The following is a 144,179-nucleotide window of genomic DNA, read 5'->3' on the forward strand; positions in this document are numbered from 1 at the left end:
AAGAATGCAGTCAGTCTACCTTCTAGTTATGCTAGACAGTAATTTGAATTTGCTCTTTTCTCCTCCAAATTTTCTCATTTTGTATTGTTCCCAAGACCCCAAATAGTTAAGTCATCCTTGACGTGAACTCTCCATTTTCTCCTCTGCCTTCCTATCTGTCATCCACTCCGGAGCATTTCCAAAATACGCCCTCACCAGACACATGCCTACGTTGGGACTCTTATTTATATTTTAATCATTTTCTCTATCAAATACTACCTCTCCCTCATTGATAGCCTTCTTAAATCTTTAATCTGTGAGTTTCAGAAGATCCAGGATTCTGCTGCTACACTGCGTTACCTCTGCATTTTTCAAAGCTCTATATTCTTGACCTTTTCCTATAATCTTCAATGGCTTCTTCATCCATTTTTTTTAAACTCTGTTACCAGCTCACTTGCTTTATTCTTGATATCTTTTTAACTTTCTCATACCCTTTTGTTGAAATAGTCTCATAAAAAAAAAGTCACACTACAATGTACCTAATTTCATTGTGTTTCTGTGAAGTTTATCTCACCGCATCACCCAACGTAAAGCAACTGAACTCCTGAGTCTGTGCCAGAAAATATATTGGAAACTGCATATAAACACGGTATACTGTGTAAAGGGCATCTGCCATTAAATGTTTACTGAGTTGGCAACTCAAGGCTAATCTTATGAACAGAAATTACTATTCTATGCTGTAACAAAGGCCTGATTTTAACACCAAAGGAGGTTGGAAACCCCCTTACATTTTGAATTCTTTTTTTTAAGAATTTATTTATTTATTTATTTATTTATTTATTTATTTATTTATTTATTATTGAGAGAGAGCAAGAGAGCACAAGTGGCGGTGGGCAGCAGAGGGAGAGGGAGAAGCAGGCTCCCCACTGAGCAGGGAGCCCGGTTGTGGGGCTGGATCGTAGGACCCCGGGATCATGACCTGAGCCCCAAGGCGGATGCTTAACTAACTGAGCCACCTTGGTGTCCCTACATTTTGAATTCTTGATCTTTGCTTTTTGTAGTTTCTGGCATTTGTATGTGTTTTCTTGCTTTTATCAATAAGTGTGGATACCAACAAGCAACCTCCTTTCCTACCTCTCATTTCTGCTTTTGTCTCCTGAGGTCTGGAATACCAGGCAACCAATCTTATGAAAATAATGTACAAAAGTAAACTGGCTCAGAATCTGATCCTCATCTTTAGGGTGGTAGGAGTTCATCCCAAAAGTACCTTGTAGAAGCTTACTGGACTGGGGGACCTGTGTTTTACCTCCTCAAAAGCACGTTTTGTGCCCCCAGTGTTCCGTCGACTGTTAGACACATGGGTTCAGAATGCAGAGGTTACTAAATCTGTCAGCGAGGTATGGGGAGGTATGCTGAAACTTTATTCAACCTCTGAGATGCACGGCCACCGATTCTGATCAAGAGAAGAACTTGAAGCCTTTGAGGAATGACGATCCTCTATAACCAAAAAAGTCATTTTTGAAATTCCAAAAAATAGAGTTATCTGTACTTTTCGTTTTTCCCTTTCGAGTACTTTGGGCTGTGTCAAGAGATCACATTTTCTGTAGGTTAGGGATATTCAAAGAAATAAAACAAAAATGCGTTTTGTGTACATTTGACTTTGTAAACCCGCACCTCTCATCTTCTTGAAAGCAATCAGAAGTAGGCCTGAAGACAGAACATGGTGGGTGTGTGGGTGGGGGACCCTGACTGCACAAATGGAAGGCACCAGAAATCCTGGAAAACTAGGACTTCCAAGTATCAAAGTAATTCGACAGTATACAAGGACTATGGAGCCAATGCACTCATTATTCACAGTCACTGATTTTTACCATGGGATCCTTCACACTCTATTGAATCATTTGGGGGAAAAATTGCTTAGACAATGGCTGGCTACACTCTAATGTTTCTGGAGGAGCCATTGGGAAGCCTCTGATATTTGGTTTCCACGAAAACCAAGAAGTTTTTGCAATGCTCCTCCAGAGGAGAAATTTCTGTACAAATATATAAATGAGTGCAGCCTATTCCATTTTTCTGTCGCCCTTCTATGAGAACAAAGAGCCAAACAGCTCCCACCTGTGGTGCTGCTGGGCGCTGGTGTCTCGCACCTGCCCCCCCCCCCACCGGCTCCCCGCCAGGAAAGCTGCAGGGCCCTGTGGCTGGGCGTTCACCTGACCCCACCGCACCTTGCAAAAACGTCTCTGCGTGTCAGTGGTGGGACATAAACCAGGCTGTGTGTTTCAAGGACATGCAACACGGAGCAATCAGAAACTTTTTATTATTATTATTTTTGACAAACTGCTCCTGCCTGGTCCGCTCCCCTAGTGTCTGGAAGACAATGAGATAGACTTCCACCCCAGGCTCCCAATGAGACACTCACGCAAAGCTCCCCAACTCTGTGTGAGGCCTTGCAGAGGAGCAAGTGTCTGTCCCCCCTCCTCGGAGACACGAGACAGACAGTAGGAAAGGAAAACGCAGCGGGGCCCCGGGGTGTCGCCTCCACAAGCCCGGGGTGTTATCAGCCAGGCACATGGTTAGTCCCCGCGACAGGACAGGGAAAGTCACCCCGGGAGTTTGCGATAAAGGTGCCCTCCAAGAGTAAAATCAGGAAGATTCGGCACATAATGGATGAGATTAGTTATCTGCAGAAATGACAGGCCCCAAGGAACAGCCAAAAAGATTATGTGGAGACATTCAGAACCACCCTGAGGAATCTGACAATAGCAGAAGCTTGATTGTAGCCCTATATTTCCAGCAACAATCTAATCACAGTAAATGGATGAAGCTGTAACACAATCAAGCAGTAACTTAATCAGTTAGAGTGAATAGATTAAGTACTCTAATCACAATCAATTGTATTGTAGCCCACCTGAAGGAAGGGCAGCTGGAAGTGGGGAGCGCGGGGAGCCCGAATCTGTCTGGGCCTCCAGCTCCCTCCAGTGTGGGAAGGGTGGCCTCAGCCACCCAAGCAAACAGGTAGGACCAGAGGCTGTTTCCATGGTAATTTGGATTCCAAGGCTTAGTCACCACCCATCAGCCTCCAAGGAGGCGGGCACCTGTCAGCACAGTGGCAGACCTTACCAGGTTCGAGGCCAAAGGAGTGCATTTTCGGAATTTACAGTAATAGCCGAAGAACAGTCCGTAAAATTAATAAGGTAATTGGATACTCTTAGCTCAACAACCCTTTATGGAACGGCTGCTGGCCTCAAGCCACTGGCCTCGAGCTGGGGAGCTGGTGTTAAGGACCTCGCTGCCCGCAAGGAACATTCATCGTAAGAAGGAAGAAAGACTATTAAACACCTAATTATTCGATAAATTATTTTGGTTATAATTGTGACTATCTAGGAAGGAAAAAAAAAAACCCTACAGAATTTACTAGAACGGAAAAGAGTTCCAGAGGCCCCAGAACTCAGGGGAGGGGTAGAGAGAGCTGCGGGAGCATCCCTCTGGTCGAGGTAGGCCCGTTTTCTAAAGGGGAAAGCGATGAAAAGCCCAGAATAAATCCAAGCCCGGGAGTCAAATTCGACTAACCCTGTGACTCAATCGGGTGACAGTAAGTAGCTCAGAAATGATCTGCGACAGATCAATCACCCAGGCAGGGACCAGGGCGACGGGTGCTCATGTTCCCTTGAGCGCAGCACCCGGAGCCCTACCTGGGAGCCCACGTTCCCAGAGAGCAGCTCTGCTCTGGGAAGGAGCTACCTGGACGTTGGGAGAGGTTGGGAGAGCTGGGAAGATGTTACACCCCTGGCGCTGACCGCGGATCCAAGTGATCTATCTTGGCTCCGAGACAAGATGAGACCGCTGGCAGGGTGTTAGGGTGTTAGGGTGGCCGCAGACGGCGAAGCACCGCACTAAGGGTGACGTTTGGGGGTGCGAGGTCCCAAGGCCCGAAGAGCAGTGATCGATCGCAAGGAGAGGCTGAAATGAGGTCCCCTGGCATTTCCTATCGGAGGCGGGGAAGGGTTAGTGGTTTCAGAGCGACCACGCACAGGCTGTGAGGGGACCTCAAGGGGACCCCACAGAGGCTGCGGCACCGGGAGGTGTGCGGAGCGGGCGCCCGACTGAAACGTGGGTGCTGACACGCTGCCCTGTGTGTGTAAGACAGAGGGAGGTGCGGGCCTGTGTTAGCTCCCCAGTCCCGGGGTGGGTGGGGGGGCAGATGAAGCAGCAGGCGGGCCAACCAAACACTGTACCTTCTTGCAAAAATGCAGGTAAAATATTCTGGAAAGAAGCTCCCTGATTGTAAAGAAAACCAACTTACAGACCGTGGCCAAGAGCATAGGGCAGCAGGGGCTGATTCTTTGTTGTATTCCCTAAGGTTTTATTGAGCGATCACTTGTTTAAGGTGTTAACACTAAATGTCAGGGAAGGTGGTTTTTTTTTTTTTTTTTTTAACCAAATCTTGCTTTTGGGAGGTTTATGGTTTAATATATGCAAGAAAAAAGAGAAAACTCTGCAGAAAAATATTTTTAAAAGTGAGAAGGTGGGAGAGTGGGAGGGGCGAGGAAGGGAGGGAGGAAGGAAGAGAGGGAAGAAGGAAGGAAGGAAGGAAGGAAGGAAGGAAGGAAGGAAGGGAGGAAGGAAGGAAGGGAGGAAGGAAGGGAGGGAAGAAGGAAGGAAGGGAGAGAAGAAGCAAGGGAAGAAGAAAGGAAGGGAAAGAGGAAGGAAGGAAGGATGGATGGAAGGGAGGAAGGAAGGAAGGGAGGGAGGGAGGATGGATGGAAGGGAGGAAGGAAGGGAGGGAAGAAGGAAGGAAGGAAGGAAGGAAGGAAGGAAGGAAGGAAGGAAGGAAGGAAGGGAGGGAGGGAGGGAGGGAGGGAGGGAGGGAGGGAGGGAGGAAGGGAGGGAGGGCGGGCAGAAGGGAACTTCTTAGGCCCTGTGCACCAACAGAACAGTTCAATTCTTTTCCCCGGGTCTCTAGCTTCTGTGATCTAATAACTTCCATGAGAATGTTCCTTTTCTTCTTCATTCCCGTCACCTGTGAAATGTCCAGTTGTCATTCCAGGAGATTCCACACCGAGACGAGTGCTATTTGTTTCGTTTCATCTAAAAGTCTCCCGGGCGTTTGAATCAAGGAGCCTTGGCGGGGTTACCAGGCATGAAAGTAGGAGTACCTGATGTAAGTGAAGCGCCCGCCCACCGAGGAGGGAAGGCAGAAGGAAGAGCATGTCTAGGGCGATGGGGGGGACAGCGGAGGGCAGGGCCCGGGGGCTTGAACAAGACACGAGAAGCAAAAACAAACAGGGCCGGGCCATCGGCAAAGAGGCCGGTGGGCTCACGTTACTTAATTATGCACACACTTGACTTGGAACCCATCCAGAGCCACAGCGTTGGAGACTTGGAAGGGGGTTTCAGGGTCCTTCCGACACAACCTCCTTGTTTTATGTCCCAAGACTCTGAGGTCCAAGAGAAGCTCCATCTCTTGGCAGGGTCGCACATTATTCAGCAGCAATTATTATTTTCACGTGGTGCAGGACCAGCTGCAGGAGCCAGGTCGCCGGACCTTCCATCGCTCCTTCCTCAACCTCTCATTCCCGTTCCATTTCCAAACAAGTTATTATTACAGCACATTAAAAAAAAAAAAAGAAGCATTACATGTTGATTTTATTTTATTTTTTAAAAGATTTTATTTATTCATCTATTCTCTCTACGCAGAGACAGAGAGGCAGAGGCAGAGGCAGAGGGAGAAGCAGGCTCCCTGTAGGGAGCCCGATGCGGGACTCGATCCTGGGACCCCCGGGATTACGGCCTGAGCCGAAGGCAGACGCTCAACCGCTGAGCCACCCGGGTGCCCCTTACATATTGAGTTTACTATAGTAGATTAAAATGTTTTTTAAAACCTACGTGAATATTCCATTCCAGAACAGTGGTTCATAGACTGGAACTCGCACAAGACTTACCTGAGGGCTTCTCCCAGCAAACTCTCTGACCTTCATGCTGGGAAGTCTGCCAAGCCTTAGGGTGATGCTATGTGGTTGGCCCACATTTTTATTAGTTTTCCTAGCAGGGCTCCTGGAAATGGCCGGTATTGATAGCGGACCCACTCTGGGAAATTTGGGTGAGAGTGACCAACAATTTGCAATGAACGAATGACATGAAAATAGTGACCACAACCCAAGGTGGCTGACTTGGGCTCTAGGTATCTTCCATAGGTCGAGTACAATAAATAGCCCCCTCCATGCCCAACACCTTGTATAGACTCTTCTGTTTGTAGCAGGCAAACACCTATCCCTCCAGTGTTTCCTCCTACGGGAAGCCTTCCTGGCATCCCTCAGGTTGCCATGGGAGCTCATTTTCCTCATTTCTCCTTATCCTCTCTGTCTCTCCACGACAGCTCTTGTCACACTGGACTCAATGCCACTATTGCTTTGAATGCTTCCTTCCCCTCAAGACTTTAAACAATTTGGTCTAGCACAGCAATAGCCCCCTAAATATTTGTTAAAATATTACAGAAATGAGGATACCCAGAGCAAACAAATATAAAATACATATAATGGAGGGAATTCTCTACGAGTGAAATTCATGGTTTTAAATTCTGTGTTTTGCCCTCTAGCTATCTATGGGTCATCTGTCTTATCCTTGGTAGCCTTATAAATTATATGAAAACCAACTTCTGTCAAGAAACAATGAGACAACATACAGAACCTCAATGCAAATATTCAGAAAGTGGCACCCAAAAGTGTAGCACCATCAATGACTCCTTTATTGCCAAACCATTTCCTTTAGAGGTTTAATTCCTAGGATTTTACAACGGGAAGGAGCCCTGATGGCACCTGAGGCCCTTTCCAGCACATCTGCCCTTGGTGGAGGTCGGTCACTGGCTTTATTTGATGACATCCGGACAGGACCTAAACATCTCACTCTGTACCCAGTTCAGTTTTAAGAAGTCTAATGTTGGGGATATCGTCCTTTCTATTAAACCCATATCCCCACATCTCTGAGTTCTGTTTTTCTGGACTGGTATGAAAAAACATAATTCTCTCTTTGTCATATCGATCGCTCAGATTTCTAAAGATAGTTATCATGTTCTGGCTTCAGCATGTTTTCTTTAGTAAAAAAAAAAGAAGACAAGAAAGAATACTCATTTTTTAAGAAAGATATACTTATTCAGTTATATTTATTAATTCAAATGCAACTATTTATGATATATATATTTATGAGATACATAATAGTCATATATATATTTGAATATCCTCTCATTCAGAAGGGATATATGTGAATATGCAAATCGAAGTTGAACTAACAATACAAAAAAAATACTCATTAATGAGAATTTTACTAATGGATTTCCCTATTACCTTTATTTCATAAGTGCTTTTTGGTCACTGGAAATATTCTTTGCTTCCATGTTTTGCACTTATGGAACTTTACTCATGTGAACATAAGGAGTCCTATCAAAAGAAAATTTAAAATGGCCATATGCCATCAAACGTTAGCATCCTGTCGCTAATTTTGTTTCATGGTGTCACTCCCACCCAGTTCAGGACAGAGCTGATAAACCTCCCTTCCCCTTGAAGTCTCCATGTCTGATAAAAAATGGAATACTTGAGTTTATGCAGCTGTTCATGAGCTAATTATCTGCAATCATTTCTGATTACTTAATAGGCCATGGTAGGATGTGTGTTTGCTGCTATGTTGAGTTTAGACATTAGGCTTTAATGCGCTGATATGGTTAATTGTTGTGCTCACTGCTGCCTGCTAATAGACCATTCCTGAAAATGAGACCATATCTCAATGGAATTTGCTTGTTTATTTTAAATAAGTAATAACTACAAACTCAGATCCTAGATCCAGTGTTTACCATGTCAAGAATGCACTTTTTAATGCTGTATCATTTCTAATGCATTTAAATTATTCAAGTTTGGAGAACACACGTTATTAAACTAATGAGTCAATAACCGACTCAAATAACTGAGATTTCACATTCTTCTGGCTCGGTTCCGCTCCCTAAATTGTTTTCTGCCACTGGTAGCAAAATAGATTCTTTCGAAATGCGGCCCAACACGCTGAATGTAGTAACACAGTAATGAGAAAGATATATGCGTATTAAAAGCAGACAAGTATTTATTAACGTGTGAAGCAAGGGGCCGATGCTGGAGGCCGGAGCGACGCAGAGGCTTTAACACACAAGGTGGACGAGGAGCTGTTGCGACGACACAGCTAATTTGCTCTGCAGTTCTGCATTTTATGATCGTGTTTAGTCCAAAAAGCTACTTTTAAAAATTTAGAAGGCTGTTCTTTGGTCGACTCTCCATCTATTTGCATCTCTGACTGCCAACACGGATGCAACATGTCCATACTGATGTTTTTGGAGGCTCTTCCTCTTTCCCTTGCTGTTTCACAAGCCCTATTTTTTTTTTCTTCTATCATCACGTTTGCATTTCTTCGACTCCTTCAAATGTCCTGTCTTCTTCCTCTCTTGCTGCTCTTCCCGGAGAGGAGCCCACAGGATCCAAATAATAAGTAGAAAGTGTTCCAACCCCCAAACTCTGGGCTTTCCTTCTGCAACTTCCAAGAACAGGATCTTTCCATCCTGTCTGCTCCGTGCCTTGCTTAGCACTCGGCTGACCCCTTTCAAAGTAGATTTCAATGAACGGGACCGGTGGGCTGTTTGGGTCCATGGCTCTGGGTGACACAGTACAATCCTATGGCCTGCTTTCCACAAACACTATGTGCGTAGTGCTTCCATGACCTTAAAGTCATGTCCTTTTTTTTTTTTTTTTCTATTTACTTCAGAGAGAGAGAGAGAGAGAGCATGAGCAGGGGGAGGGGCAGAGGAGAAGCAGTCTCCTTGCTGATCAAGGGGGACAGGACGCAGGGCTCCACCCAGAACCTGAGATCATGACCTGAGCAGAAGGCAGACACTTAACAGAGACCCACGGAGGCACCCTTAAAGCTGAGTCTCTTCTGCCGTCAAAGAAACAGGCCTAAAATTGTATTGACAGTGATTTACATTCCTTATTGGGTTTATAGGATTTCCATCTAGAATGTAATACATGCCTGGATTTCTCTGAAACCTTGGATTTCCTTCGTGAATTAACATTCTTCTTGAGCTATCACGGGAAGCATAAAACTCACCCCAGCATCTCCTTCCTAACATTTGCCCTTTTTTGAAGCTCTGGGCTCCCTGTTCCCCAGACACAGCATGTACTTCCTCTGGCCCTCACACAAGTGAAATGCAAATCCCTCTGTAAGACCACTGGCACTGCTCTTTCCTCTCTGAAACTTCCCAGAATAGTTGTGGTTGTAGTAGTATGCAGAGTACCTACTGTAGACCATAAAGATAATGCAACCAACTTGAGTTTTTTTAACCAAGTGCTGGGCTAACAAGACCTTTAGATGCTTACAGCACGTTACCATCAAAACGGTGCTGCGGGGTGGTCTTGTGGTTTCCATGATTTCACTGACGAGTTAACTGGGACTTAGCACTCAGTGGCCAAAGCTTAATAAAATATCATGTTCAGGGTCACATGGTCAAGGTCAAGGGAAAGGAAAGGGCAGGTCTTTGAACTAGCGGTCTTAAGAACTCCATCTTATTCCAGAATATAGTAATTTGACACTATACCTACAGTTGCCCATGATGCCTGAAGAATAGCTTCCTCTTCATTTGTTCAAAAGCGTGCATCGGTCATCTAGCACAGGTCCCAGCGTGCACCGGCCAGCTCTCTGCCCACCAGCTCCTGCAGGGGAGGCAGGGACTTACTTATTTTTACATCCTTGGAACAAAGAAGTGGCCCATCTTAGAAAATCCATGTGTAGCACTGAAGTGGAAGTAAGGCTTCCTTTAGAGATTTTTCATCCTGTACATACTTTTCCTTCACAGACACTTTTCACGCCAAACAGGACTATTTGCTATTCCCCACACATTCCCTGTTCTGTTGCTTAGATATCTTTGCATATGCTGAGCCGACTGCCGGAAATGCCCTTCTGCGTGTGCGCATCTTCACCGAGGTGGAACTCCCATTGCTGTCTCTCTGCCGAAACTCTTCTAGCTCACGCGTCAGACGTGTGCGAGCTCTCCCTCACTGCACTTTCTGCCCCTTGGTTCTAGGGCTATTATCCCTCATAATTTTTCTCTCTCACAGACTGGCAAGCTCTTCTTTAAACCTAACATCCTACTGATTTTTTTTTTCACATAGTAGGTGCTGGATAGAGACTAGATGGATTCAAAGGGAAGAAGTCATTTAAACCAGTTGGTGGGGTTTCCTATAAAATGACAAGGTTCGAACTCATGGGCATTGGGAGTTGTGGTCACATTTTTTCATCTCTATGTTATTAAATACAGTGTTGCAGGAAGGCAGCATTATTTTTTATCTTTTTTCTTTCCTTTTCTAGGAATACATACCCTTTGATCTGATTAGTATGGGCCTGTCCATTTGCAAACAGATATCTACAGAATGCCACAGAGAGGGTGAGAGAGAGAGAAATTTTCATTTAAATTACTAGAAAGATTTAACAGCTTTTAGACACTGAGGAATTTCTTTCTCTTTCATAATAAACGAGCAGCACTCTGTTCAATGACATTTAAGTGCATTCATATTTGAGTAGTGGTAACAAGGTTAAATATAATCAGGAGACTGACATTATATTAAACTTTTATCTATTAAATTCAACAGATACTTACCGAGTTTCTACTGTGTGCAAGGCCCAAAGCTTGGTATGATTCTGTGAAAAACAAAGAAGGGCTATGTGACATCCCTCAAAGAGGGGAACATTAGGAAATGCAGATAGGACAAGTAACATAACATGAGACACTCTGTGGAATAAGCTCCAGAAGAGGCAGCAAGTCCTGCAAAGACAGACAAAGAGACAGAGGTTATCCATCTTTTGGGAAACTCATCCGAACATTTATTCTTTCATTTCACACATCAACTTGCTAATCACGGGGCCTTGGAGCATGCAATGACAGGTGCCTTTAGAAAGTACGTGAAAATAATGGATTAAAAAATTAATGCAAATTAACTAAAAGCAATAGAAGGCAACAGAAATTTCAAACAAATTTATAGACATTTTAACATTGCCCATTTCATGGGATAAATTTTTCGGGGAAAAAATTAACATAATGATTATTTTCATATTCATACAGATTTAAGACCTACGGTTCTGAGAACAGCACTTTCCTTTAATACACAGAAAGGAGAACAGCTTATTTCAGAGCAGGGGCTTTAGTGCTATGCAAACCTCATTCAAACCACAGCCTGCGTGATGCAGACAGACACCTCTCTGACTTCACCTACACGAAGGTCTCCTAAACTGGAAAATTAGAAGTAACAATAATGATAATAAAGCCTATTTCATGGGTGGTCAAGAGGATTAAACGAAATGCTCCAGGGAAATGACAGAAGCTGTCACAAAAGAAGGGCCCAAGAAACAGTGGCTCCTAAAACCATCTTCCTCACTTTACCTCCTACCCTCATTTTCAGTGCCCCCCCCCAACCCCCAGCCTTGGAAGCCTTCGTGTTCACACGATTTTGGTCTGAAATACCAAGAAACAGGCAAATAAACCCCACAGAGATGAAGAGCAGGAGACAACGAATCACATCCCGAAGGTCAGCACAGTGATAACCAGCAGGCTCCCAAAGGCCGGGACACCCTGTCCTGGTCCTGCTGCTGGGGACATGCATGTTGTTGCCATGGGGCAAGGCATGGACACCTGCTTCCTTCCACCTGGAACCATCAGGCTTCACCCGTGCCCCCCCCCCCCCCCCCCGCAGAGGGTGGCTTTGAAGCCCCAGGCAGCCCAGGGAGTCTCCTCTCTGCCTGGGACGGCACCAGGAGCACTAAGCAGAAGCCACGGCGAGAGCAGGGGGGATGCAGACCAGAACCACATGGCAAGGGCTCCGTGACCTACACTATCCCTGGGACCCAAGCCCCTACACACCAGAAACTACACATTCGATCTGAGTGGAACAACAATGTGCTAAAAGAAAAGACTTAAATAGTCTCTAGAGTTTCCTAACACAATAACCAAATATCCAGGATATAATAAAAGATCACCTGTCATGCCCCAAACCAGGGAAGCCACGATCGAAAGAAGAAAAGACACTGTGCTGGTGTCAATAACGAGGCGAATCAGATGTTTGGATTATCCAACCAGGATTTTCCAAATGCTTCCAGAATCAATGATAAGTTCTCTTGACAGCAATTTAAAAAACTGGAAAATCTCAACAAACAGAAGTTATACAAAAGAACCAGGTGGAAATTACAGGACTGAATAGCTCCACGACTGAAATAATCCAGTTCGCTGGGTGGTCTCGCCTGTGAAGACAGCAGGGGACAGAGTCTGGGACTGTAGTAATCAAAGTAAGCCATATGTGTCCTGGGTTCTCAGAGGGAGAGGGGCCCGGGGGTGGGGCTGAGAAAATACTGGAATAAATAGTGGTTGGAAAGTAGTAGGTATTACATCTACATACCTGACATCTGGCAACCGAGATAAGATGGATCCATTTCTCATAAAATGTAGACAAGCTGCAATCTTAGAGCCCCTTCCACCTCCCATCCCTGCACTGTAGCATCGGAGCTACACACGTTACGCACCTCACAAGTCAATGTTGCGCTATCTTGCTTTCGACAGCCCCATGTATTGCAAAGAAACCAGGGGAAATAGAACATATCTCATAATGCTTTGGATATTTGCCTTTACGGGTTTTCTGTATTGCTTCTTCCCTGTGTGCTTTCCTGCCTGGCATCGCGGGCCGTTGGCAGTGCCTTCAACGGGCAGAGTCCTAATAGCTGCTTTAAAATCCGTGTTGGCTAATTCCCATTTCTCGGTCATCTTGGAGTTGGTCTCCGTTGTTGGTCTTTTCTCTGAAATCGGGTCACGTTATTCTGGTTCCTCTTACATGTGCATAATTTGGGTGGAACCCTGAATATCACATGGAGGAGGGTCTGGGTTTGGTGTTTTCCTTTAGAGCGTGTTGATGGTTTTGTCTCTACCAGCAATTAGTTTGGTTGGATTCAAACTGCGAATCCTCTCAGGCAGTGGGTCAGATCTTGGTTGGGTTCTTCTGTCTTTTGCTGCTCTGTGTTCAGGGGTCAGGCGAGGGCCAGGAAAGAGTTTAAGCACTGGACCCCGGGGCTCCCCCTCTTAGGTCTCCTCTTTCCCCTCCCCATCCCCAGTGGCTGTGGTTGCTCAGGACTGACCGAGGCCTCTTTGGGCTCCTTTTCTGTCAGACTCTGGCCAGCCTGCTTGGTTCTCACGTTGTTCTGCCCTCAGGGTGAGACTATAAACTGTAAAACATGGGAGGTTACCTCAGCTGGTCTGTCCTCCCAAACCTCTCACCTCTCCAGAATCTGCCTGCTGTGGTTGGCTCTCCAGTGTCGTCTTTGAGTGTGTGCAGAACCCAGTCATCCGGTTGCCCAGAGTCTAGAGCAGGGTTCACTTAGAGCTTGACCCACAATGGACACAGAAGCCTCCTTGAGGTCTGGAAGGGAAATACAGTCAAAACGCAGAATGAGGGTCGAACCAATGCCATGTTTCAAACATCCACTCTTTCCAAGCAAGATCCTGTTTTATCTATCCATCCCGTTCTTTGATGCTTCTCAATAGAATTTTCTTCATACAGATCCTGCATATTTCCTATCTGGTAAGTATCTAAAAGTATCATACTGAAATTGATTGCATTTCATTTGCCTATATTTCCTTGGCATTAATTTGCTCTCTGATGGAGGCCTCACTTGAGATGGGCCTTCCCCTCCTTGTGGCACCAGGAGTCTGCAGTCTCGTTCTGCACGTGCACCCTGTGTAAATTCACACCAGGTCAGCCAAGCTCACCAGTGGTCCCAGCCCAGTTCCGGGCCTGCCTTGTAGTCATTGTCCTGTTGAGCTCTTGGGGTTGGGGTTACAGATCTTGGGTTGGTTCCAATTTGGTCTCTTCAAGGTAGAGTTCAAATGCAGATAGATGATCACATATGCTCTGGCCTTGCTGAGAATGTCATATGCGGATAACTCTGAGACCTCTGCATGGACAACTCAGAATGGGGGTGGGGGGGGGTCAAGCCATCTTCTCTGCTGTCCTTTTCTAAATATCTTTTTAATAGACTGAACCACCTCTGAGTGGAATTTACCACAAACGTGTAGAAATGACGTAAGAGTGAGGTTTTCCTTTCCTTTGGGTGAATGATTATATAGTTACCCCTGCTAAATTTTGGAGGAGGGTACCAAAAAAAGGACTTTAAAATGATAAATTTTTTTAAAATACCACATTATCAAGCATTTTAAATGGACTTGTTTTTAAAAATTAGTTTTAAATATTAAAATCAAGATCAGAAAAATTGAAATCAACTTCCCTTTTAAAGACATACAGACGACCTCTGCTCCTAAATGTTACTTTCATATTCTGGATCCCCATAGGTTTCTCTGAAAATGCAGTTGAATTCTTGAAGTGTTTGGCTTATCTCTAGCATGTAATGGGAACTGGATGTTGAATAGAATTAAAAAAAAAAAAAGCAAATGTCCTTTCCCATGAAGGAGATCTCATTTCCTTAAATTTCACTTAAGAAAATAAGTACTTTAATCATATGCTATGAAGAGGAGTGATACCTGAGAAGGTTACTCATTGTAGATAGAAGACTTGGCTATTTCACTGGACTATGCAGTCCTCCCCTTAAAAATTTTTTTTTAATTTTTATTTATTTATGATAGTCACAGAGAGAGAGAGAGAGAGGCAGAGACACAGGCAGAGGGAGAAGCAGGCTCCATGCACCGGGAGCCCGACGTGGGATTCGATCCCGGGTCTCCGGGATCGCGCCCTGGGCCAAAGGCAGGCGCCAAACCGCTGCGCCACCCAGGGATCCCCCTCCCCTTAAAAAAATAAAAAATAAAATAAAAATAAATCATTGCTTCCCCAAAGAAGTTACGAGAGACCAATAGCGCACTAAAAATACTTTATTGTCATTACTAAATGCATTATACACGATAAACAGAATACACTGTACATCTGATGAAACACACAGAGCCTTCATCAAGGCAAAAAAATAGCCATAGAATGGAAAGATGGCACGCATTAAGAAAAAATGAACAGCTCTCAAATATTGCAATAACTATAAAATGTGCCACAGATAGTCTACAACCTTTCCATTGAACAAAACGGGGACAAAACATTATATACAGTGTGAAGAAATTAAATGTCAGATATCCCACTGAAGGAGAAAATATTAGCATCCTGGAATAATTTTTATTCCTGGTCCGTTTTCTGCCCACTGGAAAAAATTGCACTGCTTTGCCTTCTCAAGAGGACAGACAAAAAAATTCTTTCCGTTATTAGGTCCAATCTTCAACACCGTTCTCATGACGGAGCGTTTGCCATGGTCGCAGAGTGGGAAGGACAGATCTGCCCACTATAGGGTGAAAACAGAAGGATTGCAGAGTTTAGGTGCAGGTTAGGAATAGGCACAGGCCGAGCCTGGGGGCATGTGGTCAGCACACCCCATGTTCCCTGCTACTGCTAATCTGACGTTGTAAAATCGACACAAGCCATCAGTTCTTGCCCTTAGAAAAGCCTAGATCCTATAAGACGCATCTCTCCTACAAATGGGCTTGAGTCAAACAGAAAACTGCCATAATTCCGAGTTTCTCTTGGTCTCAAGGCATGCTTATTCTTTCCTCTTTATGGCAAGTATCTGGAAATGATCAGAATCTTGCTGTAAAGCAATCACCAATATTTCTGCTATCAATCTGTTTTAGTGAAAATGATGAAGATCAAAGATCTGCTATGATTTTAATACTAAACTTCCTTCATCTCTTAGGAAAGAATCCGATGCAGAATTGCATGGATGAATTTAAGCAGATTCCACTGTATTATTCTTATAAATTTTGGCCTCCAGGAGCTTTTAGAGCAGGCTGTGATATTATTAATTTGCCACCTAATCCTTTCTTCATTACACCCCCAAAAGCTCCTCGAGGAGGAAATGCATCAGTTCAGCAGGATGGAGTCACATGTTCGCAGGGGGTAAGACCCAAAGTCATCATCCCGTTCTCCCTGGAAACTTTCTTAGGAAGACAGCCCCCTGAAGACAGAGATTTTCTGTCTCAGCAAGCTCAACCCCCAAAATTTTGCTCCAGCACTAAAACAGATCAGTATTTTCTTTCTTTTTTTTTCTCAGTTATGTACCAGATGCAACAGTTAGACAAAAATGTATCTTTAAACATCAGAATTACATAATTGCATAATGAGAGGCTCACACCCTGAGAAACACAGATGGTGAGCCAGAGGAGGAAGGACTCTAGATTCTAGTGTCCCGTCCCATCTTCACTTCCAGGGACACGCTCACAGATCTGCGAGGAGGGCAGAGCCGTCCTATACTTACACTGTCAGCGTGCAAGCTTGTGCAATCGGATTCACAGAGTTTACCGTAAACCCAAGGTCTGCAAACTATTTCTCCTGTGTCCTTCTATCCAGTGCATAAACCAAACTTTTGTAGCAGAAGTTAGGAAGAGTGTTTGTATCATGGTTTAGTTGCCACCTGGGTAAATCACTCCCTATCTTTCTATCTTTATAAACCAAGGGTGACAAACCTGCACTTGTGGTTATGCATGTGACACACTAGAATCATCTAACAGCTATTATTTGATTAGTTTTTCTTTTTTGGACAAAGCTCTTTGAATTTTAAGTCCTTCAACGCTCAGGCTTTGGACTGAAGTGTCAAATGGCTATTTGAAATTTCAAGATGAAAAAGAGGGACACCTGGGTGGCTCAGTGGTTGAGCATCTGCCTTCAGCTCAGGTTGTGATCCTAGGGTCCTGGGGTTGTGTCCTGCATCGGGCTCCCCACAGGGAGCCTGCTTCTCCCTCTGCTTACGTCTCTGCCTCTCTCTCTCTCTCTCTCTCTGTGTATTCTCATGAATAAATAAAGTATTTAAAATAAAATAAAACAATAAATAAAGGTGAAAAGGAAAATAAAATTTAAAGGTGAAACTGGAAAAAAAGACCACTATTTATTCCTTTTTTTTTCCTCTAGAGAAGCAGGGAGGAGGGGCAGAGGGAGAAAGAGAATCTTAAGCCCCAACTTGAGGACTGAGCTCAGGACCCTGAGCCAAAATCAAGAGTCAGACCCTTAACCCCCTGAGCCACCCAAGTGGCCCCCAACTATTTATTACATTTTAATAACGGTAGTCTTCAATTGCACAAGAGTAAGCTGGAAAAATCGCATGCATACCTGGAAAAACCCACACTGTGCTTCTCTAGGTAGAGAACAAGCATAAAACCGCCTGCCCTTGTTGTCGCCATCCTTCCGCACAATTCGGAGAGCGCAGAGGCGGTTGTGTTTACTGCAGCGAGGACTGTCAGCATTTAACACACAAGCTCCATCTGTCATATTAATTCCAGGTTCACTGTAATGACAGGTTACAAAGTTACTACGGGGTAACCATGCTAAAGGGATCATTCCTAGCCGCCCCCACCCCCCACCAGAATTCCGCTTGTATGAAGACATGGTACTGAACAGTGGACCATGGTCAGCTGTACCTCATTGCACACTCTGCGACATCTTTTTAATTTGTGGTTTTCCCAGGCAATCCCAATTTACTTCCAAAGTTACCTGTGCATCCAGAGCACACAATTAAAATTTCTAAAGAACAAAAATGGCTGTAACGTCCATGTCCATCCACTTACTGACTTCTCATTGGTGACATGTGGTTCCTCCCTTATTCAGTATTACGCGGTGGCATCTTTTATCTCCACTAAAATATTCTCAAGTCCAACTGCTCTCTGCCCCCTGAAGTAACTAGAATGACAGTCTTCTCTAATTATTTTCTCATCGCTGGCAAACTCTCATCGATGGCTCTGACAAGGCCAAAGAGATCACCCTTTCTATCGTCCGTTTTAAAGGCAATTTTCTATTTGATCAAGGCTACATCTAATGGTTGCAATCATATTTCAGCAAGGCACAGGCTGCCTGGCAAAGTGTGGAAGTGTGTATTTGGGAAAGCTACTGGGGAAGCTTTCTTCTCCCCCACAATTAGGATCAAGAGTATCTGCAAGTTATTCTTCCAAACAGTGGTCAAAGGTCAGAAACCGAGCTTCTATGGTAGCTGGAGAAGCAGAATTTTCTCTTGGTAGAGGAGCTTCATGATTATTTAAAATTTTTTTCATATTTTGCATATTTTTAATAATGCCTTTATAAGAATTAGTCTTTTTAATAAACCAGTTGAAGAGAAAAAGAGCTCGCATTAATTAAAACCAAAAGCCCTTCCCCTTAATATCCCTATTTTAAAACTTTTTCACGATAAAAAGATTCATCCTTTCTCACTTTTTTTTTTTTTTTTTGGTTAGAATATCATTATTAAAAAATTTCTAGGATGGAATAAAATATTGTTCTTAAATAATCTTGAAAAATACTTAAAAATCATAAATATTTCCCCTTTCTCTTGCTCCCTCCACGACATTCTTCATATACCTGTTCCTACAATGATGCCTCAAGGTATCTTATCTAATTGAAATGTTCAGAGTTTGAGGTATTTTTTCTTTCTAGGTGTATTCAGGTATAATTGACATATGAGGTCTTGTTTGTGCTGAAATTGCTTTAAAATCACTTATAAAACAGACGCTCAAATACATTGCTTTACATTAACTCGAATATTCTGAGGGTAGTTTCTGAAGCTGTTGATGCAGTAGACATTGCCAAGGAAATCCTTACAGTTAAATATTTTGCCAGCAACTCTTCTGTGGCTACCTTTTTCAGAGGGGGGGACGGTAGCTGGTATTTTAGAATCAGGCGATACCATCCAGAAATAGCAAAGCAGAAAGCACAGGCTTGTCTTTCTCACATCCCCTCCTTTTCACCAATGCTCTACCGAGACAGGCCATACTAAAACCTTCAAGAGAAGCTAAATATGTAGACGGTATAGAAAAGGCAAGACATGTCAAAAACAAAAAAACAAAACGGTTAAGAGAAAGAAAAAAAGGTCTAAAGAATATTAACAGAAAGGAGTGAAATGATGCTTTCTTACAGAAAAAAATGCATGCCTGCAAACACAGTTTTTTATATTATTTTGAAGGTGGCTGCCTTCGATAACAATTAGCTGAAGGTTTTCTAACCCATTTGCTTCAACCTAGAAATCCCCAGGGCTCTGAATACCCAAGAGAGGTTTAAATTCCCTTACTAGTAAAGCTTTCCTGGAGAGCAGTGCTGGGCAGGTAGGATTAAGGTGTGTGTGGGGGAAACCACAGTGTCCCCCTTGGGTTCCTCGTTTCTTTCATTCCATTTCTTACGTGGTATAAGGTAAAGACAAAAATGTCCACCTCCCTGGTGGTCCGCTGACCAAAAGCATGGCATTACCTGGTTGAGCCTTGGAAACACAAGGATTACCCACCCTGCCTCAGATCCTCTGCAGCATTAGAACCTGGATGTTAACAAGATTCCCGGGTGATTCATATGCACATTAACTTGTGAGGCACTAAGTTAATGTAACCAGGATATTGATGCCACCTGTGATCACATCAACTCTAAATATGCATGGCTAATCTTAATTTTATGATAGAAAACATTATCCAGGATAATTAAATGTTCTGATTAATTGGGGACATCTTGGTTCCTCTTTGTTTCCATCATTATTTAAAAACTTTCTAAAACGTAGCAGAGCATTTTCTTAGGTAAACTTAGCACGCAAAATAGTTTGACTTGGATAACTAGGACCATCACTTTGAATATTAACAGTGGATTATAAATGGCCTGTTAATAAATACAATAGGTCAGGGGTTGACAAATCTATTCAGATGGCACATATTTTTAGCTCATGGGTCTTCACAGTCTCTGCTGCAAGAACTCAGCTCTGCCGTTGTAACATGAAAAGCAGCCATAGAACATACATAAGCCAATGGGATTGGAACGTGTTCCAAAAAAAACTTTATTTATAAAAACAGGTGGTGGCCTGGGACTGGGTGGCTCAGTGGTTGAGCACCTGCCCCTGGCTCAGGGCGTGATCCCATGGTCTCAGGATCGAGTCCCACATCAGGCTCCCCTCAAGGAGCCTACTTCTCCCTCTGCCTGTGACTCTGCCTCTCTCTTTCATTCATGAATAAATATATAAAATCTTTAAAAACAAACAAACAAACAGGTGGTGGGCTGGATTTGGCCCTGCCAATGATAAAGTAAAAGAGAAGTGAGCAATGCTTGATGCCTAATAGGTTCTAAAGAAATACTCATTAACTAATAAATAAAGATCATTGAACAGAGATCAGATAAAAACTATTATCAGGAAAGGGGACATGACCATGCACAAGTCTGTAACTTTTATATGGACGGTTTCCAATGATCAATTTATCATGGTTTAACTTATTTTACAGATAGGGTGATTCATTACATTAAAAACACTGCCTAAAATTTTTTGAACGAATCCGTCTCACTGAATGTAGATTTCGGAGCTCAGTGGTATTTCAAGAAATGAAACAGAGGTTCAGTGACCTCCTAGATGGTCCCCAGTAGTTCTAGAGTCTTTAGGGGCTGAAGACCCCACAGGTGACAGGAAGGCCCATAACGAGGGGGTCGGTGCTTCCCGGGTGTTGGAGGGAGAGTCGGCCAACCCCGACGCAGCAGACGTGAGACAACGTCATGCCTCTGTCAGTTTTATTTCCTCATCTGCTCAGCTCTGGAGAAGCCTTAAGGTAAAACCCATGTATATTCCTTGAATACATACCACTGTGTTTTGCTCTGTATTTACAGTAATTGGATCAAAGACCTAAAACTGTTTCTAGCAGTCATTCTGAACTGCTTAAGAACCGGTTCAATGATCTCATTTATAATCCAGTAGCTGGATAAAATTCAAGTGTATCCAAAGACCAATCTGAAAATAGGCCTCATCACCACAGCACGTATCATGTGGTGATGAGATCAGTAATTAAGAGAATAAAAGGCGAATTAATTACCATATAATTATTAAGGGAAAAGAAATAAACTGGCTATAAATCCTCTGAGTGGACCACCTGCTTTACTCGTATTATGTTGTGAGCTTCTGCTCGGCATCTTGTCCGCAAGATGAACACTGTAGCTGCCAGACAAGGAGAAAAATGAAATAAATGACAGTAATTTGCAATTTATTCCTTGTAAAGTAGCTGGGTGCAGAAGGGCTGCTGGGTGAATGTATTTCATCACTTGACATTTATTCTGCTAGTTGATCTTGATTGATTTTAGAGTCTCAGTCCTGGGGTTCTTATATTCAACACATACCCAGGCTGCAGTGTTTCTAAGTAATGCTGTGCGCCGTGATTAATCATATGACCCTATTACTAATGGCTTATGAAGAAATCATTTAAATTTAAGGTTACATTAATGTTTTTTTAAATCCCTAATTCATTAGTTAAATTGTCTGAGATTTTCCTACAAAGCACTTGAGGAAATAAAAATATGCCAAGATACTTCATCTAGGTCCAACGAATGCCACAACACTTTTAAAATGCTCATGTCTACTTCTTTCCACCGACGCTATGGAACAGAAAAGACTTCAACAGTGAGTTTTCTAACAGAGCCTCCCAGCTCAGACGCTCCCGACCCTAGCTCCTCGTGACCTTGGATTGGGGTTCATTAGACGTTAGTTAGGATTAAAGTGTAGAGGTAGTGTCCCTATCTGGTCAGGTAAACGCTTGGACCTCCAAGGCTTAATTCAAATGTCTAGCATTTCTGAGTATTATGGACAAAAGCTAAAGCAGTTATTATAAATGATTGGGAACAAGATTTTTTTGAGAAATCAGCCAAGTAGATAAATCATCAAGACTAAGTGCCAGCAAACTTAGAGTTGGGGTAGGAGACTCAAGACAAAGGCATCTATTGACCACACACTGACTCAGAATTACGAAACAAGCTCTAAAGGTTCCTAGAGGCTGGGCTGGGATGGTGCCCCAGCTGGTCGCCCATCTTGTTGCCTGAGGGAAGAATCTTCCCCTCAACAAAGACACAGCCCATCTGGGGAGAAGATAGTAAATAATGCAACCCGCTGCCCCGTACCCCACGATCACTGTATATCCCACTCACACCAACTCTTTTCTGCCTGTCTCCCACTGGTGAGGAAAGACCCACGAGAAGAAGACCCTCCACCTCCACTTCCTGTAGAAATGTAGAAGGCACCTGCTTTCCGAAGGAAAAGAAACAAAAAAAGCCAGGAAAAGAAAACTGTGGAATGATGTCTCTGTCTGAAGGAAGCCTAATATCAGGTTGTGAGGGTCAGGACGCCCAGAGAGAGGGTCTAAGCAAGGCAGCATGGACAGGTAGTTTCAGGCGCTGCCAAGAGTCCTAAGAGAAGGGGTGACGCTGTTTATTAACACTGCTGTATCTGTGGTGACAGCAACTGGGGGGAAGAGGGGCTTCTCCTAGATGTGAAGCTCATAGTCTCGAAACAGGAAACACATCTGGTCTGCTAGTATTTACTCATCAAAAGGACAACGTTTCAAGTTCAGATACAAAAGCAGCACACGTGTTCTCTGGGCCTTGTGGGCTGAAACCAACACCAGCCTCACCCCCAACAGGGCTACTGAGATAAAGCCACATTCTTGAGCAGCGTTGTCACTAAAGGTATCTCCGATCCCTCCCTTGAGAAGAGAAGACACTTGCTAAACTGCCATGAGTTAAGTCTCCCTTTTAGAAGAACGATCTTTCTTTGGAAGGAAATATTAAAAAAAAAAAAAAAAAAAAAAGAATGCTAACAGTGGTGATTGATATCAGGTGGGATTATGGGGGATTTAAACATTTTTCTTTACACTTTCCAATATTTTCCGAATATTCCGTATTGAACTGTAGACAGGTGCAGTCAGAATAAAATCACTTTTTACAAACAGCGGTGGAAGGTTCTGTTTTCATTCTCTTCCCCTTTCGAACATTCTAAGCTAGAGGAAGTGAGGGAAATAAGCTATCATAATCACCTTTGCAGGTCTGGTTTACCTTTCAAAATCTATGTCATTTCTTTAGCAGCGGATGACTTCCTGTCTTCTTAAAACTGAAAGCACATACTTTTCAGGATCAAGGTTAGAAGTTATCATACCTGTTAGAAAACCCAGGGTGAGCACTTTTGAGGTCTAGTGATGAGGGGTGGGTTGTTTTCAATTTTTTATATGCTGGACTAAATAATTTAGACTGAGCGCAGACCGCAGGCGATACATTTACTTTGTCAGATGGTTGAGGGGTACGGTTTGTTCTCTCCTTGGAAGGGTGAAGTGGATCATCACTAGAACAAACGTTAGTCCTGAGGAGGGTTTTGAAATTCTCCATCCAGTATCTGGTTTTGGCTTGTTTTTCTTTCCAGACCACTGGATTTATTGCTGAAATCGACCATGACGAGGGTTGTAGTTCCAAAGGCTGTTTTCCTGTTGATCTTCACTTCTGTACTCGGTTTTCCAAAGCTATTACAAGGATATTTCACTAAGTTGGTAAAGCCAATAGAATTGTCTTCATTCTTGATGGCTAAGTCTGGGAGGAGAGAGACGTAATTGAGCAGTGTTCCAATAATATATTGGCTATCTGAAATATACATTTGTAATATGTATTTGTAATATATTGACTACCTGAAACATCTTATTATTTTTTATTTTTTAAAGAATTTATTCATGAGAGACTCAGAGAGAGAGGCAGAGAGAGGCAGAGGGAGAAGCAGGCTCCATGCAGGGAGCCCGATGTGTGACTCGATCTCAAGACCCCGGGATCATGACCTGAGCCAAAGGTGGAGGCTCAACCACTGAGCCACCCAGGCGTCCTGAAACATCTTTTGATATAATTAAAACTTACTCACCCATGATAGTGAATACCTAGAAGGAATAATACACAGTTTGGACAATTTAGGGTTAGCCAACTTCTTGCTAGGAAACGAAGTATTACATAAAGAGCAAAATTTCAACAACTCAGAGAGGCTCCGAGGTGGGTTTAACAAAGATTTGTATTTGCTTCCTCCTGGGGGGTTTAACCATTTAAAGGTCATTCAGCTATCAGTTTTGTTACTATGAGGCAGCATATTAAAGCATGGCTTTAAACATTAAAGCATATTAAGACGTGCTATGCCATGAAGCTTTAGATCAGCGGTTAGAGACCCAACTCTAGATTATCAGGAATGTTTCTGTGAATGACACAGTAAAGAGAAAGGCTTAGTAAAATTAAGCAAAGTTGAATTACAAAGACTTAAGATCAATTAAAAATGTTTCAATAGGAGCCCCTGGGTGGCTCCATCAGCTATGCATCTGCCTTCAGCTCAGGTCATGATCTCTGAGTCCTGGGATGGAGCCCGCGTCAGGCCCCCTGCCCAGCCCGCTTCTCCCTCTCCCTCTGTCAGCCACTTCCCCTGCTTGTGCTCGCTCGCTGTCAAATAAATAAATAGAATCTTCCAAAAAAAAAAAAAAAAAGTTTTAACAAAGCATCCCAGGAGTTTGGAATCCGTACTGTAATATGTTCTAAATTGTAGTCTTTTGTACTTAGAAAAACAGCAAGAAAATAGTTAATGAGATGCAAAAAGGCATTTCAGTTGAAATGAAGGTGGAGACCTAAGACTGTGGTTTTTCTGAGGGCTTTCTGCCGAAAGATCCCGAAACAGGAGGCGCCATCCCTTCCAGCAAAGCTGTGAGTGGAGCCAGGCCCGCCTTTCTGGCCCAGAGAACAAAACCCAGTGTGACAGCTAGCACAATGTGGGGTCCGCAAGTCAAGAATGAACTTTCTCATCTCTAATTGAAGGAAGAAAGAACACTTTGGGAACACAATAGAAGCTGCGTCAATGAGCTGGTTCTTAATCACGGGCTCTCTCGGAGGTTTTACTTTCTCTGAACACATGAAATTGGGAGCTGTAAAGAGTTATTTTGAAGGATTTCAATGAAATCAGTACAATTGTCTGGGTAAAGATTTTAATAACAAGGGGTAGGAAGGATAAAGAAGAGAAAAAATTCAGCATTTTTCTATTCCACCTGCAACGATATTCTTATAGAAATCCTCCCTTTCAGTTTACGAAGCACTTGGACTGAATAACAAACTTAAAAGTTGCTGAAATCTGCATAAAACAAAAGCTTTATTGAATAATTCATTAGAAATAGAAGAGAACAGATGTGATCATCTCGGTTTTTTGAGATACAAAGGCACATACTCTTTTAGCACAAGCATGTCTTCCTTCCCTATTGAAAAAAAAAAGGGCTCAACAGAATATTAGCGTGGTTTACATGCAAAGGCTGGCAATTCCTTTAAACCTTTCAGAAAGAGAGCATTTTACTTACTTATGAAATATCAAGATGGAACAAGATATATACCTTTGTATAATTAGCCCTCTTTGAAGCGGAATGCACTCAGAATCAGAATTTCAGGCTTACCGGTAGGCCTGGAAGTCAGGCAAGCATCACACGTCTTCGAAGACGGCCTATTGAGCAGCGTACAGACCACGCACGCCCACTGCTCTTCAGACTTCCTAGCCACATGGTCCCCCCTGCTAGACGGCCACCTGATTGTAGTGTCTCTCCTGGGCAAACTGCTACAAAAGAGCGTTCAAAGTTCCTCATTAACACAGTTGACTGTCGTCTTGTTCTTACGCGTTCTGCGTATTTTAGAAATTCTTATAACCATTAACACCCAAATGTGTACCAGACCTAACTCTCTAGAATACGACATTTCCAACTGTGCCCTGCTGATTGCTATTAAAGACAGAAATAACAAATAAACGTTTCTATTTAGAATCAGAGTTGTGTTCTTGCTGTTGTCGTTGTTGTTTCAACTCACTAAAAATGGTTGGCATAACTGCTAGGAAGCATTTCTCAAAGAATGTTTTAAGGACGTGGCTAAGTGGTACTCGTCCCAAAGCCGGACTCAGATATTTTTATTCAACCAAACAGGGGATGGGGGGTTGGTAGGAGAAAAGACTTAGGCAGCAAGTAGAACACGGAAAGGACAATGAGAAAAATTTTACATTTACCTCACATGCGTATCCCTCTAGAATTTCTCAACGCTCTCTACTAAAACACCGTATCGATCAGCTAATCTATCATGAAGAAAAAGAAACCTAGCTTTGTATTACTTCCCTACAGGTAAAAACTGCTTCCCATGAGATATCTAATTAATATTTAGTAAGAACACAATAAAACCAACCCTGATTTTTGGACACAACCGTAAATCATGATTTCCCACCTGGAATTCTTAATTGACTATTTATTGTTATACAAAATGCCTTTAAGAGCTCTGATAAAGTCCTACTCTTTTTTTTTTTTTTAAGATTTTATTTATTCATGAGAGACAAACACAGAGAGAGAGAGAGAGAGAGGCAGAGGCACAGGCAGAGGGAGAAGCAGGCTCCATGCAGGAAGCCTGACGCGGGACTCGATCCCAGGTCTCCAGCATCACACCCTGGGCAGAAGGTAGGCACTAAACTGCTGAGCCACCCAGGGATCCCCTAAAGTCCTAGTCTTAAATACAGAGTTCTACAAAGCCGGTCACATGGGCAAGCAACCTGGCCATGACACGGATTCCTTTCAGGATTCCGAACACTCGTACTGAGAAAAGCTCTTTGGGTAAAGGCGATGGGCCCTCCTATTTGAGAGCACGAGTTCTCTGACCTACAGAGGTACCCGGTCTCCCCTGACAATTTGCTCCTCAGGTAGAGTCACGCCAGTTGTTAAATTCAGGCTTGTCTGGTGAGATAACAAATAGCACAAGACAATCTGGAAGGCTGACGCATCTCATTATGGTTCTTCTATCTTTACTGACTTTTAACGCTCTTCAGTGCTTCTCATCCCTATGGAACCCCAGACCTTCCATAGAATCTGCGTCCTTGACCTAACTCCTGCCCTCCGACCAACTTGCTCTGAAAGGCAGCAAGATGCATTTACTCATAATTAAATAAACACAATTTAAAGAATCTTCAGACTTTCTACACGCTTCGATTTTTCACCATTTTCACCCTCTGCGGATTTCAGTGACCACAAGCATGTATGTTGATGGTTTCCAGCAGAAGCTCTGGAAGCATTTCCGCCCCTCACTGTCCCACTTCTTAATCACCTACTGAGAAATTCTTTCCAGTCTCCACTTGGATGTGCAACAGGAATTTGAAATTTAATATGTTTGTAGCGGACTAAGCGTCTTCCAAATCTAGCGAGTCATAATGCCGGGGACCCGTAAACATTGTTTTATAAAGAAAGAGGACCTTTGCAGCCGTAATTAAAAACCTCGACGTGGGGAGATTATCCTGGATCCTCTGGGTGGTCCCTGAACCCAAAGGCCGGTGTCCTGGTAGGACAGAGGCGGAGGGAGACGACACCCACGCAAGAGAAGGCGCTGAGACCGCAGAGGCAGAGGCTGCAGCCACAGAAGCCACGAAGGCCGCGGGTGCCCCTGGGCCCGGGAGGGAGCGCGGAGTCCTGGCGTCCAGGAGGGGCCGCGCCCGCTGCCCGGAAGGTTCGCGCCCCCCTCCACCCCCGCCCCGCACGCCCCACACCTACGAGTCGCCCTTCACAGCGCTTCGCGCCCGTCGCCGCGCGTCCAGGCCCGAAAGGCGCAGGCTCCGCCCGGGGGTGAGCGCACCCTGAAGCCAGGGGCCCCGCGTGTCCCCTGCGGCCCGAGCGCGCGGAGCGGGAGCTGCACCTGCAGGGTGCCCGGGGCGGGGCCCAGGCCCTGCCAGCCCAGGCGGCCCGGGGCTCCTCCGCTGCACCTGCTGCGCGCAGGCCGGGTGCCCTGGGGGAGGGGCCCGAGCAGGTCCGCCGCGCTCTGCCCCTGCCCCAGGCTGCTGGGCACCCGCGTCACCCGCGCACCATGCTGGGGACAGTGGGCGGAGGGGCGACGGGACTGGGCGGAGGGGGGACGGCAGCGGGCGGAGGGGGAACAGGAGTGGGGCGCAGGGGGAACAGGAGCGGGGCGGAGGGGGGACGGCAGCGGGCGCAGGGGAAACAGGAGCGGGGCGCAGGGGAGACGGCAGCGGGCGCAGGGGAGACGGCAGCGGGCGCAGGGGGGACGGCAACGGGCGCAGGGGAAACAGGAGCGGGGCGCAGGGGAGACGGCAGCGGGCGCAGGGGGGACGGCAGCGGGCGCAGGGGAAACAGGAGCGGGCGCAGGGGAGACGGCAGCGGGCGCAGGGGAAACAGGAGCGGGGCGCAGGGGAGACAGCAGCGGGCGCAGGGGGGGACGGCAGCGGGCGAAGGGGGAACAGGAGCGGGCGGAGGGGGGACGGCAGCGGGTGCAGGGGGAACAGGAGCGGGGCACAGGGGGACGGCAGCGGGGCAGGGGGGACGGCAGTGGGACGCAGGGGGCACGACAGCCGGGCGCAGGGGGGACGGCAGCGGGTCGCAGGGGGCACGACAGCCGGGCGCAGAGGGTCGGCAGCGGGGCGCGGGGGCCGAGGGCGGGCTGCTGCTTCCAGGCGCGGGTTCCCGCAGCGCCGTCGCCAGGCCCCGCCGGAGCATCGGGGGGACACGGGGACACGCGCCCGCCTGGCCGTCCCGCCCGCCCCCCGCGGAGCTGGGCCCCCCGAGGCTGCGCCCCACCGACCTCCCGCGAGGCACTGCTCTGGGCCCGGGGCCCCGCCGGGGAGCGCGGCCTGGGCTCAGGGCTGACCCCGGGGTCCCGGGACCGAGGCCCGCAGGGCGCCTGCTCTCCCTCCGCCTGTGCCTCTGTCTCTCGGTGTCTCAGGAACAAATACACAAAACAACCCCCAGAGCCCGCTCGCGGGGCCTCCTCCCGGGCAGGAGGCGGTGCTGGAGCAAAGCTCCCGGGAAGCGAGCCTGGGCCACCAGCGACGGCCACCTGGGAGGCTGGCGGGCGACCCGGGCGGGTCAGGAGCCGGGCCTGCGCTGTGAGGACGCGACAGGGCCCGAGGGGTCCCTCCCCGCCCCACGTCTCCCTGCTTATAAATGACCATTTGTCGTTGCTTGTTCTGAATAGTCCTGGAGGGCCAAACTCAGCATTCATGCTTTATTTATTTATTAATTTATTTATTTATTTATTTATTTTTTTAAGAAGGTTCCCTACATTGTATAGGTTCCAGCACTCAACCCTACCTCAACTCCTGGAGGTATCCTATATTCAGTCATTTCCCCTCTCCTCCCCCGACAAGTTGCCACCATGGCCACAGGCAGTACTGTTGAGGGCGCCCGAGGTCACCCCCTCACCCTGCTCACACTACAGCCACCTCCCCACCCGCCGCCTCAGGATCCTCCTAAAACCCAAGTCAGTGTGTGGCACCCCTCTGCTCACCACCTTCCAGCACCTTCCAGCTACCTTAAAGGCAACACCCCCCCCACTACCCAGAGCGACCTTTCAATATAGGTCTCCGTTTCTTCTCTCCCGGCCAAACCCCCGAGAGGCACCCCCTTCACACTTGGAATAAACCCCAGAACCTCCCATCAGGGCCGAGCAGGCCCTGCCCCACCAAGCAGGCCCTCCGCTCACCACCACACTTGCCCTCTTGCTCCCCATAAAACAGACTTCTTCATGCTTCTCCAGGCACCTCCACCTCCACCTTTTCAAGTCTCAGAGGCTTTATCCACGCAAACCATCGAAGATGAACTGCCTCGGCCCTGTGTGTCCCGTCACAGAGGGGGATGCGTCCTCAGAGCGTGACAGACACATCGTCACCGGGCACCTCATCCGCACGGGGACACACACACAGCTATGTTGTCAAGACCTCCTCCCACCAGAACGTAGACTTCCATGAATACATCACAAACACAAGTTGAGTGAGTGAGCTGTGCGCCGGCCGGGGCAGGCACCCCTCGAGCCCGCCTGCTCTAACTCCCTGGATGTCGCTCTGTCACATGCTTCCCACTGCTCTTCCACGGGCTCACTTCCATCTTCCGCTCAGCCAAGTCAAGGGAACCCCAAGGCGGGCAGCCCGGGTGGCTCGGCGGTTGGGTGCCATCTTGGGCCCAGGGCCTGATTCTGGAGACCCAGGATCGAGTCCCACGTCGGGCTCCCCACATGGAGCCTGCTTCTCCCTCTGCCTGCGTCTCTGCCTCTCTCTTTCTCTGTCTCTTATGAATAAATAAATAAAATCTTTTAAAAAAAAAAAAAAGGGAACCTCAAGGCTGTCTCCTGGACTTTCCTCGCCTCTCTTGACGCGGCTACCACCACCACGGTGGACCATCGCCTCAGATGATCCCACGGTGGGCAAGGGGGTGCGGCTCTGCTCTCAGCAGCCAAGGGCCTAAAACACAGGTGGACGATGACAGTGTCTCTAAGGAACCACTTCTCAGTGGAGACCAGTTGCCACCATGGGAAGCGGTGGATTTCTCTCTGTCTACACAAAACAGAAAGAATTGTTTACAGGCAGCAACATAACTGTTAATAAAACAAAAAGAAAGGGGCACCAAAGAAAGCATTTAAAGAAGGTTTGAGTAAAACGAACGACCTGGCTGCTGCCCAGCTGCTACTTGGGCTATTTCAGTCTCATCTGAGCCCTGACCCCCGGAGCACCATGACATTCCGGAAGCCTCCAGAATGTGTTTCTTCTGCTGAAACCAGAAGGAATTCACTGTCATGGGGCTTGGGCGGGAAGCAGCTCAGATCTGCCTACGTGTTCCAGCTGCGGAGAACCCAGGCAAGGTCACCTTCCTGGGCTCCAGGTCTTGAGACTCAAGGTCTGGCAGCTTTTTCATAATAATCCTGTGAATTACACCAATACTCCTTTGGGCTGCATGACCCGCACATTCCCACTTTGGCTTGAGATCATGGGAGCTGGGTGTCTTTCACTGTACTCCAAGGAAACCCTTTTAAATTACATTTTTCAACATGACATCGGTGTAATCCAAGTCTCTTGCCAGAACAAGGCTGTCCTGTCAAGGGTTTCCTCATTCCTGTCTCCCAAGAGCTCCCAAGGGCTCTACAGTCACTCCATCCCCCTCGACACACTCCACTAGCTCAGACCTGCCTGAAGAATGGGCCTGCCAACACCAGTGACTTCCCATCCACTCGCAACCAATCCTTAATAATTTCCCAAACTAGACGGTTCTCAGAGACCTGAACACGTCGTCTTACAGGAACAAGATGCCCTCCCCTTGGTGGGGCTCTCCTAATGCACGCTCCTGCCTCATCTTCGATCAATCTCTATGTCCTTCCACACTGATCTCAAAGGCCACCTTCCTCAGAAAGCCTTCCTAGTTCTTCCCACGCAGATCTAAGGGTTTCCTCCTCTCAACTTCCATTGCTGCTAGAACAACGGTGCCCGCTGCCAAACCTAGTGGGGTTTTAATGATCCATCTCCTCATTTCCTCCCCACCTCTGAAGGGATTTCATTTTGTCTTTGTATTCCCAGTAGCTGACACAGAGCAGACACTAACAACAACAACAAAACAGTAACAAAGGAATTTTTAGGAATGTATAATATATGGACTGGTACAGAAAAAGAAATGATAGCACAGCTTCCCCTCGAGGGAAAAATACGCACCTGTATAAATTATGCTGGTTCGTATATAGAGCCAACGAGGGTACATTATCGGAAGTGTGGTGTGATCAGTAAAGACTGCAAAATTTGGGGAGGACTTCATGAAGAAGCTCAGTAAACTTTGCACAATTGAAGGAACATGGGGATTTAGATCAATCAATGCTGCTGGGCTTTTCGTACTGCTTCGATTTAATTTGAAAAGACTGTAACTTCCAATAAGAAAATGTAGTCAATATAAAAAATGTTCAAAAACTCACAGAGAAAGTGAACAGAATCTACTTCATTGTGGAAATCTCTAAGAATAGGGTAAATACTATCGGTATTCAAATATTTTCTGTACACGTTTATTTTCCAACGTATAGTTGCTTTTCCAAATGGCATCGTAGGCTGAACCGAATTCCAATATATAAATCAGGAGTAGGGGATCCCCGGGTGGCTCAGCAGTTTAGCGCCTGCCTTTGGCCCAGGGCGTGATCCTGGAGTCCCGGGATCGAATCCCACATCGGGCTCCCTGCATGGAGCCTGCTTCTCCCTCTGCCTGTGTCTCCACCTCTCTCTCTATGTGTCTATCATGAATAAATAAATAAATCTTTAAAAAATAAATAAAGGGGAGCCCTGGTGGCTCAGTGGCTTAGTGCCACCTTCAGCCAGGGTGTGATCCTGGAGACCTGGGATCGAGTCCCACGTCGGGCTCCCTGCATGGATGGAGCCTGCTTCTCCCTCTGCCTGTGTCTCTGCCTCTTCTCCTTCTGTGTCTCTCATGAATCAATAAATAAAATCTTTAAAAAAAAAAATAAAAAAATAAAAATAAATAAATAAATAAATAAATAAATAAATAAATAAATAAATAAATAAATAAATAAATAAATAAATCAGGAGTAGCTCAGGAGGGAGGAGGGATTGAAGGGCTCAGAATATTCCCAGTGCAGTAAGGACTCCTCTAGCTCACAGGTGTCCCACACCGCTTGCAGGGAACCCCTGAGCTTTTAAAGCCTAGTTTCAAAAAACCTTTGGAATTGACAATTACCTTAATTATATGGTAAATAACATATTTCTTTGATGACTTGGAAAAATACTTTTTTTTTAAACCTCAAAAGCTATCAATTCATAGAAAAAAGTATAGGATATTAATAATTTATTCACTAGACAAAGATTTATCGAATGTCCTCTGTCTGCCAGGTAACGTGTTATACCCATTTGGTCAGAGAAATGTACACTTATAATCTTAAAAATCAGAAAGCCACAAATCTGTGCCATAAATATATTATGTAAATATATCTCAGATCCCCATGGCAGTACAGTGAGGTAAAGAAGAGGCTGAAAGAGATTAAGAGAAAAGGAGCTAAGAGCAAGAGAAGGAGAGATGAAAAGGAAATCACAAGGGCCAGGAGCACAGAAAGAAAGCCACAGACACACTGGGGAAGGTGGGGTGGGGGCCTCTCCGCAGACCACCTCCAATCCATCACCCCCAGCCTCTACCCCAGGATCCATGGCACCATCCTGCCCTGCTTGGCCACCTGTTCCCAACCACATCACTGTGTTTTCTTGGCTCACTCTTTCCCTCCTACTCCAGGGTATTCCCCGAAGCTCAGACCTTGGTTCCTCCCTCTCCACTTTCCCTGTGAACTGACCTCTTTTCAATATGTCACTTCAACAACCATCAAGCCTTCACCTGCCACCTGTAATGTGGCATCTCTTCAGGCAGTCCACTGTTGCTTCACATATATGAAGTTCATCCGTTCCACTCGACCTCAACTTTCCCAGACCCATATGGTGAAAATTTCTATTATTTAGTCTGAAACTTTCTGCATTATTCTACATACCACATCTGTCACAATTGTTGTTGACTTTTTAAAGTTTTTAACTGAAGTCCCTATTTTGTTTTCCATTTCCAGGGTCTTGACCTCACGCCCAGTAAACCTCACTAGGAGGTTTAATCTCACCATGTCCCACCCACTGAAAAGTCCTACTGATTTCGGCAGGACATCAACCATTCCCAGAATGACTAATGATTCCTACTATTTGATTCCATTCTACCTATAAAACTAGCTTTTACGATCCAACAACTCGAAGCCTTTCTGTGGCTTGGCCGGTGTTACCAACATCTCTCCAACATGCCATGATTATGAATGGTTAGGGTTTGTGGCCATGCTCTGTCTTTCCAATTCAATAATATTTGTTTTCTCATTTATTTAGCCAAAATTCTAACTATCTTTTTTAAAGTAAACTTCAAATCACACTTTTTCTAGATCTTTCCAGCTTTGTATGTATATATAATCTTCTAACATCCCTGAACTCCTGTAGCAGGGATTAATAGGCTTCACTGTCTGCACTGGTTATTTTGCCTTCTAATCACATATTCCTTTATATTATTCATATTTGTCCTGGCCTTTCCCAAAGGGATGTAAGGCCTTTTATCAGGGTAACTGCGTCGGGGAAAAGGAAGTAATAAGACCTGTTAGACACTGGCTCTAAACAGATACTAATTCCAAGAAACTCAAAACATCAGTGTTCCACCATTCAGAGCAGGGCCTTATGGAGGTCAGGTGATCAATGGAGTTACAGCTCAGATCCATCTTAGGAGGTCCCTGAACCTTTCCTGTGGTTATTTCCCTAGTTCTGGAAGATGTAATTGGAACAGACTTACTCAGCAGCTGGAAGAATCACCATAGACATGTGTAGTAAGCAGTCAACTATTTCCCCCCAAAAGACATGAATTCTGTAAAGAGATCTTGCTTATGTTTTATAAGATTATTTCTAAATGAAGCAAAAACTTCTGAAGATAATTGCATTTTCCAACTACTGACGTACGTGCACCTCTCACGAATCACTTTACAAATGAGATTAAAATGAAATGCTGGATATTAACATCTGAGCTGGAGATTTTCTACTGAATCCAGAAGTGGTCCATCTGTCATCTTCAGTTTATCCTGGTTTTTGGATGAGGTTATTTACTATTTCCTTCCAAGGGCTTAACTACCTTTGAATTATGTTTTTATTAATAGCCTTTGAGTTAGCGAACTAGGGCAAATCGTTTCCATTTAAATTAGATAACTCACCAAATGTCAACTTGTTGAGGATTTTCTTTTTGACATCGAGGACAGAAATATGTCATCCTGTTATTCTCTCCTAGGCGACACACAGTTATTTTGCAACAGCACTGACAACAGTTAGGACGCTTATAAACCTTATAGTGTTTCGAGATAACAGATCCCGTTTTACGGCACTAAAAATAAACAAACATTATAATATTATCTATCAGACAGTGTTGCTTTGGAGCCAAAGATACATTCCTGAAAGTCATTTCTGAAAATAATTTGTTGAAATTTACATGTTTGGACATATGACATATGTCCATATAATCTTTTCATCTGAGAAAAAGGTATTGACTAGATTCAGCAATATGTGTCACACAAGATTTATGTGAAATAATTAAGTCATTATTTTATAACTTACTAGTATTCAAACTTGTTCTTTGCATAGCATTATTTTTTTTATCTAAATGAGATGTTCTACAATATAAAATGTCCTTCATGCTTTTAAGGTTTTTTTTAAAATTAAATATAATTATGTGGTTATAAGAAAAAGACTAGATTAGCTTGAAATCTAGTTATTTTTAGAACATGAAAGCTGCTCACTTTCTTTCAACAGCCAAAACCAAAAAAATTATTTCTAGAGTGAAAAACTTGAGATCTTCTTTTTTGTTGACCTGACAAAAGATGCTTTTTCCATTTTTAATCTCACAAATTTGCTAACAAAGAAAATAAAAATTCAAATGGCTTCCTAGCAAAGAACATATTCCATTTGGTATACATTCTAATTCAAAGGACATTTTGATATTCTCTGTCACAGTTTTATTCTACTCATATATATTTAAAGCTTCTAAAAGGACAATGTTTTGGGTTTATGTCAGTACTGTAAAAATCTCAAGGCCCAGAAATATGACTTGCCATATATAAGTTGAAAATTACACAAACAACTTCTATTGATTTAAGCAAAGTATTAAAATACCCAACACTTAATCTGGGCCAAAAATGAGTAGTGGTTTATAATCACCTTTCCCTAGAAGAGTGAGTAAACATATAGAATATTAAAATAGCCATAATATTCAAGGCAGACACGTAAAGCAAGAGGTTCGTTAACACTCTAGGCCAATAAATGAAGACTCCTATCATACCTGCCTTTCTGAACACAGTAAAAATAAAAATGTTGAATACAGAAAACAGACTGTGTAGAAAAAAAACAGGCATTATTTATGATACTTTGTTTAAAAGAGAAAACGTATTTTTGGAACTCTGTATGCTGATGTCTATGCATATACACAACTTGCAAAATTTACAGGTAGGTAAGTACTTACACTTCATTCTCAAAAGTCTTTGTGGTAGATAAATCTCATTATCTCATTTTACAGATGAAGAAACTGAGCCTGAATTATCTAAATAATCTAAACCACACAGATAACAAGCAGCAAAATCTGAGTTGAGGCCCGTTTTTTCCAAAGGGTTGAGTCTCTCTATGGAGTTCCTACATTTTACTTTCCTATGCCCAAAATAAAACAAGAATCTAAATACCATGCTAATGCAACTGTTATATCCAACTTAGTATAAGGATAATTTAATATAATTACTGTCATAAATTTGGACGGACCCGTGACTAAATCTCTAGCCGTGAATTACACCCACATGTCCTCCTCCCTTACTGCATCTCTACACACTGACCACTAGATGGTACAAAGAGCCTTGACATTGTTGGCCCCATCCAGAGGGAGACAGTTGACATATGACATAGTAGAAACATTTTTGCTCTTACCCTGTAAAAAAGAATGCTGAAGTCACGTATCATCTTCACAAGGTAATGAGTCTGTTCATCTGTCAATTGACAAACCTGAAAACAGAAAAACGAGGACAGTTTCATAATTTGTTACTGCAAAAAGAAAATACCAGTTGCCCGCTCTAAAACTACACTGATTGAAAATATATGCATATCTTCTAGAACTCAATTTCTCACGCATCTATTTAATGTCATTAGCCGTGGTTTTAAGTGACATCACTACAGATAAAAATATATATATACCATTCTTGTTTATAAATTTTAATTCTAAATACGAGTAATTCTAAATGAGTATCTCTTCTGTATCAGACATCTTCAAAGTTCCAGCATTGTGGGATCGACCACCTTGAAAAGTCTTGCTGGATTTGAGAAAAAAAAAAAAAGAAAAAGAAAAAAGGAAAAAGCAAAAAAAAAAAAAAAAAAAAAAAAGGAAGAGAGGGAAAAATCGGCACAGAATGGATGACTGTCAAGGTCACCATCGAGCTTTAAAAAGATATAAATTTATATACACACATTAATATCAGAGTACTTGTTAACACCTGGAAGAACTCAGACATAGCCCTTACTGAAGAATTTTTTTGTGGCAGAGCCTGGCATAAATCTCAGTGTCACCCTTGTAGAATTAATTATCATTTGGCAAGTGGTTCCAATGGTGATGCCAGAAAAACTCCTGTCTGATGACTTAGCCTTATTTATGTACATGAATGTACACAGGCATCTACATACAGCAGAAACTAAGTTATGAGGGACTATGAAACCTGAAGTCATCTAATCACCATAATCATTATGAAAATATTACATATATTTTTATTTAAAATTTAAAACATAAGCACTTCTGAAATGGAGTTATTTCTTACCATATCTTATATACTCTATTCAGTCATACCCTGAGATGTTAAACTATACTTTTTCAATAATTGTGCATGGACTTCTAAGGAGCTAATAGCTAAACTTGAGAACTGTCCTTAATTTCTAAACTCCCAGACATTAGGGCAAATGATCTTCTAGATGAAAGGCCTGCTGGATATACAGATAGAAAATAAATTCGCAGTTTATCACAGAGAGTAACAATACTCTGGGTTCTTTATTCCCCAACACATTTCCCATAGAGGTCTAGGTGGTTTTAAAAAGTTTGTTCTTATTAAAATTCTGTGTCATCACTCCGTTACAGAAATGTAACCATCTTGTTCCAAGGGTCAAAAAAGCAGAACCTCATCCAGGAAAATCATGAATGGGTCTCTTTTAAAACTTATTTCTTACTGATTGGGTTTAACAAAAACTATCTAGGAAATAATTACACAAAATCAAAAGGTATCTTTGGACTCATGTAAAAAATGATTTAGTTTAAAGAGACTAGTAGGATATAGCTAAAAGCCTTACAGTAGATTCCTTCCTTAGGAACTGAAATACACGTGGCCTTCTACCTGGCTTTGGGTCCTAACCTCTCAGACATTCTTACAACTTTGCCCTATTAATCACCATCCTCTTTCCTACAATTTTAACCTCTCTCTCTATTATTTTTTTTCTTATATAAGTAAGTTTATGTCTCTCCAGTTGAGGGACAAGGGAAAAAACAATACTGAGTCCTTATCCTAACACCCCCCAACAGCCTCTGTTTTCCCTTTATTCCAGTAAAGCTGTTTTACAAGTATTCCACATTGTTTCCAGTTCCCTACTAGTCACTTATTTCCCAGTCCCTGCCATCCAACTTCCATGCTTATTCCCCCAAAACAGCATTTGCTGTCCAAGGAGCTATAAATAGGAATACGTGAGTGTGTATTGAGTGTGAAGTTAATATGCCAGGTACAAAAAGCAATTTCTGAGCTTACTTCCATCTGTACATCAAAAAAAATATTTCTTTTATGCCTTCCATGGGTTAGATACCACACTCTGGATGCTTGGAAACTTCGGTGAACAAAACAAACACCGTGCTCCTAAGAGACTGCATTGGAGCAGGAGGAGATAGATTTTAAATAATGAATATAACCAGTAAAGATTAGGTCATGTTGGAAGGTGATCCTCGGTATAGGGAAAATATACAGCAAAGCCAGTCATGGGAGATGGAGGACATGACGTGAGAGGAGGAGATTTTAAATGCAGAGGTCAGTGTTGGCCCCGTTGAGAAGTTAACACAAAGACCCTGGAAATCTCCATTTGGGGAGAATGTTTCCAACACAGACCTAAGTTTTCCCCAGTTGGTCCCTCAAAGGTATCTAAAAATAGAGAGGTCATTTAAAAAAAAACACTTATAACCTACTTTAACAGCTGGGTGGAGACCACTGTCGAAGAGAGCTTCGTTTTTGATGATGTTCCCTACCCCAGGCAACACCCTCTGGTCCATTAACACATCACACAACATCCGTCCTTTCTGCTTTTTCACTTCACTTTCGGCTCTGGAGAAACTAAATTTAGGTGAACATACATCTAATTCTTCCATCATTCTTACTCTCTGTTGGCTTTCTGCTGAGTTTCTGTAGCAAGGAATATAAAACACATTAATCATCAGTCTAGTTATAATTTCACAAAGTGTCATTTAAAATGAGATTTGATAGAAACACTTTCTGTTAATCAGGGTATGAATTATATAGCTTAACAATGAAGACCCTAACAAACTAGATTATCTGAAGGCTCCCTCCAAATGAGGTTTTATCAGTTAGAAATCATTTTTAAAACATCTCTCTCTCTCTCTCCACATTTCAAACCAAACTGCAGATCCACCTCTATAGCTTTTCAGCTGCAGAACTATTTTATTTTATTTTATTTTATTTTATTTTATTTTATTTTATTTTATTTTATTTTATTTTTATTTTATTATCTTATCTTATCTTATCTTATCTTATCTTATCTTATCTTATCTTATCATCTTATCATCTTATCATCTTATCATCTTATTTTTTACCTGAATTCTACCGATGAGTCAAAGAAACAAATCAGATCTTTGGTGAGCTGTATTTCCAAAACAGGAGAAACTCCATTTTTATTTTTGTTTTCAAGTGGATTAATCATGATGGAGCCTTTCATCCCAAAATGAATCCTGAAACAACATCAAACCCAGTTTTGAGTGGCAGAAAGTATATAGTGCATCTAATTTTCGTTCCTTCATTTCACTTTTTGGATTATAAGCAAGCAAATGTTAGTCAAGATAGGCACTTTCAGAGGGCAGAAAATGTAGCCAACATGGTATCTTTTTCTGTTATGGTTTTGTATCCTTATAAAACTAGAAGATGTGACAATAAGTTTTTCAAACCACAAATAAAATAAATTCCCAGAGAAATAATAGGGCCCGACAATAAGCTCAAGAACATACCCTGTTCTTCTTTTCTTGTCAGATGAAGTACTTTTATTCATGGAACAGTCTAGTGTTTCAGCTTTCTCTCAGATTCAAAGGCTTTGGATGGGATGAGTCTAAATTTAAATTGCCTACAGTTTTGTTTTTTGTTCTTTTTTTATATATATAAATTCTACAAAGCCACTAACATTCAAATTCTGTATCTCTAGCCACAATGGATGGGAAGTGTTTACCTACTCCAAAATGATCTCTACAGTTTAAGACAGTCTCTTCTTCCCCTTTGCTCTGCGATACACAATGAAACAATTTTTTTTTCAAAATCTCATGTATCAAAAGAGAAGAGAAAAAGTCAAAATGCTATTGTTTTCAATTCTTTTAGTTTAGTTTTTTTTTTTTTTACCTTTATATGTATTGGGAAGAGGGGATTTATAAATATTTACGGTTAGCTTGAAAGCCACAAAGCAGTGATGAAAAATTTATAACCTTTCAGTTTTTATAGGATTGATTAGCATGTCCAGTAAAAACAAAAAAAAAAAAAAGAAAAGAGAGAGAGAAAGTGATTTTGTGAGACCTCTGATGATGAAGATCAAAAATGATTCTCAAGATGAAATACTGTGTTCCGCTTTTCAAATCCATCTCCTTCTAGCTTTGTTGAGTTAATAAATATGGCTCTTTTGGCAGCAAATGTTACTGCACTGTGCTTCTAATTCCAAAGCACCATGTTATAGTATTGTACAAGGTTAACCAGTCTAACTTTAAAATGTGGGTTTTAAACTCTGTATGCCCTACTATCAATCATAAATGCATTTTCCATGCCCCATAGTTCTTGACAGGAAAAATGTGTGCCTGTAAGTACTCCATAATTTAGCTTAGGGAGGTTCAACCCCAGTGAAAGGTGTACAACTGTCATGCCCAGAAGCCATCATATCTAAAATCTTTTCAGCTGCATGGCTCATAAAGTGGATTCTAAATCACTTTCCTATAATGAAACTGCAACCACATAAAAAATCTCAAAGGTTAAGACCCAAACGAAATGCAGGAGTAGCCCCAATGAGAACCCTGAATCAAATTAAGTATGCTTTTGGGGGGGGGTCTTATTAAATCTATTCAATTTAGAAAACAATATGCATAAAAATAACCATTTTTAGTTTATTCTTATTTATTTTTATTAAGTAGCAAAATGTGGTGATCACTGAGCCCCAAGAAATGTTGTGTTTATTGTTAAGTACCCTTTATATTAAGCTAAGAAAATATTAAGTGCCCACCAGTGTCATGAACACTTTTAGGCACCATAACAACTGTACCGTTATAACAACTGCCATACGGATCTTTACAGCTCAGGACACAGGCTCATATCACATTTACATTCTAGAGTTAGATTTACTTTCCAAGAGTCCTCATTATAATCAACCTAGTTTAAGAAAATTTTATTAGATCCTTATTTCTAACTCTTGACCCTCACAGGCCCCTTTAGCCCCCAACCCAACTGGTTACCTAAGATCATTTACTCTGTAGACCATGACAGCCTGCCAACAGAGGGCCTTAGGCCATGACTTGACATGGTTGAGTCAGAAATGGACACCTGAGTCAAGCCAGATCCATCAGTATCCAGTACCTGGATTCATCAGCATTCTCCTGATGAGTTTATGGATCTGGGATGCAGAGAAATCACTTTCCCAATGGTACTAGGAGATCTAACATGGGAACTGTCCATGGGAATGTCAGCCAGCATGGGCAGCAGAGAAGCCAAGGGAGGCCTGTCTGCAGAAGGGAAGAGTGCAGCAGGATTTCAGGGAGAGAAAGAATGCAGAGTCCTCAAAGCATTTAGTCTTTGCTTCCAATTCTGCTGGACACTAGCTACATTATCTTCAGGTAAGATACTCATATTTTTCTAAGAAATAATTACTCGATCTCACTTGAGTTGGGCTTCTGTCACTTGCAACCAAAATTCTAATATAAAAATGATGTTCAAACTAACAATTGAAGTGATATTAAGAAAATTCCCCTAGTTAGAAAGAACTTCCTAAAACAAACAATAAATAAGACCTGATACTAAACATCAGCCACATGCTTCCGGGTCATCACTATCACAATGATTGGAACGTCGTAAGCAAACATCAATGGCATAAAACCACGGTGTGGTCACAGGTTCAACTTAGTGACAACTACCTATACACTGCTAACAAGGCAATTGCTTATGAGAATTATCAAGTGGACCAAAGTGACCTAAGGTTAATAATGAGTGTAAAATAGCTGAATGGAAGGAATTATTGTAAAGCTTATACTAGGAATTCAAAGAAAAAAGTTATAAAACAATACGGACTTAATCATGTTAAAAAAGAAACAGTGAGTTCTGCATCTACTTAGGGTACAAAAGCTAAAAGCAAAAGCTAGAGCTCCTGTCCTAACATGGAGAGAAAAGTCTTATTATTTACAAAAATCATAAATTCTCTCGAGCCCATGAGAGACCTGAGGTTGCAGGAAGCCGGGTGAGCTAAATTCCAAAGAGTAACCAGCCCCTCCGTGTGGACAGACAGACAGACACACAAATTATTTGGCCTGTGGCACAATAAAGGCAGAAGAGATGGCTACCAGGGAAACAGGTAGGAAGGAAGCAGCTACAATTTTCCACAAACTTCTAAATACCAAGCGTGGTTGGTGTAATGGTCTACACTTCCCGGAGTCCCAGACTCGAGTAGAGCATGGGCCCACGGGTAAAAGCTCTTTTCCACGAGTGTACATCAGCTGCGTCCTGGTAGGGGACCGAAAGAGCCACCCTTGGTGGCATGGCACCTGTCTGTAGCCGAGGGAGAGGTACAAACAAAAAGCCCTCTGTGCCCGAAGGAATAAGAGGAAACCTCCTGCACACACAGGAAGTCTTGCACCGTGCAGCGACAGGCACAGGCTGCCACTGGGGAGGGCAGGAAGTCTTTGCCCCTGGCTCAGGCCAGATGCGCTGCTGCTGAGGTTGAGCAGAGCAAGGTCCATCTGTAGTTAGCGGGGAAGCAGCGAATCAGCTTTGTCACAGAATCGTGCAGTGACACGTGGAGACAGCTGTCCCCCTGAGGAAGGGGAAGGGAATGCTCCCCCTAAAAAGGGGAGACCACCCAACCATGGAAGGAAGTTTGACTGTCTTGAGAAAGAGAGGGTCAGTAGCTCTGAGAAAAGCGCAGCCCTCAGGCCCATGTGCACAGGGCCTAAGAGGAAGGCTGGCCTAGAAGAACCATTTCCCCATTGTCAACCTGCTCCCTGAATAACAGCTGAGACGACCAGCCCAGCCACACCAGGCCACACCTGAGGCATAAGGCAGGAGGACCGGCTGAAGTTTTTGATGTCACGGGTGCCCTGAAGTCAACTACAGCAAAACAAAATCCGAACCAAGCTCGACTAAATCCCCCCACTAATGACCTGATAGAGGCATTACTGTTTTTGAGGTTAAACACTATTTAATTCAGCCTCTACTGTTCCTTTAAACATGACTATCTGGGGTTCAAAAAATTATGACATAAAAAAATAATAAAATTCAAAACAACAACAACAAAGGGACTCAAGAGATAAAGCAGACAACAGAGCCAGGCCCAGAGATGTGCCGGATGTTGGAACTATGAGGAAGATAATTTAAAATCAATTTAACAATTAAAATCACAGTTATCAGCTGAGAACACCACACCAGGTCAATCTGCTATGATAAGGTCTCTAACCTTCCACAACTACAATAGTGCTGCACATGGATTTTATGCTAACATGTTTCCAGGCTTTTATAACCTTGCTCAGAGGTGTGGATAAATGCCACACAATCAGAGCCAAGGCAGGCCACGCACAGACCACGCTCTACTAGGCGACCAGGTGCAGACTCCTGGGCTTTCCACTCATGATCGATTTCTATACACCTTCAAAAAGGATATAAAAAAGCACCAACTAAGATCCGGCAAATACACATCTAGGAATTTATCCTAAGAAAATATAGAAATGGTAAAGGATACATGCTCAAGAATGTTTAACTTCAGAGTTATTTTTTAGAGCGAAAAGTGGCAGAAAATACTAAACAGTATTGATTAAAAAATGAGGATATAGTGGAATACTATTCAAAATAATAATGTACATGTTTTGACACTGACCGATACAATATGCATACTATGTAAAAAAAGTCTAACATAATTAAAATTCCCATTTATATAAAAATTATAATATACAATGTCAGTTTATGATTCATGCATATACAATATAAATTGTGTATGAATATATGTTATATACCCAATTGATATTTTCCATCTATGATATTTATAAAAACTGTTAACTGTGCCTTCTTCTGGTGGTAGTAACTATAAGTGGTATTTACTTTTGCCATTAGACTTTTTGGAACTATCTTAATGTTTTATAGTTGAATTATATTTTACTTTTAAAACAAGGGAAAAAGGGATGTCAGGTAGCTCAGCGGTCGAGCACCTGCCTTCAGCTCAGGGCGTGATACTGGGCCTCGGGATCGAGTCCCGCAAGGCTCCCCACAAGGAGCCTGATTCTCCCTCTGCCTCTCTCTCTCTCTCTCTGTCTCTCATGAATAAATAAATAAAATCTTTAAAAAATAAAATAAGGAAAAAATTGCAACTAAATGATGTGTATTATTAAATAAAAGAAGAAAAGGAAAACCAAACTATAAAACCAAACCAAATCATGTAAGCCCTCAGGTGCAGAAGGGAAAGCCAATGCAAGACATAAAGATTTCCCAAATTTATCCAGTTACATGTGAAAGCATCATGGTTACTGAAATGGAAAATAAAAATTTCAAACTCTACCATTTCAAAAACGAAACATGTTTACTTTTCTGCCCATAGATTACTTTTAGTAGTTAGTCTTTTCTCTTTCTCTCCTCCTTCCTTCTTTCCTTCTTTCACTCAAATCGAGGTATCATTGACACATAACATTAAATCAGTGTCACCTGTACAACATAACGATTCAATATTTGTATATATTGAGAAATGATCACCACAGTAACTCTAGTTTACATGTGTCACCAAATATACTTACCAAAATTTTTTTCTTGTTTTTCTTTTTTTTATTATTTTTAGTTTTTTTTTTTTAAGTTTTTTTTTTGTTGTTGTTGTTTGTTTTTTAGTTTTTTTCTTGTGGTGAGAACTTTTAAGACCTACTCTCTTTGCAACTGGCAACCCTGCGGTAGAGCACTGTGAAAGACCGTGGTCCCCGTGCTATACGTTACATCCACAGGACTCATTTATTTCCTAACTGGAAGTGTGTGCCTTTTGATAATGGTCAGTTTTCTTTAACTGCAGGTGATAAAAACCCAACCCAAAAAGGTTTAGGCTCTAAGGAATACCTAGGAGCTCACAGAATCTGAAGGAAGGTTGAAGAATCAAGCTGCAGGACAGGTAGGAGAGAGCTGGATCTCAGGAAAGGACAGAAGGAAGCGCTAAAAGGCCTTTTGGAGTCTCTGCTTTGTGCAGCTGGTTTTATCTTCCACCACCTTCCAAGCTGAGTGACGCGGCCACCTACAAGTGTGAAGGCCTTACTCCCTAGCTTCTCTATGTGACAGAGCCTGACCCTCTTCTGCTCCAGATGAGACAGTCTCATGGAAATATCCACACTGACCCAATCGACTCCGTATAAGAGACAAGGTTCAGCAAGATTGTGCTAGAGTCAACTTGACGTCTGTGGTCATTGTGGCCAGATGGTCAGCTTCCAGAAGGAACGCTGTCCCTAAAAGACAAGTGATCACGTTGGGCGGACAGATGGCAGGACTGGCCACTCTTACAGTATATGATTTCATATAGAACCTTTATCACACTTCAGTTTTTCTAACACATTAATGTGACAGATCAGAAAAACTACATCTAAGCTGTAAAACCATCTTTTGAGGAGCCGAGGAGAGATTCCTTACAGACTGTTTAGCAAACTACAAAGAACCATCACAGTGTCTCATGCATATCTGTTTAGAGGATCGCATCCCTTGAACGTCAATAAATTACAAAATTGTTAACGTCTAAAGCTTCTCTAAAATATTGCAGATACACTTTCGGAATAGGATCATTGCAAACCATCGGAGTCCTATAAATCACAAACTGGACATAGCAAAGTGTCTTGGAAAGGGAGATTCATTAAAAAAAAATATATCTTTTAAATGTTAGTCCAAGACATAACGGCTGGCTTCGTTTTGATGGAAAACCAGCCACTTACCGGGTGGGTGTGTCTGGGTGAACAGACTTGTAGACACGTGCCCGCACAGCCCTGGCATATATACCTCCGCGGTTAACAGAGGTTATGTTTGGGAGTGAGATTGTGAATGGACAGATTTATTGTTGCTTGTTCCTTATGTCTCAGTTGTCTCTAATGAGTATTTGTTCCATACACCACCAAAAAATTAAAGATGATTTCCATTTTATTACAGATGACGAGCTTCTTCTAAAGCGTTTAGAAGGAGTACAGGTATTAATCACACGTGACATCGCAACTGTGCTCCAAAAATAAATGCGTATCCAATAATTTTTCGTATTCAATGGCACTGTTAGGAGCACTTGAGCACTCTGATAAATCTTTTAGTGACAGAAATAGTTACTCTAATCTGTACCTCTCTGAAGTGTGGGTTTTTGCATGGCAGATTCTCTTGCAGAGGGTTAGGTCTGTATTATTTCCATTACAAATGAATCCCAGGAAGATTCATGGCTTGCCCTGTAAGATGCATTACGATCCAGGGCAATTTTACCTATAAAAAGCTGGGCATTAAGGGATAGATATAAGCGAGCATTAAGTGTGGTTCCTGCTATGTACGTGCTCTCTAAAATGCAGAGCAGCCTGGTGGGTAGCAAAAAGAGGTCAGGAATGAAGACAACATTTCTATCTCCTGCTCACACACTTGCAACCTCACACAATGATCACATTTCTTTGACAGAGTCATCCATTCTCTTAAGAATCGTAGGTTGGGAATATAAATAATATATATATATATATATATATATATATTTTTTTTTTTTTTAACTTCTATTAAATTGTGTAAGGGAATGCAGTTGATTTTAGGTTGCTCAGTTTGTATTCAAACAGCTCATCTGCTGCCGACCTTGAATTATTATATCAAATAGTCGTTCAGGCCGTAGGAAATAGAAAGGAAGCAAGCCACCGCACTTTTCCCCATCCATACACAGAGGTGTACTCCCCGGGGATGGCACTAGTTTAGTTAGTTTAAAGAAGTGATTGGCCTCGTTTAGAACTTCAGGAAACACTTCCTGACAGCTCCGAGAACTGCACTGAGAAATGACACCCCCTTTATCCGTCTGGTGGAGAACGCTTGATAAAAACCTCCCTCTCATCCTTCAGGAATAAATCTGCAACTCCAGAAAATCAATAACATATCAGTGTTTTCAACTGCCTTCACGTGGATCCTGTTGTGTCTGACTCAGTTCAGAGGGGAGAGTTCTCAATCACATCCATCTCCCACCACAGCAGTGCAACCTGCAGTAAGTAGATCATTCCTGCCCGAACCAGGAAGCGTGTGTGACGTTATCGTCTCCTGACTGAGAAAACAAAACAAAACAAAACAAAAAAAAACCCACCAAGTGACACTGTTGGCCAAAGACAGCAGCTGCTGACAACAAAGAGAGATCATGTCAAAGGAAAAGCAATGATAATAAACTCTGAAGCTCTCTAAACGTGCGGTAGATGAGGGGCAGCAAGTCACCATCAAGTAGTCCTATTATCTCTGTGACCATTAGTCACCTTCGGTGAGAAGCACAGGGCCCACTAACAGGGCTTTTCTTTTAAGGTGAAATTGTTCAATACTTTCAAGAAACATTAGGAGAGATTCAAGGCAGCACTGCCATGCTCCACGGTTTGCCGTACCTTAGGCTAAAGTCAGGGAAGACAGAGGTTTGGTAGACATATTAATTTTTTCAAAATTTATTCATTTTGCTGCAAAAAATCGAATAGGTGACCATGCTCTGGCAAGGACCCACACCTCAACACTCTTATCATTAAGTCAGCCAACGTAGGAGATTGGTTGGCCTTCATCACCAACACATTAGCGATGACTTTCCATAAGCTCTGTGGAAGAATGAAGAATTGGGGCCTCCGGTGAAGAGTCCTGGAATCCTGTAAGTTTCCAATCCTGTACAAGGCTTCAGGAAAAGAAGGAAGACCCAAAAGTACAAAAATCTAGAGCTACGTTGAAACCAAACTAGGAGCAGTTATAAAGAAACTAATGTCGCGAATACAGTCAACACTCGGGGGAAGACGCAAGGGAAGAGCCAAGTGGGGAAGAGCCAAGCTGAGCTGTGCTGCTCTAACATCTCCTGGAAGCCCGTCTTGCCGGTGGGTTTTTCTTAAAAGAAATAAATTGACTAGTCCTCCAAGTAACGATGACATCACAACTCAATCATCTTCTGCTTATTGCTTTCCACGATAGAATCTCAACCTCTTGTATTAGAGCTCTCTTAAAAACGGAGTACTTTCTACATGATTAAATGTGACACCCAGTGAACCCCAAGAAAAGCCTTCTCCGCATCTTTACACAGAGAGATAAGCCGCATTGTGCAGGTTTATCTTACCGTAAAGCTTTTGGCCCAAAGTACATAAGGAGCTCCTTCCCCAAAGTCTGTACACCGCAGTAAACGCAGCCATTCAACAGTCTCGAGAAATTCTGGCTGGAATCTTTATTATCATTCAGTGCAGCAGCCTAGGAGAAAACACACACACATACACACGTAAACACGCAAACTCTAAACAAAATTATAATTTCATTCTTAAATGTATTTCTATTTCTTCGTGCCCAGGTGCATCCCAGTGAGAAGAATACTCCCCAGCAAGTCAAGTAATGTAATCAGCTGTTTACATACATTTTGTCAAATTACCGTGTAGTCATTTCAAGAGAGAGGCCAAAAAAATTAAGTGGAAAAGGAAGTAATTGGCTCACAATCAAAATGAGTTTCTTCCAGGACCATATAGCTGTGCACATATGAAAAGAAAGCAGAGAAAAATGATGTGGAGCTTTTAAAATTAAAAAAAAGTAGCATAGTCTTCTGTTTCCAGAAGCACAGCCAAGGTCCCTGAAAGAGCATTCAGACCGAAACAGCTAAAAAAAAAAAAAAAAAAAAAAAGTGGATAGAACATGAAAACAAAGTGTTTATAACTGTAACGAAGAACTCAAAAGCCAGGAAGGAACACTACGAGGTGGAAATCCAGGTAAACGGGGGAGAGCACCCCGAAGATAAGCAGGTCTCTGAAGCAGGCTTATGTCAGAAAGGAAAGAAGAGTGTCAGTGCTCACGGTCTTGGGGGGTGTAAGGGCATCAGTGGTGAAGACCAGGCTCCCCGGTGTTCCGGCGTCTAATGCAAGACCTGCTCTTCTCTCCCTCATCAGCCACGATGTCAGGAATAAAGGAAGAAGAAACCCACGACTTCTTCCTCCCCTCACTGTGCAAAACCAAACAATACACTGTGAGGATCACAATATGTGCACTGAGCACTATAAAGATCAAGGACCTTGATGGGCCCTTCTGTGGGCCGGGGAAAGGAATGAGAGTGGGTTTAGATCCTGCTAAGGCTCCTTTGCTCCACGGACAGCAGGTGAACCAGTGACCTTTGTAACATCATTTTTCATTCTTGAGAAATGTTTCCAAATATTATTAAATTTGCAATCAAAATATAGTAAAAACAAAAAAAAAACAAAAAAAAAAACACAATACCACCATTAATGCCTAGCTGGTCTCTAAGATACGATAGGCATCTATAATTATATTTACACATTAACTCTTAGTCTAATATCCTCACCTACTTCTAACCTTTCTTTTCTTATTCTGGACTCAACCTAAGCATTCTCAGAAGATCCAGAATAAAATCTCGCCTGCAGAGGGGGGTAAGGTAGTGATGATGGGGGTCACAGGGAGATAATTATAAAACAGCTTCCGACAGAGTCTGGGAGCACATCCCAACCCCCCACACACACTTATGGTGGAATGACATTGCTAGGGATGCTCAAAACTTCTGGTTTACAGACACCTGTCATTCTAAATACGCAAGGTGATATGTCCACTCTATTCTCCCGTTTCCTAAATTGGCCCTTGATTAAAAAGACACGTTATAGTATTTAGTTCAAAGGAACAGAGGGAAATAAGAGATCTAAAAAAAAAAAACAAAAACAAAAACAAAAAAACAAAACAAAAAAAAAATAAAGATTGAAAACGCGAGGGACTGGATTTTGCACCTCCAACATTCATACGTTGAAGCTCTGACCTCCAAGGCGACTGTGTCTGAAAATAGGGCCTTTATGAGGTAAGGAGGCTTAATGAGGTCCTGGGAGGGGCCCTGATCCCGCAGGAGCAGACCCCGTGGAGAGCTCGTCCTGCGGCCTGCGAGCTCTGGGCAGGCCTCACTCGGCCAGGGAGTGGGGTCTGCAAGCCAGGAAGCCACAGGGGCCTCGACCTTGAGCTTGGGCTTCTGGCCTCCAGAACCCTGGGGAAAGACATCTCTGTATGCTCCGGGCCACGGCGTTTGTCACCGCAGCCCCAGCCGACCCTTCTTCCCCCAAGTCCACGGATGGTCCTCACGACCACAGCCGCTGCGACAATCTGCGACAATCTGCCAACTGCTCGAAGTTCAGGGGAACCGGCTCTCAACCCTTCCTCCCATAATGGGAAGTGGGAGTCAGTCGTGAGCTTAGGGTGACCAACGAACCAAGGCACGGGAGGACTTACAAGAGGCTGCCTTCCAGTTCTTTTTATTTTTTTGAAAGATTTCATTTATTTACTTGAGAGAGAGGGGTAAGAGAGAGAGAGGGAGGGAGAGAGAGAGAGAGCACGCGCAAGCAAGGGAGCCCCCCACCCTGAGATGGTGACCTGAGCCCAAGGCACAGCTTCTCCAACAGGGCCGCCTGGGGCCCCGTGGCCTTGCAGGTGTGCCCATGCCACCAAAAGAGCCCGTGACAGGTCCCAGCAGAAGGCACAATGCACACACGTGTCACCATGTGCCCAGAAGGGTGGGCCCGGATCCCACCTCCGTGTGGGTTGAACCCGGGGCCCCTCAGCCACCGTCAGGTGCGGCCCCGGCAGGCTCAAGGGCCCAGGGACGCAGAGGCACACTTGCCATGTAACCTTGCCACGTAAATCCACCCGGAGCCCAGTGTAGACTACACGGCAGGTTTCCAGGACAACCAAGTAGCTGAAGTGTTCTGAGACAGCAGCTGGCCTCCGAGACACGGAGATGCGCTGGGCGCAGCCTCCACCTCACGCGGGGGGCGGTTCACAGACTCTGGGATTTTGGACTGAAGGTCCCAGTGACATTTCAAAGACCCCCCTTCCCGAGTGCAGGGTCTTCTCCAGCGCCCCCAGCTCAGCAGCCTCCTGGCCTCTCCCCACATGGCCTCCTGGCAGGCGGCTTCGGCCGGGCCCACCTCTCTCTCTGGGTCTCTCATGATGAGTAAATCAAATATTAAAAAATAAACAAATAACTAGAGCTCGACCTCTGTCCTGCCCGTTGGGAAGGCACACGCACACTCGCGCCCACCTCCACCTCGTGGCCGTCCCGGGGGGGCCCTTGGGCCCGAACACCTGCTGTCTGGAGATAAAGCCGTCACAGCCCATGGCCTGGGTGGGCGATCACTCCCCGCCAGGCTTCCCATAGCTCCCTGTACACCCCCAGGGGGCCAGTGGTGCTCAGGTGTCACCCCGGGGCAGGGGGGCATGTCCCTCCACCTTGGCACACGAGAGGCTGGGACGTGGAAGGGAGAGGGAGGCCCCCGGAGGCCCGGGCCTGAGTGCAGGGCCCACTGCTGGGTCCACCTGCTGGGTACGTTGCCCTTTGTCCGCAGCCTGGAACCAGGCTCCAGTTTCTCCAGGTGGCCCTCAGCGGCCTCAGACCCGGCCACACTCCTGGGAGGCTGGCCGTCCGCGGCCTGACCCCCGGGGCCGGTGACCCCCGGCTGGCCAGGGCCAGGGACCTCGCTTCTCCCTTCCCGCGCCCCATGGGGCTGCTCCCCACGCAGGCCTCCTGACCCCTGTAAGTCGCACCTCCCCGTGTGTCATCACGGCCCCTGGCAGAGGCAGACCAGGCGTCCCTGAAGCAGACAGGTTGGCACAACACCCGCTAAGCAGTAAACGCGCCCCAGCTGCCTCACGGGGAGTCGGCTCACGCTGCAAAACTGGCAGCTTTGGCAAGAACTTACAGGACTTGGGGCGACAGTCCCAGCCAGCGGCCCCCACGGTTCAGGCACTCGCCCGGCTGCGTCTGTGGCCCGACACCCTCTGATGACAAACGTGGGCAGGGACACCTGTGAAGCCGTCCGTCACCATTCAAAGTGCACCATTTGTGACTATTCACTGGATTGGTTCTTTTTTTTTTTTTTTTTTTTCGGATTGGTTCATTTTGAAAAAAGTTTACTCACTTTCCCCTGTGGGTCAGGCCTTGTTCTAATGCCGGGGATGCATCAGTGAGAACAAAAAATTAACAACTAAAAATAACTAAAAACCTCCTGCCTGGGACACTTGGGTGGCTCAGCGGTTGAGCATCTGCCTTCAGCCCAGGGTGTGATCCTGGGGCCCTGGGATCGAGCCCCACATCGGGCTCCCTGCATGGAGCCTGCTTCTCCCTCTGCCTGTGTCTCTGCCTCTCTCTGTGTGTCTCTCATGAATAAATAAAAAATGTTTAAAAATCTTCAAACAAAAACCTCCTGCCTTCACAGAGCTCATCGTCTTCCAGGCAGCGGGGAGTAAGCAATAAATATAGCAACAGGGTCTTAAAACATTTGGAGAAGACATCAAGATGAGAAAGACAGATCAAGACGGGGGGGGAGGGGGGTAGCAGGTATAATTCTGCGTGAAGCAGCCCTAGCTCAGGAAGAAACTGGCACCTGAGCAGGTGTCTAAGGGGGTTCGGGTGGGCCATGATCCAGGTGGAGGAATGGTGAGGCGACACGCTGACACAGCAGGCACACCGCGCCGGCCGGGGAGAGAGCAGGGGCAGGTGTGGACACAGCAGTCCTGCCACGGGTGGGGGGTGTCACACCAAGTGGCCCCCAGGGGCCACTCTGTGGACTGGCTGCTTCTCTGACATGGAGGAAGAAGCAGCCTAATATGATCTACATCACTTCCTCTTATTTTCTTTTTTTTAAGATTTTATTTATTTATTCATGAGAGACACAGAGAGAGAGGTAGAGACACAGGCAGAGGGAGGAGCAGGCCACGCAGGGAGCCTGATGCAGGACTAGATCCCAGGATCGCTGGGCCCCCCGGGCTGCCCTGATCTACATCACTTCCTAAAATGCTCTCCCTGCCTGGGTAGGATTCCAGCTCCGGGGTTCCTGGCACGAGCAGGCAAAGAACCACCACCCAGGTGAGAGGGGAGGAGAGCTGGGCCAGCTCGTAGTGGCAGAGGGGTGAGAGGGGGCCAGGCTGTCGGATGGATTTCGAGGTGAAGCCCAGAGGATCCGCTGGCACATCTATATGGGAGATCTTGGGGCTGAGCCCCTGGAAAGACAGTGCCAGCAGCAGCGATGAAGATCTGGGTAGAACAAGGTGGTAGAGAAAGGTCAGGCGAGGCTCCAGGTAAGTTAAGGGGGGGATGTCTCACAGGCAGCTGGGTATGAGTCTGGGGGTCGGCAAAGAGGTCCAGGCTGCAGAATTTTTTTTTTTTTTTTTTTTTTTTTTTATTTATGATAGTCACAGAGAGAGACAGAGAGGCAGAGACACAGGCAGAGGGAGAAGCAGGCTCCATGCACCGGGAGCCTGATGTGGGATTCGATCCCGGGTCTCCAGGATCGCGCCCTGGGCCAAAGGCAGGCGCCAAACCGCTGCGCCACCCAGGGATCCCCCAGGCTGCAGAATTTACCTAGTCGTCGGCATTCAAAAGGCCTCCAAAGCTTTGAGGTCGGATCAAGAAGAGAAGAGGCCCAGGAAGGGAGGGCCAGGGCACTCCTGTGTCATGGTGGGGGGATGGGAGGACACGCGATCCGTCAGGGGAAGGGGGGGCAGCACAGGAGAGAAGGCAGCCACGGGGGGGTAGGAAGCCCAAGCAAGGGGGGCTGCTGTCCCCCAGCCAAAGAAGGGAGGCTGCAAGCACGGCCGTGTCCAGCACCGCCGACGCACCAAGTAAGGGGAAGGCCAGCACCCGACGGCTGGGTTTAGCAACGCGGAGGTGATGAGTCGCCAGGGCTCAGAAGAGAGGAAAACCATCGTGCAGGAGGGGGACCCCTAGTAAGACGAGTCAATCTTGCCAGATTCTGACCCGATTCTGAATCATCATCCACAGGTGGAGGCCAACGGCTTCACACAAATGGTGTCCCTTGTTCCATCCTACACACATCCATGAGAAGCTGCCGTTAAACTCCCCTATTGAGGTCCACACCGGGGACCCTTCATACTCCCATCCACCTCATGCTCATCAGTTGACAGTGTTGATCTTATTAAAAGGAAGTACCCATTTGTATTTGTCTACGCAATCTTGGGCTTCTTAGGATCATCATTTTCCCTGATTTTTTTTTTTAATTTTATTTTATTCTGTGCCTTCTAAAAACCCAGATTATTTTCTGAGAAGCTTTCTACTCCAGAAGGCCTACTGCTCACTGTTCGGGGACGAGACTGCCCCATTATCTAAACATCGGGATTTAATTCAGCGGTAATACATCATTGGGTTTTGTTGCGATTTCCCTCTCGGGGAATATCCCACAATGTGCTAACGGGGTCTGTCAGGACCCCCACTGTGGGAAACCTGGCTCCGCAGGCAGCTGATGGACAGCACAGCTGAAGCATCCTTTATAACAAGGCTAAGCAGTAGGTTAAAAAAAAAAAAAGTTTTCATATCCAGGATTAATTCCTCAAGGCATCAGAGGCTGTCCTGGTGCAGACATCTGTATGCTCCCCAAATTATTGTCAACTCTCAGAGATTTTAGGAAGTCTAAGAGGTCCGGCCATGGGAAATTTGGCTATTTTGCAAAACGGGAGTGTCAGTGGATGGCCCTCCAAAACTGTATAGGCACCGGACCACTTAACTTAAAAGACAAAGGGGAGCACATGCCCTTGTAAATAAATTCTGTTGCGCACTGGAGGATGAATCCCAGAATATAAAGGTCGATATACTTAAAATGCATGAGACCATTAAATCTCTTTGCACAGCTGTCAATGAAAAGTAAAATACGTCGTCCTGGCTGAGAGGGCCTCAAAGAGAACCCCACACCAAATCCTGGAAGGTGTAATCTATGTCTTCTTTTACTGCTTTACCCTCTTCTCCATGATTAAAAATAACACACAATATGACATCCAGAAAGAAAAAAAGGAAATGTTGAAAAAGTCATGAAACTTACAGTTCTACAGATACAGAAAGAAAAAAAAAGATGTTTATGGCCTGATGACGGTGCACATTACAACCCAGATGTCAGCAGAAGGGCAAGTGGAGGAAGGCTCGCAGGTAGGGAGGCGGTCGCTGTGGAAACGGACTCGGCAACTGTCAAGTGACTTCCTTGCAGCAGACACTGCTCCAGCTACAGATGCTGCGTGACCTTGGCTTGAATACATTTCAGAATTAGTTTTTTAATACTTGATGAGGTGTTTGGGAATTAAAATGAAATGTTAGCATAACCTCTTCCTTGCTCACATATATAGATCGCCTTCCGCTCTGGCACTAGAGTTTCCCCACCTGGGGGGCAGAATAATCTGAGGCTTTCTACCTACCAAACCCAGCAACCACTCTCAGGTCCTTACCACCCCGAGCAAGTATTTAACTGTGACCTGGGTTTCTCCTCTGATTGCCTCGAAGCTCCTCGGGGATGGCGATGATGGTGTTTAACTAATATTCTTGAGAGCTTCACGCAATACCTGGAGTTAAGTAAACATGCGTGGGATTAATCAGATCCCTCTTCCTTCCCCTCCGAAGGTTATATGCAGCTTTAAAATACAGGCTCACTCACAGCAGAACGTATAGACGTGTCCCATCACCACGTTGTACACCTACAACTAATGTGACCCTGTGTATCAACTATACTTCAAGGATTAAAAAAAAAAAAAATCCAGGCTCACCGTCTCCCCACCTGCCATTTTAGTCCTTGCTTAACCTTTCCCAAGGTTTCTAGGCAAAAACTTCTACTCCGCCATCTGCTTCATCTCCTTTGAAAATTATTAACACTCCAGTCTCTTGTCCTCTTTTTTTAAGATTTATTTATTTGAGAGAGAGAGAATGCAAGTGCACACCCATAGCAGGGAGAGGGGCAGAAGGAGAGAGAATCCTAAGCAGACTCTGGGAGCCCAACGTGGAGCCTGATGTGGGGTTTGACCTCATGACCCTCAAGACCGTGACCTGAGCTGAAATCAGGAGTCAAGATGCTCAACTGACGGAGCCACCTGGGTGCCCCCCAGTCTCTTGTTTTCTAATTATCTGCAGTGGGGTAAGGTTTACATATTAGAGGACCATATTCTCATGAGGACCAAAAGCTAGATGGGACTAAAATACTCTATTTACCAGAATGTCCCATAAAGCAAGCTTTGTCAGAAAGTTTAGGAATTCCATTGATGAATTCTTCACCGGGAGGGATTTAGGAGGGGACTGATGTGTTTCCAGCAAGCAGTGCTAGCGTGCCCTGGTTTCTGTTTGAGATGTTTACTCAGCACTGAAACGGTTGCTTTAAAACCTCGATTCTAAACGCTTCATTTGGGTTTTGAGGGTAATGATACACGAAGATCTTTTAATCCAGTTGTCTATCATGTGGGCACTAGACCCAAGTTACCTGATTCCCGGCACACTATCATTTATAAAATAATCAGCTTTGGGGATGATCCCTGGGTGGCTCAGCGGTTTAGAGCCTGCCTTCGGCTCAGGGCGTGATCCTGGAGACCTGGGATCGAGTCCCACATCGGGCTCCCTGCATGGGGCCTGCTTCTCCCTCTGCCTGTGTCTCTGCCTCTCTCTCTCCCTCTCTGTGTCTCTCTCATGGATAAATAAATAGAATCTTTAAAAATCATCATCATCATCATCTTTGGATAATACACTCGGAACACAATAAAAATCTCAATACTGACTGACCATCTCAAGCACCTGCATATATTTTTAAGTTGCTGGGGGTTTTTTTGGTTTTTTTATTTAATTTCATTTTAGGAGGAAATTCTGGTATACTAGTGATGATTTGCTCCCCTTTTTTTGAGAGCTATTGTGTGCGAACTGGCCAAGGCTTTTGCAATAAACCTAAGATCTGCAAGATATTCACTTGTCCTTCTGCAGAATCTGGGGTTATCACCTCTTTGTGTAAGCTCCAGCTGCCCAGACAAATTCAAGAATTAATTTCCACAAGCCTATTAGCTCTGCTATAACTATACACAAATGCCCAACGTATGCTTGACTTTCTCACACTGACCCTTATAATCCTGTTACTGTGTTATTTGAACATTTCATCCTTTTTTCCCCCTGAAATAGAGACGAAAATCTCCCATGCCACAATTTTAAGTATGATTGAGAAGGGTTCACCTTTCCATTTTCAAGTGGCTTAATAATATGAAATTGTCAAAACAACATATATCTTCAGAGACAGCACATGATTTATTGAGCTGATTACCATTTATCCTGTCTATCCATGGCTGAACAGGAAGATGAACTTTTCAGAACAGAGCAAGACTTTTCCATAGATAAATGTTTCAGCCCTAGTGCAACTATTTATTTTCCCCACAGAGAAGAGAAAATACCATATTTACTTTCATAGTCTCTCCTTTTTTTTTTTTTTCTCACCACATGCCTTTTTCTCCCCTAATACAACAACACTTTTCTTAATCAGAGGTCACTCACCTACCAATTTAAACCATCAAAGAACCTAATTTTAAAATGGTCTTTAAGCACCAGAAGAGAGGTCTTTAGGTTCATACATCAAAACATATACTACAGTTTTTTTTTTAAGAGCAGAGCCTTCAAGCATTTACCCAGAGGCTAAATGCTTTGTCTGTAATTTGAGGGCACCAAATGATCGCAAACCCTTCATTAGGGAACAGAACGTTCCTCCAATATATGGGTCTGGCAAGAAAGCCCTGATCTGAGAGAAAAAGGAGCAAACAATTAGCAGGACGTTTACTTTGCTAGACACTAGGCTAAGAGTTTTACGCATCCTCTAATGGAATCCTGACCAAATAAGCAAAAATGTGAGTGTAGGCATCTCTCCAGGAAGAAGTAACAAAAGAGCTAGAATTCAAAATCAAGATGGTCAGATGTTCTTTTCCCTGTATCAAACCAAATACTTCACTGTTAGATTAAAAGCTACAGTGGCCATGAAGATCCCCTCCCTTAGTCTCCTCATCTGTAAGATCGTTACCCTTTGTTCCAGAATTCCATGTAATGCTGAATGCTGATAATAATGATCCTCAGCCATTAAGGTAAAACCATTACCAGTATCCATCTAAACAGGTAAGGAATTATATAATGCATGTTTTTCATCACCGTATGTCTCCTGCCAGGTAAGTATCATACTGCATGTTCTAGAAAAAACTTAAAACCCCTTTGGATTGAAAGGAATAAGCTTCCTCCAGCTAGAAAATGAATCTCTGGGGATTAGCTCATCCCTTCATACAATGGCACTGAAATGAGCTATGATTTCTTTTTTTCCCCCACTAGGAACAAGAGGAAGGAAGGAGGAAATCTTACTTTGTGGCTTCATTATTTTCTTGTGGCAGGAATTTCCACAGAACATACATAATAAAATACACATACTCACAACGAAAGATTCCGGACTGATTTTAGTTTTAAATCCTCAATCATTTTGGACTATTCAAAACCTTTGTTCTCCATCCATTTAAAATGTTCATCAAATGCCTACCCATTCATGACACTGTGGCGGACATAAAAAGATGAATAAGAGTAGCTATCATACCGAATACATGCATCAAATCTTAAGGAGTGACAGAATGGCCAGGGGATTGTATTTCCAATGAAAGGAATGCTTATAAATAAACTCTGTTTTATATCTAGTTTGGTGAAGGGAGATTGAAAACATATGCAGATTACACACCGATTTCACTAAAATATTGTATCCACCCAACAATTAAAATCGGAGGATTGACTCTTCACAGCTCATCAACCAGAGATGTTCATTGATATTCCGATATTGTTTCTTACCATAAGGCTCCACAAGCTCCAGCAGAGTTTTATGCAATGTGCTTACACAGTTGCATAATTTTATGCTGACAGGACAGTGGATCAAAATTCAGAGAAATAATATAATGCATACACCACTAGCAGATGCTGGGATCTGGTATGGCTAGGCTCTCTTCTTCAAAACAAGGATCAGTTGTCACAAGGAGACACACACTGAAGAGTGTTCTCTATGAACTCCAAACTGAGGCCAAAAGGAGGGAACGCTCTGTGGCACACTAACTGGTTCATGATGGGAGTAGGTACATAGGTCGGGGGTGCTTGGGGTTCGGTTTTCAGTATGTTGATTCTCTGAGTTATTTTAAACGCCCAGTTAATAATATTTCTTTAACTCTCTTTTGTATTTTTTCATGTTCAGTGCAAGTATGCAGTTGCTGACTTATTTTTAAACTCCACCCTGTGAAAACTAGTGAGTTCAAGCCGGTAGCAAAAACATTTAAACAGCTTTGACTCCCTGCCATACGTCTGGGAAATGCGGAATCATCTGTTACAGTCATCACCATGCCGGAGATCGGTGACAATCTACGTTTCGATTATATTTGCTATGGATCCACCAACCCTCTAAAATGCAAGAGACCCCTTCTGTTTATAAAGATGATTATTATTTGATCAAAGGCCCAGTGAGTGAAACCATGGCAAAATATTCACAACTTCCCCAATAACCACAAAGAGACTATTATTAAATCCATATTGATTTTCAAATCCAGTTTCCATAAAACCAGATTCCTGATCCCAATCAGACGTATTCCAGTTTTTAATACTCCTTTATGTCAAGGTATTAAACATAACAGCTTTCAGGGCAGGCCTTTTTATTTAAGGGGTATAGCTATTTAGTATCGCTGCTGAGAGATGTTAACAATTGCCCAACAGTTAGCAAGCATTCCCCTCATGTTACCAGGTTGCACTCTCTTGTGCAATCTAAACATAGGACTGGAAGTCCTTGGAAGAGAATTACCGGTGCAGGGAAATTGATAATTGAACAAAACTAAAAACGATGGGTGGATACAACCAAAAACTCAAGGTCTCACTTCCCTAGTTAATAATCACTACTACCTATTAAGCAATATGGTGTTTCGGCCTCTGAATTAGCCACTTTCCCACTGAATCTTTTATAACTGAGAAAAGCTACGTTTAAGAGAATAGGCTCTGGATTCCAAAAGAGGGAAGCCCCCCTCTCTCCCTTCACTCCTGCTTCAACCCCATACAATCATGTGATCTTGGGGGGCTTAATTAAACTCCCTCTGAACTTCCCATTCCTCAACTGTAGAATCAGAGGGTTATTATTTCTCCTGACTGCATGAAATGTAAACCTCCTTCAAAGGCACTTTGTGCCTTGCCACTAGAGATACTCACAGCAAACCTAAAGGAAACGTTCCTGCGATTTGGGCCTAAATACTTGTATGGTGATATCTATTTAAAACATTAAGTTGGATTCTCACCGCAGGAAATTTATCTTACTCATCTTTGCATCCCCCGGAGCCAGCATAAAACCTAACACGACATACACGACTGCTGATGACGTGGATCACGGGACCCACAACCACGTTCATGTCATAGCCATTTCTGAGCCTTACTGCCTTTTCTTCGGAAGTAGCAACCCTGTCCCCTCTTCATCTCCACCACAGGCCCTCTCCCCTGGATTCCTGCAGCCCTCTCCTAAGTGAGGGTGCAGTATCTAGGTTGGCTTTTCTCCAGTCTTATTTTTCTTTTTCCAGGTAGAGTGATCCTTCCCAAGTATGACTGGACCTCACCATACCTTGAAGACCTCCCTAACCACAAAGTCCCTAACCAGGTCTACAAAGATCTCCACGGTCTGGCTCCTGCCCAGCAACCCCAACGCTGTTTTATTTCAAAGGGCCTACCTTCTAGCTCATTCTCCGTCTGCCAGTCACACTGTTTTTCTTTCAATCCTTCAAATATCGGAAGCTCTCTCCCTTTGCCATCGCTCTGCCTGACGTGTTCTGTCTGCCAACCTTCTGCCCCGGTGCTGCTTATTCTCTCACCCTTCGTACCTCACTTTAATTGTCAGCCAAGCCTCTCCTGACCTTCCTGCGTCCTTACAGAACCATGCAGGAGAGCCTTCAGAGAATTTATCAATTTATAGTTATGTGCTTGATGACTGCCCGTGCATCTTCCCAACTACACTGTAGGCCCCGCAAGGGGAAGCCTTTGTTTTCGCTCCCCAGGTGACTTGAGTATTCAAAATTTTGTGGAGTGTGTGATTTTTGGAAACATTAAAATTCCAAGAGAACACTCAAGGTCCAGCCCTGTGGTGCCCCGACCTGATTTGGAGAAACACCACCCTCGAAGAATAGGCGCAGAGCACTTAATGACGTATAAAGTCAAAATAAATAACGAGGACAGCTGGAAGAAGATGCAAAATTTATTCTTCTTCCAAGTTTGAAAAATATTTTCTCCCAGACTTAGAGCCTCATTTCTTTCCAGTTGTAAGCATATGCTAATTTCATCCTAAGCCACTTTCTCTTCCTGGACCAAAGGCTAGGAGGGAGCTTTGCAGGAGAAATTGAAGGACGGCACAACATCGCATGCGTCCATGAAATACAATCATCCACACATCTAAAGGGCTTTTAAGGCATGATGGCTTAATCAGAATATTTTTAGTACAAGTTCTAAATTCTTAACAAATGAATATCACACCATCTGCAGTGAATGCCTTGAGTGGCCAGAAGCTGTGCTACCATTTATTTTAAGAAGAAACAAATTGACTTAAGGGAACCAGAGCTGGTTCCACAGCCCCTTCATTAGATGGCTAATATTAAGTTGAGTGGGAAGGTCAGTGCTAACTTTTCTATGTGCAGTTTTGGAATTACAGGTTAGCTGTGCTCCTGCAGAATAGTAGGCAGGCGAGAGGCTGGAACTTCATGCTAAAAATGTGAAGGAAAAAACGTGGAGAGATCTGATAATATTAACAGCAGAAAATGCACCTAGACACGCAAGGAGACCATCTATGGCTGGGTTGCAGGAAGTTAAGCAGGGTGGTTGGTAGTAAAACACCTTGGATGGATCCCCGCCTGGGCAGCTCCCGCTGCAGCCCGGGCTCAGCCAGTCCCGCAGGCGCGCGAGCACCGGCTTCTCCCTGCTGCAGAGCCAAGTTAGGGAAACGCGGAGCCCCAGAGAGCCTGGTGCAGAGCAAAGAGATGACACTTTGGGTGGGCCCTGGAAACCTCGCGGGGTCTTTAGTCCATCGTCCCCTGTCGGCCCCGTAGCAAATTATATTAACCGCTCACCTGGGAAGAGACCACAGCCAGCGAGGCTGCGCGAGGCAAGGCCGGGCCTCCCAGGCTCTGCAGGGCGCTTCCCCGCACGTCCAGCACCGCCTGGCCCGGGCGCACCTTCGCCCGAATTTTCTCTCCATTTAGAGCACAACCTGGTCCTTCCACCATCTCCCGACCCCCACTGCGGGCCGCTAGGCGCAGGAGGAGGCAGCTCCGCAACCGAATCCCCGCGCAGGGACTGGGCGCCGAGAGGAAGTTCAAATCTCCCGCGCATCCGGCCCCGCCTCGGCTGCCTGGCCCCGCCCCGCCCCCGCCCAGGCCCCGCCCCCCGTCCCGCCCAGGCCCCGCCCCCGCCCCGCCCAGGCCCCGCCCACTGAGGTCCGCCTGGCCCTTCCCAGTTCAGGCCCGTCGGGCCCCGCCCAATGAGGTCCGTCGGGCCCTGGCCCGACCCCGCCCACTGAGGTCGGCCTGGCCCCGCCCCACCTCAGGTCCCGTGTGGCCCCGCCCAGGCCCCGCCCGCTGCGGTCGGCCGGGCCCCGCCCCGCCCGCCCCACCCAGAGTGCGTGGAGCCCACCCAGCCCGGGTTTGGGTAAACCGTAAGAGCCCAAGCAACTGGGACCTCAGAAACTCCAACCCTTCTGTTTGGAGGGTTCGCTCTTGCCCTTGAACTACTCAGTAAACGTCCATTTTGCGATCTTTTCCTCTTACTGGGCCCTAAAATTCAAGGTCGCAGTAGCTGTCTTGCAGGCTTCGGGTTCTGTCTGCACCGTTCAGGTGTGGGTCAGGAGGAGAGGGGCTCAGAGGGGGTTTTCAGAACGAGCAGCTTATATATTTGCTCCTACAGAGTTAGCATATTTTCGAAAATGTGGCTTTATATGCCAGACACCCTTGTGTCTATATTAAAAACGCTTCCATTTTTCAGATAGCTGAGCTCAGTGAGCTCTCCCCGAATTGGTCAGGCCTTCTCTCTTGGGATGCCCCAGATGGAGGCTATTTGAACCTGCTCTGTAAAAGACAGGGCTCCACACAAATAGGGAGGCGATGCATAGCTTTTCAAACTTACACAGAGCTGCATACATATAAATACAAGAAGCTAATGACTCCATACAATTGTGTAGATAATAAAAAAAATCTAATCTTTTTGGAAGATTAAAATATAGCACATGAAAACAGAATGTTCATTTCTCTGTGATTTAATCAGCCTGTCACGGTGCTGTCGTTAAACCAGAAGAATATACATGCGAGAGCCTTGGATTCAAACGTTTAAGGAGCATTAAATCTTTCTTTGTGGGGAGCGATTAGTGATCAGGTGAGCTGGATCATGTTCAGGGTTCTTTGTACTTTACCGCCTTATTTAATTGTTGTTCACCCCTTCTCAGCCAAATTACTAACTATGCAATGAAGAATCCTGTTCGTTGCAGCCCAAATTCCGTCACCATCTCGGCCCTTTGATGGAGGGAAGTGCTATCCACCTGATTTGCTTCTACCTTTGTTATTAATTACTTATTGCCACCTAGTCAGTTATCCCACTTATTATTTCGGAGTTTTTGCAGGTCAGAAATTTGACAGCTGTCTGGCCTGGGTGCGTCAGCATTTCTCAAGCAGTTGCAGCGAGGGTGTTGGCCAGAGCTGCAGCGATGCAAAGGCTAGATTTTAGCTGGAAGATCCACTTCTGAGGCAGCTCACTTGCACAGCTGTTGACAGGAGGTCTTGGTTTCCCATCCTTTGGATCTCTCTGCAGGGTCAGGGTCGCTTGCCTGCTCCCCTGACGGGGCAGCTGAGTTCTCCAGAGGTGTGATCTAAAAGCGAAGCAAGGAGAGAGCTATACCGATCTTCATTCCCTAGTCTCTGAGGTGACACATCCACACCGTCGCTATTTCCATTGTTAGAATCCAGTCTATCAGTAGAGCCCATGGGGGATGGGTTAGGAGGTGGGAAATTGAAGCTTTATCTCTTGAAAGTTAGAGTATGAAATAATGTGTGAACCTATTTTAAAGCCTTCACAATCTTCATGAATCTGAATGATTCAGCACGGACTCCTTTCTCTGCAGGTTGCCCTGTGTGCACATTAGGATCAAATATACTCTTTAATTAGAATCGGGCTTAGCGTTGCCCACAGAGCTCAGGACGAGTGGGGAGTGACGTGAAGATACTAAGATACTTCCCTGGCGTGCCCGGGAGAGCTAAGCCGGAGTTTGTCCATATGGGATTGCCTTTGAGTCTTGATACTTCTCGTTGTTACCCTTCCTTGCACCCAATCAAGAGTCAAATTGCATGCACCGAGCGTCTGCAGTGCCTTTAAAGAGTCGCCTCACCATTGTGGGCAAGCCTGCCTGGGTGCAGACTCTTGGAGCTCTTCTCTCAGACTATTTCGGAAACCTCTGAACTGCTTTCGGCCCTCACTCTGGCTTTCACACTCATCAGAGTCATCTTCTCAAGCATGATGGATTCACTGATGACTTTAGACAAGTCACTTGTTTTCTCTAAAACTCCCTTTCTTCGTATGTAAAATAAAACATATTTTTCCTGCAAACCTCCACATGATTATTCTAATTCCCAGATAACACATGTGAAAGCCCGTTGAGAATTATAAAATGCCCTACGAATTCAAGAAATCAAGCTAAATTCTGTTTGCTGCACTTAGAATATCTTCTGTATTTGCTTCTTGGCTCAGGCTGTCATCCTTACCTTTTTTCTTCTTAATTCCTCTTCAACTGTGCTTACTGAAATTCTCCCACCTTTAAATTCTCGTTGAATGCATAGCCTCGAATAAAAATAAATAAATAAAATAAAATAAAAAAGCCTCCCAGGTACAGTCAGAAGGAATCTCTTTTCTTCTGAAGTTGGTTTTACAAAACCTACCTTGTGTTCGACTTAATTGGGTGCAGACCAGTCTCCTACTAGATTCATTCCTTGCACACATTCGAGTGAGTGTCCTGTTTACAATTCCCATAGCACCCAGGATGCTCTTTTGCACATAACAAACATTCAACGAATATTTGTTGAATTCATCTGTGATTACTAACTTACAAATGAAAATACTGGAACATTCTGACCCCCAAAACCTTTTCTTTTATCTTTAGTGTCATTCTTATGAATTGAGATTTTATGTTCTCAGAAGTCCTTGCTAAAATAAACATTAACAAAAACAGGTAATACATTAAGTTACCCTATGGTATACTTTCTTTATTAGGTCAACAAGCCAAGAATCTTGATGTATCCTTGAGGAAATCAGATCAACCACACGTACAGTCATTTGTGTACATTCACGGATATGTATTTTCTTCACAATAACCCTGTGTGATAGTCAGGATAGATAATATTAGGGGCTTATAGATAGAAAAATTGAGTTTCAAACCAGTGGTTATTTTCCACGATCACATGTAGGGACCAAGAAAGCTACAGATATGAAACCCAAATTTTCCAACTCTGAGACCAGTATTCTTTTCACTAACACCACAGGTAAGTGTAGATGAAATAACAATGTCTAAAACATTGGAAAAGATAGTTTTCTCCAGGACCTCAGGTCCCTAATATATGGCACCTAGGTACGTCGTGGCACTAGCGGAAAACAGGTTGGAAAGGGTACAAAATCACTCAACGGAGTTGGATGGGAGTTAAAAAATAAACATGAATTTTACTTCCAAAGATTTTCATTAATAAAAATGTACTTAATGCTTGCTCCGTGTGAGGCCCCGAATCAGGCTGTAGGGTACGAAGGGCTGTAAGGAAGCCTTTACACACACACAATTACAGTGTAGTTAGAGACGCTGACATTAGAAGATATAAAAGGAAAAGAGAGCTCATGTTACATACAAAACAGGATTGAGAGACTAAGAGAATTCGTTGAAGGGACACATCCCTCAGAAACCATATGTCTGGGAGATGCTCAGAGAAGAGATGGAGTCAGGGCCAGTCCTTTAAGACGGAGGGCCGTAGGCAAGTGGAAAGGCAACTAGGAGAAATCGAAGAGGAATACAGACGAGTGTGTGATGTACTCAAGACACAGTGATTAAAGCAGAAGTTGTCAGGCAGGGCAGTAGTGGTAGAAAACACTGGAAGAACTCCTAGGGACAGCTGTGTGCAGGGCCCAGGATAAGGAAGATCAAAATGCCTTTTCCTGGGGGTAGGGACAGTCATGAAGCATTTGAGCAGATGTAGGGACCCCAAGCCCACAACATCACAAGAACCATTTACTAAGAGTGAAATCCAGAGCTCCATTCAAACTATGGAGGGAGACCCGCTCTGCAATTTGGGTCTTTTATTTGCTTAAGATAAATTTAAGCAAATAAATTTTATTTCTTCATTAAGAACTACATGGGGGCAGCCTGGGAGGCTCAGCGGTTTAGTGCCACCTTCAGCCCAGGGCGTGATCCTGGAGTCCCAGGGTCGAGTCCCATGTCGGGCTCCCTGCATGGAGCCTGCCTCTCCCTTTGCCTGTGTCTCTGCCTCTCTCTCTCTGTCTCTCATGAATAAATAAAAATCTTTTAAAAAGAAAAAGACCTACATGGGTCCCAATGGCTCATAGTAGGTGGGCACAGTTGCTTACATAATGCTGAGCTCATCACACTTCAGGGAGGCCTTAGTTCAAAATTCCTCGGTTTTCACGAACAAGAATCCCAGATACTAAAAAAAAAAAAAAAAAAAAAAAAAAGAATCCCAGATACCCATGCAGTCCGGGTGCCAGGCGACGTTCGAAGTGTCCTGCGAACACAGACTCTTGAACCTCACAATAATCCTCTGAGGTCAGCACTGTTCTTATCTTCATTTTCACAAACGAAAGAATTGACCCAGAGACCTGAGCTCATTTGCTCAAGGCCACAAAGTTGGGATTCAACCGGGCAAGCCATGGCCTTAGCCAAATGTTTTCAGCAGCATCGATTATACTACACTCACCTTCAATCAAATATATTTAGCAATGACTTAAGAGATGGTGGTGTCGAGGCAAGGCAACCCTTTACTCAGCCTTACGGAGGAAGTGAAGGCAATTTGAAAACCTTGCCCCAGTGTATGAAGTTTTGACATATTTTGGATCATGCAACTTTGTTTTCAGCCCTCTCTTGACAATGTCTGTGGGCAGAGTTTTCGGCGGAATGATAAAGATGTAGCAAGGGGGAAATTTCTTTAACTTCTGTGTTTTACATAAATTACCTGAATATATTTAACAAGTAGAGGGATCCCATCCATCCTCTCTCAACATCCTCTTAATTTGAGCTCTGACTAGAGGAAGGAGTCATTAGCGAACATTACGTGCAGGTGTTTTTGGTGGTATTTACCAAAGAGTCTCCAGTTTCTGCCCATTAAGAGAAACTTTTAACATTAGACTGCCAGAAGAATAATAACACGCACAGCAACAGAAACCATTTGGACGGTTTTATCGTTTGAAGCATATACTGAATGTTGAGACCTTGCAGGGCCCTGGCTTTTGTTCTGCTGAGAAAGCTGGAAGCGCGGGGGCAGTTTTCCGCCGGCAGAGTCACAATCTAAATTGCAGAACCAGCCGTGGCCTCCTAGGTGATGCTCAAAACCACCCCGACATCCCTGTCTCTTCAGAGAGCCGAGGAACCCGGGATGGTGGTGCTGTAATTCCAGCTTTGTTTTGCACAGTTCTGCGTAGAAGGGATTTTTCTCATTTATTTTGTAATTTAAGCATGTTAAGTAAGTAAAGGTAGCTTCCGAGCATGAACTTGATTTGGGGGAGATTAATCTCTAAATCGTTATTAGGCACTCACAGAAGAGCCAAAAATAATCCCTTTGTGAGGGTTTCCCTCCATGAGAGAGGATAGGAGGATTGATTCCCTTCCCATTTTGAAATAGAATAGTGAGTTACTTTTTTGTTAGTATCTTTGTTAATAATGGTGAGTTTGTTGGGTTTTGTTAATATCTTTGTGAATATCTTCATCAGTCTGGGCCCACCGAGAAGGTAATCAGGTTGAGGCATGAAATGCACCATTGACTCATTCATTGGCACCTCGGTTGTCGCAGGAAGGGTGCTAGATCCAAGGACACAGAGAAAAGTCAGAGATCAAGGTAGCTCCCAGACTAATGCAGGGAAGAGGAAGCAAAGGCAGGTTCTCTGACAGGTGAGCTCTGAGTGCCACAAGCAGATGTGGCGAGGAGACCTGGGATACCAGACATCTCCACTACATTTTGAGGGGGAATAATAGGTAGAAGTGCATCTCATGAAGAACTGGAGAAGGGGATTTTCAGGCAGATGGGGAAGAAACCATGCCTGAAGCCAGGGGATGTGAGGGAACTTCATATTAGGGGAACTGTAAGAACACCCATAGGACAAAGAGATTAGGAAGCGAGGGCTGAGGGCGTCCAGAGAAGTCAACAAACCAAGACTATGGAAGTTCTAAGATGATACGCAGAAAAGTATGGATATTATTTTGAGAGTAATGGGAGCCAATAAAGAATCTTATGCAGGAGAGTGACATGACGACATAAGCTTTACTTAATGGTCACCAGGACAGTGTGAAGCAGTGATCCTCAACCGGGGTGATTTTGCCCACTTGGGGACAGTTGGTCACACCCAGCGGAAAGGGAGTGCTATTGGCATCTCATGGGCAGAGGGCAGGGATGCTGCAAAATAGCCTGCAAGGCACATGACATGCCACCAAAATAAAGAAGTAGCAGTCCCCAAATGTCCATAGTGCCAACATTGAGAAGCCCTGGTGTGGTGTGCCAATTCATGCCCGCTCCCCACGTTCACATGCTAATCCTTGGAACTTGGGACTCTGTTTCCTCACAGGGCCAAAGGGCCCCTGCAGATGTGACTAAGGATTGTGGGATGAGGTGACTAGCCTGGATTCTCCAGGTGGGCTCAGTGTAATCACATGCGCTGAGAAGAGGGAAGCAGGAGAGTGAAGGACAGAGAAGGTAATGTGAGCACAGAACTTGTCAATGAAGGAGACGTGATGACACCACGTGATGCCTTTGAAGGTGGAGGAAGGAGCCAGGAGCCGAGGAACGTGGGTGGCCTCTAGCAGCCAGAAGGGGCAAGGGCAGGGTCTCCCTGAAGCCTCCAAAAGGAGCCAGCCAGCCCAGCTACCACCGTGATGTCAGGCCAGTAAGGCTGATTTGGGACTTGTGACTTCCAGAGTAATTAGAGAATAAATTTGTGTCATGCTAAGCCACTTAACTTGTAATTTGTTTTAGCGGCAATAGAAATTTAATATATCTGTTTTGGAGGACGGGATAGACGGGCAGCAAATCCTGAGGCAAAATAAACAGTAGGGAGAGGTCAGTATTGCCAGGCACTTATCTGAGCACTGAGGATACAACACTGATCAAGGCAGGACATGAACAAAATTCCTGCTCTCTTGAAGTTTATAAATTAGTGATTTATGTGAGTTTTTATTATACTCCAGAATATAATCCCTTGTGTAATGCTAATTTCCCTTTCCATTCCATGATAGACCAGCTAACTTCTATTTTGAATGGAAAGTTTTATTTTTGATATATTTAAATTTGTCAGTATTTCACATTATGATTCATGCTCCTCCCCCATCCAAGGTCACCTCAGTGTCATAAAATATCTCTATTTTTTCTATTAACTTTATTTATAGTTTTCTTGTGATCAATTAATTATCGTTCCCAATTATCCACTCACTTCTTCAAAGCAGCATCATTAACCCTACTCTTGCCTTGGGTTCCTAATGGAGGAATAGACGTGGCACCATTGTCAGGACCAGCCATTTAACTACCTTTGCTCAATGGAGTGTGAGTTCTCTTACCTGGTCATAAACTTGTGAATGAGAAATAAAATGTTTCTTGTTGGAATCCACTGAGACTTTGGGATGGTTCATTATGCAGCACAACCTAGGGAAATCTGATTAAAACACTTCTGTATATTCAAGTCTTTTAGCTATGATGCCATCATTGTCATATGCAAAGTCATCCTTAATATATAAATATATTTGGTCTCTCTATTGTGTTTCATTGATCTATCTGTTCCTGTACCAATTCTATACTATTTTTTATGATTGTGATATTATACTGTCTTAATGTCTTATGAGCTCCTACTTTTCAGTCTTCTTTCCCATAATTATACTAGCTTTGTATGAATGTTTAAGCTTTTGAGTTATATTTAGACAATGTTTCCTGTTCTCCCCAAAATTCCACTGAAATATTGATTACAAATGTATTAAATATGTAGATAAACTTGGGAAACCATTCATAGTTTTACAATGTTAACACGTCTACTTTTATTAACGTCTTATTTAACTTCAGAAATTGTATAAGTTTCTATGTAAAGATATTGTGTTTTCTTCCTCGGTTTAATTCCTAGTTGTTTCATTGTTTGGGTTGATATTTTAAGCGGCATATTCTTTCCTTTTATAGTTTTAGTTGTTGGTTTTCTACGTAAGGTACTAGACTCCAATGTGAAATGTATATATCCAATTGGAAAATGTTAGCACTTCTCTGTATGCTTATTTTTAAAATTTTACTTTAACATGTTTATGTTTAGGCAAATCATATCTAATGTATTAATACATTAGTTCTATGATTAAAAGAATAGCTAATTTTTAGGAGGCACTAACTTTATGCTAGGTACTATAAATTCTTTCCAAGTATGGGTTTACTTAATCCTCATAACATCCTAAGTGGTAAGTGTTGCTATTGCTATTATTTTTACTATTCTCGTTTTACAGACAAGAAGAGTGAGGCAGAGAGGTTATGTAACTTGCCTAAGTTCACACAAGCAGTAACAGAACCAAGATTTGAATCCAAGGTAATCTTGCTCATGGTATATACACTACTTTGTATATAAACTACATAATCATGATTCATAAATAAATATTGGGGTCATGCTAGGCTCACTAGGATGAGTTGGCTTGCTTTTTAAATATTAAATTATTTTTTGTTAAGTTTTATTCATCAACTTTCAGGGGAACCAATATTTTGAGACAAGTAGAAAAATGCTATTAATCTTTGAAGTTGGTTTTGTATGTGGCAATTCACCTAACTCTCTTATTAGATATCCTAATTTGCCCATTCTGTTGGGTTTTCTATGTAGATAATCTTATCATTTCCAAATAATGACAGTTTTATCTCTTCCTTTCCAATTCTTATCATTCCTAATTATTTTCCTTGTCTTATTATGTTGGCTGGAGCCTTCAGTGTTATATTGAATACTAGTAGTGATAAGAGATATCTTTGCTTTGGTGAGTTCCAAATTTCTTCAGTAAGTACTATCTAGCTGAGCCTTTTAAGTAAATACTTTTATCAAGTTAAAGACATCATATTTGTTCTCAGTTTTCTTAGCCTTTCTTCTGTTTTATCAGTACATAGCTGTGAAACTTATTAAATGCTTTCTGTATCTACTGAGATCATTCATTTTTCTCATTTAGTCCATTATTATGATGAACTACATTGATAGAATTTTGATCAGTAAACCATTGTACCATTCCTAAGATAATCCCTACCAATTCATGCTGTGTCATTCTTAACCGATTATGAATTTATTTAGCTACTGTTTTATTTCATATTTTTCTCATCTGGGTTCAGAAGTGAACTAAAACTATTTACTCCCCTTTCTCCTTTATATTATTACCCTTACCAATTTTTATGCCAAGATATTAAGCTTATGATGTGACTCATGCCATCTTTGTTTTTTCTGGAAGAGCTTTCATAAGATAAAATCATCTGCCTTTTAAACTTCTACTTACCAATCTTTAAAAGACCCTATTTCAAATAACTCTGAGATGTTTAGTTAGCAAGGAAAGAAAGGAGGGATACCAAAGCTGTGTTATGGCCATTTTCCTGAGGAAGCTAATTTACTTGGTTAAATATTTTCTGCAATTCATCACGATAAGTGAGCTTTAAAGCTTCACAGAAGAATTTTGAAATTCGTAGTATTTGGCAGTTTTGGAAAGAATTAGGAACATTAACACTGATGTATATTTGTTTCATGTGGCATTGTCATTTTGGCCACCAACCATTCCTTGAAGATCATTTCCCTCACAATTCCTGTCAGATTATTCATGCAAAGAATTGAAATAACTATGTCAACATAAACTGTTTTATTCGTCAAACTGAAAGACAAAAAGGGTTCAGGTCCCAGAAGGCAGTTACTATAAACATTAGAATTCTGGTGGGAACCATTTTTGTTCCAGTGAGAAGATGCATCAAGGTAATCCTTTAAACATGCAGGATTCCCACTAAAGGGAAGGTAAAGGGGCGATTATTATCTGCCTTGACTGGGTCAGAATGTGGGGGATGAGGTTTGTGAGGAGCTCCCCTTAAGAAACAAGAGCTGACAAACAGAAATCTTACTGGCTTTTAAATATTTTTTTCAATTAAATTTATTTATTTATTTGGGAAAGAGAGAGCAAGAGAACATGAGCAGGGGGAAGGGCAGAGGGAGAAGTAGACTCTCCTCAGAGCAGGGAGACTGACAGAGGTCTCAATCCCAGGACTCCAGGATTATGACTTAAACTGGAGGCAGACACTTGACTGACTGAGCCACCCCCAGGTACCCCCAAATCTTACTAGCTTTTAGGGTTGGGCATGGTTTCAGTCATTGTAGACCAAGGACCAAGATTATATAAGAGGCTTGAAATCTTTTTTATTTGCAGATTCATTATTATTTTTAATGGTTGCTCGTTTTACATAATGAGGAACTGGAAACTCTGAAGACATTAATGACCTGTGGCCGTGTTTGTACAGCCAGCAAGACATTTGGAGAAGTGGAAGCAAAGGCCAGAGTAGGAGATGGCAGCTGACAAGAAGAGCAGATATGAAGCTAAATCCTTCTGGCCACTACAGAGAGACAAATGGGACAGCCTTAAGCCTGAGAATGAACCTGGAGTTTAAAACAGAAATGCTGCCATTATGCCATTACGCCTTGTCATCTACTCTGCGGATGTCCCAAACTTGCCTGGGTTGTGTCGAGGCATGATGTGAAGTTTGGGCAATGCTGAAATTGAGAGCTGTAGAATGACAGCAACAGATGGACCTCGCTAGCATGAAGCAATCAAAGATGTGCAAAGTCTGAGCAAAAATTCTCAATCCTGCAATCCTGAGCTTGACAGACCATATAGAAGCAGGTTATATCATTAGCTAAAGGTCAGATATAAATATAGGGCACTGCTAAAGACAGTTGGGTATGCTCTATCCTCCTCAATCACATTTATTTCTATACCTGGGAGATAACTTGTCAGCCGTGTGCATATCCATCTCCACCTATGTGATAAAACAAGTAGAAATCTCAGGAGGTGCCTGAGTCCAATCCACTGTATTTGGTGTCTTAATGAGAACACAGTAGTTAGAATACAGTAAAATGGATTCATATTCCTAACAGAACAGAGGGGTCCATTTCAGCAGCCAAATACAGGACCACTTCTTGCCCTAACTTTTAGCACATAATTTTAATCAGCTACCAAAGTCAACAGAAAAACTCGGCTTATTTGTAGATGTCTCAAAACCCGTTAAGAAAAACCAAGTACAATATTTTGATATTGTTCACTTTGCGCAGATGGGGTTCAGAGTTTATCTGTTAAGCCTGAAGAAGGATTCTTCGGCATTTCTCATCTAATTATTGTTGGCTTAGACCCAATCTGAGCTAGTGATTAAGTCACAACAGGCTCTATTTTCCATTATTAATCTCTTGGACTTGAAAGGTTTATCAGACTCAAAGCAATTAGACATTTAAAAATCTGGAATTTGCTTACTTGCTAAATACTGACACCTGAGATTTTTCTGTCCCTCTGTTTTCACTTATGAAGCAACTGGAAAATGCTAAGGTAGGTAGGTATGTGTGTGTGTGTGTGTGTGTGTGTGTGTATACACCTGCCCGTGCACTTACACATTTGCATGTGCATGCACATGTACATGTTTCATAATCTTTTAGGGATAAGTATCCACCTTTACAAAATATTCTATTTTAGATTAGCCAAGTTGAGAAACTCTGCATTCTCTTCATGTGTTAACTAAGGCATCCAGAGCCATCTCCTAAATGCCGACTGGAATTATGGTCTACTTTCGATGTGGAGGTTTGCTTCAGCAGACATTTATGTGACAGCTTGATTATCAATGGTGTGATTAATTCCTCAGCACACGCATGTCAGGACTTGCTTCAGAGTTTGAGTGCTAACGTGAAAGGGATGGATTAGCACTGCACGTCAGGAATTCAAAAGTCCCCAGAAGGGAAGGAGTAAGCATGACATCAACTCAGAAAAGACCAAGCAAGGTACAGAAATATTTGTAAGGATTCCAGATAAGAAAATACCTTTGTACAAATTTCACCTTAGAGTGTTCTTTCAAACTGTGTATGAAGTTGAATTGTTTTATAGAAGGGTATTCAATAATCTTCCTCAGTGTTGCTTGGACTTACTGCTTCATTTTAGAAAAAAAGGAGTGATATTTCAAAGAGAGAGAAACACTACTTGGAGGATTTCTGATTACGAAAAGGATGCATAATGGGGGAAAGCCTGTACAGAGTTCTTGCATGATACTATAGAAAGTTTTAGGATTTTTCTTTATAGAAATTTTTCTAGAAGAGTAAAAAATGTAAAAGTATAACTCTCCAGCAGAAGTGTGAATTTGGCCTCTGATGGATGCATGGGTTTCTTAAGACTTTCTCTTTTGGTATTAGAAAAGGGAAACACAATAATGGTAGCTTCATTAAATAGGGGTTTCTTTTTCTCATATATTAAGTCTGGACATAGGTAGGTGAGGTTGGTGTTGTGGCATCATATTATTAACATCCTGGCCTTTGTCTTTCTGCTCCTTCAAACTCCTGGTTACCTCATAGTTCCAAGATGGCATTCTCTACCTCTATAAAATCTCCTTCTGTATTCCAGGCAAGAAGAATAAGAAAGCTATGAGGAGGAAGGGCTGACTTGTATGGCAGGAAAGCAAAACTACGTAGAAATTCCTGGTAGGTTTCAGCTTATTTCATTGACTAAACCATGTCACATGATCAGTCTTTGCCACAATACAGTCTGAGAAATGCTGTGGATACTTTTTCTTTTCTTTTCTTTTTTTTTTTTTTTTATACTTCCCTTCCCTTCCCTTCCCTTCCCTTCCCTTCCCTTCCCTTCCCTTCCCTTCCCTTCCCTTCCCTTCCCTTCCCTTCCCTTCTCTTCTCTTCTCTTCTCTTCTCTTCTCTTCTCTTCTCTTCTCTTTTTTTTTGGCTGTATTGCCAATAAAAAGTAAATGAGGGCCCTTTTGGTAAAAATGAAGGAGAGGATGGCTATTGGGTAGGCAAGCAGCATGTTCTGGCACATGTTCCTTCAAGATATTTACCAGTATCCATTCTGGTTTCATGATGCCTATGACATTCTGATTGTTATTTTGTACGTCATGCCTTCCCATCCTTATTTGGCTTGATTAGAAGTGGATTTTGTTCAATATAGCTTTAGTACATGGAACTGATGTTCTTTCTCAAAGACTAATGACATCCTGAGAGCTTGTTGCTCAAGTTCATTCCCCCACAGTACTCCAAAACAACACCACCAACCACCCAATTACTCATACACGCAGAAAGGCTAGGGAGGTGTGCTAGGTTGGCAATACTGGACATAAAGTCAAAAGCAAAGCCATCATCATTCTTCATATAGTGGCCCTGAGAGTTGAAACCTGAAGGATAAGTTATGTTGGTACTAAAAACCCAAAGCAAACACTGATAGAACTAACAGGATTAAGTAGACAAGCCCAATGGAGATTTTATCATCCCTTATCAAGAGCAGATAGTAAAATCTCCAAAATAAACCATATGTTGGGAAATGAAACATTTTTTAAAAGATTTTATTTATTTATTTGACACAGAGAGAAAAAGAGCAAAGGCAGGGGGAGCAATAGGCAGAGGGAGAGGGAGAAGCAGGCTCCCCGCTGAGCAGGGAGCCTGACTCAGAGCTCAATCTCAGGACCCCAGGATCATGACCTGAGCTGAAGGCAGATGTTTGACTGAGCCACCCAGCTGCCCCTGGGAAATGAAACTTAGTAAATAAATTTAAAGTCTTGATTTTAAAAGTGTATTAATGGATAATGATAGACTTTAAATTAGACATCAATAGCATAAAATATCTCGATAAGCCCAACATTTGAAAATTAAAGAGCTCCCTCCTAAATGTCAAAGAGATCAAAGATTTAAAAAATCACAAAGGAAATGAAAACTTAATTTGACTAAAGTTATAATGAAAATATAGCCTCTGAGCATTTGTAGGATGCTGCTAAAGTAGTACTTACAAGAAGATTCTTAAATTAGAAAAGGAACAAGTTTTTAAAGATTAAAAAAAAAAGATTTAAGGTCTAACTTCCCACTTTAAGAAGCTAAAAAAAGACAAGCAATTTAAGCCCAAGTATGCAAAAGGACAAAAATAATAAATATGAGTATAAATCAAGAAATAAAAAATGAACAATGTAGAAAATTATCAAAACCAAAAGCATCTGAAAAGATGAATAAAATCCATCAATCCATCCTTCTAGCTAGATTGATAAGGACAAAAAAAAAAAAAAAGTTAAAAGAAAACCAAATCTGCTATTCTCAGGAATAAACGAGAGGTGTTTGTTTGTTTTTTAATACCATAGATATTAGAGGAATAAGAAGGGAAAATTTGGGACAATTTTATGACAATGTGTATGACAATTTAGCTGAAATGGACAAATTCCTTGAAAATCACGTTTCAAAACTGACATGATAGAAAATCTGAGTAGCCTCATAATAATGGAGTTGAATTTATCATCAAAATCTCCCCACAACTAAAACTTGGGTGTCAGAGGGAGCTCATGGTGAATTTTAGCACACATTTAAGAAAGAAAGAAAGAAAGAATGCAAATCCTACAGATGGTTTCACTTAGAATAGAAGAGGAGGTAATAATTCCCAGCATTGACTAGAGGGCTGATAGCAGGCCTGGCATTTAATTTTTCCCCTACTTACAAGCTAATAAATTAACCTATTACTATTTCATAGACTCTGGCAGAAGATGTGAGACTCCTGGATCAGAGACAAATGACTTTATTACAGACAGCAAGCAGCATGAGCATCATTCTGTCTGTGTCTGTCCCTTTTCTTGAGGCCCCCAGAGGTGACACGAGGGGCCCAAGTGGAAGCCCGGACACGCAGTGAACTGCATTTGCAGAGGAGGGATTCTGAGCTTGGAGAATCTACTGACTGGTTGTCTGTCTGGTGACCAGGCCTTGACATAAAATGAGGAAAAATGGTTTTGGTTTTAGCTCAGCTATCAGTGTATTCCTAGTACGGGACAAATCACCGTGCTTTGGGATCCTGGCTTCACCATCTACACAATCAGAGCATTGGGACGAGGAGATTTCTCAGGACCCTTCCAACTCGATAACTATAACTGATTGTGTCCGCGAATTAAGGAAGGTTGAAAAATGGAGCCTTAAAATATTTTCTGTAATAGAATTAAGAGCACAAACTTAAAGCCGTAGTAAACTCCTTTCGTCCACTTCTGGCCTGAAAACATCAATGCCCCCACGCTATGATTCCTGCATTACTGAGGGATCTCTAACTTCCTAACATTTCTACTCAAGGTTTCAAATCTGTGCTGCTCATCATATTCTTTTTACATCCATTTAAAAATATCTCTTGACCCTTGAACAATACGGGTTTGAACGTGCAGGTCTTACTTATACGCAGATTATTTTTTTTGATAAAAGTACTAGAAAGGTATTTTCTCTTCCTTATGATTTTCTTTATAATAGTTTCTTTAACCTACCTTAGGAATATGGCATATAATACATAGAATGTATAAAATATGTGTTAATCAACTATTTATGGTATTGGTAAGGTTTTTGCTCAACAGTAGACTATCAGTAGTTAAGTTGTGGGGAAGTCAGAAGATGTGCACAGATTTTCAACTGCGTAGGGGGTGTGGGTGCTCCTAACCCCCAAGTTGTGCAAAGGTCAACTGTACTGTCAAGTCATCTTGACTCTTGCATGCAATCAATGGACATTCTCCCCCTTAGTTATTTTAAAAGTTTAACTTCACTTGTTAGGTTAGCAGTTCTCAAACTCTGTCCCACATGATGTTATTTGAAAAAAGTATACCTAGAAAAACGAAGGTTTTGGAAACCTTAGGTTAAACAAAGAAAGGTAAAAGTAGTTTTTTTTGTGAGGACTTCCAAGAGTCTCAATTACTCGCCATGGAATGCTGATTCCCAAATCGATCTGACCGCTGAAAAGTGTTCTAAGAAACACACTTTGGAAATGCTATTTTGGATTCTTCAGCATTAAGCCTTGTGATTATTTTATAGTTTGCAGAAAGTCTGCCTAATTAAGAAGAAGAAGAAGAAGAAGAAGAAGAAGAAGAAGAAGAAGAAGAAGAAAGAAAGAAAGAAAGAAAGAAAGAAAGAAAGAAAGAAAGAAAGAAAGAAAGAAAGAAAGAAAAAGAAAAACAAAACACAAAGCTCTTAATTTGCCCTTTTATCATATTTTCCAGCTAGGAGATGTGTGTTGCCTTGGCCCAACTGAGCTTCTCATCCAGCTGAATAAGACAGAGGGAAATTAAGGATACGGGTACAAGGACAGTGGACCTACTTAATGAGGAAGCGAACAGAAAGATAAACCATCATGACACAGGACGGTGAGGAGACCAAGCAGCCAAGTGGGGCACGAAACTGACAGAATTGAAACTAGTTGGAAATGCAGGCAGTCAACGCAGACTCTTCTAGAAACAAAGTCCAGGCAAGATGAGTAGATGAGGCAGGATTCAGGCTTGGTCAAATAGGGTTGGAATTGCAGAAATGTAGTCTCTTGGAAGGCTTGGGTCTCAGTAACCCTAGGGACTTAGTACCCTAGGGAGGAACTGAGTCTCAGCACTGCCCAGCCCCTGAGACAAATGCCTCTTCATTTGCCACCCCTGGTGTCTCAGATCACCAGGCAAACTCCTTTCGGCTTTAAAAGCCAAGGCAAACTGCACGAGAGAGCAACCCCTAATGCTTTAGGCAGATTTGGGTCTCTGAGAGCGTCACCTGTGGGAGGAATAAGGGCTGATTCCTGGAGTCCTTGAGCTTCATCTTTTTCCACCTAGGAAGTCTGCTGTTACCAGAGTCGCGACAAAAAGCCCCCATTAGAGCTTATCCACGACAATTAGGCTCCAAGCCTTGTGTGTTTTAGACTTTAAACCAATTCCAGCAATCGGGCATGCTCTGCATGATACCTTGTTTGGCGCTGAGCTACTGAAAACCTGGAAACGAGTGGCTGACACACAGAAAGGGCTCCTTTGCCTGATGTACCCGATGGTACAGAGACAGGTAGTCCCAGGACTGCAAAAGCCGGAGCTCTGCAAGGTCATCAAGGACTCGGTTTTTTCTTCTCCGCCTTCTTCAGTGTGTGGCCTTTGCATTCATGTTTGCAAGATGCTGCTCCTCCAGGTGTCACACCTGTACTCCACACAAGAAGAAAGGGAAAGATCCAGAAGCCTTTCCCATAAAGCTTTGTCCTCTGTTGAGAAGGAGTGTGCTTTCTCCAGGTAAATCTGCCTCCAGTATCTTACCGGCCAGAACTGGGTAACACAGCTTTCCCCAGCTGCACATTCCTTGGAGAAGGGAAGATATTTATAAAGTAAACGGAGAACCTTGATCATCAGCTCCAACCAAGCTGGAGTCCCATTTCTGGTTGGGGGAAGGGGAGACTAGGTAGTGGCGAATGCTGAGCAGCTTCTGCCTGTTGTACAGAAATTTGACGAGACACAGAGAAGCATTTCTCCATTCTGCTCATCCAAGACTTACCTAGCCCTCCTCCCTCTTTCTCCTGATCGATACCTTATTTGAAATTAAAGAGGCTCTTGGCCTTACCTCGGTAGTTAGGTAAAGCAACTTCTAAGCTATATTCCTGAACTCTGGGGCTTCCTGAGGCAAATAACCCCCAAAACCATGCCCCCCTCCTTGGGGACACTTAGTATCCCTAAGAAAGAACATTTACGAGAAAGAAAAAAAATGCAAATAAGTTTTGAGGGCAGAAATTGAAAATGAGGTCTCGTGACAGACCGTGGGCATTTTATTTGGGTCACAAAGCAGGCCCTTCCTGTCCTCCCGAAGCCCCAGCCTTCAGCCATCAGTGCCCTGTGACCTGGTGCGTGCCCTGGGGGCAGCAGGCTCCCGGGTCTAGGGCCACGGCTCTTGGCCAAGGGCTCCGGGCACGGATTGCGGGGCCCAGTCCCCTTTGTCAAGGTCATGATCACCATCATGTGTTTCTGAGTGTCCCCGGGGGGCCTGGCACTGGCCAGTGCTTAATGTGTGCTGGGGGCTTCGCTCCCACTCAGCTTCTGTCTGATGACCAGCGGTAGCGGCCACTGCCATCAGCCCCCCAGAGCTAGAGCTTTCTGAGCTGTGCATGTTCCCCAAAGGCACCTGATGGGAAAGGGACCCCACCACTCCTTAGCTCCGTTGCTGCATCACGAACCGATTTGCTTCACATGCTCATTGGTGGGGTCCCATTTCCTTGATCATGGAACCCCATGAGGACATCGCTGAGTTCAAGGTTTGCCGGAAACTTCAGGACTTGCAGGAAAAAGACAGGGCTAAGACTTAGCAGTTCTGGGGACGGCAGGAGGGGCGGTCTAGTGCCTTCCTAGGGCAGCCCGCTGAAGGAATGATGAGTGCACAGATGTCATATGGGAAGCGGAGATGGTGAAAAAGTTTAGATTTAGTTGTCCAAAGTCCTATACGCTGGTGAAAGAGCAAAACTGAACATCGATGGGGGGTTCATACTTAGCTATCTTTCAACTACGGTCTATTGTCCTTTGAGAAGTGTCATGACACTTCACTGAGAGGTCACAAAACCCAACGCACATTGGTGACTTCAGTTTAACCTAAAGGACCGCACCTGTCAGTGACATGCGTGGCTGCCGTGCACGAGCAAGAACAGATGCTTTCCCAAGGCCAGAGAAGCTACTTATAAAGCATCAGGATGTGGGCACCTGGTGGCTCAGCGGTTGAGCGTCTGCCTTGGCTCAGGGCGCGATCCCGGGGTCCTAGGATCGAATCCCGCATCGGGCTCCCTGCATGGAGCCTGCTTGTGTCTCTGCCTCTCTCTCTGTGTCTCTCATGAAAAGATAAATAAAATCTTAAAAAAAGAAAAAGAAAAAAATAAAGAAAAAAGAAAAAAAAAAGAAAAAGAAAAGCATCAGGATTCGGGATGAAGGTATATTATTTCCTTCCAGGTGTATCGTATACTATGTTCTTTAGTGGAACTAAAATTGCACTGTATTCCGGTTTAATGTGGTTTATTTCCTCATACATATTTACATCTGTATTCTGCTCGCTTCCTCTACAAGCAAGTTCTCCATCATAACAATAGATCTTCTAATGGTCTATCCTTGCTCATAATGCTTCTTTTTTTTCTAGTAGCAATTTCCACTGTGACGCGCTATTTGACGTGTGCTTTTTTTCCTGTTGTTCAAGGGCTTTTGAGATTTCCATACTCCTTCACATCAGCCTCATCGTCTGGCATTATTTCTGGAGGACCACGGGCTGCCCATTTATTTCCCAAGTATGTTTCAGAATCCTTCATCTCCCCTCGGTATTTCATGATTGCAGATGGCTTTTCTGTAGCGTGTTTGTTTTTCTCAAAGTCTATACTTGTTCAAGCTTGATGCTCCAGCTCAACTCAATAATGATTCCGTAAGAACCTGAACGTTTGCAGATTGTGACCGCTACTGAGTCTAATTGTGCCTTCTGGTTCACAGGTGCCATGGCTTTCTTTACTTCTAATAATCTGTAATGATTTTAAACTTCATTGTAACTTCAAGGCATCTTGAAGATCTTTTCTGTATGTGTCTTTTACAGAATTTAGTTCTAGGGGTGCTCTTCCTTCTAACTGTTCTTAGCAATGGAAAGGACTTCTATTAAACACTAAAGATTACTCCTTTCCAGTTTCTTATCTGACACACTCTGGCTTTTAACCCACATTTCCCACCTGGCAACTTGAGATACACAACATGTTCATAGTTTTGCAAAGCATTTTCCAACAGTCTCCTACTGTCTTGATATTCAGGCACTGATGACAAGGACAGTTATTTAATAGTGCACTATTTTGCCATCCATCCTTTCCTACAATTACACGTTTAGTAGGAAAAAAATGATCAGCTATGCAATATAACCGAACAGAGACTAAAATAAAATCTAAAAGCAGATCTAACTGTACTTTTGAAATAAATGGACCATGTGGAGGAAAAGAGTCTTGCATGAGAGAAAAAGAAAAAAGAAAAAAGAAAACAAGAGTAAATGTAAAGGAAAAGTAAAGTAGCAACAGCTGTCTGTGATATACATGGAAATTAAACTTCATGTTCTTTGCATATTTTAAAATCATATGATCATGAAACAATTTTTACCCATTTGAAAGAAAACCAGCAAGCATTAGAATTATCCACAAGAAGAACTGAGTATATCCTGAACAAGGTAGCCTGAGATGTTGCAACTCACCCATGTCAAAATGATAGGTCAGAGAAGGATCCAGAAGAGCACACCTGACTTGGATGCAGGAGGCAGTGCTGGAGACCCAGGTTGGGTGAAGAAACCTGTTGATATCAAAAAAGGACAAGAAAGAAGGGACTTAAGTTGGGTATATATATATATGTCTGATGACCATGGGTTTTTAAGATATTTTGTGGTAAAGCAGGACTGTTCCATTTACCATGGATTCTGGTCGCGGGAATGCAATTAATAAAGCATATCATTGGAAATTACATTATATCACATGCTTTATTATCACTCAACACATATGTAATTCATATACTGGTGGGGGGGTGCAGAGAAGATAGTCTATGAAACAAAAGAGGCAGGAAAAGCCGGGGTGCCTGGGTGGCTCAGTCAATTTAAGCAGCAATTCTTGATTTTGGCTCAGATTGTGATCTCAATGTGAGATCAAGCCCAGTGTCAGGCTCCACACTCAGTGGGGAGTCTGCTTGAGAGCCTCTCCTTCTCCCTCTGCCCCTTCCCACTACCCACTGTGACATGTGCACACTCATGCATGTGCACTCTCTTTCATAAATAAATAAATAAATAAATAAATAAATAAATAAATAAATCTTAAAAAAAACAACAGGCAAGTAAAGACAATCCATTACTTCACAATTTTGGAAATTCTTGCACTGACATTGGGAAGGTTTATTTTTCTATTTTATATCAATTTCTTTTGTGATTTAAGCTTATTTGTTTTTGCATTATTTTTCCATCAATATAAACACATTTACTTCCTTTCATTCTACTACCTTTAAACACTTAACGTCAATTACATTTCCCTTTCCCTTCACATTTTGATTCTTTGAGCCTCCTTTTAATATCTCCTAAAAAAATAAAGCCTCCCAGCTAGTTGTTCACAGCTCGCCCACTCATGAAGAGCTATTTCTCAGGTCTGGAAGAAAATATGGTAGGACACTGATGGGTTCACTCACACAGCCTGAGAGCTTCCTTTGGACAGCATAGCAGTTAGGGAAAGCCAGGACTCTACCTCTCTGGGGATCCCAAACCCTGCCCACACAGAATGGTACAGACTTGAGGATTAGGCACCCAAAAGTAGGTTGTGTCATGGAGTCAGGAAAAGAGAAGGGAAATGTGAGAGTCCAAGAAAGGCTCCGGTGGCGATGAGGACAATGAACAATGAGTGGCTAATGTGAACGTACCAAGAATCTCTAGAGGTGATGCATGGCAGAGGATGCGAACATCTTGGTCAACAACAACAAAAGGGTCTTAGAAAGACAGTTCATAAAGAAAAAAAATTTTATACCCTGCAATTTTTACCTAAAGCTTTTGGAGACAATTGAAATGAGACTGGAAATTACCATCTAAGGTAAAAATATTTAGCACACAACCTTGGAAGAGAAATTGTACGAAATAAACATTTATTGACATTCAAATGGGTGTTAGCGATCTTTCTCTGTAAAGGTTCAGATAGTAAATATTTTAGATTTTGCAGGACATGAAGCAAAATTGAGGACAGTACATAGGTATATTTATATGACGAGAGAAAACAAATGTCCACCAATTCTTGTATTGATAAAATTCAAAATGTAATAATGATAATTAAGTTTGTTTTTTTAAAAACATAGGTCTACTAATGAGAAGAATGGAATCCTCTTTTGGGGGAGATAACATTTTGTTTAATTGAGGTTCAAACTTAGTTTTTGCTATCATCAAAATCAATTGCAGATTCATCCTTAAACTTGATCCATAATTAAACTTGAAGTATTTCATCTTCGAAGCTATCTTTTCTCTTTTCACACAGATAGGTATTGCCAAACACCAATGTCAATTTAGGAGCATATGATTTTAATTGAGCATATTTATCAGCTGGGAGGCATATAGAATTCTATTATATTTTCCTCTTGATATTTGATTTTAGCATGTCATTATATGGCATATTAGTAACTTCCAAGGGAAGATGAGGTGGAAGCTCTTCAACTGCACAGTTAATTGAATTTTGAAATATGAAGAGTTTTTTTTGCCCCTTGCATTTTGATTAAGGTCTGAAAAGCGCTGCTGGAAATAACATGGTTCGAACTTGGAAAATAGAGCTACTGCAAATTTGTGTGGGAATGGAGATCTTGTTTTTTTGTTTTAACTTTAAATAGTACATGACATGTATAAAGGAACTTTACACTACTGTGTTTCAAACAACATTAGTTGTCATAGAAATGCCTTTACCGTAGTATAAGTTTTGCACATAAGCCCTCTTTTACCTTGTAATTTTGTGTTGAATTCATTAAGAAACGTTATTAAGTCGGCACTAAAAGCTAATTTCCAACTAGCGTTTGAGAGCAGTTAAGGGTAGTACTTCCAACCACTTGAAAATATAAAAGCCATTCTCAGCTTGTGGGCTGTACAGAAACAGGCAGTTGATGGGATTTGGTCTCTGGGCCTTGGTTCGCAACCTCTGAATTATACCGATAGACCCTCTGGAGTCCGACTCCCTAGGTTTGAAATCTGGCCATACTCACCAAGGAGCCTCGTGACTTCAGGCTAATTATTTAATGTCTCTAAAGCCTCTAGGAGAGGAGAAAAATTCTCCACTTCATAGAGTTGAAAGGATTCAATGAAGGGAGCGCATGGGATAATATAAACACAATTAATAGTTTTCGATAGTAAAATAAAAACCCACCATAATGCTGCAAATAGATTTTAAAAAATTCAATCATGTAAAATGAGGGGGACAGAGTGAGGGGCAAGGAATGGAGTAGCTCTTGTCTTGGTAAAGCTAATGAGATGAACTCGGGTCAGCCCCCCGGGGAGGATATGTACCAATCACTCACCACCTTTCATCTGCATTCAAGTTGCTTAGGGACTTTGCTGTCCTACCTAGACATGCCCAACAAATCCAGCTTCACCAGTTCTGTGTGGTTCCCCAGCTCATCCCATTCTGCCTTTTTCCAGAAGAAAGCAGAGCATGATTCATGGGTTTTGCTTCTTTTCAGACTTCAAATCTGCCTTTAACGGTATTGAAAGTCCTTATATATGGCCTGATTGTGGGCCTGTCTCCTTCCACACTGGATGATCCTAAAAAGGTAGAGGTGTGCCTTCTTTATCTCTGTACATATAGAGATGACTACTGAGTAGTTCTTTGGAAAAAAGTGCTGAATCACTCAGCAAATGAACGAAGGAAGATTGTTATGAAAACAAAATAGTGTTTCATTGTTATTCCTCATGAACGACAACACTCTTCAGTCATTTCTTTCATTGTGTTTGCTATCATTATATTCTTTTCTATATTGTGATACTTATTTATAAACTAAAGGACAATCCTTTGGAGAAAGAGCACATAGATTAACACGTGTTCATGTTCAGATCCCAAATTCGTCATGCAAAAGCTGTGTGAACTTACACAAAAATTTCACTTCTCTGTTCTTTCCTGATCTAGGAGCTATCTTTAAGGTCAAATTTGATTCTGGGATGCTCGGGTGCCTCAGGGGTTGAGCGCCTGCCTTCAGCTCAGGCCGTGATCCTCGGGGGCCTGGGATCGAGTCCCACATCAGGCTCCCTGCGTGGAGCCTGCTTCTCCCTCTGCCTGTGTCTCTGCCTCTCTCTGTATCTCTCATGAATAAATAAATAATATCTTTAAAATGAAGAAAAGATCAAATTTAATTCTGAAATTCTATAGCAGTTTTTACAACCTAAAGTTTAACGTTGATTTTAGATTCTGTATTATACACTTATTTTTTTTTTTTAAATTTCTGAGATTTAAATGAGGACTTAAAAATGTCTCGACTCCACACTGCCTTAGGAGTTGAATAGCACCCTTTTATTTTTGGTAGAAATACTTAGAAAAAAACATATATGGTATATGATTATTACATTTTGTTAAATCTCCCTGAGGTTTTTTTTTTTTTTAATATACCCAACAGCGGTCTCCCTTGATGTATAGCTGAAATTCTTCATCTGGCTTTTTAAATCATATTCAAACATCACTGCCAATAAGACCAGTGTCTTAGCTGTGGCTTTCCACTGCTGTCAGCAGCCCAAACCGAAAAGGACTCATCAGACCTGGCGGGAGGAGCCAAGCTAACTTCTCTCCCACCTCCTAGAGATGTGCTTTATCCGAGGGACCTCAGATATTAAAGAAAAACTCTCATCCGGTGTGTATATGCGCTTTTCTCTTCATCAGCTCAATGTTGAGTACTGGTTTTTGATATTTATTACTGGAAACAGAATCGGTCATTGCTATACACCTGCGACAGCACACATCCTTCTTCTTACGACAGTAAGGAGCATGCTTTAGGTTTCCAGGCGTTTCTGCTTTCCCAAGGCAGGACCATGGCTCCCTGGCTCCTTCCTGCAGTGTTCCCAGCCCCTAGCTCAGAGCCTGACACATAACGCGTGACTCCAACAAATATGCACCACATGAGAGCATGGATGAAAGCAGTATCACGTCTGATGCTCATGGCATTATCCCCATTAGACAGATGGGGAAAGGAAGGATCAGACAGGTTAATTAAGGAATATTCGACAAGGTCATGGGGATGATAAAGTAGCAGTGCTGAGACTGAGATCCTCTCCTTGGGCTGGAGAGCCATGATCTTTTCAATCCCTGTAGGCTGCTTCTACCTGGGAATCATTAAAGCTGGGCAGGGTTTTAGAGCTGACCTACCAAGTCACGGGACTTGCAGAAGATTGTATTAGGAATACTTCATACACTGTCTCTAGCAGTTTTATGATGTTGAGACTCACAAAACTGCCATGAACCTCCTCAGCACAAAAGCACCAGGAAGGCCAATTGAGAAACTTGCCACAAACTTTTAATGTGTGTCTGTAGAGGATTAGGGCGCCTGTAAACATTCTGGGGCACCCCCCCCCCCACCAGGGAGTTTTGGCAGGATCCGATTTCCCACAACTGTTCAGAAGTTCCATGAAGTTAGGAACATTTCTGTGCTGCTTAGGCAAGTGTGTTATCTACAGGCTCGAATTTCTAAGGTCCAAGGAAAGGAAATGGTGATGGAAACTTTCTCTGGGGGCTTTGTCTGGTAGAAAGCAAGCTCACTCATCCCAAACAAACCATTTCGAAGAGAGCAACAATTTTGTTGACTGCATTTAAAGATAGAACACGCAGTTCCCAGATGCAATTGCCGTTTTCCAAAGGACAGTTTTATTCTTTTCAGAAATGCCTTGGTGATTTTTTTGTTGTTGTTGTTTTGTTTTGTTTTGCTTAGAAGCACTGCTTAGTGTGCCTCTTTCCTCTTTAGTCAACACGAAAAAGAAAGAAAAGAACAAGAAGCAATGGAATGATCCTCTGATGGCCTCAAGGCAGTGGATTGAGGAAGTCTCTTAAATACAAACAGGTACTCTAGGGTGACACTGGCAAAGACTTCTCCAATCAGGCTGAAATGCTCTTCAAACACTGACCCCGTCAGTCTGACTCAGATTAAGTGTTTTCTTTTTTTTTCTTTTTTCTAGAAGATGTTTATTTTCCATAGTGTCTTTAAGAAATCCCTCTGAAAGTACTGAAATCTCAGTAATAAGATGTTAATATCTTACATTAAGAATTGGATTACATTTACTTACAGTGGCCAATCTTGGGTTCTATTACATTCAGCATATGAATTTTTTTTCTTTTGATGACCACTGTTCTTAAAATTATCTATTAATTAAAATTACCTATTCCATGCTTTCTAAATCTGAGCTATCAGCCCTTAGTGTGTGTGTGTGTGTATTTTTAGAGAGGAAAATGTGTGTGTGTGTGTGTGTGTGTGTGTGTGTATTTTTTTAGAGAGGAAATTCATAGGAATTTAGCACCAGGACCAGCAACTGAATGAGTATTTTTGGACATTTGTCCAAACTGTTTGAGCTGTGGAGGGGAGGAAAAATAATTTTCCCTCTACCCTTCGGAGTTCTTAGCTGAGATCCCTGTGATAAAAGGCAGATTAACAAGAGTAGAACAAATACCTGATTAACAGGTATACCTCAGGTATGCATGAGAGGTGCCCAGGGATGATGAGGAACCCTCTGAGATGGTCTAGAATTCAGGCTTCAATATCATTCTAAGAGAGAAAGGGAAGGGGAGGCAGGTCTCTTGGGGGAGAAGTGGTTTTTGGGAAAGATAAACGGGCCGTTGGAGAACAGATGGGAGGTGTGATAGTTTGTGACAAAGTGACTTCTAGGCCACTCTCCTGTGACAAGAATAAGTCTTTGCTGGTTGATGATGCGTCGAGGAGGGGGATTTATGACAATTGGTTCCTTTTGGAGGATCTGTATTAAGGCAGATAAAGGAGTTCAGAGAGAGCCTCTCCCTGCATTTGCTGCTTCTCGAGTGCTTTCAGTTCAAAATAATCAGTATGCCATAGTGGCATATTTTGGGGTGGTGTATTACGCCACTCATCGCCTACTTTGCATCTTTCATATATTCCTTGTAGGTTGGACATAAATGCTTCAAATATGGGTAATTGCTTAGGAAGTGTGATTTTCCCAGTTTAATTAATCAGTTCACAACTAACTTTGTGATGATGTTTATCGATGTAAAATTTATATTCTAAAGGATCTTCACTTTGGGAAAATTAAGATGGGTTTAAATTTGAGGTTTGTTTATTTTGGGCATCTTACTAGATTAGGAACTTTATTAATAGCTATTCTCTATCATTCATGGCTGTCTCCTCAGAACTTCATTGATGACTGACCATATTAAACACTCAGTAAAGTTTTGTCAAATAACTGAATGAAAGGCAATTAAACCATACACATCACATGTCCATCTCGGGGTCAGCACACTAAAGTCAAATCTGGTCCATGGCCTGTTCTTATATGCCCTGCAAGCCAAGAATGCTTTTTTTTACATTTTTAAAGGCTTATAAAAATAATGATGGAACATATGTGGCAGAGACTATATGACCCACAAAGCCTAAAATATTTACTATCTGTCCCTTTACAGAAAAATGCTTGCAGACCCATCTCTACTCTTAAGTATAGATCTTCTCTTTTTTTTTTTTTTTTCTTTTTTGGCATATTCTTTAGTCAGAACTCAGACGAATTTGTAGAGCAAGGCTATCCAGGAAGGTAGACCCTGGAAACTGCCTATTCAAAGTCATTCTCCCTCACTCCTGTTAACAGAACTCTTATTTTGTTTGGCTTATGTTGTACCTACCTCTAGGGATGAAATGTGGTAGGTCAAATCCTGTCTCAGCCATTCCATCTCGCTTTACTAGTGATTTGTCTGGGTAAATATGTGACTGAGTCCCAGAAGATGAAACTGAAGGGGGGAACGTCCAGAGAGACATCTGGGGGAGATTTTCCTCCTCCTTTAAAAGAAAACATATAGGAAGGAATATACATGTCTGCTCCCACTTTGTTCCTTGGGAACCTGGTTATGTGTAGATGTGTTTTGGATCTTTGACAGTCATCTTCTGACCATGAAGGAAAAACCAAACAACTGATAGTTCTGCTGACCTAAAATTTGATCACTGATGGGTTGCTGGACTCACCTCCAAACCACGTACCTCCAGGCTTCCCACGTGGTGACGCTTCACAGCTTTATGGTTTAGCCTTTGTTAACTGTGTGCTCTGATACTTGCTGCCAAATATCCTAACTGATTCCTTCAGGTTTTCAGTCTAATAATGAACTAGATTAAATTATTAAGTTTGTTTGGAATGAGGAGCTTTTTCAAATGATTTGGAGTCACAAATGAAATTTCAATATTATCCAGACAAGGACTGCTGATACCCAGTATTGCATAATCTTGGAAGTAACCACTTGGTCTTAGGTTTGTATGAGAAAGGTAGCCACTTGGAGAGCAGAGTGGATTTCACCATGGAGAATTAATTTAATTTTCCCATCTGATTAAGAAGCAACGGTGTGGGGCACCTGAGTGGCTCAGTCGGTGAAGCATCTGCCTTCGCCTCAGGGTCCTGGGACCAAGACCTGCATCGGACCCTTTGCTCAGTGGGGAGCCTGCGCCTCCCTCTCCCTCTGCCTGCTTCTCCCCCTGCATGTGTTCTGTCTCTCAAATAAATAAATAAAATCTTCTTTTTAAAAAAAGGAAGTAACTGTGTGTAAAGAAGCGTGTGTGTTTATGTGTTTATGTGCTCGTTCTGTGTGAACATAGGATGCACGCACCAACTCTATCAGCTGTTGGTCAGAGTACAACAGACTAGGAATTCAGAGGGGAAAAGCCACTGACCTCTCACTAAAGATGTTACAAATCCACGCTCCAGATTTAATGTTCTTGAATTTCATTAAGAACCCGCAAGTTCTCCCCTAACGCTTGTTTCAGAATGGATAAAAATGCAGCATTACCGTGATATTATCTTACCCTATTTCTTTATTTTGACATCCCAACTTGGTAACTGTATTTCGCACCCACATAGGAAACTTTGCAGGGCTCACAAGCGCAGAATAACACTTTTCAGACTTCTAGTGACTCTACATTAGCTTTGTTAACTATGGCAATCCTGCTACAAACTAACATTCATTTAGTTTGCATGTTTTTTCAAACTTTTCAAGTAACTCATCATTGAGATGATATTTTTCTCAGTTTTGTGCATATCTTATCCTTCTATGTATATATCTCTATGTATCTATGAATAACACTTTGGATGGACATTCCATATGCCCACCCATCTCTGACTTGAATTACCTCCTAGTATTAATTGGAGAACCTATAAAATTTCATGCATTCTTCTATTTCTGTCCATTGTTGCAAAATTCTAACTACCTGGTAGGGGTCCAGAGTTCCTGAATTTGTAAAGAGACAGCTCCCTGGTCCCCACTAAGCTGCTTTCATAAAACAAATTAAGAAAGGAACACTTATTTATCTAAAGGAAGAAAGGGGTACATTTCCCATAATGAAATCCTAACATGTACCTAGTACTTTATGGTATAAAGTGCATTCATATTTCTTACATTATCCTCATAAAAACTCCATAAAGTCACAAAGTACTGCTTTTTGTGTCCATTTCATATTTTTAAAACAGAGGCTCATAAAATTTAAAAGATTTGCTCAAGTCACTGTCCTGCAAAGAAACACATTCTGACTCTCCACGCGGATCTCCTAATTCTACTGTCTCCCAGAAGTGGGCCATTTGAACCATTTTTTGTTTGTTTGTTTGTTCAGTTTTGGTATCACCACCAGCTTTTTGAATGACTTTTGGAAGTAATTAATTTTGAAATAGAAATTTTGTCAAAGTTTGCTAATTAATTAGGCTGGCTGACACCTGACATTTCCACTGAACTCGGTGAGCCTATTTAAAAATATGTCCATCAATTTCTTTTTTTATAAACCTACAGAAAAAGTAGTTCACCACATATTAGAAATGCACAGAAATAGTCTGGAAATGTTTGAATACTGTGCATAAAATCAGTGTAGTACATACAACTACAAATTCTATTGGTATAATATGTCAAATGCCAACATCAGTTGAAGATTATAACAGAAAGTCTAAACATGAAGTTCCCCAGTGAATTTATGTTGCTATCTTCGTTGGCTTATATTTTCACCATATGTCAGAATTCTGTTTACCTGACCCCAGGCTTTACTGGTGGTCCACATATGTGCAGTGTTCATTCCATTTTAATTAACCTCAAGACTCTAGTTTACGTGGCAAAGCTGGGCTCCCTAATTATTTTCACGAAACTAGTGATCTGCCCAGAAATGAAGGGAGAGAGAAGATATAAAGTGTTAGAGATGTTGCTAAATCTCATAGACCGGCATGGGGACTAGGAAATATAACAAATTACTGGTTTTTTTTTAAAAGACTTGTCCATATTATTTAATTTTTGTTGCAGGTGTTACAGTTAACTCTAGAAATGACTCAGGGGCTAATTCTTTTTGTACACTGGTCTCTAAATATATATGCTTTAGAGTGCATTAAAAAATATGCCCTAAGGTAATATTTTTCATCTTCATAATATATGTGAAAAATTCTTTTTTTTTTTTAATCCTTTGAGGATAGCTAAGACCGGGAACTGAATTCACTGTTACTCACATGCTGGCCTCGGCAGAGAAAGGCCAGGATTATCTTAGAACTGCGGCTTCATTATTGAGATAAAATGGAGGAGACTTTACTGCTCTTTATGTAATTAAATGCAATCATTATTATGAAAAATTTTCTGCACAGCTGTTAGGTTGAAACAAAATTTGCATTATCAGTAATCCCTTTATATCTTTGACATGATTCATAGCTTCTCACATATTCCCTGGTCTGAAAATGAAATAGAATTTGAAACCTTCCATAGGTAAACATTGTGTATTTGTCTTAATATCGATCCTGTAGCTTGTTTTTTAATTCAGTGAACATTCAAATGGTTAAATTGTCAAATCTGGACAATATATCCTTCCAGGGACTCACAGATGAATGGTCAAGATATCAGGCAGGCCATAAAATGGTTCGGTTTAGTCTCAAACTTTAAGGTAAGAGTCTCCAAAGAGGGTGTTGATTAGGCCACCCTGACGTCATAAGGTGTATGTTAGAGCAGAGGTTATGTCGTGCTCCAAAATAGGGACCTGACTACATCCATGGTTAGAGATCTGGTGATTGACATATTACCTGATCTACTTGACCAAATCTGACAAAAATTCTCCAATATGTTTACTAGTATTACAAACATATTTAATTTCCTGTGATTGTCTAAATCTCCAATGATTCTCAATGCAGGCAGGGAAGATAGAGGTACACTGCACTGGGGACCTTGCAACCCCATGTATCAATACAAGCTCAGGAATGGGTCCATGCTCAGACCTGAGAGGTCTGTGAATGTCCTTTTCCAATCCCATGGGAAGTGGCCCTATACCTTTTGGGGAAAGACTGAGCAATCCCAAAGTCCTTCTTTCAGGGAATCTTACTCTTTATCTGAGGGACTCTTGGTCTTGAGAAGTGATGTATGTCAAAGAGTTGGATGGAGTGGCCTTCTACTGGCTTGATGATGTCACAATCAGGCTTTTGCTGGCAACACCAGAGTGTGTGTGTTTGCTCAGATCAAGTTGGACTGTAGTAGTCGACCAGGAGATACCATGGTTAATTAACAACTACTAAAAATACCTATGGGGCAGATTGTTCTAATGACCTTTCTGTTCCCACTGCCTGTTTTGTAATCATGAGCACTTTGTTTCCAGCAGTCTTTCCCACTGTGGGACCCAACCATCCACACTGAAACCAGAGAGCCTACTTCCATGGCAGGATTCTCTACCTTCTCTGGCTTCCTACTAGAAACAGCCATTATACCATCTTGCAAGGTACTGGGAATACCTTTGATAAAAATGCATATTTAAAGATGTTTCATTTAGAAATTATTTCCAACTTCCAAAAAAGGTGCAAAAATAAGCATATACAACAATATTTCCTTCCTTGGGTATCTTTGTTGTTAACAGTTTCCCCCCTTTGCTTTATCATTTGGATTTGCTTTCTCTTAAATATTTGGGAGTACCTTGCATACCCCTTGGTCCTTTACCACTAAATAACTTATTTCCTAAGAAGAAAGATATACTCTCATGTCACAACTGGACAGTTCCTCTCTTTGGTAAATCTAACAGTAATTCAATACTTTAGTTTCATCCTTATTCCAGTTTTGTCACACCGACCCAGTAACACTCTTTATTCAATTTGTCTGTCCTCAGTATAAATACTCTAGGATCTGGTATTGCACTCAGTGGTCGTGTCCTTTTAGACTCATTTAATTTGGAACATTTCTAAGGCTTTTCTTTGCGTTTTATTACATTAGCATTTAGGCAAAATTCAACCCTCCCCCACCATTTAAAAAAAATGAACACAATATTCCTCTTTTTGAGTACATTTGATGTTTCCTCATAATTAGATTTAGGTTATTTATTCCCAGCCAGAGTATGACACAGAGGATATTGTGGCTGAGATGTCCCTCTCAGGGTATCAAATAAAGAGGCACACAATGTCTGTCTACATCTTTTTCACCCAGGTCAAGGTGTTACCTCATTTCTCCATTGAATTACTACTCTTTGCCTTGCAATTAAGAAATGATCGGTCGAAGGATAATTAAAGATGATACTAATACTTTGCTCCTTATCAGAATCTATTCCTCTAGTTTTAGCATCAATTGATGATTTTGCCTGTACCAATATTTGTAAGTACAATTGCAAAATGTTATTTTTTCCAACTGCAGCATTCCCCTTGCGTTGACCAGTCCATATGTGTCATTCTTCTATAGCAAAGAGCCCCTGTCTTCTTATTTCTTTATTTATATATTTTGTGCATAAAAGTATGTATGTTGTAAGTATATGTATTTTGTGTGAGTCCATACTAAAATAGGGAATATTTTAGAAGTGTAATATGCATGTACTTATATATGTTATATTAATACTTATTTATATTTATGTATTTTGGTATAGGCTCATAGTTTTCCACATTTATTTATTTATTTATTTATTTATTTATTTATTTTAGAGAGAGAGAGAGAGAGAGAGAGGGAGCACACACAAGTGGGGCAGAGGGAGAGGGAGACAGAGAATCTTACACAGGTTCCACACTCAGTGTGGAGCCCCTTGTAGGCTCAATCTCAAGACCCTGAGATCATGACCTGAGCTGAACTCAAGAGTCAGACACTTAGCAGGCTGTGCCACCCAGGTGCCCCATAGCTTCCCATCTTTTCCCCCAGTGGTTTATAACATATTTCTGTCTTTAATTATTTTGTTTACCAATTTGTATTTTAAATGGTTAGATAAAGGGAGGATCTTCTAAGCCTCCTCAGGAGAAGTTCTTATAGATAGAGTGATTTAGGGGCACAGCAAATAAATCCATTCCATTCTTGTCTTTCTAAGTTTTCAAATTCTTTCTTGCATAATGCAAGAATGATTTTAGGTACCTCACCTTTATTCAGTACAGTCCACCTACTGAGTCCAGGTCCAGGAAACTAAGCAAGCCAGCATTTCAAGCCAAACTGGAAAGCTTGAGTTGGCATTAGAGTGCATCTCTGGAAGGTATGCCTGTATTGATATACTTGGCCCAATCTATAGTTATATTTCTCTTTCCCTTGTTTAGGTCTCTTAGAACCCATCCTCATACATATTCCTTAGTTTTCTGATACTACATATTAGCCAAATCCTGGATCTATTTTGATATGTAATGTAATGCCTTCCATGTTAGCTTCTGTGTTTTTCTCCCTGGGACAAGCTGAGAGCCAACTCTTGTCATATGGGTAGTGTCTATGAGGGGCAGCAGGGGCAGGGTTGGGGGAAGGGTATCGTCATCCTTTCAAAGGGGAAGGTATCACAGGGTCTCCAAGCAACTCCAGTTTGTGTCATCAGAGGGGAGGAAGAACTGTTTCTGCTGCCAAAGAGATTTTCTCTGGTCTTTAGGGATACAGAGTAGTCGGGTTCATCTGAATTCACTAAAATGTCTTCAGTCAGAATTTTACTCTTAATAAACGCTCAGGCTTTGACTTAAGAGGCACGATGAAGCTTTGCATTCAATTTATGTTTGATTTAGAAAATTAAAGGAACTGACTCTGTCTGATTTCTGGCTTGACATGTCAGTGTCGTGGCTGCAAGAGATCATGATAGATGTTCCTTAATTTTCTAACCATGTCTCGAGCTGAGAATTTAAAACCCAGAGGTCTTTTCTTTTTTTCTGTTCTTTACACTCTCCAGTGTCATGAGAAATAGCTAGAGGTCTGTATTCTTGCTTTCCTCCACCATCAGCCATCACAGAGATCACTTGGTGTGCCCACACCCTCCCTTCGTAGGCGCTTGATTGCAAGAGGCTAACTGTGATCATAGAAGTCACTGTGCTATGGGCAGGCAGTTTCTAGTTCCTCGTGGTTTGGGGAACTATCCCTGTTTCATTCCCAGATAGGTCTCGCTACTTCTAGTACTAGACTCTGTGTCACTGGGGACTCAGTATAAAAACAGGATTTAGTCTAATTTTTTTAGAAGTGGAAAAGATGAAACACAGAGAATCACAGGCTTACGTTAAGGAAAACTGGAAGGTTAGTGTCTAGACGAACCACCGCAAATGAGGTCTATGATCAGGAACAGATCCATAGGGTGCGATCATGAAGACAGGAATCAGAGGTCCAGTATCAAGGGGTGAATATCACTGCTGCCTCTCATACGACTCCCTATCCAAACAAAACAAACAAGAAGGACAATTAACAAGGCAGAAAATCTTCAAATTTCCATGACCTCATTAGCCAGGAAAACATCAAAAGGAACAAGAAAATGGTTTCAGCGTTATCACTTACTAAATCTCACTCGAGAGCATTTTTTTTTTAAAGAATTCATTTATTTATTCATGAGAGACACAGAGACAGACAGAGACACAGGCAGAAGGAGAAGCAGGCTCCCTCTCCCTGCAGGGATCCTGATGTGGAACTCGATCCTAGGACCCTGGGATCATGACCTGAGCCAAAGGCAGATGCTCAACCACTGAGCCACCCAGAGGTCCCTCACTCAAGAGCATTTAATCCGAGGAACCTATTCTGCATCCAGAACGTGAGCTGCAGTGGGTAAATGCTGCTTTCAGCTTTTCCAAATCTCAATAAGAATTGGGGTGAAATCTACTTGGAACGAGGCGACGCGATGTTCAGCGTGGCTCACCAGTGAGAGCTGCCACACTTAGACTCAGGTGCAATCAAACCCATTTATCTATTTTTAATGAGAGTTGTAAGCAGTAAATACTTGACTCAAATCTCACACTGCATACTTCTGAATCATACAAAACTCATAACATGGATGATTCGAACTTCCTTAGACTGAAGTCTATGACACTTATCTCCCCCTTTTGTTTAATATTCTTAAATCATGAAAATAAATGGCACCTAGCTTACAACTGAAGTGATTTTGATATTTAGTCTTATACTTAATGGTGATGCATTTTTCTTTTCTAATAAAGCCTTGATGTAGTCAAGTCAATTACACAGTAATTGCATATGACTCATTAACATATCTGCAGCTTGGGCATCGCAAAAACAGCTGATTTTTTAACAGAATGGCAAGTCAGATCCAGTCCACCCCAGAGGATGGGAGAGTCTTACCTTCTCACCGAGGTGATTGGGCCAAACTGTGTGTGCTGACCCCATGTCACAGTCTCAGCTGCTAACTAAAGGAATGGCTAATTAACTGTATTTGTTGATAAAATTGTAAGCATACCTTTTACATTGTTGTTGTTGTTGTTAACCGGGACTGTATTTTTTTAACGGAGGTAGAAAATCATAGGGAAAAAAAAATGAAGACTGTAACTGTAGGCTAATTGGCTTTGAAGCTTTGGGGGATTCATTTTATTGTGGAAGATTCCACTGAAAGGCAAATGCTCATCCACAGCATGAAAAGTATCGACCACGGAAACCACAGGAGAAAGCTCAACTGGCTTGCAACGCAATCAGATTCAGAGGTGCATTTACATAAACCAACTTTCACTGTCTTTGTTTTATTTATACTTGTTTATCTCTTCTAGGCAAGGACTTACTCATGACTTGAAAAAAGAACTCAGGGGCGCCTGGGTGGCTCAGTGGTGGAGCAGCTGCCTTCAGCCCAGGGCATGATCCCGGGGTCCTGGGATCGAGTCCCACGTCAGGCTCCTCATGGGGAGCCTGCTTCTCCCTCTGCCTGTGTCTCTGCCTCTGTCTCTGTGTCTCTCATGAATAAATAAATAAAATCTTAAAAAAAATACTCAGTGAGAGGGGGAAAAAGAGACAAAGAGAAGAGGAAAGAACTTTTTTAAAAGTATCTTTGCTTTTATTTGAGCGCTTGTTTGAGGGTTTCCATTTTGTGGTACATTATTTTGCTGTATTTTGCCTTTTAATTTATGCTTGCAAACTTATATTAGTTAATATATTAACCTTTGTAATTCTGGACAAAGCGTATTTATCCTCCAAGCTTTGATACGAGAAGAATCCTCTCCATCAGGGAATAAAGAAAATAAGGTAATAAGGTGACATGTTAGAGTCAAGTTTTCAATTATCACCTGGCCTTTCGTGTAGGAGAAGCTGACACTTGAGAACATCTTTCCGAGGCAAAATCCTCTCTGGGGCAGTCAGCCGTGTTGGGGCTGTGAGTACCATTGGTGTCATGGGGACCCAGACATCTTCTCTTCTGATCAAGTAAATCTAGAAGATTCCCTCCATTCTCCACGTTTCTCTGGGTGATGCAGATGAATCTCTGGAAAGATAACCTTAAGAGATACATAGCACAAAACTTTAGACATTAATTCACATGGTACTTTTCTAATTGAAAATACGTAGTTGTGGTGATGTCACCACAATCAGACTATGACCCAACTATAGAGACACAGAATAGGACACACGCAAAACTATCACTGTAGCAAAGCAGAAGAGGGATCTGACTTTCGCTGCACTGGACTGTGCATCTACAGAGCACATAACTATGCATTGTGCTTCTCCTGTGATCGAGCTACAGGATCAAGAGAATGAAACATGATATTTGACTCTCGAAATCAGCAGTGAAAAGCAATGCTTCTGATAAGTGAGTGCAAAGACTCTGTGGGGTTGCATATTTGAAAGGAGGACAAGTCTCCAGAGGATACACTCCCACAAGGCTTTACTAGACAGAAAGGGTATGGAAGAGCAGGAGAAAGAAATCCACAGGCAATCACGAATCATAATGAAGTCCACACATCTCCAGGCCCAGTCCATCAATGTCCTTCCTCAGTCACAGAAGATGAACCTCATCTGTGGATACAAAGCACCTAGATACATACGAGGTATCTTGGTGTCCGGGGAGTCCAAGCTCCAGTTTACCAGAGGACGTTGAAAGCCCCGCATCATACCAGCAAGGTAGGTTGGATAATCGGGTCAGCCAGATGCAACTATCAACCTGAGCCTGCTTTGCAAACCCTACGAACACATATAACCAAGCCCCCAGCACTACTAATTTTGAATGTTTACTTCTGTTGTCTTGATTTGAAATATATCTGTGTTTCTGGATTCCTGACTTTTATCCTCATCCGACTTTTATTCTCAAAATCCTTTATTCCCCTGACCCTTTTCTCCTCTTGGCTCTTGGCCTAGTGTAATGATTTGGAAGAGAAAATAAGAAGATTACAGACATAAAACTGCATCTTTTCTGTCTGCAAGTTGTTTTTTTTTTTTTTTTTTTTTAATCAACACGTTTGTGATACATTGTTTAAGCTGATAGATGAGAATTTTGGGATAAAGAATATAAAATGACTTATTTGAGATGGAGGCAAGAGCATAATTGCTTTATATGATATTTAGATGTAGGCCATTCATTGTAAATCTATCAATCATACGTGGAGAAGAGCTTTTGGTCACATGGCATTCATGGTGGCAAGTTTCTATCTGCATTACTGATATTTCCATTCCCCTTTTCTTTTCTTTTCTTTTCTTTTCTTTTCTTTTCTTTTCTTTTCTTCTTTTCTTTTCTTTCTTTCTTTCTTTCTTTCTTTCTTTCTTTCTTTCTTTCTTTTTTTTTTTTTTTTTTAGAAAACCTAAGAGATCTTATTGGTAATATTAGAGCTTTTAACTTTGAATATAGCTAGTCTGCACCACCATGTGCCACAGAGAACATGCGTGATTACATGCCATTGTAATGTCACTGAGGTCACCTGGGTTGGAACAAGATTTCCTTGTCACTGCAATGGCCCTCAACACTCCCTGCAGCATGGATGGCTGATTCTCATTTACTTGTCTGTCTTACAAAAGCTGATTTGACTGTGCCTGTTGACCCAGGGTATTTCTCAAAGTTGCCAGAAAGAACATAATTGGCATTTTCAGCTTGCTTAATGTCCTGACGAAGTTCAGTATCTCCCAAGTGTTTTCTACAGAAACCAACTCTTGGAATAAAGACTTTCTTGGTTCACAAGGAGGCATATGACAAGAACAAGAACAAAATTAAAATTAGTTGAGTACTCGCCATGCATCAAGCTCTCAATTATACAAATTACATCATTTAATCTTTAACAATTTTACAGGACAATACCTATTATTATCACCATGTTACAGATGTGGAAACTAAAGCATAGAAAGGCCTCGTAATTTTCCCAGTTGCGCACAGTAGGGGACACGTGAGCTGGTGTTTAGACAGATATATCGATGAGAAGGTCCCAGAGTCCATGCAAGATGAAACAAAGCAAGAAAAACCTTAGCAGCAATAATTTTAAAAGTTCTTAAACCATGGTTCTTTATATATAGTTGTCCATGGAATGTGCCTTATGAGTAACACCCATTACTACGGAGTACACTTTGGGAAATGATTCATTTGAGTTAGGGAGGCTGTCTATGCTGTCCCTGCAGACCCCACATATGTTCTGAGGTTGCAGTGTTGCTTAGGGAGCCTTGACCAAATGGGTCTGGAACTTTCCAGGGTAAAGTGGAAGGTTCAAGATAGCTCATCACATTTACTCTAGAAATCCATAAAGAATTCAGGATAAGCCCTCAGATTTCCCACTCTGACTGTGAGCACGTTCCATAAAGGCAGGAAGGTTTGTCCGTGTTTACCCCTGAGCATTAGCGTAATGCCTAGAACATGGCAGGTACCCAAAAGACGATGAATAAATGAATTCAATAGCTACCACAGATCCTAACTTTACTATGTACCAGATTTGTTCCAAACTCTGGAGTGTGGAGGAGATTGCCAAGTAGAATGGGAAGGGATATCAAACGTGTGTTACACGCATCCCCTGTCCCTGTTACTTCTCATTGTTATTCCACAACATTCAGGAAAATTAAGGCCCATGTTCCACCCAACTAGAACAGTTCCTTAGGAGGGCAAGGAGAAGATTTTCGTTCACTAATTTAGATAGTGAATATTTGTTTAAAGATTGATTTATTTACTTGAGAGAGAGAGAACGTGCATGTGTGTGTGCGTGTAGGCACAAGTGGGAGGAGGGGCAGAGGGAGAGAGAGAGAATCTCAAGCAGACTCCCTGCTGAGCACAGAACCCCACACTGGGTTCCATCTCATGACCCTGAGATCATGACCTGAGTCAAAACCAAGAGATGGAGGCTTAACCGACTGAGCCACCCAGGCACCCAAACTGTGAGTATTTTTTGAGGGCTTATATACGGTAGCCATTGGATACACACTAACAAAGAAAATACCATGTAACACTTAATATGGTACTTACTATGAGCTTTTGATAAGTGATATATGCACACACATATCTTACTGAGTCTTCTACATGTTTACATATGAGAAAATGAAGGCAGCAAAGCCGGTAATTGGCACAGCTGTTGGGGAACACAAAAGGCATTGTGCTGTGTGCTCTTGGGAGCTGGGAGCAGGGCAGGGAAAAGGAGGGTAGGCCCTTCCAGTAGGAGGTGGGAGAGGGAGATGCCACAACCCGTTGGGTCTTGTAGCCTATGCGAACATTTGCTACCACTTTTATTGCACCAGGACGTCCATGGGTCCAGCAATGATGTGACGTGGTCCCATCCATGGTTTACACAAATCACAGTGCATTCTGCTTGTTACACTTTTACAGCAATAATCAGCCACGATGATCAATAGCACACTTTTTGACCGGATTATTTATTCCTTTGAACAGATGTTTTCTTCATTATTGCAGCTAGTTTTCACTTGTATCACAGATGCCATGTGGAAAACGCTTCTGAACGCAGAAACCTATTGACAGCTATCCTGGAATTAAGACATATTTTGACAAAAATAAATACAGTAGGCATAAAAAGCAAATTTACGAGCTCTTTACATGTTATTATATGTAAATAAAGGAGAAGATCGTGTGGCAGAGATACTGTTCACGGCTTCACTGTATCATTGATAAAAGTCCTCTTTAGTAATTTTTCCAAAGCCATCCAATGCTCCTCGGGGGTTATGCTCAGGCTAAATGCTAAATAACATTAGCATACTTAGATATTTAGACAATGTCTGCTATAAGGAGTCAGGATATGGAGATAGACAAAATGTAAGCTATTATTATTATTGATGCAGAATTAAAAGGGTTCAGGTCTACTATCTCAGCCATATTTTAAATATAATGACTTAGGGCCTCCTGGGCGGCCCAGCGGTTGAGCACCTGCCTTGGGCTCAGGTCGTGACCCCAGGGGCCTGGGATCGAGTCCTTCACCGAGCTCCCTGCCTGCAGGGAGCCTGCTTCTCCCTCTGCCTGTGTCTCTGCCTCTCTCTCTTTCTCTCTCTGTGTGTCTCTCGAGAATAAAAAAAAAAATAAAAAAGACGTTAAATATAATGAATGAAAAGGCAAAAATGCCAGCATTTCGGTGGCATTCATTACAAAGAATACACTGACCTGCAGGAGAAGAACCGCTAAGCAGGGTGGCCGCGATGATGCATGCTCTGGGCAAAGCCCCGCCGCCGCGAAAGAGCACACAGCAGCCTTGGGGTTGCTCAGCTTGGGGTTGCTCAGCGCTGGCGTCTCATTCACATAAACAAGTTGCCTTTTTCGGGAGTAAAAACCAGGGCCTGCAACGCCCGGTAGAGCAGGCGCCGCGGCTCCTCCCGGCGGAGCATCCCGGCCGGGCTCGCGGTCCGGCAGCGCCCCCTGGAGGCCGGCGCTCAGATAGCAGCCCCTCCGGCCGCAGGAGCCAGAGGTCCCCCGGGTCATCATCCTGGGGATGAGCTGCAAAGACTATTGGGGCGACCGGCTAGACAGCAAGAGCAATGGCACGAGGCAGACTCCCTTAACGATTCCCGCAGCTTCCAAGCGCTGAGAATGCTCCCATCGGTAAAGGAGGGTGGCACCTGGGAATTCCCTCCCCCTAAGTCAGGGAAATCCTTCAAAGATTGGAATGTCTTCCCTATGGGGCCATGCAAAGATATTTAGATGGTGGGAAAAAAAAAACAAAGCAAACCAAACATGCATGCCAGCTTTTAAAAGGCAGTATTAAAAAAATAGATAAAATAAATAAAAAATAAATAAAAGGCGGTATTATTGCCTCTGCCACCTGCCAGATTTGAGGATGCAAATGACAAGCACCCCACGAGCACAGCCTAGGATATGTGCTAGTGATCCTATTTGTTATGGCGAAAGGCTGTCCTGTTTGTTGGTTCATTTACCATTGATACATTTTTGATGGAGCCAAATTATCCCTGGGCTCTGATCAAATTACACAGGACATTGTTCATTCATATTTTAAGGTGACCCCAAAATACATAATAGTCCAAAGATAAGTGGGAAATATTATCAGCTGACTACCTGTTCTTTTTAACTGTGCACAGATGCAATTATTCTTTTAAATGGAGTTGGGGTGGGAGGGGGATTCCCTGGGTGGCTCCGTGGTTTGGCGCCTGCCTTTGGCTCAGGGCATGATCCTGGAGTTCTGGGATCGAGTCCTGGGATCGAGTCCCACATCAGGCTCTCTGCATGGAGCCTGCTTCTTCCTCTGCCTGTGTCTCTGCTTCTGTCTCTGTGTGTGTGTCTCTCTGTATCTGAATGAATAGATAAAATCTTTAAAAAATAAATAAATGGAGTTGGGTAAGAGATGCCTCCTCAAGTGCTGGAAATTCTGCAAGGGTAAATTAAGAGTGGTGGGAACAAGTGCATGAGAGGCATTAAATGCAATTAATATTTTCAGGCCATGGCAAGGGGGTGTAGAGGCATACTGAGCTCTTCCTTGTCTCAGGATTTCTGCAGGTTTTTGGTTCCCTGCCATTCACTGTGTCTGGGCAGCTTGTTTAGTGCACCTTGACAGCAACAAGTCTCCTGGTGTTAGCTTAAAATCTTTTGTTGAAAGTGTGAGTTAATACTAGGGCTTTTTTTTTTTTAAGATTTATTTTTTTGTATTTATTTGTGAAAGAGAGAGAGCACACAGGGGGAGAGGGAGAAGCAGGATCCCTGCTGAGCAGTGAGCCCAACACGGGACTCGATCCTAGGACCCTGGGTCATGACCTAAGCCGAAGGCAGACTCTTAACCGACTGAGCCACCCGGGTGTCCCAAAACTAGTTTTAATAACAGATCCACGCAAAAGCTGTTAAAATAAAATAATATCAGGACAAGTTTGTCTTCTTCACTTACCAACCACAGCAGAAATCAAATTCACAGCTTCACAAGTATTTTCACTCAAGTAGCTATGTAACTGCACATAATATCATAACGATTTAATAGCTCTAAAGACCAATATTTTGTGAACCGCATACGTCCACACCAGGCATGAGGCACTATGTTAATAAAACAGATATGGACTTTCCCCCTCGTGGAGCCTGGAGGATAATTTGTAGTCATAGATTTGGTTAATCTGTCACTGGTGTTTGAATAAAAAAGAGTTTAGGGTGCTTAAAAAGGATTGGTTTGGAGTAGAAAGTTAGATGCCCATGGTTTGTTTCAGGCAATGGCAGAGTAAGGGAGCCCATGGTAATAACTAAGATGGAGCCATACGGGGGTAAGGGCGGGGATGGTGCGATCGTCGCGCACCAGGCACGAGTTGAACGCCTGCATGGATTATCCAACTGGATCCTCACACGGTCTGCTGAGGTTTTCGTGTGAAGACATGCACATCTAAGGATACTCAACAGGTTTAAAATTGAGGGGCTTGCCCAGGTCACACAACTTGTAAGTGTGGATTTTAATGTTTCTCACTCAAACTCCAGAAAAACTAGCAAATGGGAGATTTTTTTTTAAAAAGAGTTAAAATAATGAGGGCCTTGATAGACACAAATAGATATTATTAAAAGCACAGAGATGCCAGTGAAAGGCATTGTCATGGGACTCAAGGATTGCGACCCCCATTACTCTCTGTGTGCTTTGTTTTACTGCTATTACAAACCAACTTCTCCTGCTAATGCTCATTCCAGAAAGATGCCTCCAGAATGTTAAAATGAGTAGACATGAACCTGAAAGGTTGAACTGTCAGAAGCAATCTCCTGGTTTTCAAAACAACAACAACAACAACAAAAAAAAACAAACCCAAACCTCTTCCACTGTTTGTTCACAAATCATTCAGTCAAGAGCAAGGCATCAGAAATTCCTAGCAGGAGGCAAACCGGAGGTCAGAGATGACAAGGGTCCCCCCCCCCCCCTCACGTCCACGCTCCTGCTTCCTATGCTTTCAGTTGCCTGCGGCCAACCACGGTCCAGAAGCAGATGATCCTCCTGACTTTGGGTCAGAAGGTCAAAAGGAACCTAATGCCAAGTCACAAGGCCTCCGTCATTCACCTCACTGCATCTCATCACATAGGCATTTTATCATCTCACGTCAGGACAGGAAGGGTGAGTATCATATAAGATATTTGGAGAGAGAGAGAGAGACCACATTCACTGAGCTTTTATCATACTATATTGTCATAATTGTCCTATTCGAATTATTAATTATTGCTGTTAACCTCTTGCTGTGCCTCATTTATAAGAGCTTTGTCACAAGTATGCACGTCTAGGAGAAAACATAGTGTGTACAGGTTTGGGTGGGTCCCGTCTGCCATTTTGGGCATCCACTGGGGGTCTTGGCACAGATCCTCGGTGGATAAGGGAGGGCCGCTGTACGCAGCCAGTGGGCACTCAGCTAAAAGAAGCTTAGAGAAGGAAAACAAAACACAACACAACAAAACAAAAGCCTTTGCCTCCTTTCCCTCATAATAAAATGCCGACACAGCCTTAATTATAGTGTTATAAACAGTGCTGTTGGACCACTGCTTCGCCATATGGGACTGAGGACCATAAATAGGTTATGTATTGGTTCTTAGGAAAAAAAAATTAGAATATAATCTTTGCGAAAATCATATTTTTATGAGCCTGCTGAAGAGTAGCTGAATGTTGAATCAAATCACGAATTCTCAAGACCATCATAATCAGAGTAGGCAAAGTATATATTTGCTCAGGGAAACATCTGTTAAGGAATTTCTCCTGAGTCTCATCAGTAGTTGGCAAGCTTTACGGCTTTAACTATGTTTTCATTATTGGCCTGTCTGCAGAATAGTTTACACGGGTTGTCCTTCTATCATTAATTCACTGGTAGAGAAATAACCTTTCTCATGGCCTGCCATGGTTGATAATGCTCACGCCAACATTTAAATCTTAAAAAATCACTCACTGATTTGTATTTTACTCAATTGTAGTCTCAAATTTTATGTCCAGGCAAAGAGGTTTGAAAAGGATATAAATAGTAAGTTATGAAATGAGCGTGAATCAACCATGGTGTTTCCATTTACAGCTCAGCTACTTCCGGACTGTTGCAGAAACTGTATCTTTACTTTATAACGCTTTGTTCACGGCGATCCGGCCAGCATTTCTAACACGACATGGTGAAATTACTGAAATTGGCTAAATTGTATACATAGAAAAATCTTTTTTTAGTCCAAATGGAGACACTTTCCAGCAACATATATTTTCTTCGAATTGTCAAATCAGCTACAAGAGAGGAAAAAAAAAAAAACCAACAGAGGAAAACCAGCAAACCGCCTTCTTTGACACATTTATCTCATAGATGTGTATCACTGGTGGCCCAAATTGCAGAAACAACGGACTCCTGAGGATATATTTGACATTAAATACATCTATGACCAGGATCATCTTATTTTCTTTCTAGATTTCCATTTGGGGTTTCCCATGTGTAATATAGTCAGTAAAGCACTATCTCAATATACCCACACATTTTCCGCCTTTTACAGTTGATTTGCAGGTAAATTAATTTTGGAAATTGCGATAAGAATACTTAACATGATTTGTCCTCTCAACAAATTTCGATGTATACAATACAGTCTGGTTAACTGTCGGCACCGTGTTGTATATCAGATCTCTAGAACTTATCTATCTTGTACAGACGAAATGTTATAGTTGTCGAACAACTCCACGTTTCCCCTCACCCTCAGGCTGCTAGCAACTGGCATTCTTGCCTCTGTTCCTATGAATCTGAGTATTTTAGTTATCTCTTCTAAGTTGAATTGTGCAGTATTTATCTTTTTGTAACTGGCTTCTTCCATGTAGCTTCCTGTCCTCTAGGTTCATCTATACTCTTGCATCTTGCAGGATTTCCTTCTTTAAGACTAAATGATACTCCACTGTGCGTATATATCACATTTTATTTATCCATTCATCTGTCAAGGGCCATTCAGGTTATTTCCCTATTTTGGCTATTGTGAATAACACTCCAACGGACACGGCGGTGCAGATCTCTTTGAGAAGCTCACTTCAATTTGACGATGTGGAGAAATTGGAACCTTGCACCATATTGGCGGGAATGTAAAATAGCGCAGCTGCTTTGGAAAACAGTATGGAAGTTTCCCAAAGTATTAAAAATAGAACTACTATTTTTACTGTATGACCCAGCAATTCTCCTTCTTGGTATACATGCAAGTGAATTATTTTTGCAATGGTTCTTGCTAATACCATATTGCAATACCATTGAATATTGCTAATATGGGATATGATTGCAGCTCTAACATTTTTCTCTGGTCAAAATATTGATATAACTTGGTCAAAAGATAAGCATGAGCAAGAACGAAAGTAGTGTTTCTCTTGTGTGCAATATCAACCTGCGGTTGTTGATGCTATTATTAAGTTTCAGTAATTGTTTAGGTCATCAATCTCTGGCAAGAACCTTTCAGGGTGCTTGATGGTAGTGCACGCATCAAGCTGTGCTACATTAAAAAATGATGAATCTCTGTCCAGGTAAAGCTCTGCCCTTTGGCTATCATAATGTATCACCATTTTGTTTACAAATAGGTATTTGCTATGCTAAGTAGCAAAAGGGTACATGAGATTTTAGAAACAAATGAGATGTTGGCACCAGCTAATATAGGAACTTATGTAGTTGAAAGTGCGACGGAAAGTCTAGAGAAAATGATCATGGTTACCTGTGAAATAAATGGTAAATTAAGATCATTGTGATGGGCTATTTAAATGACCAAAGATTATTTATTTAAAATCATGCTTTTCACAGAATAACTCAATTTTAACTTTCAATTTCTACTCTTAATTTTTTTTAAGATTTTATTTATTTATTTGAGAGAGAGAGAGAGCACAGAGAAAGAGGGAGAGGGAGAAGCAGACCCCACGCTGAGCAGGGAGCCCAAAACAAAGCTTGACCCCAGGACCCTGAGACCATGACCTGAACCCAAGGCAGACACTTAACCGACTGCACCACCCAGGTGCCTCTCAACAGCTACTCTTAAAAAATAAAGTCTCTGTGTCTTACCGAAATACAACTAAACTACATCATCATACATACTTTTGGTAACTTGTAAAATTCAGAGGGCTCTCTTTCTAATCCTTTCTGATAGGTTCATTAAGCTGTTAGCCACATTGTGGTCTTGTTATTTTAATTTTGGACAGGAGACTTTTATTTTTAATAGGAAACTTTTTTTCCTAAACATACAACGGAAATGACTTTATCTCCTCTCTGCTGATTGGTTCATAAGGCAGCTAGCTGTATGTCACACCTAGGGATCCTTCCTTATTAATCCAAGGTGGCATTTTAAGCTTATTTTGAAGGAAATTTGTGCAGCGCTTGCTACAATTCCTTTTATCTTTTTTTTTCAATTCCTTTTATCTTATTTTATTTTATTTTTTGTCTTACATATTTTTTCCTGCATCTATTTTTTCTATTACAGCTATATTAGTTCTGGCTCAATTATCATTTTTTTGTTTAAGGAACATGGTACAACCTCTATTTTTATTAGCAAATCTTTTGAGATATATAGAAGAGTATGGAAACAAGAAAACCATCATCTAAGAAAATACCATGTAGCTTTATCAAGTCTTTAAGAATTTAATAGATTCAGATTTTTCAAAAAAACAAATGATTAAGGGAAGAGCTATAGCGTTTTGGCTACTTTTTACAGGCAGCCTTTTCCCTCCATTCTTATCCTGCCCATTAGAATGTTTGTGAATTTCGTGTACACACTTAAACTATTACTGCATAAGGATTTATGGATACGGACCATGTGATGTTTTGTATATTTTCAGTTTATACAAATAGTCTAAGACTGTGAATATCATTATTTAGCTTGCCTTTATTTTTCAGTATTCTATTTTTTTTAATTTCACCATGTTAATACATATATCCCTGGTTCATTCATTTTTAAGGACTACATGTTATTCTTCTGATGAAGTAGATCACATTTTATGTAATGAGCAATTAAGCCTGGGTCCAATTTTTTTTATAAACATGAATGTCCCACAATATTTCCACTTGCCACACATGCTAGGGTTTCTCTAGAAGAATATATACCTAACCATTCAATTATTGTGCATATCTACAACTTGACTAGGATACCATCACGTTACCCTCCTGGATGTTTGTATTACTACACTTTGGGCAGTGCATAAAAGTTCCCCATTTTCCCACAAGTTTATCAATGGTTAATATCAAATATTTTTAACCTGTCATTCTGATGAACATGAAGTAATATTTTACTATGGTTTTGTTTTCCATTCCCTTACTTAAAAATGAGCTAGAGTATCTTTTCATATATTTGTTGGACATTAGTCTATCACTAGATTACATATTCACATCCTTTTCTCACTTTTTTGGTTGTTTGACTATTTTCTGATTAATTAGTAGAAGCTCCATACATATTCTTACAACTAATCATTGTCAGTTACATGAATTGCAAACACTCTTTCCCAATGGATAACTGATCTTTCTCATTTGTGTATAGTCTCTATTGTTGAAGGGTTAAAGATTTAATGTATTCAAATTCATCAGTTTTCCCTTTTATCTTTTGAGCTTTTGAATCATTTAAATTTTTTTTTTCATCTTATTTTTTTTTTAGAGAGAGAGAACCATGTGGGGGAGAGAGGCAGAAGGAGAATCTTAAGCAGGTGCCATGTCCAGCGCAGAGCCTGTCAAGGGGCTCAATCTCCCAACCCTGAGATCACCACCTAAGTTGAAATCAATAATCTGATGCTTAACCAACTGAGCCATGCAAGCACCCTATGCTTTTGGATTTTTTTTTTTAAGATTTTATTTATTTATTCATCAGAGACACAAAAAGAGAGAGAGGCAGGGACACAAGCAGAGGGAGAAGCAGGCTCCATGCAGAAGCCCGACGTGGGACTCCATCCTGGGTCTCCAGGATCAGGCCCTGGGCTAAAGGCAGGTGCTAAACCACTGAGCCACCCTGACCGCACCCTATGCTTTTGAATCATGTTTAAGAAATCTTTTCCTACCTTGTTGCCATAAAGATATTCTATTATGTTTTCTTTCAAAAGCTTTTCAGATTAGGTCTTTCATCATTTAGAATGGATTATAAGGTATATCTCCTATTTTAATTATGTATGACAAAAACTGTTTTCACAGTAAATTTTATTGGAGAGACATGCTTCTCTTATTTTTAATACACCTTCTGAAGCCCTCCATCAAGTTTCTAAACATACATCAGTCTGTTTTGTCCTCTCAATTGTTCTTTTTTTTTTTTTAATTTAATTTTGTTTCATTACTCTTCTATGTGAATTTCAGGATAAGATTGTCAAGTTTTATGAAAAAAAATTGGAATTTTACTTGGAATTGAGTTGAAATTACTAATTGGTTTGAAAGGAATTATATTTTTATAATATTGTAACTCTCAACCATGAGCATGATTTATTTCCATTTACACAACTCCTTATTTATATTACTCAACATGGTATTATAATTTCTGTTAGACTTATTCCTAGCTATTAGAGTTGTATGGAGATTTTGTTTGGCTTTGATATTTGGCCCAAACCAGATATTTCATGTGGCTTCAACCTTGGTCTGTAGAACATTAAGTAGCTGCAAGCCAACTTCAGTGTTATTTCTGGTATCCCTGAACTTGAGTATGATCAGTAATTTTGTGATCTCAAGGTTTCTTTCATATTTAAACAGAGTTACAACATCAGTAATACAAATAAGACATGTTATTTGGATTTACTGTGAATATCTGAATGTTCATTTACAAATATGTGTAAATATTCTAAATGTTATTCAGAGCAAAAATTCTCCTTATGTTGTTTTTGTGGTGAAAATCTGTTATTTTGAAATGAAAATGTTTATTATTGCAGGAGTACAATGTTGTAGCAGCTAATAATAACTTAAATGTTAATATCATGAAAAAAACTGTTATAAACTTTCAAATAGTTAAATATGCAAAATAATAAACTTGAAGATTAAATTAGAATCCAAGAATGAAATTCAAATATTGACAGAGTATGTTAGCTCCATAAGAAAAAGTATTCAATACTTTTTGAACTGACAGTGGTTTGTACAATTTAAATAATATAATGAGGAATGTTAGTGATTATATGATAATTCTAATCAATTGTTCAGTGCACAGTATTGAAAAATTGAAATGAAGGAAACAAGAACTCTAAATTTTAGATATTTAACTCCCTTTATGAGTTTTTCTTCTTAAGCAACTGAAATTGAATAGTGGCTGTGCAAACACCCTAGCAGATGAAATTATGGAGAAATAATATTTCCTACACCATGAAATTTAAAAAATGATTTTGGAAACAAGCCTTTCAAATACTAAAACTGTAAGAACATTTATATTTTTTAAATCAAGTTTGAGGTTTATTTTTGTATTCTAGAAATTCATCTTTGGTCATCATATTTGGCTTTGTCTCCACTGTAGTTATATATTGATTTTAACAATAAGGCACTTGATCTTTTTAAGATGTTGAGGAATGTTCCCTCTATCCCTACACTCTGAAGAGTTTTGGTCAGGAATGGATGCTGTATTTTGTCAAATGCTTTCTCTGCATCTAATGAGAGGATCATATGGTTCTTGGTTTTTCTCTTGCCGATATGATGAATCACATTGATTGTTTTATGAGTGTTGAACCAGCCTTGTGTCCCGGGGATAAATCCTACTTGGTCATGGTGAATAATTCCTTAATGTACTGTTGGATCCTATTGGCTAGTATCTTGTTGAGAATTTTTGCATCCATGTTCATCAGGGATATTGATCTGTAATTCTCCTTTTTGGTGGGGTCTTTGTCTGGTTTCGGAATTAAGGTGATGCTGGCCTCATAGAACGAATTTGGAAGTACTCCATCTCTTTCTCTTTTCAAACAGCTTGAGTAGAATAGGTATGGCTTCTTCTTTAAACGTTTGATAGAATTCCCCTGGGAAGCCATCTGGCCCTGGACTCTTGTGTCTTGGGAGGTTTTTGATGACTGCTTCAATTTTCTCCCTGGTTATTGGCCTCTTCAGGTTTTCTATTTCTTCCTGTTCCAGTTTTGGTAGTTTGTGGCTTTCCAGGAATGTGTCCACTTCTTCTAGATTGCCTAGTTTATTGGTGTATAGCTGTTCATAATATGTTTTTAAAATCGTTTGTATTTCCTTGGTGTTGGTAGTGATCTCTCCTTTCTCATTCATGATTTTATTGAGTCTTTTCTCTCTTCTTTTTAATAAGGCTGGCTAATGGTTTATCTATCTTATTAATTCTTTCAAAGAACCAACTCCTGATTCTGTTGATCTGTTCCACAGTTCTTCTGGTCTTTTTTTTATTATTATTTAAATTCAATTTGCCAACATACAGTATAACACCCAGAGGCACTTGATCTTTAACTAAAATATACACTTGATGCACCTTTATAAGATACTAGAAATAGCATGTAATAGTATGTAGATGCTAGATGTATTGATGTCATGGTTAATATAATCTTACTTCTTTTAATTCTAATAGCTAGTTATTAGGGTATTATTAAGTCATATCCTGATCTTTTATCTAGGAAAGTTGATGAGCTCATTAATTCAAGTAGTATGTAGATTCTTGATTGTTTAGTGTGAAAAATAATATTGCCTGTAACTTAAGACAGAATTGCCTCTTTTTTTTAAGTTTTATATACATGGTTTATTTTCCATATCCAATTGGAGTAATGGCAGTAGAGGACATCTTGCCTCATTCCTATCCCTATGGAAACTTACAATTTTGCCCGTATTTATCATGATTTTTTATTGTCTTAGGTAGAGAACTCTTCTACTCCTAGTTTATTAAATTTTTGTTTGTTTTTGTCATGAATGAGTATTGATTTTAGTGAATGCTGTTTTAGTATCTACTGAAGTAAAAAGATCTCTCCTTTAATCCATCAATATGGTTTATTTGATTAACTTATTTTTTATGTTGAAACATCCTTAAATGTTTTGGAAATGGCCTACTAGCCTACTAGTTGTCACATATTTAAAAATATATATACACTGGGGCAGATGACTTGAATAAATAGATATTAAAGAAAAAATATATATGTACTGTACTTGGAAAAAGCTATAAAAGTGTCTAACTTTTTTCTTTCATTATGTTTTTTTATGGGGGATAAAACATTATTTATGATTGCCTTCAGTGATGCTAATAGTTATTGCTCATTCGCCTTTTCAATTTCAAACAGAAAAAATGGTGATTTATCTATTTACTAGAAAGTTATCACTACTATTTATGTTTTTTAATACAATTCCATAAAGTTGTTCCTAGCATTGCCTTAGAATTTAAAAAAAAATCCTAATGTATCTATAGTTATATTCCCTTTATTCCCAATAATAATTTGGTCTCTCTCTCCTTCTGTAATAAGTATTACTGGGGAAAAAAACAACAAATTTGTTTTGTCAAAATCCTGATACTGGCTTTGTTGATTGTTGTCAGAGAACATGTTCTCTTTGATGCTGATTCTTTGAAATTTGTTGAGACTTTTTGTGATATTATGAGATGGAACATCACATGGATACTTGAAAGGAATTTTTATAAAACCATTCTCAGAGTTCCTTGGAAAAGTGGTTGGTCCCATGGCCAGGGCAGGGAAAATGAAAGATAAGTCTGCGGCATCCTTGGGTGTGAGAAAGTAAGAAAGTTCTCAAAAAAAGATTGGGCTAAGGAGCCAACCTTTAGAGGTCTCAATGACTCATGGTGTAACAATTTAGCCAAAACATAAATAACTGTAACTAGATTTTAACCTGTAGAATAAAGAGCTATCCATAAGCCCACGGTAACACCAACAAATAAATAAATAGGTGGAAAGAAGGAATGACTCTCTCTTACAAAAAATTCCAATAATAAATGTGCAAGAGAAGGAAATGGCTCGCCTTTAGAATACCACAGTAAACACGATTGCCGGCAAGATTCACCAATGTGTGCTCACAATACCAGGTAATACTGAGGAGAAACAGGATACTTGCCTAGTCACAAAATATCTCCCTCAAGATATTTAATTACAAAGGAGGAAATTATAACTTTATAGTGAAGAATCCTGACAGACACCAGCTTAAGCAAATGATGGAAGTTAACACCCACAGTAATAAGACATATGGGCGTTATGCACTCCGGATGGGAGGTATTGAAAGGGGCACAACATGAGTATGATAGTCTTGCCAAAAATGCATAAACTCTAGCTAATCGTGAGTAAACATCAGACAAACCCAAACTGAGAGAGATTCTATAAAATAACTAACTGGAGCTCTCCCAAAGTGTAATGTTCGTGAAAGACAAGGAAAGGCTGCAAAACTGCTGCAGGCTGAAGCCCAAGGAGCAATGAGTAAGTGTGGTTTCCTGTCTCGGATGCTGCACACAAGGACGTTAGTGGGAAAACTGGTCAAATGAAAGAATACGTGGCTTGTGTTTCTTGTATGCAGGATTTCTATATTTACTAGAACAGACTTCTGTTTGAACATAGTAAGTCTTTTTTGTTTAATCACTTTCTGTTACAATTGTATGAAAATTATCCACTATTACTATGGGATTATCACTTCTGTTAATAACTCTTTGTTTTTCTTTTTTTTTAAATATATTTTTTATTTATTTATGATAGTCATACAGAGAGAGAGAGAGGCAGAGACACAGGCAGAGGGAGAAGCAGGCTCCATGCACCGGGAGCCCGACGTGGGATTCGATCCCGGGTCTCCAGGATCGCACCCTGGGCCAAAGGCAGGCACCAAACCGCTGCGCCACCCAGGGATCCCTGTTTTTCTTTATGGATTTTGAGGCTGTGTGCTTAGGGGCAGACAAGCCCATAGTTTTTCTATTTCATGGAGGATTCTCTGTTCCTTTGATCCCCATTAATGTCTTTTGCATTTAATGTTATTTTGTCTGATTTTTTAAAAAAGATTTTATTTATTTATTCATGAGAGACAGAGACAGAGGCAGAGGGAGAAGCAGGCTCTCTGTGGGGAGCCTGATGAGGGACTCAATCCCAGGACCCCCAGGATCATGCCCTGAGCCAAAGGCAGACACTCAACCACTGAGCCACCCACATGGCCCAATTTTATCTAATTTTAATATTACTAGAATGTATTTCTTTTAATCATTATTTTCAAAGTATTGTTTTCCCATTCTTTCATTTTCACATTTTCTATATGTTTTTGTTCAATGTGTATTTCTTGCAAGGAGCTTATAGCTAGATTAGAAAATATAGTCACAATTTGTATCTTTTCATATAAAAGTTTAATCCATTACTATTTATTATAATTACTGATATATATTAGCCTTTAAAAAAACATGTTTTGTGTGTTTAGTATCCATGCCAGTGTTCAATATCTCTTCTCCCTTTCTTCAGAGTGAATAGGCTTTTTGGGTGAGCACATGGCTGGCTGCAATAAATATTACATGTCCTAGCCATTCTGGAGTTAAGTGTGAGTATGTGACTAAATTTGGCCAGTAGGATATAATGTGAATCAGTCTCCCACAGTCTTCCTTAGAAGTCAGCGGGGGATGACCTTTCCTCTTCTTTATCCTTCTGTCATCATTGTGCCTGATAAATGGATGCTTCCTTAGACCATGAGGATGAAGTCCATACCTTAGGGATGGCTGAATGGTGAGACAGATTATCTCACAGGATAGCACTGAATTGAGTAACCACACCAGCTCTGGACATTTTTGGACATTTATGCGATTAACATGAGTACATAATAAACACCTTCCATATCTAAATCAATATGTGTAGTGTGTGTGTGTGTGTGTGTGCACATTTCCTGTAGATGAATCCAATCTTAACATATATATTATTTCTCCCATAATTTTTCTCCTTCTGTGACTTTTATTTGGGTTGATAATTTTCCACACTCCCTCCTTTTTTTCTCAGCACGCATGGAGAAGAATATATATGTTATTCTTCTTCAGCAAACATATTTCATTATATATTTTAAAATAAAGTCAAAAGTTATTTCTATCTTCTCTTAACCAAGATGTAGTCGATATTACAGGCAAACAGGCATTGAATTTCACTGTCCCTGTGTTTATCATTATCCAGACTCACTGGTGACCAACAGAACTTTCTGTTATGGTAGAAATGTTCTGTATCTGAACTGTCTAAAGTGGTAGCCACATATGGCTATTGAGCATTTGAAATGCATTTAATGTGACTGAGGAGATGAATTTTAAATTTTATCTAATTTAAATCTATTTAAAATTAAATTTTAATAGCCACATTTAGCTAGTAGTTAAAATATAGGACTATGCATGTAGAGTTTTAATTTTCATTTTATCTCTATCATTTAAACAAAAGATGAGTCAGGACATATCTAAGCTGTGTTTCCTATCTCTCTCTTCACCTATGACACTTTCAGGGTCTTCCTTCAATTCCATTATCATTCATTCATTACCCTCCTTTCCTCATGGAGTCAAAAATATTCTATCTCAAATCATCTAACCTAAGCCCTTTATTTGACAGGTAGGGAAAAAAGTAAAAGAAAAAATAAATTTTATTTATTTTATGTGACATTTCATATTCTGTTCTAGTTACTGACTTTTACATTTTTTTTTTAAGATTTTGTTTATTTATTCATGAGAAACACACACACAGAGAAAGAGAGAGAGGCAGAGACACAGGCAGAGGGAGAAGCAGGCTCCATGTAGGGAACCCGACATGGGACTCGATCCCAGGACCCTCGGGATCACACCCTGGGCTAAAGGCAGGAGCTCAACCGCTGAGCCACCCAGGGATCCCCCTGGTTACAGACTTTTAAAACCTTAATTTCAACATACTTGTCTAATATGACCACAGTAAACATTGCTTGTAGTAACTGTCTATTGATTAAGATTAGAAATATTCTTTTTTTGTATTGAGAATTTTTTTATAGTATGTTATTCCATAAATCTAACAGGAAATGCTGAAATGTGCCATATATTAACAGTACTAGTATGTCAATCTTCACTGGAGAATCTTAAAATGGTAAAGTGAATGAACATCACTCTCAATATGTTTAAATTGCTCTTATAAATACAAGACGTTAGTAGATTTCCTATAACTACAGTTGTATTGTTTGAGTTTGATATGATAATCTGGCATAAAATACTGTAACATCCAATTTAAGAGGGAAAAAAACAGGCAAAATACATTCCAACTCTAAAGATTTTGTTTATATTGTTCAATACTAGTCTCACTAAAATAATGGATAATATGGCATAGACTTTAGGAAGACTAGAAGCAGTGAAATGACTGCAAAATTGCCAGTTTTTTTGTGGTAGAGGCCATAAAGGTTTATGTCTAAGCATCCTGAAATGCTGACAAAGAAACTTCTTTTTGGCAACAGAAAGCGCTGCCTGGTAATTTTACATTTTTTAAAAAGTCAGAAGTAAGGCCTTTAAATATTTAAATCTCATTAGACTAGAATAGAAATTTAGAGCTCTTGGAGACCTTAGAAATGATCAAATCCAATCCTTTCACAAGTAATGACACTGAATTTTAAGGAAGTTAACTAACTTCCCTTAGAAAACACAGCAAATTAGCCAGAATCAGAAGTATTACTGCAGCCCACTGTTGCTTGTCAAGTATGTTGTCCACTGACCAGGCTGTGTCTCTAGACATCGTGTCCATTGAGAATGTATTTTAAAGAATATGAGACAGTGCTTCTACCACGGGATTTATTCTACAGGAAAGCACGTGTATCTTTTGCTTAATTTGTAGGACAGGATAGAGGGTACAGCATCTCTGCATCATCATTCCTATGGGCTGAATAAAATTTTTGCTGCCACTCGTTAAAGATAAAAGGAGCATTGTTGTTAACTAGATTTTCCTGCCTCAACATGTCTGCCACTTTCTCTGTGAATGTTATTAACCCATTTCTCTCTGCCATTTGACTGTCATCATCAGCCAACAGAGAATTTTTCTTCAGGAGAGGGGTTATTTCTTCAATGAGACAACTGATCAAAACCCAAGTAAAATAAAATGGAGAGATCCGTGACCTCCCTGTGGTAAAAGTAATCCTGACATTCTTCATGGATGCAGCCAACAGGATGTCTAGATATATAGCGTAATCCACCAAATTAGTAGGGTCAAAAGACAGGAAGATCTTACATGAGAAGAGTATTGATTGGCTGAGCCCAAGAAGGCCATCAATAACTTCTATGATTAAAGACTGAGGTAACATGAGGGATGGCTTTTCTGTTTTTGTTTTTGTTTTTTTTAGATAGATTTATTTTATGAGAGAGAGAACATGAGCAGAGGAACAGAGGGAGACAGAATCTGGACCAGGCTCAGCACTGAGCTCAGAGCCCAACAGGGGGCTTGATCTCATGACCCTGAGATCATGACCTGAGCTGAAACCAATAGTGGGAAACTCAGCCAACTGCTACACCCAGGCGCCCCTACACAAGGGAAGGAAGTTACAAAGGTGGCATCAGGTGCTCAGCTGAGAGTCAAAACTGAAGCTAGTAGGGGTGCGATGATTCGTAAGAATAGAGTGGCCTGAGGATTGGAAGTCTCCCTGCAGCTGAGGGACGGCTGAAATGGCAATGAGCCGTCAGTGACCCAAAAGCAGGATTTGGTCAGAGAGAACCATTTGGAGGTTAGATTCCAGGGATGAGAAGATGCTTCACTGGTTTTCTCCAGAGAAACAGAACCAATATAGTATGAATCTGTAGACAAATAGATGATACATAGATAGAGAAACACTATGGGCTGAATTGCGTCCCTCCTAAATTCATATGATGAAGCCCTAACCCCCAGTGTGATGATATTTACACATTGGGGAGCTAACTGGGTCTAAATGAGGTCATGAGGGCCCTCAAGATGGAATTAGTGCCCTTAAAAGAGGAGACCCCCGAGAGTTTACTCTCCCTTCCTCTCTGCATGTGAGGGTACAGGGCATACACATCGTCTGAAAGCCAGAAAAGTCTTCACCAGGAAGACCCTTCCAGAACCTCAATCTTGGACTTTCCAGCCCCAAGAACTGTGAGACATAAATTTCTGTTGTTTAAGCCACCCCACCTAAGACATTTTATTATGACAGTGAGAGCAGATCGAGTGTGTGAGAGATTGATTGATGATTGACTGAGATCTCGAGGAATTGGCTTATGTGATACTGTGAGGTCCTGCAAGTCAGGCTTATGTGGAGGAGGCCAAACAGGCTGGAAACTAAGGCAATGGTTGGTGTCCCAGTCTTGAGTTTGAAATCCATAGAGCAAGGAGGCGGGCTAGAAGCTCCAACAGGACTGGATGCTACAGTGCTGAGGCAGGGATGGATTGTAGAAATGAAAACAAGAATCTGCCTTTGGAGTTGATGGTGAGTGCATGGAGAGCTACACCATTGGGTGTGTCATTCAGAGAAGTCACCCATTTGGTTGGGACACTAGGTGGGTGATGTAATGAAGGTACTGTTCTCACTCTCACAATACATTCAGAATCTTCTTGCATTTTCTCTCCTTAATGGCCCAAAATGTAGCACAAACAATGTGTAGCTCATTACATGTTCAGTGTATTTTAAGTTTAGTCACTTTGCTGTATTTTTTTCATTTGCAATCACAATATTTAATACTCTCATATAACTTTTTCCTTGTGGCCTACCCGTAGACTGTTTTCTTAAAACTACATTCACTACGGCCAATACTACCATCATCAAATTTACTGAGTGGTCAGGAAATATCATGGTATTACATGTTAGTAGCCTCATGTTCCAAGGATCTATCTTTGATTTTAAAAAGCAGTTGGCTTTGTTATCTGTATTATAAAATCTAAAAAACAAAAGCAATGCACAGATGATTATGCAGAGGGAGCCCCTGCTTTGTATTTGCAAATCCGTAGATCCGATATACGCATTTATCTGCAGCTTCAGCACAATTAAATTGGGAAGAAGCCATTTGCACCATAGTAATACTGATCTACATTTAAACACAGAAAGACTCTTGGCTCTGATTCCAAGTTGACAATAGCCTTACTCGAGAAAAATATAAACGTTTATCCAAGAGAACTATTGACACAAAAAATTAAATGTGCAAATCTTATCTACAACAAAAATATAAAATTAAATTGTCTTCGGAGCAGCTGAAGAAACACAGTGCTACTATTAAAATGCTACCTCTTTTATACTGTATATATGTTGTAATAAAATATAGCAATCCAACCCATACACAGTACCTTCCCATCAGCTCTTTGCTTGAAACAATCCAGTCAAGCTTCATACAGCAGGTGCATTTTTACTTTACGTATTAGAAGTACTGGCTTAAAAGTTCACGAAACCAGAGGATTTTTAGGAACATGCCTCCTGGATGTTACACCATAGACTAATGTTTGTACTCAAAGAGAAGTAGGGTTAGTCTATTTTAGGAAACTCCGGTCTGTAAAGGGAAAAAAACAACTGCTCACGGATTGGTTGATGGTAGATGGCTGTCGCAGGGCATTAGCACGGAATTCCTTACACCACGTCTTCTCCCTCTCTGCCTGTTTAACTTTCGGGGCTCCGATACATGGAGTCAAAGAAATGCAGACGCAGCCCAGCAGAAGCACATTGGGATGTTTCAGTCTTTCCCCGTACTACAGCTCCTTGGATTACACTAAATATATGGCTCCCGTCTAGACGTAGTGCTTGAAAGACATTACACTCGTCTCCCTCTTGCCACATTTTTATGAGGCTATAATGAATTAGTCTTCTGATGCCTCAAATGTCTTTAGAAAGTTTTATATGCTGTATTTATTGCAAATCTTCCCCAGTACACTGAAAAGGTATATCCAAGTAACTTTAAAGCCTTCCTTCGAAATTCTCTTATATCTATCAACTAAATGGCTAAATTAACAGCTAGATACATTGCTTACATTACTGGCTCTGGGCCTGTACTGGGCAGAGGCCAAGGGGCGTGAATGAGTAATTCGTGCCCTTGGGCTTCTTATGGGCCAACAGTAGAGATCAGACATCATGTGACTCTACAGTCACCACAGTTGCCTCAACTGCTTTCCGGTAGCATATTTTTCCTTTTATATTTATAAAACCTGTTTGTGATGGATAAACCACATTGATGAGGATGTATCTGGAAGCATTCGAAAGCTGGCTTCATCTTCTTTTCGGGGACGACTTAGCATTTTGAAATCATTGGCCTCCTTTACCTCTGTGTCTCCTGTCAACATTTGGAGACAGCCAGTGTGCACTGTCATTTCTTTTACTTAATAAGTGTACTTCTGAGTATTTCGGCATTTTCTCATCAAGCAAGTGTAAATGTTAACAGCAGCTTGGCTGCTGCAAATCACTGCTCAGTGGCGATGAGCTGCAGGATTTATCTGGATGAAAATACCAAAGAGTGTGTAAACGCTGTTGATATTTCCCCTAATGTTTTCCTTAAGAAAATATTAAAAGTTAGAGACACAAGTTCTACCGTTTGATTTCCTTATGTTTCAAAGTTATTCATTGAGCAATAATCATCACATTTATTTGCACTTCACTTTTACAGCATGTCCTTCTTCTTTATTAACAGAAACTACCAACTGCTTGCTCTGAGTTTAAAAATTAATTTCTAATTTCATATTATTGAGATGAGAGTTCTTTAAAAGGTTTTGTAATATTTATTCAAATTATAAATAGATTGAGATAGAATGACTCTGAATTGACCCAATCAATATCTGTCTTCTAAAATAGACTTGCTCCATGGTAATAATTACCCCTCATTTCTTTTTCATTGTGTTCTTATTTTTGCGCACGTGGCCATCAGAGATCGCTTACTGTAGAGTAGTAGAAATGCTGATCCATCTTGTATAACAATAACATTGCATGAAGAGTTAGTCACCGAGGTGACTTCGAAGGAGACCCATAATTTTGGTCATGAAGGAAGAAATTGCAAAATTCTGTAATATGACCAGAGGTAACTTAGCAGAAATGGTCCTTACCAAAGTCATTCAGCACAGCTGACAGGCATCATTCAATATAGGTCATGTATCAGTCAGGACTATTAAAAATGTTAAGTGACAAAATTCAACTCAAATTGCCTTAATCATAAAATGGAAAAGGATGTTTCACATGCTGAGAAGGCCCAGAGGAAGGGAGGCATCAGGCATGGCCGGATCCAGATGAGGAGAGGTCAGAAGACTATCTATTGCCATTTCTAGGCCCTTCTTTGTCTCCGTTGGCTTGATTATCAGGCTCTGCATCATGGCCCCTGAAAGCATCAGGCTCTCATCATTCTTACTGCTCCAGGCTGCATTGGAAAACAGCACATTCCTTTCCTCCCCATTCAAAAATCTTTAGCTCGAGCTGGGCAATAAAGTCAATCCTGAATTAATCCCTGTGGACAGGGCCATGGTAAACTCAAACCCAGGGCAGACACCCTTAACTGGTGCTAGGGGTTGGATAAGACTTACCTAAACCACACGCACTGAGTAGAGGTAAGAGAGGGTGTGGTGTAAAGTCTAAGGGAGCACCTGATATCATGAGCTGCCTGACGTCTGAAACCAGGTGGCCTGGGATTGCTGAACCCACAAGACCCCTCCCTGCCACTGCTCTGCAGGGAAGGTCCCTAGCCAAACAACACCTCTTTGCAAGTGGACCGGGTACAGTTCCTGCTTATCCCCGGGTAGTGGATTTTAGCTTCCTACCAGGCTGTGGAATTTCAAAAGAGCTAATCCCATCCTCCTGCAAAAAATGAAAAGGCACTTTACCCTCTGGACACTGGCCTCAACCGCTGCATGGCCCTGTGTGACCTGCCGTGTCCTCCTCAGATGACTGCGAGGATCTGTGACCAAGAAATGCCAAGCTCCTCTGTCCAGTGTTGTGTGTCATGTCTTTGGCCATCCCCGTAACCCAAGGGTGGGAATCCTCCCTCACCACTGGGGTGAAAAAGAGGTGATTAAAGCAGAAGCAGTACCTCTAAAAATCATGAGTTAAATCCATATAAAGATGAATGAATGCTGAGTAAGTCAACAAATCACTGAAGTTAATTTCAGTTTAAATCCATGATTCAATTCAATCTTCTCTGCAGCTAGGACCCTTGGTAGGAGGAGAGAAGAAAACTAACAGATTTTCCTAGAGATTTGGGGTATGCTTGGGAATAACATCATTTCAACTTAGAACCCCTTACCTGATGCAGGAGGTCAGGATTATAGGATGAAGAGAACCAGGACTGATTTTCCTAGCTGAGGAGGCACTGCATGCTACATCTTTCCTTTTTTATTTTTTATTTTTGGAAATTTACTATATTCATTAACATTTTTAAAGCTCTGATAAGTCCTGTAGTGAAGATATCTAAAGGGTATTTTATATCAAGAATTTCTCAAGCATATTGGATACATGTAAGGCTTTTAGGGAATGCTGAAATGTTCTTTATCTATGAAATGTTATAATTTTTACGGTTTGTTTAGAACACCACGGGCATATCTTAAATCTTAATAATATTACTGAATATAGTCATTATAAATTGGTATCGTAAAACATCTGAGACCTATTTATATGGTCCTACCCTTAAGACAAGGAAGATCACGTGTATATATTTCAAATTATTATATCACCTACTTGAGTTTCAATTTTTTCATTTATTTCTCTACATTTAAAGGTCCATTTCTTTCTTAACATAATTTTGGAATATAAATCCATTTCTTGTAAAACCAGAAAAATTATCAAGATAGTTATCTCTTGTATTTTTATCATAAACCCTTGGGGAAAAATAAGATTAACCTCAGACTTCCTGACCTAAAATACCAACATATTTTAAAAGATGAATATTTTCAACACTAATCTCTTTTTTGAGAAAACTATGGATAAAAAAAGCCCCATTTCTAATATTTGTCTTCTGTGGTCTTCACCACATATCCTCCTAGAAGAGCATATTAAAAAATAACACTTGAAGGAAGCTATGATAAATGGTTCATACGAATTTTCTGCACATTTCTTGTTATGCAACAAAGAATCAGTTGTGCCAGGAAAAGCAACAACAATCCACAACCTATGATTAAGTAGTGCAGATTGGTTGTGATTTTAAGTATATTTCAATTTTTTTTTTTGGAGTATGCCAACTGATGACAATGTCAATATTCATTATCTTTGTTATCTTTAATATGCACTATGTAATTAGCAGAATTTGGAAGTAATCTTTTTTCTGGGAGACTATGACTGGTTGACAGTGAGGGGGGTGGTTTTATTTCTGACAATAAAAGCAATCATGATGATTTAGATATAATGGGGAAATACTTAACCAATGTAATTATTGTTGTTTTTGAAACAGCTACTTTGAAATGAGTAAAGGAGGGGAAAGAGTCTATTGTTCAGTCTTGTAAAAGACATAATCCCAAATATTTTGACTACTTGAAAGTAAAATATCTTGGATGGAAAAGAGATTAATTGTATTCATTAGCATAGAATTCTAACATGAGGGCAATACATGGAGGTTCGGGGGGAGGTTTCATCTTTGAGACTGAAATATCCCAAATTGCTAAAATCTTGTAAGATTTTACTAGGTCTGGAAAATTTATTTTTGACATCTCTATCATTATTTTGTTTGTTTTTGTAAAACATGCTTGAATCCTCTCCACTTCTACATCGAGAATATAGATGTAAGTAAGCTACAGTGAGAGATCAAATGACATGTTTAAAAACTCCCACAATTTTACTTCTCTTCTGGACAGTTATTGTTTAAATTTATGTACACAACACAAAATCAAATCCTCTTGAAATACAGGCAGATGACCAGGTCGTCGGTATTGATAATTTTGGACCTCTGGGAAAAGTGTGTGTGTGAAGTAAAATCTTTGACAAGGAAATCATGGGTGCTTAGGTGTAGAGTGCCATATTTCACCTAACACCCCATAGTTGTAAAGATGTGATCTGTGTATGGTTCATTATTGAGTGTCTCTTCTTTTAGACTCTTTTTTAAAAAAGATTTTCTTGACTTATTTGAGAGAGGGAGAGAGAGAATGCACATGAGCAGAGGGAAGCAGAGAGGAAGAGGGAGAAGCAGACCCTCTGCTGAGCAGGGAGCCTGACATGACGCAGCACTCGATCTCAGGACCCAGGGATCATGACCAGAGCTGAAGGAAGACACTTAACCAACTGAGCCACCCGAGGGCCTCCTTCCTTTAGACTCTTAAGCAAGGTGAAAGGAGTGCTGGCAAATACTTGCAATGTATACACAAATAAATAACATTTACACACACATTTCTTATTGCTGCTGTAACAAATTACCACAAATTTACCTGCTTAAAACAACACACACTTATAGTCCTATTAGTCGTAAGTCTCACTGGGCTAAAACTTAGCGTTAGCAAGGCTGTGTTCTTTCTGGAGGGTCTCGGGGAAAATTCATTCTAGAAGCCACTTGCCTTTCTTTGCTCCAGACTCTTTCCTCCATCGTCAAAGCAGCACTGCACCTTCAAATCTCCGACTCTAACACTCTTGCCTCCCCTTCATGAGAACCCTCGTGCTTATGCTAGGCCCGCCCAGATATCCAGGATAATCTCCCCATCTCAGGAGCCTCACCCTAATTACATTTGTAAAGTCCCTTCTACTGTATCTAGTAATATATTCGCTGGAGATTTGGGCCTGGATGTCTTTGGAGGACCATGATCCTGCCACACACACACACACACACACACACACACACACACGTGTATCTATCCAATGGCTAGAATTCTTAGTGCACAAATTTAGGATTAAGAGAAATATAATGTAATTGATTTTTTTTTTCTACAACTCAAGCTAGGGTTGTGTCCATAAATTGTCAAAGCCCAGGGTGGAAATGCGTGAGGGGTGCCTAAGCTGGTCCTCGCTGTTGAGTCCACGCAGGTTTGCCACTGAGCTGCTTCTCATTTGTGTTAAAGAAGGTACACTGCTGGGAAACAGGCGGTCATCTAATTCCTATTTCACATGGAATCATCCATCTAGTCACTCAATAAGTATTCATCGAGTGCCAACGTGTATGGGCCCCTGAACCCATGGAATATAAAACATGCATAAGGCGTCATCCCTCATTTCAAAGAAACTACTGTCTAAGACCGTAACACGTTCCCAGGAAGCACAATGACAGAAATGCATACTCGGTACTGTGTGGTACTGAGAACGGGGATCTGATGTAGGTCGGGGTGGTGTACAGTCTGATTAGCAAAGGCGCCGGAAGTTGCTGACAGGTGAGCTGAGGACTTGGAGAAGGAGGACAAGTGAGCTGGGGGTCTATAGGTACCGCCAGAGCCCAGCCGCAGGGTTCCTTGAGGACCAGAGATATATTTTCAATTCAACTCAACAAATAATTATCGAACGGTGTTGCATGCTAAGGAGAAGTGCGCTGACCTAAGAGAATGTTGAATACCGACACTTCCACTTGTTAAGGGGATTAGGGAGAGCTTCTCCGAGGAAGTTACAGACGCGAGACAAGTAATTACAAGTGTGATGCGTGCTGTGGAGCAATGCTATGGTCATGCAGGGGAAAATAATTTAACCCAGTCAAGAGGGTCAGGGACTGCCAGGCTGAGAAACTGATGTCGAAATTGAGACCTGAGGGATAAGGAGCATTTGACAAAGGGGAGGAGGAAGGGGCCAGTTGAGCAATCGAATATTCTGGATGGTAGGGGGTGCAGGGTGGTCAGGACGGGGAGAAGGGGAGAGAAGAATGCATGCAGGGTCTCCAGAACCAGGTGAACAGTTTTACCTTTATTCTGGATTTGTTGAAGAGCTTCTGCTAAATTTTCAATTTGGAAATGACATGATCAGATTTGTATTTTTTTAAAAAAGATTTTTATTTATTTATTCCTGAGAGACACAGAAAGAGAGGCAGAGACACAGGCAGAGGGAGAAGCAGGCTCCATGCAGGGAGCCCGATGTGGGACTCAATCCCGGGCCCCTGGGATCACAACCTGGGCCAAAGGCAGATGCTCAGCCACTGAGCCACCCAGGAGCCCAGATCAGGTTTGTATTTTTAAAAGATCCTTTTGGCCTTAGAAGGGGGAGATTAGGTGAAAGGTGAGTAATGGAAGAAGAGTAAAGAAGCAGTTGCAGGATCCAGACAAGATTCTGACGCGGGCAGCATGGTGTCAGTGGGTGTAAAGTAAGGGCAGTTTGTTCAAGAAATATTTAGGAGGTAAAATATTGATGAGGTTCTCCTCTTGTCGAAGGCGCCATGCTAAGTTTCGGAGCTATTATAACACATGGCACAACGCCTGGCACATAGGTGCTAAGTATTCTTAAATTTGGTCGACGTTTGGGACACAGAGTAGCAAGAGACAAAGACAGAGGCCAGATCATGTGTCATCAAGCAAAGGTCTTAAGCGAGGATACCCTGGCATTGTGGCATTTGCCTGTTATTTGTCAGCCAGTGCCTGTTTGGAAGATGAATTTGAAGGAGACAACATTCTAGATGGAAGGAGGAGTAACAAGACCCTTGCAGCAGTTCAGTTACGTGATGATGTGTCCTGGAACCAGTATAGCGCTCGGAAATCCAGGCAAAGAGCTACCACAAGCAAGAAATAGTTGGAGGGCAAAATTGGAACCGGTGATGGAGAGGTAGAGAGAGAAAGGAACAAGACTCAAAGATGATTCTCCTGCTTCTAATATCAAGGACGGAGAAGGACAAATGTGAACCCAGGCACAAAGCAAGCACTCCCCACTACTTCCCGATGACCTCCTGGGTCATCCTGCCAATTCGAATCCAAGTATAAACCTGCTCTACCTTTTACCTGATTTTTCCCACATGATGAACCCAAGTTTTTACTTTTAGTTCAACCATTGGTGACAATTGACTCACTGTCATTTGTTTTGTTTTGTGCTTTTTTTTTTTTTTTTTTCTGATGCTCCAATATAAAGGGAGGTGTGGGGAAATCTCAGAAAGACCATTTCTCAGGAGAACATTTGCTATTAGTCCATGCATTTGTTTTTTGATTGTCAATATACCGTCACCTCTCTGAGCAGTGGTGGCACAGCTACTAAGTAGTTTGTTTTTATATGAACCACTTTCAGACAAACTGCTTACTGACACTCATCAAATTCCAATGAAAGCCGCCCAAACCCCCCTTCCCACAGGACCATCGTTTTCACCACCCGGGCAAAAATGATATTCTGGGTAAAAAGGAAGGAATACATGAAATATATGCTCTGGAGACCAACAACAAATAATTACACAATAACTTCCAAAGCCCAGACACCCGGCCATGCAATACAACTCCCGTCCTATGGGGTTTCTAGCACTTTGGTTATTGCTGAATGCATTTTGTCACACATCTTGTGACATATCAAACTTCAAGGTCGCAAGGTTTGACTTTATTTTATATTTTATAGGAGACATAACTTTAATTCCATAATCATATAATAGGTATTGTCAGTATCCACATGGAGAAAGAACTGCAGAGACAAGCCTCAGAAATGAAAACGAAGCGAGTGCCCTGTGTAGGAGCTTGCTATGTTCTAGTTTGCCAGCCATCCCCTCCGAACCCTATGCCCACCCTATGCCCCTATCCTAGCTCTAGTTCCCTCCCGTCGGACCTTGTGCAAAGCATGACTCTCTGTACCCCCCACATAGAATGTGGGCTTCAATCTCGTATGTGGCTAATTTGTAGGATAAATCATTTACATAATTTTTTAAAAGAATCAAAAACATAAAAATGTTTATCATGACTGGATAGGAGAGAAACTAGGACCAAAAGATATTTTACGTAGATTTCTTTTAAAGCTCATAAAGAGGAGGAACATTTTTGGCCTGACAACTTGGCCAGCCAAGTTAATTGCTCTCCATGACCTCCAGCTCCTGCAGACTAATTAGGCTAGTCTCTGAGTGTGGTTCAACAACAGCAACACAGCTCCACAGCTCAGCAAAAGTTTGAAGGAAGCTGGCTTGCTCTCTTTGACCCAGGATTTAAAAGTGATGTCTAAGAAACGATTATGCTAATCAGAAGTCATTTGTCCAAGTAAACTGCTGGGAATATCTTGTTTCTTCAGAGCTTGCAAAGACCATGAGGGTGTCTAACTCTTCTTGGTCAAGTAGATGTTAAAAAAAAAAAAAAAAAAAAAAAAAGAAAGAAAAAGTCTGATTTATTATCTGGTAATGATTTTATTTAAAAAAAAAAAAATCAGAGCCACAGATTCAAGTCCCTTCCTTCCAGACCAAACCTTTCAGGCCATTGTTGTTAGTTTGTCATATGTAAGGAGAGAATCAAGTCCTCTGAATTGATAAACATTAGATCCAATCACATGTTTGTGTTTTCTTAGCCAATTAGGATAGAGGATTATAGAAAAAAAATGGACAAAGATAGGGAGGAAGGGCAAAGACTTTCATATTCAGACTAGTTTGATGAAATGTGAGGAGACAAACGATTTTAGAAGGCATATCTAATGAATAACGCTTTGTGGTTCAATCATAAATAAAATACTTTCTCCATCTCTTTTTTTTTTCTTGTTAGTCTCAGGACAAGGCTTCATTAATCATGAGTTTAGTGCTCGAGAAAGACCCTGAGGAAAAGATCTTTTTATTCATACAGAATGGTACAAAACTGGGCTGCCAGAGACAAATAAAACAGTCAATATGACCTAGAGCTTCCAAATTCCAGCTTGACATTCAAACTTATTTTTCTTTCAGCAATTATTGATGTGGGTAAACTGATTAACACCAGTCTCAAGTTATCTGTAGAATTCTTTTTTAACCACTTGAGATAAAAGAGAAACAGAGCTGTAGTTCAAAACTTAGGAAACATTCTGAGAGAATACATTCCTATAAACTCTAAAATGTCAGTATCTGTTTTCTGTAAATATGAAATTTAAATTTAGAACCTTGTTTTTTTTTTCCAAAACTGAACTCTCTATGAGAATTGATCTACTCACACACACTCATTTCGCAGATAACAAACCAGAGAGGCCAAAGATGTTAAATGACTTGCCCAGAGGCACTGAGCTAATTAGCACTGAGTCTCAGAGATTCTGGAGTCAAGGGGGTGGGGGTAGGGGGTGCTGGGGATCTTTACAACCCATCAAAGAAAAGCAGAAGAAAATATATGCTTGTCCAATTAACTCAGACTCTCTGTTCTTCAAATATCATACTTTTTTTTTCATAAAAGCAAATGAAACAGTGAAGAGGATAGTGTATTTCCACAGAAAACTCTTAAGGGTCTGTGGAAATACACTCCACTGGTCGTTAAATTAAAATTAATTTAAAATTAAAATTTCCTATTTAAAGTCACTTTTGGTTAGATCACCGAACTGAAGTGAACTTGCAACGTTTTTTTTTGAGGTTCACAGAAGTTCATTATGTTAACCAGAAACCATGTGACTCTTATTTCAATCTTTGGCAGAAACTGCTAGAAAGAAAGTCCCTCAATAGTCAGAAGTGACCCTTCCCACTCCCTCCACCGGAGATTTAAACGGTGGGAATATTAGGGAATTAACATTTGGCTTAGTATTCTTATGACTTCTCCAAGCCGGCTGTCACCACTAGGTACTGCATGTCTTAGAGACTAGCTCTTTTAAGATCTTCTAGTTCAGTGGGTTAGGAATGCTCGGATCACTTTTGGCTAAGTGTTCATGTTCATTTCCTCCTTCCCCCACTTTTGTGGACTGGAAACCCCCCTCTTACTTTTCATTTTGTGAATTTGAAACAAATGTCAGAACTTTAGATTTAAAAAGATACTCCTATCCCACATGGTTAGGCACAGTCAGCAAAGTTTGCCCACACCAGAAAGCCAATGCTGCCGATCACAGCGGAACAAGGTAGCGCTTATTTCATGGGACACTTTGCACCTTTGCTGCTTTTAGATGCTCTTTTTTCTGTAGCGACGAGAACCAGGTATTTCTTTGCCTCAGATTTCTCACAAATGAATGGTGTGTTTGTGTTGAAACACAAGACTGAAGTTATAGGCTGCATTTCTGGAAGGCCTCCCCATACTCTTAGAAATTTCAGGGACCAGAAGTTAGGACTGTTGAGGTTTTTATACGGTACATAGAACAAAGCTCCAAATAATGCAATTATGAAACGCAAACCCACGTCTGCTGAGCGGCCTCTGAGGGCGTCTGGGACCTCTGAGCGTGCCCTTGTCTGCTGTATGAATGTGGTTCAGACCTTCTACTACTGGACTGGATCTGGGTCTCCCGGGAGGGGCCCCATTGCTCAGATGGGTTGAGTTACTGTCACAGCCTACCTGTGACATCAGAGTGTTCTCCCCAGTTTAGCCGAGGGGGTTAGTGTCCGGTGACCCTGAGCTCCAGGCTGTGATCACTCCTTGCTTCTCCAAGACATAAACCGGAGGCCTTGCTGCAGTCTTGGACGCCGGCCGGTCTTCACTAAGTCATCACAGCAACATGTAAAATGCAAGTCTAGCGTTTCTGCCCCAGAATAGACTCAGAGCTCAGAGATTCAAGGTGTATCACGTAGCCTCATGGTCAAGGGTGCTGGGTTAGAGCTTCATCAGTTCGCGTTAAAATCACAGCCCAGCTTCTTGTTAGCTGTGTAACCTTGTGGAAGTGATTGGGCTGTTTGAAGAGGTCAGAGCGGGTGTTTAACTCATCAGCTTGCTAGGAGACTTAATGTGCCTGGCAAATAAGATTCAATAAACATCAGCTATCTTTATTAATTATTTCACTTTTGTATACACATGGATGGTTTCCTGTCTACTGCTCGAGGAAAATGGTCAACATTCATTCTTCTATTGAGATTGTTCTAGAAGCGCTTCGGCTGTTAGCTTCCGTATACAATTTGCATTGTTCAAGGCATTGCTAAATCACTTTTGAAATGCTCTTCATTTATCGATTCTCTCCACAGGACTTAATAAAATTGCTTTTCATCATGATAAATTCTCTTTATATAGATTGGCTAGTAAATGCCAAAACAAGGGACGAGCACCCTTTAAAAAACAACTTTTTGTTTTGAAATAATCTTTAAGAATTGCAAATTGTGCAGAGTTCTCACATCACCCCTCACTCAGCTTCCCCTGAGGTTTGCAACGTTAGTCATAGCACAATGATTGATCAAAACCCAAGGCATTAACAGTGAACCAAAGTTAAACTACACATCTTATTAGAACTTTACCAGTTTTCCTCCAATGTTCCTTTTCTGCTCTAGCATTTAATCCAGGGTCCTACATTGCATTTACTTGTGTTGTCTCCTATTCTCCCATCTGTAGACAGTTCTTTGTTCTCTAGAGTTAAGAGTCGGTTTCTTGGTGAGACGTCAGTTATTTTGTGGGATGTCTCTCTCAGTTTGGATTTATCTGATGTTTTCTCATGACCACATTTTTGTTATATATTTTTATCAAAAACAACACAGAAGTGATTGGGGGTCCTTCTCAGGGAGTACGTGGTCCTGCCATGTCTCACGGCTGGTGAAATTAACTAGGACTACTGGGTAGGACCCTGTCTACTGGGTTTCTCCATTATAGAACTACTATTTTCCCTCCATACTTGCTGGATATTTGGGAGAAGATTCTTTGAGATGATGGTAATATTCTGCATTTCCTACCATTTTTACTCACTAATTTTTAGCATGTATTAGTGGATTTTCATCTCCAATAATCATTACTAATATATTTGCCTAATGGTGATTTTTTACTTTTTTTTTTTTTTAAAGTAAGCACTATGGCCAATGTGAGGCTTGAACTCATGGCCCTGAGGTCAAGAGTCACATGCTCCATCAACTGAACCAGTCAGGTATCCCTGCCTAGTGGTGATTTTGTACTTCCCTCATTCCTTCTACATTTATTAGTTGAATTTTTCTTCATAGAATTTTCTTCTATGTCCCTTCTCACTTATTTATTTACTCAACTATGTACTACATAGACATAGACACATGGATGTATATTTTATTCTGCAAGAAACAATCCAAGATTATTATCTATTTGTTACTCAAACTGTTCCTTCCTTAGCCATTGGGAGCTCCTTCCTTTCGACAGACCTCCACACTATTTAAATACTTCCTTATTTCTGACACCGGAAGATGGACCAGGTTCACCTTGAATTTTTCCTTCTCCAGCCACGGAATTTGCCATTTCTCCAAACAGCTCTGGTTCTTTTTATATGAGAATGGTACTTAGAAGCCAAGAAGTGGGTGCTAGATATTGAACAACTTTTTAAAAAAATGACGCTGAATCAGGAAAAACAAAAAATTATAGAACACATTTCTCTTCTCAAAATAAAAAATAGCTTTATGCAGTATGTTACCTATATAATAAACTAGAATTATGTTGGTAAGAAAATTCACACTGGTTTTAATGAAAAATTAAAGGTTAATGTTTGTGCACCATTGTGAAGCAACAGGAATCTAATCTTTTATTCTGAATTAGTTTTTGTGTTTTGTGCAGAAGATCAATAGGCTGCTATTTCCTCATCACTATTCTAGACTCTTGCTGTTGGGGGTAGACTAGAATCATTTAGTGAATTGATGAAATCTCTTCAGTAATTCAATTCCATGGTCACCATGATATCTCCCTCCTCCCCTTTCTCCTTCCCTTTTCCTCAGCCTCTTGGGGTGTGAATCTAGCTCTGCTGGAAAAGTGGTCGGGGAGACAGACTCCATGGTTTCTCCAGCTCAACTGCCACTGCTGCTACTGGCTCTTCCTTATGCTTCCTACAGATTGGGGTGGGAGTAGCCATTCCCTTTCTCTGTCTTTCCTGGATATCACCTCGTTTGCCTCAGCTGCACAAGGATTAAACATTTATTTCAAGAAAAGTTTTGACTAATCTTTTCCATAAAGCATTTTAAATACATGTAGGAAAAAAGTGGATGTGGAAGGGAGAAAACCAGGTGATGTGCCCCTTTGACTATCTTGCTCCCAAAGCCTCTTGAAGTGTCTTCCGGCTGGGGTGGTAGGCAGAGGTGTGTAGATACTCCGTGGACTCTTGCTTTCCTTCTCCGGATAATTTGACACAACTGTCTTCCCAAGATTACTGCTTTTTTCTGGTGCTTCTGTGAAAGAATCCCTATTTAACGGCATGCCCAGACCATTTTGCTGTTTCCATATTTTCATATATGGGCACGGAGCTCTGCAGGCTTTTTCCCCTCCAACTTGTATTCTCACTCTGCCAAGAGGCAGAAACGATCTATCTCAGTGTCAGTTAATTCCCTCTTCAAGGAGGATATCTCATCACATAGATTGAGAAGTGGAATACTAATAATAAGAAAGCCAAGGTCCCTATCTAGGTAGTTGCTGGTTCTGTCTCCTCTCTGTTCTAAATTATACCTTAAAGCATCCCACATTGACTTGATAATGTGACAATTACAGGCATGGCACAAAAACAGTTTCCTGCTGATTTGGGCTGGGGGGGGTTAGAAGGATTGGTGGGTAGTTACAGAGCCTCTACCCCCACTCTCTCTTGAAATCTCAGGCAGGACGCACGATCACACAACATAGGACATGCTGATTTGGAATTGATATTTCAAATTTTTTGATTCCTCACCCTTATCAGTACCACTTTTCAACAAGCACTACCAATATATAGCTGGTTATTTATAAAAAATGATGTACATGTAGTAATATAACATATTACATATTTTTAAAAAATGTTCATAAACTCAGAAATGTTAAAAAGATAAAATAAATAATATAAAATTGAGTTTTTTATTAATAGTACAAACACTTCCTTCCTCTCACTAGCACAATTAATGCATTGTTTTTAGTGAGAATAACATGATTGAATATATTTTATTACGTTGAAAATTTTATTTCTTAATTTGGTTTATTTTAATATTTGAGTTTAATGACTATCACAGCTAAGAGAATATTTGAGAATATAAAGATTTAAATAAAATGATTTAGGAAAAATGACTCTTGATTTTCAATGTTTCAATTATGTAAAATTTTTCAATAAATTGAACTTATTAATTTCTCTTTTGCTGATATCAATTAATGTTTTTGAAAAACTAATCCAAAGTCATGGAATTTTTATACTCTTAAGCCTAGATTCAAAGTAACACTCGGAAACCACAATCTGGGTTGTAGGTGTGAAGAGATCTTGGAAAATCTTTTAAAAAACTAAGAAATTCTGTTTCCAACTTTCAAATATGGATATAGAGAGTTTTAAAGTAATGACACATTATATTCAGCAAAAAGGAATACTTAATGATAGAAGCTTTATTTTTTTTAATACAAACTTATTCTAAAAATAATAGGTTACATTCTTACTGCGAAATATCACTTTTCCTAGAGAAGTTCAATTAAACATGATTATGTTTTTCAAATGACTCTGCTTAGCATCTTACTCTTGATAGTCATTATTATCCAAATCGTTATAATTTGGGGACATTAACTTTCTGTAAATGCAAAATATGCAACTTATTTTAAGCCCTTCAAATGTTAAGAATTCAGTAAATATATGCTTTAAAATGAATGATCCAGTTACTGAATGATGGAGAGAATCAATGAGATTCTGTGTAACACAAAAGAGTTTTCTGGTTCTTCTCCATAATATCACAGTTTTGTCATTCATCTATAAATCAGCAAGCAACAAACAAACAAAAACTGCAACTAGCCACATGGATGACATTCTGAAAATTCTGGGTTTTAAAGAATTGGTTGTAATGACTTTCTTTTGAATTGGGCCATGAGTGAATTTCAGCTGTGACATTTTTTCTGTACACTTACTCTGGAATCTTGTTACATTACCAGGTAAAGAAACCAAGTCATTAGTGGTCACCCATTATCCCCCCGAACACATTAGTTTACAAAAGAGTGGCTACCAATGAAACCTATTCTTTCTGGTGTATCTTTTCTTTATAATTCACCCCCCCCCCAAAGTATTTCTTTATGCACTTCAAGATTAATATACATTATATATTAGCCTAGAAATATTAGAAACATCAGCATTTTTATCCAACTTCTACATTATAAAAAATGTTCTAAAATTTGTGTAAAATTCCTGACACACTTTCTATATGACTTCCAACAGTGTTTGGACTGCATTTTAGTTTACTGCTCTATTTGTCTGTGAATCATTGCAGCTGTGATATGTAATAGGAAGAACATGTCCCCCCAACTCTGATAATAACAAGATGGAGACTGAGCAATATAAGAATGAAAAATACATTTCAGTTCCAGTGCTAACTGACCAAATAGTGCCAAGTAGACTTTCTTTGCTACAGATAGTTTGAAAGCCAGGATTAGTAGGATGGTGCTTTGTGGGCATGGTGTAATGTCATGAAGTTTAATTAGAAATCACTAATCAGTAATTAGTATTTTAATAAATGACCAGAGTTAAAATCTACTAATGCTGGGTAGGGGGTTAGAATGACAAACAATTCATTTTCTTAGCATAATGACTCAATTTTATCATAAAACAAACCAGTTGACCATGTTTAGGGTTGTAATCTAGTCATTATTTCACATTTTATTGTTCATATCAACAAAGGAGTAACTCCTGCAGCATGTCCAGCCCCACTTATTTTGTACGCATATGTGTGATAGTGGCAGAGAGAGTGACCACTGGTGGGGAGGAAGTTTGGGAAAAGCACTATGAAATTGCCATACGGCTGTGCAGTATCACAAAATAATAAGCTCACATTCTCTGTCTCCTCATACTTTTTCTTTCTTGGCATATCCCAGAGGTACTGGAAGGCTAATGGACTGGTTTCACAACAGACCCATGAGAAACATGTCTGACAAACATCTGCTCCTGGTGACTGTTCATTCAAAAGGTACTAACGGGACCCTAGTCTGTGTCAGCTACCGGAGGCATTATATGAGGCTTAACGGTGAGTAAAATCAGTGTAATCTCATGGAGCTAATAGTCAAAAGAAAGACAAACAACGACTACAGAAACATAAGTAAGTGTAAGTTGTGGAATGTGTTATAAATAAAACATAAAGAAAGGCACAGGACTCGATAAAGCAATCAACATTTTAACAATTTCATGTGGGCATTATATTTCACTAGCATGTTGTATGTGCTTCATGTCACCAGTGACAAGTATCTCTTAAGAATAAACAGTGAGATGATGTCCTTCAACACATGAATGGATAAAGATGTGGTATATATGTATACACAATGGAATATTACTCAGCCATCAGAAAGGATGGATACCTACCATTTACTTTGACGTGGATGGAACTGGAGGGTATTATGCTGAGTGAAATAAGTCAATTAGAGAAAGACAATTATCATATGGTTTCACTCATACATGGAATATAAGAAATAGTGAAAGGGACTATAAGGGAAAGGAGGGAAACTGAGTGGGGAAATATTAGAGAGGGAGACAAACCATGAGAGACTCCTGACTCTGGGAAACACACAAAGGTTTGCAGAAGAGGAGGGGGTAGGGGGGATGGGATGGCTGGGTGATGGGCACTGAGGGGGGGCACTTGATGGGATGAGCACTCGGTGCTATACTATATGTTGGCAAATTGAAATTAAATATTTTTTTTTTAAAAAGAATAAATGATGAGAAGGAGGTTCTAAAAACAGTGTTTAGAGACTCCATGACAAATACAGTCTGGATAAAGAAATATAGTTAATTCTGACATCATATTTATTATTGTTTTGCCAGATCTGTGTTGTCACCGACTTCTATCTTTATCTAATTCATATGAATGGGGCAGTTCATTCTAAAGGTATTATCTATCTCTATGTCTTGTTTAAGTGACATAAAATATATAAATTTTCAAATGCATATAAAGCAACTAAAACACTGAGAAGTAAAATCAGAAGGGCTACCATGACTCTTGGGTGAATTTATTGACCTGAGTTGCACCTCGACAGTGGTTCTTTATTCCCCGGGAGTAATGGAGTACAATTAGTTGTCCTATGTCAATGTTTTTGAAATAAGATAAATTATTCAAACAGTTCAGTTCTTTTTATATGAAGCTAAATTCAGCATCAGCTATCAAGATTTTAGGAAAACTTGATTAGTTGTAGCAAGTGAGTTGTCTTAATGACGCTGTGAGAGTATATTGAGTAGGAAATTTATGTTAGTGTCGACTTTTGCTAAAACAAAGAATAAAAGAAATAATTATACGTTTGTAAAATAATTATAAAAGAAATATCCCAGAAATAATTTGCTCTCTCCCCTTTATATTTATTTATTTACTTGTTTGGTTTTGGCTAGGTAGATTATGTCTGAAATGATAGAGTAAGTGAAGGTACTAAGTATGGTGGAAGATAAAGCTGTCAAACTTTGCAAGAATATAGATTACAACAGACAGAAGAATATAGATTACTACAGACAATGGGATCATAACTGGGAAACATAAATTAGACTTTCCCAACAGGCGTGTTAGATGTTAGATCAATAAACCATTTTAAAAGCTTTCAAAGTTTAAACTCTTGGAAGCTTTTAAGATGCTGTGAATCTGAAAATGTATGTTTTACAGTGACCTGAGAGAGCTGGTGCAGATTTAAGAGGACGATTCTTAAAGATGGATGATGTCTTAAAATTGTGTGACAATACCATCTGAGCACACCCTCATACATTGTTAAAGGCACTGATATAAAATATTGGGCTGTCTTGGTCGGCTGTTTTAAATATCAAAGCACAACATGTAAGATCAGTCCTGGCTGAAAGGAAAAGTTTTCCTGATTCTGTGATGGGTAAAAAACAACAAATTTCTTAGCAGAAATTCAATCAGAGAATGAGGTCCTTGATATCTTTTTAACTTGAACAAAAGATAAGCTACCCAAAGTGGTTTTAATTTAGCATTTACATCAGGAAAGCAGAATGCATACAATCTTATTGGGGGAGGACCTGAGAATTCATATTACTAGTTTGATTGCTCTCATTTAGAGATTGAACCAGCTGAGATTATGTAATGCATCTCAAATTTCAACACTTTTAAACAGAAATACTCAAAAAATACCAGGTATTTTCGGTCAATTTGAACAACAACAAAAAGATCTTAAGAGGTTTTATTTCTTTGTTGTTATTGTGATTTACTTTTTTCCAACTTTATTAAGATGTAATTGACATCTAACATTGTGTAAATTTAATGGAATGATTCGATATATTGTATGACTGCCAATTATCATCACAATAAAGTTAGTTAACATATTCAGCACCTCACATAATTATAATTTTTTGTTATTGTGATGAGAATTCTTAAGATATACTTTCTCAGCAACTTTCAAATAAATATACAATACAGTATTGTTAACTGTAGTCACCATGCTGTGCGTTCCACCCCCAGAATCTTTTTCATCTTATAACTGGAAGTGTGTACTCTTTGACCACTACTTTCCAATTCCCTACCCTGGAAATCACCAATCCATTCTCTCTTTTTATGAGTCTGGGTTTGTTTTTGTTTTTTTGTTTTTAGATTCCCCATGTAAATAGATCAGACATATTTGTCTCTCTCTCTCTAACTTATTTCTTTTAGTATAACGGCCTCAAGGTTCATCCATGCTGTCTTAAAGGTGAGGACCCCCTTCTTTTTTATGTCTGAATAATATTTTATTGTAATATATATATATACATAACATTTATGTACATACACACACATACCACGTGGTATGTATGTATACCACATTTTCTATTTATCTGTTGATGGACACTTAGGTTATTTCCGTGTCTTGGCTTTGTAAATAATGCTATGAACATGGGGGTGCGGATATCTCTTTGAGATAGTGATTTTGTTCCCTACAGATATGTACACTGGATCATATTGTAGTTTTATTTTCAACTTTTTGAGGAACTTCCATACTGTTTTCCATAGTGGCTGCAACCAATTCACATTCCCACCATCAGCACACAAGAGTTTCCTTTTCTTCATATCCTCATCAGTACTTGTTATTTCTTCTTCTTGAGGACAGCTATGCTAACAAACGTGAGGTGGCATCTCATTGTGGTTTTGATTTGCATTTCCTTATGATGAGTGATGCTGAACACTTTTTCATTTACCTGTTGGCCATTTGAATATCTTCTTTGACAAAAATATGTATTTGGATCTTTTGCCCATGTCTAAATTGGATCATGTGCTTTTATTTTCTGCTGAATTGTATGAATTCCTTTCATATTTTGATAATTAACGCCTTACTCAGATATGTGGTTTACAAATATTTCTCCCAATTTTCATAGGCTTGCCTTCATTTTGTTGACTGTTTCTTTTGCTGGGAAAAAGCAGTTCAGTTTGATGTAGCCCTACTTGTTTATTTTTGCTTTCATTCCTTGTACTTTTGGTGTCATTTCCATACAATCATTGCCAAGACTAAAGCCAAGGGCTCTTTCCTGACTAGGGAGATTTTAAAACACATTTCTAAGAGAGATCTGAGGCATTGGTTCTGTACATGATATTAAACAGTCTCAAATTTTACAAATACTGTAAATGAGATTGATGGAAACTACAAAACCCACCTTCTTTCTATCCCCTTTGCTAAAAACCCATTGCCTAATAGTTTTGGTCCATGTTCCAAGCTTGGCCTCTCATCTCCAGTGTTTCCTCACATATACTTTCCTCTTGATCTGTCCACTCACTCTCAGGTTCATTCATTGGATTTTGTGCATCTCTGCACCCTGTTTCTGGGAACTGATAAAGGCTTAGCTATGATGTTTGCCCTAGATTATCTCCCTTACCCACTCATGTGAGCTGGAGTTCCTTTCTCTATTTGCGGCTCTTTGAAAAACCTGGGCTGAGTTCTGTCCACCAATTTTGCTGTCAGATTATTCTTGTTCTGTAACCTGCTAAGGGAACCCTCCCTAATTCTAACCATGGATCCCTCAGACATGAGAGATCTAGCTCCATATACCTTCAGACAGAATTCAGAGATTACCTCCCCATCCTATCTTCCATCATTTGTTTTATTTATTTTTTTAAAGATTTTATTTATTTATGAGACACACACACACAGAGAGAGAGAGAGAGAGAGAGAGAGAGAGAAACATAGGCAGAAGGAGAAGCAGGCTCCCTATGGGGGATTTGAGCCTAGGACCCCAGGATCATGACCTGAGCTGAAGGCAGATGCTCTACCACTGAGCCACCCAGGTGCCCCCATCATTTGTTTTAAAATAAGTTTTGATCTTGGAATTTTCTGATACTGTTAACAATTTGGTAAATTTCCAATACTAGTGCCATATGCAAATTATGCATTTTGAAACTTTCAATTGTCATTTTTTTGGGACCGTTCTATTACCAGGTATTTTTTTCCATATAAATCTGTTTATATTCATCTACTTGATGGAAAAGTTTGGAGAAAGGCTAGCCTAAGCCAACAGCAATGTTGGGAAATGAGAGGATTTTGTCCAAATAGACTATATTGGTAGACATTGCTGAATTCACCAAAATCTTTTCATTCTGGCCCGAGGATTCATGAGTTATTAGCTCAGTAGGGTGAATCTAGATTTTAAAAGCAAATTCATATTAACCAAACTCCTGGCACTATGAAAAAGCCAGATGATCACTGTTTCAACATGACAAGCAGAACCATTCTGGTGAATGAGAATTCTCATGTGAGCATGACTAGTTCATTCTTTTTCAGTTGACTAAAACCAAATCATGATCTAAAATTTGCTCTGTGAGAAGAACAAGGTGAGTGAATTTAAAACTAAGTTTTTAGTAAAGGAGGCGAAGACAAGTCAATTCAATCCCTATAGAGATTCCTTGAACAATGATGCTTGTGTTGTCAGCACTATAGTAGAAGTAAGAAGAAAATTTATTGAAAGACTGATAGCTAACTCACAGGATCTTGCAAAGACAGGAGAGCCAGAATTACAAAATGAGCAAGAAGAGATTAAGACTGTGCCAAAGCTGTACTAGGGAACTCGGTGAGCAGAGTTATGCTGCTTATGGCTATAGTTGGCACCGGTCACTGGGGCCACCGGTGCATCTCCAGCACTGGGTCCTTTATACTTGATGTGCCACAGCTGTGTTCTGTAGCCAGAACAGTGTCTCTACTGCTTCTTCTCTGTCCTTTTAGGGGCTGGTATGTGCTTCCAATTGGCTGAGCCTCCTACCAAGACACCTGCTATATGGATATCCTAAGCCTAGAAACAGAGTTTAGATACTGGATGGCCAAAAAGAAAAAAAAAGAAAGGTAGCAAATATTCATCAGAACTTCTTGCGGCTACAATAGGCATCCCCTCCCCCAGACAGAGGTCGGTCAGGAACTGCTGACAGTGTTGTTGGGCTTCCAACAGTCCCCAGGTCAGTGTCAGACAGACCTAATATCAAGTTCCAACTCTGACACTTTCTTACATTGTTGGGAAATGAATGAAAAATACTTAGCACACTGCTTGGCATTGGGTAAGTGTTCATCAAGTAGAAGTTATTCTTGTTTTCACATCTGTACAAACCTCCCATCCTTCTCATTCAGCCGCCCTCTCTGCAGCAAGTTTAGTCCTAGAGGTCTGGCAGATGAGTGAGTAGTTATGAGCTGGTTTCATAGCTACCCTGTCAGGGACAATGCAGTTTTCCTTATTTCCAAGTCCTAGAGAAAGCTTGACTCAGTGTCTGCTGACAATGTTTACAAGGACTGTTGTAAAAAGAATAAGTAAGTTTACACTTGAGAAAATGCCTCATGTTTTACACAGTACATTTTATACTAGGAATTCTATAGGTATAAACTTTTATTTCCTTTTGCCCAGAATGTTCCTTTCAGCTTTCATACTCCAAAATAAAATTAGAAGTAAAAATATTAATCGATTTGTAATTTCGCTTGCCATCACAAATGCATTCCTTAACCTCTTATCCTCAATCAGGTACAGTGATCCAGGTACTGCATCCTGGATGGGGGTGGAGCAGTAAATGTGATACACATCCTATTATATCAATGCAGGGTAAGATTTGGTTTTAATGTGATTTAACAAACCATTTCAAATTTAGAACAATTTAGAAGTGTATTTTCTCCCTCATTCTTGGAAGATATGAATGGATCTCTCCTAGCAGGAAATGCAAAAACATCTCTGCAAAAATTTTTTAAGCATCTATCCTGTGCCTAAACCATTATAGGATTGTGTGATCTAACTTGATTCTCAAAACAGCTCTGTGAAATCAGAGTTATTTATTGTTTCCACTTTAAAAAAGATAGAAGGTAGGTAATTTTATTTCATTTTAAACCTGCTTAAAGAGACTTACAGAGTATTTTTCTAGGTCCTTGTGTTTTCCTAGACTAACACCAAGGGGTTTGACATAGTTTTCTAGTTTTTCCCTTCTAACAGTGACACCGAAAGCTCTCAGATTCACTAGTGGAGAAACAAGAGAGCTTATCCCCCACCTGTGTGGAAACCAATGCCAAGCAGCTTTCCGGTGTAACATCTATTGATCATGCAGGCAGTGTAACAGAGCAGCTGCACCCACACACAATGAAGCCAGACTGCCTGGGTTCGAATCACAGCTCTGTCACTGATTGGCTGCATGACCTTGGGAAAGCCACTTAACTCTTCTGTGCCTTAGATTCCTCATCAGTAAAATAGAAGATAATGAGGTAGGTACTATGATTTTACTCATTTTACAGCTGACTAAACAAAAGTCTTAACGAGGTGGGAAGTAGCAAATGGAAATTTTTCAGGTTAGAGCCTGTATTTCATCATTATGTTTCTTCCACATCTTCTTACATGATATTAGTAGCACGTAGATGTCTAATAAAGACCTCTTAGATTAACAAATAATCTCAATCTCTTGGGTGTTTTGGGGGAAGGAGTTAGGAAACTGTGAAAAAAGAGAGTTTAGCCATGTTTGTCTCTAAGTCTCCAATAATAAAGGTATTGAGACCTTTTTCCTACATGGTATAGATCTTTCTCTTTAAGGAGGCAGAGACATATTTGACACAGGGTGGTATTTTAAAGGCAGGCTTACAAGGGATTGAATCACGGATCCACTACCTAGAGTTCTTATGACTTTGGGGAAATTACTTAACTATTTGGCTTCAACATTTTTATGTGTAAAATGGGGAAGGCAATACCGAAATACAAAATAGGATTGTGCACGAAATTACCTAATTCATGTATGTGCACACAGATGTGCATTCTTTTCCCGTGTGAGTAGGTAGAGAAGCTCTTCTAAAAGAAGGTTGAAGTGAAATTAAATCCATGGCACAACTTGTCATGTCCCTCTTAGGCACAATTAGAGTACTAAAGACAGTTGTCGATAAGTTTGATCTTGTGTACCACTGTGATGACAATGGTG

At 41.4% G+C, this 144,179-nt stretch overlaps 1 protein-coding gene and 2 long non-coding RNA genes across 3 annotated transcripts; all 3 read right to left on the reverse strand.

Annotated features, from left to right (window-relative positions):
- Positions 1-8,759: 8,759 nt before the first annotated feature.
- On the reverse strand, positions 8,760-11,630 carry LOC125752654 (uncharacterized). The gene is made up of 2 exons (XR_007402670.1): positions 10,646-11,630; positions 8,760-9,701 (listed from the first exon to the last, which is right to left on the reverse strand). It is a non-coding gene; the product is annotated as an uncharacterized LOC125752654 (long non-coding RNA).
- A 3,260-nt stretch (positions 11,631-14,890) lies between these two features.
- On the reverse strand, positions 14,891-62,055 carry NEIL3 (nei like DNA glycosylase 3). The gene is given in 11 exon segments (XM_025434049.3): positions 14,891-15,360; positions 17,178-17,352; positions 22,990-23,189; positions 23,191-23,414; positions 25,286-25,443; positions 34,392-34,558; positions 36,142-36,216; positions 38,420-38,633; positions 39,062-39,196; positions 48,001-48,128; positions 61,809-62,055. Coding segments are annotated over 11 exon segments (1,815 nt in total). The 5' UTR covers positions 61,965-62,055; the 3' UTR covers positions 14,891-15,177.
- Positions 62,056-62,986: 931 nt separating this feature from the next.
- LOC125752653 (uncharacterized) lies at positions 62,987-93,112 on the reverse strand. Its single transcript, XR_007402669.1, has 4 exons — positions 93,030-93,112; positions 82,195-82,289; positions 64,485-64,560; positions 62,987-63,595 (listed from the first exon to the last, which is right to left on the reverse strand). It is a non-coding gene; the product is annotated as an uncharacterized LOC125752653 (long non-coding RNA).
- Between the last annotated feature and the right edge of the window lie 51,067 nt (positions 93,113-144,179).

The sequence above is a fragment of the Canis lupus genome, chromosome 16, assembly GCF_003254725.2.
Source record: "Canis lupus dingo isolate Sandy chromosome 16, ASM325472v2, whole genome shotgun sequence".
NCBI classification, from domain to species: Eukaryota; Metazoa; Chordata; class Mammalia; order Carnivora; family Canidae; genus Canis; species Canis lupus.